Source organism: Camellia sinensis, chromosome 1 (genome assembly GCF_055761805.1).
Source record: "Camellia sinensis isolate YWXY chromosome 1, ASM5576180v1, whole genome shotgun sequence".
NCBI lineage: Eukaryota > Viridiplantae > Streptophyta > Magnoliopsida > Ericales > Theaceae > Camellia > Camellia sinensis.
Window position 1 is genome coordinate 68,637,477 of NC_138961.1, and position 144,179 is coordinate 68,781,655.

A 144,179-nucleotide genomic window follows, 5' to 3' on the forward strand; every position below is an offset into this window, starting at 1 on the left:
TCTGTGCGAGGGCATAATTGTAATAAGTGTGCGTGTGTGTGATGCATATCTTCCAACCCCACGTCTTTCTTCCCTTTTATTTACCTGCTTATGATGGTTAGATTAGGGCATGTTTAAATTAGCTTATAGTATGACAGCATGTTTGCATCATTCATCTGTTTTGCATGCACCGGGCTCAGCGCATCATACTAACTGCATTGTATTTTCAATTCCAAGTTGAGTACTTGTTAGTTGTTGCATCTCATATGCCATGTTTAGAATAGTCGAGCCTGCTATAGTTGCATTTTGCATGTGTTGCATGAGGCATTTCTGTATAATTAGGATCATGCATGGATTTCTAATCGGTTTCTGTTTTGGCTTGGAGTACTCGGTGAGTTTTTATGCTTTAGCATCCTTGCATGCGTGTGAGTGACGGCCATGATAGCATGCTTACCATGAGGCTATTTGCTTATGTGATATAACTGCCTGAATGCCTGTGGGTGAAGGTTGGGTTGTTTGGATTGGAACAAATCATCAACTGTGAGTTTTAAGCCCACTAGATAGTGGTAAAATCATGTTTTCTAAGCCCACCCGAGGGTAGCAAATCCACGTCTTAGCCTACTTGCGAGTAGCACCCTCAAACCATTTTCAAAAACAAACATGAAATGTTTTGTTCCAATTTAGGCGACTCAGTCTATACTTGTATGCTGTGCGCATCACATAGTAAATCTAGGCTAATAACCGGAATAAGAATGCACAATGTTTTCAAAACAAGATATCATGGTTAGTAGAGGCCGATCTTTGATCGGGCGAGTGGGGGTGCTCACGAAGTGACCTTCCCCAATCGTACCCAAGTTCCCGAGCCGAGGCAACTTTGGTGATGACAGACACGTGGCCTTAGGCAACGAGTCAGGGTTTCCTAAATTTTCCAAAATAAAATATTTAGGTGGCGACTCTGTATCTGGCAAAGCAGTCCATGTTTGGCACTTCTTTCAAAAAAATTTGTTTTTCTCAAAACGATTTGCCGGATTTGGACTCTTTGGTTCAAACTTAGAACCGTGACAATTTAAGAGTCCTGAGCTGTAGTGACCCCAAATGAACAGAACGGGAGCTCACCCTCCCGGGGCGTTCGGGGACGTCTACAATTTCTGGCGACTCTGCTGGGGATTTAGAGAACTTGACTCGAACTCATGATATCTGTTTTTGACTACACTTGTGTGTTTCTTTGCATTGCATTTGCATTGCATTTGCATTGGTACGCCTAGGACACCGTGTTTGCCATCTGCTATTCCTGAACGGTTTGCCGGAGGCTTGTCTTGTCAAGGCATGACCATAAGGCTGACCGGTTGTGGGCTCTGCCAGTATGGGAACACAAACCCCGGTTTTACCGGGGCACCCTTTTTGACCATTCGACCTAGTGCATATTCGGATCCGTAGTGACCATTCCAAACTAGGACAGGTTGCTTACCCGTTTATAGGTTATTTGAAACCGCTGCGTGCGTAGTGAAACCCTAGCTCCTGACAAAATAGGACAGGGAAACCCTACCCCAACATAGGGGTGTTTTGGCTCTCACTTACTTGTTATGTGCTTTGGGATGCGTCTCCATACGAATGCATGTATCAGTTTACAGGGTTTGGGCATCAGGCCTGCGGGCATCAGTTCAGTATTGTGGGTATTAGGCCTGCGGGCATCAGTCAGTGTTTGAGAATCAGTTATCTGCGGGTATCAGATTCAGTTTTGGGGACAGTGATTCAGGGATGATAATCAGTGTTTGAGGACAGTGTGTATTCAGCTTGTCGACCGTGTGTTGTTATGCCCGGCTATGTGTCATGCATTTATTTTAAGCTGTTATGCTGTCCGTTTATCTGTTTATTTATTTCCTCATTGCGTTATTTATCTTTTTGCTAGGACAGTTTTAGCACAATTGCTTCAAACCCAGCAGATACCCCCCAAGCACTTTGGACAAGAGGTCGTCGGCTCAATCGATCTGAGGATCTGGTTGACGGACAGCCAGTGGTCCATTCTCTACCACCAGTCGTCAGAAGAAGGCAGAGAAAGCGCAGTGTATCTGAACAGAGGTCACCAGAACAGTGGTTTTCCCCATTAGCGGACAGTCGGATTGAGATCCCCATTGTTGCTATAGAGATAGATCTGCCAGTAGTTTAGATAGATCAAAACAGTATGGCGGCACCAACAGGAGTTGAGGAGATGATGCGCCAAATGCAAGAGACCATGCGGGCCATGCAGCAGGATGCCATTCGCCGAGATGAGTTCGCCAAGCAACAGGCCGAGATCATGGCCCAGCAGGCCGAGCTAATTACCAGACTGCAACAGCAGAATGCAGCATCTACTTCACATCAAGTTCCTCCTCCGCCAAGGGCTCCATTACCCGAGCAGGCACCCACTGTCCAGAACGCTCTGCCAAACACCCAGAACACAGTGCCAAATATCCAGAACCTACAAGAGGACACGAACCTTCCAACGGGGCCAGCTCCGCCCCTGCTTCCACCTCAACTGTCCAAGACCCATACACCCAACCACCCGGACTCTCCCTTCGAGTTCGAAATAGACCATACAGCTCTGAAACTAAGCAAGCTTGAGAAACTCTTCAAGAAATCGCAAGGGGTAAAGGCTATCCCGGATATCGAGGACGGATATACCGATGTGGCCGTGACATTGCCCGATAGGTTCAAGATGCCGCAAATTGACTGTTTCGATGGATCCGGGGACCCCATGGTCCATCTTCGGCTATTCTCAGATATCCTGCGGCCAATGGGCCTAACCCAACCACAAAAGCTTTCATTTTTCGGCCGAACCCTGTCGGGTGTGGCCGCCATCTGGTACGCGAAGTTAGAGGATGAGGTCAAAAGAAATTGGGATGAAATGGCTGAGGCCTTTGTCGCGCAGTACTCGTACAACACCCAGATCGAGATTACAACTCGTGATCTCGAGACGACAAGGCAAGAGCCCAAGGAAACTTTCTCAGACTTTGTAACTCGGTGGAGGGCAAAGGCGTCGATGATGACTTTGAGGCCCACTGATAAGGACCAAATCCGGATGATTGTGCGCAATCTCCAACCAAAGTTGATGCAGAAAATGATTGTACTCCCCTTTCCCACTTTCTCAGATTTACACGAGATGGGGGTACAAATCGAAGACGCGATGAAGCAAGGTCTGATTGACCAAGACAGGGAGCAACCCTGGAGAACATTCAACCATAACAACAATGCAGGCCCGAGTGGCGCTGCAACTGCAAGAGCTTCGGAGGTCAGTATGGTCACCACCATTCCCCCTCCCCTTCCAAGGCCCATGGCGGCCACACCCTTCTCCGGTGCATCCGGAAGTAATACCCAAGCCAATAAGTACCCGCCCAGAGGCCAAAGAATCTTCACCCCACTATACATGCCTTTGTCTAAGGCTCTGGGGGTCCTGATTAGAAAGGGGCATCTAAAACCCCTAGAGCCGAGGCCGTTGCCGAATCCACTCCCCCCCTCTCACAACCCAGCCAAGTACTGTGCATATCACCAGTAGCACGGCCATGATACTGACCAGTGTTTTAGGCTGCGTCACGACATCCAAGATCTTGTTGACAAAAATGTGATCCTATCCCCAGAAAGACCTAACGTCACAACCAACCCACTCCCTACACATAACCAAGCTCCACCCCCCAAAAGAGTCAATCTTATCCAGACTGGGGTCGTGTCTTACGATCCTAGCATCTATATTACTCCTACCCACCTACCTAAGCCAGAGGTGCTCCTTCCCAACTGCACTGACCTTTTGTGCATGTTAGACATCTCTACAACCCAACCTGAACCAGCGGTGGTGACTGTGGAAGATAGCGCAGCAGGGGTTGCAGAGGGGGATAGAATGGTCGAGGCTGGGTTTGAACAGTCTGGAAATTTTGCTGGGGAAGCCTACGACCCAAGTGAGTACATCCTATCGGTGGGCCAATCTGAGCTGAGTGTAGGGTTGCCAGAAAGTGCAGAACTGTGTATGATCCGAGGGGGCAGATTTGAGCAGAGATCAGATGACTTGACAGCAGTGGAAGAGGACTTAGCCAACCTCTAGTTCTTCAACGACCAAGAATCAGGGGACGCAGCAGTCAACTGGTTTGAATATGAGGAGTCAACAGGAGCTACCGGGTGGCTAGATGATCAACCCGATGTTGTGGAAGAAATCCGACCAGAACAGGGCCCGGCAGGGGCGGGAGTATCAGTTGTGGCTGGAAGGGCCGGAAGTCAAAGTACATTGCCGGAGAGCGCCGGTACGAAGAATTTCGCTCAGGACGGAAGCATTGTGAAGGTTGAACAACAAACTACACTAACGCAAGTGGAATGACAGGGTTCTGAGAGAACCGAGAAAGTCAAAATCCATGAAGGGATCGAAAGTGCTGTGAGCACGAGAACAGAGGATGTTGTGGGCATGCAGGCTGAAAGTGCTGCGAGTACAAACATGTCCGAGCCGGACAGGTGCCTTTTGGATGCTAACGGAATGTGGTGGGAAGACGATGACTTATGTCTTGCCCACACAGACGAAGACTGGGGAAACAATCAACCGGATGACACTTGGTACCTCGATGAGGTTGATCACATGACAAGAAGTGGGCGGTACTTCAAGCCCCCACACCTAGACCAACCCGAGACATCCGGAAAGGATAAAGAAGTTGAGAAACAGAAGGAGAAGCAGATCGAAGAGGAAGCTGTATTGAAACAGTTAAAGAAGATACAAGCAGACATCTCCATCTGGGGACTACTTATGGCGTCGCGAGTGCACAGACAGGCTGTCCTATCTGCTATGGACAAAGCTAAACTCTCTATAGATACTACACCAGAACAGCTGGTTGGGCTGGTTTTCCCGGGAGGAGGTTCCCCGGCATTAACCTTTTCAGACAAGGAACTACCGCCTGAGGGCATAAATCACAATAAACCCCTCTACGTTTCCGTGGAATGTAGAGGCAAGTGGATACCGGTGGTACTTGTTGATACCGGGTCCGCCATCAATGTCTGCCCAGCCAGAATAGCATATGCAATCGGGTTGAAACCCGCGGACTTCGCGCCTACTACTCAGGTGATCAGAGCCTATGACAACACTAGCAGGGAAGTGATGGGGATTGTCAAGATCCAGACCCAGGTTGGTCCAGGACAACACAACATTGAATTCCATGTCTTGGACGTTCCCGCAAACTTCAACCTACTTTTGGGGCGACCGTGGTTGCACCAGGTCAAGGTAGTCTCTTCCACTTTGCATCAGATGCTGAAGTACCCTCACAAGAAAGGGGTAGCTATTGTCTTTGGGAATTCATCAATCCATCCGCCACCGGAAGTGTCCACACCAGTATTGGAAATCGAGCATGGCACTGAGGATGTGTTCTTATCGGGGTTCACTTTGGCTGAGGCTCGAGTGGTACAGAATGTTATGGCTGTGAATGAGGGGGTGTACGTCAGTGCTCAATCCGTCTACCTCATGAACAAGTTACAACACATCCCCGGAATGGGATTGGGAAAGAGCGGCCAGAAGGGCGTCGCATCATTGGCCGAAGTGCCACACAACCCTCACACCTTTGGACTGGGTTATCTGCCCACCAAAGAGGACTGGGTGAGGAAGGGCAAAGAGATGGCCGGAAGAGCCAGAGCAAAGAAGGCTGGGAAGCCTTTTGAATTAATCCATCGGCCCATTCAGGGTACCCTAAACGGACGCTTCGTCCGGGAGGGGAAAGACTTTCCATTTTGCGGCTTCCCAGAACCATGGCTGAACGCGGAGAGGAAGCGCGTGCCTGGTTTCGAGATCTTCTTCGACCTGCAACTACCCGGGGATGACATTGCCGAAGAGTAGACAGACCCATCAGTTGAGGTTGGGCAGTGTAAGGTAGTGGATTTTGAGAGCACCGAACTTGAGATGGGGGTAGCGCTGCCATGTCTACTTTCAGATCCTTCGATCGACCAAAAGTGCTTGGGGGATAACTCCTCGGTTTCCATGATTGGAGATGAAACGGCTGCGGGCCTTCCAGCGACTATCTTGGATGCATCTATCGCACCCTCTCTCACTTGGCAGTATGAGGAGGGATTTTTGTCCAGCAACACCGGGTCAGGTAGTGAGCCGGAATCTGATTCCATCGAGTCCTGTGAGTCGGAATCAGGTTCCAACTCGACTGAGTCTGAGTCTGGTAATCCTGGGGATGATAACCCGGATGCCACAGTTATGTCCAGGTCGTCTTTTTCTTTCTCATTTGAGTCTGTTGTAACCGAGAATTCGGACGATTTGGATGTGCTTAATGAGAATCAAGTAACTGTGGTATCTGAGTACTTTTCTGTGCCCTTAATTTATTGCATAAACTCAGACTTTCAAAATTTTGATGAAAACGACGAGGACGAAATTCCTCCGGTTTTGCAACGATTAATTGAGCAGGAGCAGGTGAGATTTGTCAAACCCTTAACGGATGAAATCATTACCGTGAACATTGGTACTGAGGAGGACCCGCGGCTGGTCCAGATCGGGTCCACGCTGTCTTCGGAAGAACGCGAGCGCTTAGTCGCTTTACTAAAAGATTTCAAAGATATTTTCGCGTGGTCCTACGAAGACATGCCTGGGATCGATCCTGAGATTGTACAACACCGGATCCCCCTTGACCCCGAAGCCCGACCTGTTAAGCAAAAACTCAGAAGGATCTGCCCAGACTGGGCTCTCAAGATTAAGGAAGAGGTCACCAAGCAAATCGACGCAGGCTTCCTGCTGGTATCCGAATACCCGACTTGGTTGGCCAACATCGTTCCAGTGCCGAAGAAGGATGGCAGGATCCAGGTATGCGTGGATTTCAGGGATTTGAACAGAGCTAGTCCGAAGGACGACTTTCCCTTACCGCATATTGATGAGTTGGTAGACTTCACAGCAGGGCACGCTTTGCTCTCATTCATGGATGGCTTCTCAGGGTACAATCAGATAGTGATGGCACTGGAAGACAGAGAAAAGACTGCATTCACCACCCCGTGGGGAACATACTGCTACAGAGTAATGTCGTTTGGGTTAAAGAATGCCGAAGCTACTTATCAACGGGCCGCGACCACAATATTGCACGACATGATCCACAAGGAGGTTAAGGTGTACGTGGACGACATGATTGTCAAGTCCAAGGAAAGAGAGGGCCACTACACCGCCTTGCAAAAATTCTTTCAAAGGATCAGAGAATTTCGGTTGCGGCTAAATCCTCAGAAGTGTACATTCGGTGTTACAGCGGGAAAAATGCTGGGGTTTCTGATTACACAAAGGGGCATCGAGGTCGACCCTTCAAAGATCAAGGCCATCTTAGAAATGCCACCACCAAGGACTGAAAAGGAGGTGCGAGGCTTTCTAGGTAAAGTGCAATTCATAAGACGGTTTATCTCAAAATTAACCTTGACTTGTGAACCACTTTTTGGTCTCCTGAAGAAAGGCAAGAAGTTCCAATGGGACGGTCGATGCCAAGCTGCTTTTGAACAGATCAAAGAATATTTACAGAACCCGCCCGTGTTGTCGCCACCAGAGCCGGGGAAACCGTTGATATTGTACCTTTCAGTGACTGAGACTACAATGGGCTGCATGCTCGCACAAGAATCGGAGGATAAGGTGGAGAGGGCCATTTACTATCTGAGCAAGAAGATGTTGGACTACGAGACCCGCTACACTCCGCTCGAGAAGGCTTGCTTGGCTTTGGTATGGGCTACCAGGAAGCTGCGGCACTACTTGTTAGCTCACTCCGTAATGTTGGTTTCACGACTGGATCCCATCAAATACCTTTTCGAGAAACCAGCACTTACGGGTAGGCTAGCTCGTTGGCTGCTGTTGCTCTCCGAATTCGATCTGAAATATGTGACACGCAAGTCAGTCAAAGGAAGAGCAGTGGCAGAGTTCTTGGCCGATCATCCAGTCGAAGGAGGTGAAGCAGTGGAGTACTTATTCCCAGATGAAGCCATTTTGCACATCGACGACGAATATTGGACGATGTACTTTGACGGAGCATCAAACCAATACGGGTATGGGATAGGAGTGTTGCTGATAGCACCCGACAATTCCCGTATCCCTCTAGCCTTCAAACTCCGGTTCAAAGTCTCGAACAACGAAGCAGAATATGAGGCGTGCATTGCCGGCCTAGAAGCGGCCTTGGAACTAGGGGCAAGATGTTTGGACGTCATCGGGGATTCAAACCTTGTTGTATCTCAGGCAAACGGAGACTGGAAAGTCAAAGAAGAAAAGATGATGATGTACCATCAGACCTTGGACTTGCTAATCCCTCAGTTTGAAAAGCTAAACTTTGCTCATCTTCCAAGAGAGAACAACAGGTTCGCAGATTCTCTAGCAACTCTATCTTCCATGATAGACATCCCATTTGGAATCCGGATGCGTCCAGTCGTCATTGACCAGAAATTTGCGCCAGCCTATGAGTCGATTGCTACTATAGATGAGGTTCAGGACGAAAACCCCTGGTATTATGACATTTGGAATTTCTTGGAAAAAGAAGCATACCCGCCTGGGGTAAATGCCAAGGATAAGAGGGCAATCAGAAGAATGGCCGTCCAGTTCATCATCTGTGGGGGTAAGCTGTATAAGAGAGGTCATCTGGGAATGTACAAGTTGTGTGTTGAAGCCGAAGAATCAAAGCGCCTGATGGAGGCCATCCATGGAGAAGAATGCGGTGCGCATATGAACGGAGTAATGCTAGCACGGAAGATCCTCAGACAGGGTTATTACTGGTCCACCATGGAGGAGGATTGTATTAGTTTTGTTCGGCGATGCCACAAGTGTCAAATTCATGCAAATCGTATGAACATCCCGCCGTCGAAACTATACAATATGACTTCGCCATGGCCATTTTCAGTTTGGGGAATTGATGTGATCGGGGCTGTCACTCCAAAGGGGTCGAATGGGCATGAGTTCATCCTGGTTGCGATAGATTATTTCACAAAGTGGGTCGAGGCCCAATCGTATGCGGTGTTGAAGGCGTCACACGTTGCAAAGTTTATCAGAAACAACATCATTTGTCGCTATGGGGTCCCGAACGAGATCGTTTCAGATAATGGTTCCCACTTCAAGAAGGAAGTGATAGACTTGTTGGAAAAATACAACGTGGCTTTTCATAAGTCATCTGCATACCGGCCGCAAACCAACGGAGCGGTCGAGGCCGCCAACAAGAATATCAAACACATACTGCAGAAGATGATGGAAACCTACCGAGATTGGCCAGATAAGCTGCCATTTGCTCTGTGGGGCTACAGGACTTCAATCAGAACTTCTACCGGAGCGACTCCGTATTCACTAGTTTATGGGATGGAGGCCGTTCTACCTATCGAGATTGAGGTTCCGTCGTTACGAGTATTGGCTGAGTGTCAAATAGCCGAAGCAGATTGGCAGCAGAGCAAATTTGAGGAACTCATGCTTTTTGACGAAAGAAGACTGAAAGCACTATACCACGTTCAAGGCTATCAGCGCAGAATTGCCCGGCTTTCAACAAGAAAGTTAAGTCCAGGAATCTAAAGGAAGGAGATTTGGTGCTCAAAGACAACCGAGCTCCCATCCACGACCTAAGGGGCAAGTTCAAACCCAATTGGACTGGTCCCTACATCATCAAAGCTATCTGGTCAGGTGGAGCTGTGGTTCTGATGGATCTAGATGGCCTAGAGTTTTCCCAACCGATCAACATGGACAAGTTGAAGAAATACTACCCCTGAGAGGCTCGCTAGGTCGAAAACCCGAAAGGGCGACCTAGGCAAAAGTTAGAGCACAAAAAAAATTGGAAAACATAAAAACTGAGCTCGCAAGGTTGAAAACCCGCAAAGGGCGACCTTGGCAAAAGTTAGAGCATAAAAGGAGAGTGAAAATACCCGAGTGAACCTAAGCCTGAACTACGTAAGGCTTGATTCCCATCTTTGGGATACGTAGGCAACTTCACCACGAAGTTCAGCCATAAACTTTTCCCCGATCAACTTTGTCCATTTTGACCATCTCGGCCATCTTTGTCCATCAGCTTTTATCGCGATCTCTGGTATAGTGCTATTCAGACTAGGGGCAACTTTCCGTTGCCACGACGGTGCAGCACTATTCAGACTAGGGGCAACTTTCTATTGCCATGCAGTGTCGTGGTACTCTTCAAACTAGGGGCAACTTTCCAGTTGCAGGGACCTGGGGTTGTGTATCTCAGTGACAGATCTTAGGCGTGTCCAGTTCTGATCCATATCGAAAATGGTTTTGAAAAGTTTTAATACAAGTTGACTTTGTTCAAATTAATCTCTTTACAACTAAGACCATTTTTGGACCAAAGCGGAAAATTTTCAGTACCACAATCTTCAATTTCATTGATTTCAAAACAGAGTTCTCCTGCTCTTGCATACAATCGAAGTTGCTTTTTATTACATTCATAAAGAAAACTTGAAAGTACTAGTAAAGTAATAAATTCGGGGCATAATCAAGTCAAGTATCCCTGCGCCCCCTCCCAGAGCTGGTCGAAGCCTCTGACGCCAAGCTAGGCCCAACCTGTGCCTCCTCATTGAGCCAGTCTAAGCACTCGTCAGACAAAGCGCAATTAAAAGTGGGAGCAGGAGCCAAGAGCTCTCTAGTCCTCCATGCTATGGCATATCGGGCGAGCTGTGCACCTCGGATCGGGAAAGCAGCCGGGTACTCAATCCCCTCTGGTGGGCAAATCTGATCATGACCAAACTGGTGCAAGAATCCGAACGGAAAGTAGAACACACAGTGGGTTAGACCAATCAACTGGATCCCGATCAGTCGGGACATGCTATAGCTCATTGCCGGGAGATTGAGCCAAGGACAACGCCAAGCAATGCGATCTGCGGACAAATTGCACATCCAGTCAAACCACCACCTTTCATCAGGGGCATCGACTAGGCGCTGTCGAAAGAAATAACCTCGAGCTAAGTAGGCTGGACAAGAGTCCACGACCTGCAATTTGTCCATTAACCATACCTGGGGAGGGATGAAAAATGAGAGAATAAAAAAATAGAGAGATGTACGTTGAGAGAAAAGCGAGAAAAGGTTTTTTGTGAGAAAAACCGAGCCTGAGGGCCGAGTGATGTGAGCAAATACATATGTAAGATTGGGTGGGAAACAGTACCTGCAGCAGTAGTGGACTCCCAGCAAATCTAGTCGTCTCCCGGCGATGGAAAGCATCCAAGCCCATCAGCGTCTCGGCCAAGGTCATGGCGATGCAGCTCTTTCCTTCTTTCAAGCCTTGAGCAACTTCAATCAGACGAATGCTAAATCCGCCAAAACCCGGGGAAAGCAGAAAGTGAGACAGCAGGCACAAGCAAAGGGCGTGTTGCCGGAAACCTTGCCAATAATGGTTGCCGCGGTCACCAGCGTCGGAAAAGCGGTGAATCAAACCAAGGATATCCAGTTCCCCATTACAGATCAGAGACCGAGCATCATGCGCTGTGAGTCCACATATCCACCCTAAAGCCTGGGCGTGGCCAAAGCGGAACTGGGGCAAGATCTCTTCATGACGTTAAGACTCCATCAAAACTTGAAAATCTTCAAAAGTTGGACACACCTCTTGACCGCCGAAGCTAAAGACGTGCGTCACCGGGTTCCAAAATCTCGCCGCGGCATGGAGGAAAGGGAGATGTAGCGGAGTGCGACTCAGCGTGAAGTGCATTCAAGCCAAAACTCTGGAAGTTCAACTTTTCCGAGCCATCTAGAGAAGCGATCCAAGCTGTGAGATTTTCAACGAGAAACGCCTCCATTTTTGTGCAAAACTAAGATGGATTGAATCAAAACACGGAGCCAAGGCTTTTAAAGAGGAAAAGACACTATTCAGGGGGACAAGTGTCAAAAATTGGGCGGCTGCAGAGTTAAGTGGTCGGCCGGCCATATTTTCTGGCAGGCCGGCCACCTCTTGTTTCAAAACTGGTCGGTGGCCCCCTCTCTGCAATAAATTTGGCCGGCCGGCTCCCAAAGGCGGCCGGCCATGCTCCAATGTATGCCTTCAGCCTGTTTTACCCTCCGGGAGAAAGTTTCAAGCATTCCCATGCAACGGATATGCCGAAGGCCTCTATTTTCCTCTGTTCCGGATGCGTCCCGTTGCCCAGATCGTCCGAAGTACACTTCATTCTGTTAAGTTTTGTTTATCGAGTTGTCGTCTTGCTTATCGAGTTGTTTGTCGAGCTGTCGTGTTTTCGTGTTTTGGGTTGTTACTCTTTGTTTAAGCTTTTGTTTGAGTCTTGTTTATCGAGTTGTCAACATTATTGCATTTTGTTTATCGAGTTGTAAACTTGCTAAGGTTTCGTTATATCTTAGAAAGTTAAGTTGTTGCGTCGGTTCACTACCTGACTGGGAAAATGCACAATACACATTTCCATTCAATCTCATTATGATGCAGAATGATGCGATATGATGCTAAGTGTTTAAAATACAATACTTTTTTCAAAAGCTGTTTCATCCCATCATGCCTCGCTTATTACAACATTTTACAGACTACGGCACAAGTTTTATAGAAAATAAAACTGCCCGATAACGTATAATGTGCTACAACTACTAGCAAAAAGATAAATAAAACAGGAAACAGCCGCATCTGTGCTCTCAAGAACAGGAATAAGAGGCCCTCTTCGTCCTCCTCTACGGAATAGAATCTCCGCCACCATCGCCATCGCCATCATCTGAGTCGGAGTCGTCATCCTCAGGATCCCCCTCAGCCTCGCATCCACTCCCGGAACCAAGGCCGGAGCCGTCCTCTCCATCAGCAGATGTCTCCGACTGACGGTCTGCGACCTCCTCCTCCTCATCCTCACCAGACTCCTCCTCCACACTATGTGCTCTGCGTCTGCGAGACGGCCCCTCCCCTCGAGAAGGCCTGGATGGCCCAGCTCCTCGGAAAGGCCTGGATGGCCCAGCTCCGTGAAAAGGTCTGGATGGCCCAGCTCCATGAAAAGGCCTGGATGGCTCAGCTCCCCGAGAAGGCCCAGGTGGCCCGACCTGCGGCTGAGCATATACAGGAGGCATCTGAGAACAAAGAGTTCAAATTAAATACATCAGTCCAAATATGTACATCAGATGCAGATACAAGCAAAAATACATGAAGCGGGTGCATGAAAACACAGTGTACAAGTGGGGTGTGTGTCAGATGTGCTCTACACAAGTAGCCTATCAATGCAGTAGAAATCAGCATGTCATCAGAAGTATGATAAATGTCAGAAAACTAAAGGGTACCTGGAAGCCCATGATAGACAACTGTGCCTCCCTCCGCAAGACCATGCCCTCAAGTGGGGCTACCAATCCGATCACCCCCTCCATGTACTCTCTGGGTGGCTGCAGATACAAGCTCAAATCATCAACGAATAAAGGAGTGTCTAAGTATTTGAATGATAGATGAAAAGCAGTAGAGCATACCGGCGGTGAGTCGGGATCAATGACATATCGATGACCGGGCATCGGAGGCTCTATCGGAATCGGAATCGGAGAGGTAGTCCCAAACTGCCATCCCATCAGCTCAGTCGGCATGTCCGGACACCCAGGATAAGGAGGAGTAGGAGGAATCGGGGGAACCGACCTACCCCCACCTCTAGATGTACCAGCTCGGCTGGTGGAAGAGGCGTCTGCAGCCCGAGCCCGGGCCTGGCTCGAAGATGGCATACCAGCAGGCCTCATCATCGGAATGCGAACTCCCGTCAATGGAGGCATCAGGTATGTGTGACGGTAAGTGGCATAGTCCCCCTCCTCAATATATAGCAAAGCATCAGTGCCCAGCATAGCATTGACAACATCCCAGGAAATGAGCACATCAGCGATCCGCATATTGACTGGAGGTGCTGAGGGAGGGTCCTGAGAAGTGTACCCCCAGACCTGGTGTAAGAAACGCTCCCCCAGAAAAAGGGCCCTACCAACCGACCCTTCGAACAGGAGCCTGTACCGGGAGGCACCCCACCCTCCGGCAAACTGGAATCGGAGACCCTCACCTAAGGGCGCCCACGGCTGCCATGTAATCTGCAGATAACAGATGCATAAACCAAGCAGAAATTGGAGATGTACAGGATAAATCAAAGATGAAAACAGAAAGAACTGAGAGTTCTGAAGTACCTCCGATGTGCGCACCGTGTCAAAATACTGTCGCAGGTAAAGGAGAGACTCCCGAGGTCTTGGCCGGTGCCGGCCTTCAAACACAAGCGAGTACGGGGTCATGAGAGGTCCTGCTACCATCATCTCCGGGGCCAATGTCGGGAAATATGCATAGACCCACAACTGTAGAAAACAAAGCAGAATGTGAAATGCTGAGGGCAAAATGCACGACACAGAGTATAAAGTGCGCCGTGTGTGCAATGTGCAAATAATGAGGAGCAGAAATGTAAATCAAGAGGGCAGAAAGTACCTCCCAGGCTCTCCAGTAGCCACCGAGTAAGTCCCCCCGTCCGCGGGAAGTCGCGCTCATATAACAATAAAGGGTGGCCAAGCTAGCACCACCCCAGTCATATCGCCTGACCTGTGACAGGTCCACCAAGGCACTCAGCAGATAGAGCCCAACAGTGTTCCCTCTATCAGCAAACAAAGTGGTCCCGAAAAGGAACATCAAAAAGCCGCGGGCATACTGTGCCGCCTCATCAGGAGTCCCGGGCTCCATCTCCACCCGCCGGAAGTGGGAAGAGAACCAGGTATATCGGACTCTCCCCGAAGCTCTGTCAACAGGCGGGCGAGCCCCCAGCAGATATATCCAAGCGGCCTCCCACTCGCCCATGTCATCCTCATATGGGATCGCCCAACCTCCCACATCAAGGCCGGTCAATACAGCGAAGTCAAAAGGGGTCATAGTCATGTCCCCAGTAGCAGAGAAATGGAAAGAGTTGGTGGTGTCCCACCATCTCTCCACCAGGGCGGCCATCAGCGTCCTCCTGGCAGGACAACGAGATAGCCCAGCACAGAAGGGCCCGAACCCCGCTAAGTCAACCAAATCCCGAACGGCCTCCGGGAGCTCAGCATACCAGTCTCTAGCCGCTGTAGAGCCATACCCTCGCACGTTGCGAGAAGTCATCTGCATTCAGAATGAACACATGTTTCAGCAGGAAATGAATAAAGCAGCGTGCGAATAAAATGAATAGGCTGCGCGCAAAGTAAAGTAGGTGTGTGCCGTGTGTTCACCATCAATCTGGGCTGTGTGTTCAGAAAATCAACCTGGGCTATGTGTTCAGAAAATCAATTTGGGCTGCGTGTTCAAACTCTAAATCAATCTGGGCTGTGTGTTCAGAAAATCAATTTGAGCTGTGTGTTCAGAAAATTAATCTGGGCTGTGTGTTCAGAAAATCAATTTGGGCTGTGTGTTCAGAAAATCAATTTGGGCTGTGTGTTCAGAAAATCAATTTGAGTTGTGTGTTCAGAAAATCAGTCTGAGCTGTGTGTTCAGAAAATCAATTTGGGGCTGTGTGCTTTAAAAATCAGTGTTTGGGCTGCGTGTTCAAACTCTAAATCAATCTGGGCTGTGTGTTCAGAAAATCAATTTGAGTTGTGTGTTCAGAAAATTAATCTGGGCTGTGTGTTCAGAAAATCAATTTGGGCTGTGTGTTCAGAAAATCAATTTGAGCTGTGTGTTCAGAAAATCAATCTGGGCTGTGTGTTAAGAAAATCAATTTGGGGCTGTGTGCTTTAAAAATCAGTATTTGGGCTGCGTGTTCAAACTCTAAATCAATCTGGGCTGTGTGTTCAGAAAATCAATTTGAGCTGTGTGTTCAGAAAATTAATCTGGGCTGTGTGTTCAGAAAATAAATTTGAGCTGTGTGTTCAAAAAATCAATTTGAGCTGTGTGTTCAGAAAATTAATCTGGGCTGTGTGTTCAGAAAATCAATTTGAGCTGTGTGTTCAGAAAATCAATTTGAGCTGTGTGTTCAGAAAATTAATCTGGGCTGTGTGTTCAGAAAATCAATTTGAGCTGTGTGTTCAGACAATCAGTGTGGGCTGCGTGTTCACCTTCAATTTAGGGCTGTGTGCTTTAAAAATCAGTGTGGGCTGCGTGTTCACTTTCAATTTGGGCTGTGTGCTCTAAAAAAAATCAGTGTTTGGGCTGCGTGTTCAACTCTCAATCAGTGTGGGCTGCGTGTTCACCTTCAATTTGGGGCTGTGTGCTTTAAAAATCAGTGTGGGCTGCGTGTTCACCTTCAATTTGGGGCTGTGTGCTTTAAAAATCAGTGTGGGCTGCGTGTTCGCTTTCAATTTGGGCTGTGTGCTCTAAAAAAATCAGTGTTTGGGCTGCGTGTACAACTCTCAATCAATGTGGGCTGCGTGTTCACCTTCAATTTGGGGCTGTGTGCTCTAAAAAATCAGTGTTTGGGCTGCGTGTTCAACTCTCAATCAGTGTGGGCTGCGTGTTCACCTTCAATTTGAGGCTGTGTGCTTTAAAAATCAGTGTGGGCTGCGTGTTCACTTTCAATTTGGGCTGTGTGCTCTAAAAAAATCAGTGTTTGGGCTGCGTGTTCAACTCTCAATCAGTGTGGGCTGCGTGTTTACCTTCAATTTGGGGCTGTGTGCTTTAAAAAATCAGTGTTTGGGCTGCATGTTCAACTCTCAATCAGTGTGGGCTGCGTGTTCACCTTCAATTTGGGGCTGTGTGCTTTAAAAATCAGTGTGGGCTGCGTGTTCACTTTCAATTTGGGCTGTGTGCTCTAAAAAAACCAGTGTTTGGGCTGCGTGTTCAACTCTCAATCAGTGTGGGCTGCGTGTTCACCTTCGATTTGGGGCTGTGTGCTTTAAAAATCAGTGTGGGTTGTGTGTTCACTTTCAATTTGGGCTGTGTGCTCTGAAAAAATCAATGTTTGGGCTGTGTGTTCAACCCTCAATCAGTGCGTGCTGTGTGTTCACAATCAATTTATGGGCTGAGTGTTCAGAAATTCAAGTGATTGAATCATGTGTTCAGAAACGCAAGCAGAATACAAGAAAAATTCGTAATACGTTACAGAAAAGGTAGGAATGAAGTAAATACCTCTCGTGCCTCATGGGAGAGATGATACTCAGGCTCCCGCAGGAGGAGATCCCCGGGTGCTCGCTCGTCGAACTCGGTGAAACGATGAAAAACAGTTCGCGGAAGAACGTGTACTGGTGGATCATACCTCTCGGGTATGAAGGGGCGGACCCTTGAAGACAGAGACATGATGTTAGGCTCGCCCTCGACACCTGGAGAACCTCCACCGTGGGGAAATTGACCCGCCATTTCAAGAAATCTGCAAAAGGGGCAAAAATGAGCCAAAATTGGAAAAAGTCAACAAAAGTCAACTCTCAGGAAGAGAAAAAGTCAACAAAAGTCAACTCCCAAGAAAATCTTCCAAATATTGAGACAAACTCACCTCGAGTGGCGAAAATGAGAAAAGAAGCCCCGAAACCAAAATTTAATCAGTTCAAAGTGCTTGAAACTGAAAGATTTCGCGAAAACAACTTGCGTGGGGCGTTGGAAAACGCGTATAGAGCCCGGATCTGAGGGAGAAAATGGTTTGGGAAGGTAGAGAGGAGGATTTCGGAGCTGCAAAAATGAGCTCAAAGTGTTTGGGTGGATGTATTTAAAGAAAAGAGGCTAAAAGGACAAAATTGCCCCCGGATTAGGCAAAGTGGCCGGCCGGCCACTTTTTCTGGCTGGCCGGCCATTTACTTTTCAAGAACTAGCCGGCCACATCCCCCTCCCCATAAAACTGGCCGGTGGTGTTCCCCACATGCCCTCCAAGGTCTCTGCAAATTTTGAGGAAGATTGGAGTCCCGGGACCTGAAAAAGTACAAGGGAAGTGCACTTTCTGTCGCGAAATCGCTCCGCCGGAACTTCAACTTCAACTTCCAATGCATGTCTCATCGTTTACTCATCGAAAGTGAGGCATATCCTTTTGAACATATTGTAACCTCTCCGGGAGGTGGACCGGAGGCTGCGATCGAGTCACCCTCGCCGAAACGCGCGTTTCTTCCCGCATTGCGATACACTTTTCTATCAACACAGTGATTGCCTGCATTTGATATCACATTGAACGTATGCTGTTAAATATGTTGTGCTTGTTGAGTTTCTTTGTTTTGCAGGCACGATATTGTATGTACGGTTCATTTGAAGCTGGTGCGACCAGACGAATCGCGCAGGTATCGTATCTTCTCCGTGTGAGACGCGACGAGAATTGAATAATTCTTTGCATTCCTAAATGCATGAAATATAGTCGTTGCTTTGCATTCTTGCTTAAAACTGTTGCATCTATTTGAGAGTACTTGCTTCATTACAGCTTGCTGCATTTGCATGATCATTGAGTTACCTTCGGCTTCTTGCATTGTCAGTTGCATTTTGCCCCTGCCTGCGGGCACTTTTGTGTTATTCTGTATGTTTGTCTAAGTTTTCGGCCTTGTCAAAAATGGGTCGTCTCTGGGCTTTGACATTCACTCCCGTCACTTATGACTTTCGAGTTCTATCAAAGAGGGGCAACTGTAGACACCCCATTTTTGACCGACTTTGAGACTCAGACATCACCAGTTGAGCGCTTGGTGATATTGCATATTGTGCTCGTTCAGAAGTTTCAGAGTCTCGGCTGCGAGCCTTGCCTCCGGACTTCCGAACCCTTTCATGCTTTGCCTTGGTTTGCGAACCAGGCTCGGTTTTCTCTGTTTTCTCTTTGTGAAGGGAGGGAGAGGTCTCGTAGATCATCTCTCAGTGGCCGTAGGCTACGTTTCGTGGTCGTAGGCCATTTTTGCCCGTTTGGAGTCCGGTTCCTGGTTTTTCGGAATCGTTGGCCGTGTGCCTCAGTTCGGGACCGCTTAACCATCTCCGTTTGCTCCGGTTTTTGGCATACTTCTTATTTTCTCCCTTTTGAGGGACACTGTGGTCCGAGAGACCAACTTCGTGGTCAAACACCACTCCCGGTGCCTAACAGCCCATTTTCAGGGCCCCGAACTGCGCGTTTTGGCCCCCGAACCCTCATTTTGCATTAGTTTTGGTTCATTTTTGGCAGGGACCTCTGTTTCATTTGTAGGAAGGCCGTAGAGGGGTGGGAGGCCAGTAATTGTTCTTTCAGCCAACTTTATCCCTTCATCGCCCCCCGTCGCCCAATTTTCCTCACTTCAAAGCCAATGTTGAACACCCATAGGCCATTTTCTTGAACCCTAAACCCCATATTTGTGATGTACACATCTGGGAGGCCACCAATATTTGGTGGCCGACCAGTAATTGTTGTTGACCCTTTTGAACCCCTTTGAAAAGTGGGTTGTTCTCTCTCCTGGTTCACTTTTTTCAGCGTTTAACCACAGGGTTGTGTTGTGCACACATCAAAGGCCCTCTTTCTGTGGTGGCCGGCCATTAATCACACTTGACCCTTTTGACCCATGGCCGGCCGGCCATGGGAAGTAGCCGGCCGGCCACCTGAAACCTAGATAACTGGCCGGCCAGAATCCTTACATCATCTACAGTGCAAATATGCATCTGTTTTCCCCCCAGATTCTGTATCCGGGGGGGCTGCTTTTTGGAGGAAAACTTGGTTGGTTTTCCCTCCATTTTTTCCCCCCATTTTCCCCCTCTTTTTGCCTATATAACAGGAGCTCCAGCTCTGTTATTAGGGTTACAAAACTTCTCCCCTAAGCCCTTGCCTTGTATCTCCCTTTCTCTATACTTCCAAGCTCAAAACCTTCCAAGTCCTATACCCCTTTTCATCCACCACCAAGCCTCACCCTTCCATCCTCCATTCTAGCAGCTGGAGGTTGTTCTTCAAGGCCTAGGAGTGCTGCAACTCAAGCCAAAGAGCTGCCAAAGACAAGTCTTCAAGGGTAAGCTCCATTTTCCCATTTTTGGTCCATATTTGTTCAATACATAAGTCACACTTTTTTGCTATTTTGAACTCCGACCCTAACTGGAGTTAGGCTTATTTGAGCTCCTTTTCACTTTTGTTTGAGGGCCTCTCACTGTTTGAGGCCTCCTTGTTGCACTTGCTTCATTATCCCTATTGTATGCATATTCCTTGTGTAGTATTTTTGGCCTACGTGTAGACTGTTTTGAGACATGTCATAAACTGTAAAGTTACTTATTTTGAGCCCTTCTTCAACATTGTTGAAGGTCTCATTGCTTTTTGAGGCTTTCATTTATCAGTTGCCTTTATATCTCTCTTTTGGCTCCATTTTTGCATGATTTGTTAGCCTCTTTTGCTTCTGTTTTTGGGCTCTGGTCCGAACTACAAGTGACCTTATTTTGAGCTATTTTTCATGTTTCATTGAGGGTCTCTCACTTTTTGAGGCACCCTTTGTATACTTTGTGTTATATCTCTCCTTTTGGCCTTATTTTGCATAACATTTTGAGCATTCTTGCATACTGTTTTGGGTCCGGCCATCAACTGTAAAGCACATTATTTTTGGCCCCTCTTCAACATTGTTGAAGGGATCCTTTGTGTTTGAGTCCAGCAACCACTACTTGCTTCTTTGTCCATCTTTTGGCCCTTTTCTTGCATGAGATCTTAGCCATATCTGTGCTGGTTTTTGGGGTTTGTTGTAAACTGTAAAAGGTCATATTTTGGGCCCCTCTTCAACATTGTTGAAGGGCCCTAATCTGTTTGGGGTCAGAAGCTGTGAGTTGCTTCTTTATCTCACATTTAGGGCCATTTTTGCATACTAGTTTTTCCCTATTTGTGTTTGCTGTTTGGCCTTGCTTAAAACTGTAAATGTGCTTATGTTTGGACTTCCTTGAATCTGTATTCATATGTCATAAGCAAATAGTGCATGTTTTGTATAGCTATAGGCCAATGCATAGGCCTAGTTTTGCATTTCGGTTTCATTTCATGCATCGGGTGTCATTTTGCCATCTTTCGGGGCTGTTTTGCATCACTTATTGCCTCTAAAATTTGTATGCTTGTATGCCATATTCCATGCCTTGCCATGTCTCGATAGAGTGGCATTTTGTGCCTTAGGGTCGGTCCTCGGTTTGCATACATGTGTGCACGCATTCCGAGTTGTCTCATTTTCATCTGATGGCCTCTTATGCGAGTGTGGCTGAGGTCCACTTGTGTTAGTATAAGTCCATTTGTGCATTGTGTATGCCATCTTATTCCATAGCATTGCGTATGCTAGGTTGTATGTTAGCGCATTGTGTATGCCATGTTATCTCGTGCATCGTGTATGCCATTTCATAGCATTGTGTATGCTAGGTTGCATATTAGTTGCATTTCATGCATATCATGCATATTGCATTGTGCTTGGGATAGGAGTTAGCCCGGGCACGGGAAACGAGGTACGTTTCATACTCCGAGTGACGGAACGTGTCTCAATTCCCAGTCACCGACACTCCGGATTATCCATGATGGAGTTAGGTTTTTGTTGTGTTTACATGTGCATTCATTCTATATTGAGTTGCACAATTTGACTCCTCGGCCATCATGCATCGAGATGCGTGATTGGTGACACGAGGATCGAGGCATGCATATATTTGTGAAAATACATTGCCATGCCCTTTTCCTGCTCTCTGTTGCAGCAAATCAAGAATCAGCAGTCTTCCGGGGATTGGCGCGCTTTCCAAGAATCATTGCAAAACAGAGGCTAATTGGGGCATCGCAGTGGATTTCCGTACCAAGCAACCCGAGCATGCATCATTCATCATCCGGAGCGGAGTCGAGGCAGTCCCTAGCTTGCATGCTAGTTTACAGTTCTTAGTTAAATTTGTAACTTAATTAGGATTTTGTAATTATTTGGATTGTAATATTTATTCGGGACTGTATTATTCTTTCGGACCCTCTGTGCGAGGGCATAATTGTAATAAGTGTGCGTGTGTGTGATGCATGTCTTCCAACCCCACGTCTTTCTTCCCTTTTATTTACCTGCTTATGATGGTTAGATTAGGGCATGTTTAAATTAGCATACAGTATGACAGCATGTTTGCATCATTCATCTGTTTTGCATGCACCGGGCTCGGCGCATCATACTAACTGCATTGTATTTTCAATTCCAAGTTGAGTACTTGTTAGCTGTTGCATCTCATATGCCATGTTTAGAATAGTCGAGCCTGCTATAGTTGCATTTTGCATGTGTTGTATTAGGCATTTCTGTATAATTAGGATCATGCATGGATTTCTAATTGGTTTCTGTTTTGGCTTGGAGTACTCGGTGAGTTTTTATGCTTTAACATCCTTGCATGTGTGTGAGTGACTGCCATGATAGCATGCTTACCATGAGGCTATTTGCTTATGTGATATAACTGCCTGAATGCCTGTGGGTGAAGGTTGGGTTGTTTGGATTGGAACAAATCATCAACTGTGAGTTTTAAGGCCACTAGATAGTGGCAAAATCATGTTTTCTAAGCCCACTCGAGGGTGGCAAATCCACGTCTTAGCCTACTTGCGAGTAGCACCCTCAAACCATTTTCAAAAACAAACATGAAATATTTTGTTCCAATTTAGGCGACTCAGTCTATACTTGTATGCTGTGCGCATCACATAGTAAATCTAGGCTAATAACCAGAATAAGAATGCACAATGTTTTCAAAACAAGATATCATGGTTAGTAGAGGCCGATCTTTGATCGGGCGAGCGGGGGTGCTCACGAAGTGACCTTCCCCAATCGTACCCAAGTTCCCGAGTCGAGGCAACTTTGGTGATGACAGACACGTGGCCTTAGGCAACGAGTCAGGGTTTCCTAAATTTCCCAAAATAAAATATTTAGGTGGCGACTCTGTATCTGGCAAAGCAGTCCATGTTTGGCACTTCTTTCAAAAAAATCTATTTTTCTCAAAACAATTTGCCGGATTTGGACTCTTTGGTTCAGACTTAGAACCATGACAATTTAAGAGTCCTTAGCTGTAGTGACCCCAAATGACCAGAACGGGAGCTCACCCTCCCGGGGCGTTCGGGGACGTCTACAGCATATTCAAAATGTTCATTTGCACAAAAAATATGAGTGACGATGGCATACCTTTATCACATCACGGCTTAGATCATTAATGTTCTTCACAAGAACTATAATTTTCTTTCCTTTTTCCGGAATACGGCCACTAGGCTTCAACTGCAAAGGGAAAGCATACACATCATCAGGATATTAAAAATGAGAATAGTAAAGAAAATATATACGTATGTACAAACCTCAGAATTGCGGTACCCACAAGCATCACAAGAGGATGCCATGATGATCACTTCTCGGAAGTATGGAATATCTGTTAACTTGTTAAGCTCAACAAAGCCCGTGTATATTTATCGGTAAAATGATTTGAGGGAAAAATAGTTTTCATTTCCAACCACAAAACTCATGGTAGTAGAAACAATCTTAGATTCCTCAAATATCGTTCTCCACAATCCTTTCAGACACTAAATGTATGCCATATTATTTGTATATGGCAAGTAGTATAAAACCAGAACCACTAGTGCCATGTCACATCTCAATGACAGAAGAGATAAGAAGGATACTGGTGACAAACATTCGAGTCTCACACTTGGCTACACAAGTTCCACATGTTGATGGGAAGGTCATCACCTATCCAGCAAGAAGAAATAAATAAATAATTGAATTGCAGCTTCCCATTTCATAAAAGAAACAGATGTGAAATTCAAGAAAATAGAGTAGCTAATTATCCATGCTCATTTTGCAACAAATTTACGTTCTACATTTGCTCCACAAAAGACGGGAGGAAGGATAAGAAAGCAGGAGGTGGGAATGAACTTTTGAAAGGATATTTGTACCTCTTCTGGTGCAGAGTACCGAAACAAAGATTCAGCAAATTCTGCACTATTACCCTAAGCAATAGCCTGCTGACCAGCTACAGTTCCAATTAATCCGTGTGGTTCTCTTCTAGTTTGATCACCAGTACTATTTAGTTCCTCTGATAATGCTTCATCACGATGTTTTCCCCCAAGTGATGGGTCGACAACGTACCCTAGTGATGCTTGTTGCTCAGGAGTTCATTAATAGAACTTAATTGTCAATGAAGGATCCGGAGATGGAGCAAACCTATCAGGGATCAATGGATGCCCTTCAGATTATCCAAAAAAAAAAAAGAGAGACAGGAAGAGAAAGAAAGCAAGAAAGCATTTAAAGTGAGGTACACAAGAAATCATTTGTTAATATACTTATTCAAAGGCCCTCCATTAATAAAATGGAGAAACACAGAGAGAATAACTAACTATGGGCCTGTTTGTTATAGCTTATTGTAAGCTAATAATCTATAAGCAGAATCTAAAAGTACCCCTCCCTGAGCCAAAGGATAATCAACTTTTTCCATCTTAATTAAGCTATTTTTACTACTTATGCTGTTAGCAAAAGTTACAACAACAGTCACAAAAAATCTCACAATTTAAAAAAAAAAAACAAAAAAACAAAATTTAAAAAAAATAACCTATGTTACATGGACCGGGATACAGGTGTCAGATGTGGGTATGTATCTAGAGGTCAGAGTTTTCAAACCATAAATTTAAGGGTCATGGACTCGGCAAAAACAAATGTCATATTTTTTATTTTTAATCAAGTATGTGAGATAAAATGGTGTAATATGTAACTTATAGTGTCAAAAAGACATTTATTGCAACTATACAACAATATGTACATATAATAATAGTGTTACATACAATTATATAAGAAGTGTCTGTTAAAAAGTAGCTGACACATATCACATACTCTTATCTGAGTGTCGGGTGTTCGACACGGATATTTGATTTATTTTAAAGAGTCCGCGTAACATGGACAATAACCATAGGCAGCCCATTGAAGCTGCAACAAACAGCACATACAACAGAAATACCACGATGAAGATCAAATTAATTAAACTCTCTTGTGCTAGAAATTTGCACAAGAATTTTAGCTTCAAAAGCAGATTTCTTGTAATATTACAGGGTCCTCCCAAGTCTTAGCAGGGGGTTTGGAGGACATCCTCTCTATAGTCCAAATATCATTATATTTTTACTATAATCAGACCTAAGGCAGACACTTATGTAATGTATTATGTCATTTTATAGATTTAAATGTTAATGGGTGTGGGTAGGCACTTACGGGTTCTCAATGAAACTGTTGCCAGCAGGATCATCAAGAATGATTGTAAAGGATGACTCGCCTTTTGCACAAGTCCTCAATTTTGGCAAGAACCGGTCAATTGCTTCAGCAGATTGGGGATCCACTTTCTGAAAAGCAGAAGATAGGTTATAAGGGAACCTAAGAAAGAGGAGGAGGAAGATGAAGAAAAATGGATAGTAAGTTCAAATTAAAATGTACCTTTCTTTCTTCTTGAAGGGCCTCTATTTCATTCGCAGCTCGTAACAATATCCCTTCCACCTGGAAAACAGACAGTAGGGGTGGGGTTAATAGTGTACAAAGATAAGCATCCAAATAAATAACACAGATTATGTGGAAAAGAATAACACAAGATCAAACATGTTGACTCAAAACTTCATGAAAAGAAGAAAAAAATGGGGGGTTATTCAAAATTCATGCACAATGCACCAGCAATCTTGGAGAATATACTGAACTTTTAACTTATAAATTGAGCGACTCCTTAGCACTACTCACTTCAGAATTCTGACTTAACAAAATATTACTAGTTTAACATGACTAGACATCAGTTATACGAATAGACATATAGGAACGAAGAGTTAATGGCCAAGGTAAGACAAAGAGCAGAGAAATATAATCATGATAGCATGTTACACACAACAGAACTATTTATCGAAGTTATTATCCAAATGATGGGATGAGATGGGATGGGATGATATTAATTCGTACTCTCCAAGTGGCTTCTACATGTGATGCACCCAAACAAAACCAAAGAAAAGGAAAAATCCATCAACGGGAGATATCACCAATGCATTTCTTATCACGAAAAATGTAATAATTTGAAGGGAAAAAAAATACAGAAAAAAGTCCCACTTGATACAATACCTTTTTTAACACTCTGGTGTAACTACCATTGCAAAATCTATATTTGACAGAAATAAGATCATAAAAAGTTGCACGTGTATGGGAAGAAAGTACCAATTGCCAGTGGCAACCAGTCAAATTGCTCACATAATGTGTAAACATCTTGGCAAAAGGTAATACATAAACAAAAGGACAAGTTAAGCATCATAAGTACAGAAGATAATATGAAATTAGGAGTAGGTTATAAAAGGAGATACCGTTGACAGAGATCCACGCTGAGCCTCTGGAGGAATCTCAAAATCCAGTTCAGGAATCTGTAAAAACCAATGATAGAAAAATGCAAATCTCTTAGATCATAATAACAATTCAAAGATGTTAATGATAAACAATGCATACAGGGAGGTCACACAGATCAATAGTCATCAATCATCACTGACAAATAAGTACAACACCAATAATACATGCAAGATTCGTAACACTAGAAGTGTAATTTTGTTATTATTAGAAGGGGGCTGCCAATTATCAGAAAGCATCCTTTTATAAAGAAATGAAACTAGTAGATGCAATGGCCCCATTTGGTAGAGCTGTGGGAAAGTGATTATGGCCGTGTTTGGTAGAGCTATGGGAAAGTGATTATAGCTTATTGTTTAACAGCTTATAGCTTATAACTGTGAACATAAGCTGATTTTTTACTTATAAATTAAGCTTCTCCTCCCCCACTCAAAGAATAAGTTGATTTTTGACTTACAAAAAGCTATAAGCTGTATTGTTAAGCTGAACCAAATACATCAAAATAGCTTAAATTCAGCTAAAAGCTAAAATAAGCTGGAAATAAGTCCTACCAAATAGGGCATATAGCTTATAGCTTATAGCTGTGAACATAAGCTGATTTTTGACATATAAATTAAACTTCTCCTCCCCCACTCAAAGAATAAGTTGATTTTTGACTTAGAAAAAGTTATAAGTTGTATTGTTAAGCTGAACCAAATACATCAAAATAGCTTAAATTAAGCTAAAAGCTGAAATAAACTGTAAATAAGCTCTACCAAACAGGGCCAATGATTAGAAAGAGAACTAATATACTTTGTTTACAATAAACTAAATGGGTTGGGGGAGAAATCTAGGGAAATCAAAGGAAACAAGGGTCCCACCCAATAAAAATATATGTATGTATGTAGAACAGCCATCATAGACATATGTAAACAATCCAGTCATTATTTGAACATTCAAACCAGCAGACTGCCAAGTCTAGTTTACTCAATATAATTTTACTAAAATAATGCCAATAGAATAAGAAAATTGTATAGTTGACGAAAGTCAAGTTAAAAGTGGAACCCAAAGTATACCTTAATAGTGGCCGTGTCAAATTTCACTACTTGTCGATTGAGCATCTGCATAGAATAACTCCATTAGCATAACATTTTAAAAATTTTACTTTCCTAAAAACTTTGGAAAACAGTTAATCCATTAGCAAAAGTTTGTATGTGTATCATTTGCAAGTAAGAGCAGTGCGACTTACATTTTGCTTGAAAATAGAGAAACAATTTTGTAGCGCAAAAGTTTGTATGTATATACCAAGAACAACAATGATAACGATGACAACAACAAGAGAAGGAAGAGCTTGAGAGCAGATGTACTAGCTACATCTAAAACCTCACAAAGGCGTGCATGGTGTTAGAAAATTTAAAATTACAAACCAGCAAGAAAGAAGCCCCCTGAGACTGAGAGTAACCCCAAACTACAGATAGGTAGGAGAAATCATTGTTGCATCAGTGAGGAACACACAACAAATGAAAATTACAAACTCAAATGTGGGAGACGACGGCTAAAATTACGAATGCAGTTCGTATGAACATATTTACAACCACATTTTTACTCAGCTTTGGATGAAACCAGGTAGCTGAAAAGCATAAATTCAGAGAAGTCACTGTGCCATAAGGGTAGACAAAACATCTTAAAAAGTGATTGTATCTTTCTTTAAGTTATCTAACAACTAGTAGAACTTGCAAATGATTTCAAATACACAAGAAACTACTATCATAAGTTCTCAAGCAGGAGTAAAAATTAGCCAATATACAGTCTTCAACTATTAGGAAAGTGGTCTGGAATTAAGTTAAAAGCTCAAATAGACAATATAAATAGTTCCAATTTTCTTCTTTTTCACAAGTATGAAATCCGCAAAGAGGCACATCACAACAGGGGCTTAACGAAATTATATTTCATTACAAACAAATATTTTATTATATTTTGACCGACAACTTAGTTTAGCTTAATGAGCATCTTTTCATTAAAAAACAACAGCATAGTTTGATAAATGCAAAATTATATAACTTAAAAGTGCTTCATTTTGTAAAAGTTCATTCCACATGAGACAACCTTTTGATCACCTGGTGGAAAGTTCAATTGATAATGACACCCTCGGGGCTGGAGCTCACCAGCAAACTGCACTTCATTGTTCCTACAGATAGACCAGACAGATAACATAAGGACCTGTTAGAAAAGACAAATTGACCTAAATATGATAAAGATTCTCATAATTGTAAATGACGTAAAAATAACTACCTCTCACCACAATGTGGACACTCAAAGGCTGACAACAAGATCTGCAAGTAGAAAGAATTTTACTATAGAAAGAAACCTTCACATGATTGTCCATAAGTTCAAGACAAGAAAATGAAGTAGGCAGGGCAACATCAAGAAAGCATGTACACGAGAGAGTGAGAGAGAGAGAAAGAGAGAGAGAGAGAGAGATTCAACCCATTTTTCTAAGATAGATTGTCAAAGCTTAACCCTTCATAACATAATGGAACTTTCTAAATAATATAAAACTAAGAAAAGCAATAGCCTAGTAAAAGTAACAACAATAACATTCATGTTAACTTAAACCTTTCAAGTAGACAATATTCCCCAAAGATGGCAAAAGCATACCTTTTTGAAGTGCGGAATCAAAGTTAATAAAAACCTTGTTGTGCCCTGTTAACACCACCACATTAGACAACGTTCCGAAATTCATGATTGATATCCCATGATTACCAGATGAAAGTAAATGCATGTAACTGCTATATATTTTTTTGGAAGCATCTCCGCTCAATAATAAATACTACATTTGCCGATATGAATTAATGAAAAGCTTTTGATGAAACCAGGTAACCGAAAAGCAGAAATTCAGAAAAGGCTGACAAACCCCAGTTATTGTGTTTTGATATTGGCTTTGAAGGAGGGGTTTATGGAGCAAAAGCAAAAAAAGAAAAGGAAAAGTGAATGAAACTTCCACTCCGTTGGGCGAAAAACATTATTAACGGAAAACATTTTCTACAAAAACTTTTTCCATAAAATGTTTTCTGGAAAAAACATTTTTCCATGTTTGGTGGTGGTGACGGTGTAGTGGTGAGGTGGCAGTAGCAGTGATGGCAACGGTGATGGTGGTAGTGTGATAACATATTGGTAGTAGTTTGAAAAACATTTGTGAAAAATATTTACTGCCCAAATGGCTTCTTTTTTTGTTCACCATGGAAAATACTTTTTCGTTTTTGTTTTCTAACATTTTTTGGAAAATATTTTCCATTCAAACAAACAGAGCATTAAAAGATAATATTTTGCCACTTTTTCCTTCTCTTTTCTTCTGTTTGGTTGTTGCATTTCGTTTTTTTGTTTTATATTTTTATGAATTAAATCCTGAAAGCAACCCAATTTTGTTTCCTAAACACAAAAATGAAAACAAAACAAGTGTTTAGTATTTCCCAAAAATTAAACATAAAACCAAAAAAAAAAAAAAGAAACAATTTTGAGGAGCTTGGTTATCCCGTAATCAAAATATGTGAAAAATACTATTTTGATTATCTAATCCATCCCTACAGTGAAATTTACAAGATTATGAAGAACAAAAAAAAACAATCTTTTGGCATCGTCACATTCACAATAGTTTTAGAAACCAGTTCTACAAAATTACATAATCAGCATATATATAGAGAGAGAGAGAGAGGAGAGAAGATACGTTTTGGCGGCAACGCATACAAAGGCTTTCAACCTGGTAAAGAGGAGCGTCATTGTCATCTGAAGATATAGCTTCGACCATTGATCTCACATCCACTATTGAGTCTTTGTTCGTCTCCATTGTTGAATACACAGAGGTGAGTTCTGAGGTGAAACTAGGGTTTATGACTCTCTTTCTCTCTCTCTGTGTATTTGTCTAGAAGGTGAGAGAAGTTCTCAAAAACAGTTCAATTCGATACCTAGCAAACGGGCGAGAGAAAGGAATATGGGTCGGGGGTCCATCTGATTAGGTTTGGGTCGGATGAGCTCTGAACAAGGATTGTCTAGTGCAACTTGGGCAGACTCAATCTGAGCAACCCGAATCTAGTCTGAATTTTTTTAAGGTTTGAACAAATTATCTTAAAATTGGTACAGGTTTGGGCAAAAATTCAGAAGCCTAAATTAAATTTGGACAGGCTTTGACAAAGACGTCAAACAATCCGAGCAACCCAAACCCGAATTATACATATATAGATATATAAAAATATTAAATATACCTATAAATTATTAGTCATTATATGATATTAAAGTAATTTAGATTATCAAATTATATTGAATATATATATTTATATATACAAACAATATAAAATCTATTTTTTTTAATTTTTATTTTCACTCGTAAATTGTAAAGACTACTATAGCAGCATCTTTCTTACGTTATACAAAATATTTGTTTTTATGGTATTAATGATTTTTTATTAAAAAAAATGTAAATAGAGTCAAATTTTAATAATTTAATAATGTAGTTAATAAAAAAAATTTGAAATTCGTTTACAATTCGAACAACTCAAGCAATTTGAGTTTAACTTGGGCCGGGCTTGGGCATGCAACCTCGGGTTGCAATTCGGGCCTAGGTGAGCTTAAGCAAATCTCAGCACAACTTAAATTAGGCTCGGACAACCAACCTCCCAACCCACCGAACCCGCCTGAGTTACGCCCCTAGTCTTGTCTCCCACCCAAACAGCACAGTTTGGTCCGTTAGACCCGTTATGGGAAGTGTTTTTTTTTTTGGCTTATTTTTGTCTTTACACTGTATTTGAATGCAAGATTTGAGAATGAATTTTTTTAAAAAAATAAATGAATAAAATATACTTATATTTTATCTAATTTTACATTCCTTTTATTTCTCTTTTCAGATCCTTCAACCAAACACTGAGTTAATGATTTTTTTTTTCAAAATTTTCAAAATGTTTTAGGTTTCTATGTTTGAAAATTTATAATTTTTTTAAAAGAATTCAAAAAAAAAATCATAAAGACAAAAATAATTCAAAATAAATAACTTTTTATTTTGTTTATTTTCATCTATAGTAACTTTTTTTTGGAATTTTTCAATTTTTTTTTTAAAATTCGTCTCAACAAAACGGACTAAAAAAGTTAAAAAAAAAATTGACATAAATTTTTTTTAAAAATCACTAAAAAAAATTTTTAAAAAAAATGTGACCACATCCCCCCCCAACCCAAAAAAAAAAAAGGGCCATAATGGGATTGGTTCATTTTGTTGGTTTATTATGATAGGTTGAAATTTTAGTCAAAAAAATTATTATAGAAAACGTTAAACCAATCCCTTTATATTAAATATTTAAAAAGTTTATTTCCCAAAACAATCCACAATCTACTTTGTATATAATTATAAAATTTTAAATAGTTTAATGAATGGAAAAATATATATATTGATTAATTGTTAAGGAAATGAGTTTTTTACTATTTTTATTATGCAATTAGGATGGAGTTATGGAGTATGGAATTATGATGGAGAAGTTAGAGAAATTGGAAGCACAAAGATAGAGAGAATTTACATGTTTCATTATGTTGGCGTAAAAGCCAATATATAGAATACAAGATGGTGGATGCAAACAAAACCACGCCAACATATAGAATACAAGATGGTGGATGCAAACAAAACCATAACTTAATGCATACCTAACTTGGCAAGACTTTACGGCCAAGATTTGTGCAAAATTCTAACACCCTAGTCAAGCCTAGTAATAGGCTTTATAAAAGGTCTTCATAAAATAAATACAAAGAGACAAAAATGATTGAAGGAAAGACTACAATTATTTGCTATGTGCTACAGTTTTTACAATTATATACGCTGTCTACCCTCCCCGGTTTTCAAAGAGATAGGCTGTTATAGATAAGCTTTGGCTGAGCTGATTTGTCGTGTAGCGTCGGCTGAAATGATTTGGCTGACCACTTTTCGCCTAAGAATGCAGGTTGCTCCACGTGTCCTGGATAAGGTTGGAGTCGATCAGGAGACAGTTGCATTTGATAGTGGGGTCCACTATGCTTCCATCCTGTTGATGAGATTGTGATATTCTTCATCAGTCTCTGATAGAGGGAAATCCGGATCCTAGTTGTATTGCTCATTCTGAAAATGTTCTACATCATCCGTGATCATGGCTAGTTCCAACGGAAGATCCAAATTATTTCTCTTTTTGAGATTTAATAATATGTCAAGAGCCTTATTAATTTGTGTAGGAGACCTTTGATATGTTATGGGAAAATGAGTTACAAATAGTATTATTCCATCTGTGACCATGAATGCCAATTTTGCTGAGCCATGGATGTTGGACGCTGCCTGTGAAACAGATATTAGACTTTCTATTCAATATTCTGTCAAAGAAAGTTTTTGGATATTTTCCAATCTCTCTCTCTGGCGATCTTCATCTAAATAATCATCTTCAAATTCAAAATCTTCAGTTTCTTTAAGATACCAAATCTGGTATGGTTGGAAAAAAATGAGAACATGAGAACAAGTGCTGAATAAAAGAACAAGAATTTATTGATAAATAAGAATTTATTTATAATAAGTGCTAAATAAAAGAGCATGAGAACACTTTAATGATAAATAAGAATTTATTTCATAAAGAGTCAAATACATGTAGCCATAGATTGGCCCAAAAGTCAGTACAGTGTTTAAATTGTTCTCTTACAATAGATGCTCTATTCTTGAGGGATGGAAACAATTGAATGTCTGTAGTCATTTCTTGCTTTCGATCAGCTAGCTCTTGATTAGTGATTTGCAGCTTGGTAGTAGTCTGATTCAAAGCTTGGTTAACTGCTGATAATTCTTCCTCAAGTTAAGCCTTCTTTTCCAACAGTTAAGCTTGAAATTGGGAGACAGAGGAATGTTGTTCTTTCAGTTCTGACACTTCAGCATGAACTTTAGAAACAAAACTCTGATCTCTCAATAACTTCTCTTCTGCAGCCTTAGCAGCATGACAGATGTTGATATAAAAATCTATGGTGGCTGCAGCCTGAGACAAATAACTGGAGACAGCTATACCAGATTGCTCAGCAATCTTGCAACATTGGAGGAAGCCAAATTTTATTATCGGCCTCTGTAAGGCTTCGAAAGGAATCCTCGAAAAAGATACCAACAGTTCCAGACAACTGTGCAAGTCTATCGAAGGCAAGGAAGTCTTACAACTGGACGAAGAGCTCTCAAAAATCTCTAGCAGAGAATCAATTAGAACTAATGGCTCAGTCTCATTGCTAGTCATTGGAGAGGTGGAAGGTATGTCAAAAAGACTAGCAAGTCTAGCCTCAAAGATATCCACCTCATCCATTGACATAGAAGGTGCAGAAAGAGCCCTGGTAGAAGGAAGATATGACTGCATAGGAGTAGGAGAAGAAGATGAAGTGTTCTTAGCAGTCTCTATAGTTTTGGCTACCAGTTGGTCAAGAGAAGAAGGACCGGAGCTAGGCAAAGATAATGGATGATGGATTGGAGAGCTACCATTACCTTCTCTGTAGGAATCAGCTACCATCAAAGATGAAGTAGCAGCTAGAATTTCCTTAAAAGATGGAGGAGAAGTAAAGCTCGAAAGAGAATCAAATTAAGTAAAATCGAATGACAAATGAGGGAGGTATGGAGTTAAATCAAAAGAAAGAGGAGCAGGGATACTTGGCCACAAAGAGAGTACGGAGAATATAGGCCTAGAAAGTGAAAGTATTATCTGAATAGACTTCACATTTTGCGATTGATCAACTTCAACCGAAACTGAGGGAGTCCTTATTGGAAGAATATGCTCAGTAGTTGTCACTGCAAAAGAAGAGGTACAAAACAATGTTAAGTCTCCATATCAACAATTTGGGAAAAGAAAGTGGAGACATGAAAGAAAATTACTGGTTTCAAAGATGGTGGCAATGACGGGAGAATTACGGAGTGAAGAATGCTCGGCAGTGTGTTGCCTTCTCATTGTTTCCCTTTGGGTTGCATCAGTGGCAGGTGCTTCATCCCTTAGTAATTGTTGTTGTCGCCTCTTCTCAGCTCTTTGAAAAACAATTATTTCTTTGGAATGTTCCTCCTCTACTGCTTTGGCAGCTACCTCATGAGTGGGGTCTTCGACCAAATCAGAAGGAGAGACAGTCATTTTTTTCTCTTTTTTCTCGGTAATGGTATTTCCTGCTCTTTCTCAATCTCTCTCTCTTCAATCTGGGATTCAGACTCTTCAGGAGTGAGTTCCTTTTCTACTGCTTTGGCAGCTGCCTCATGAGTGGGGCCTTCGACCAAATCAGAAGGAGAGACAGTCATCTTCTTTCTCTTTTTTCTCTATAATGGTATTTCCTGCTCTTTCTCAATCTCTCTCTCTTCAGTCTGAGATTCAGATTCTTCAAGAGTGAGTATTAGCTTCCTTTTCTTTTTCTGCTATGGTTTGTCTTTGAGAGTAGCTAGAGTTTCAGCTCTCTTAGGAGATTCTTTTTGTGGAGACCCTACACCAAAAGGTATGAATGTAAAGGAAACAGACAGAAAAGTCTAAAAGAAAAGAAACCTGAAAATTCATACCTCTTTTCGAAGTAGCTCTGGTAACTCTAGCAGGAGGGGGTGAGGCTGCAGAAACAGTCTTGGCAACTGTGGAAAGAGAGGGAATGTTCCTGGCTGCTGTTGGTTTAGCCTTAGAAGGCACACCTAGCCCTATCAGTAAATCATGAGAATGTATGGCTAGATGCACTTCCATATTGGCTGTCCACCAATTTTGAAATCTCTTTAAAGCTAAACCAGAGGGGATGAAGGGTATAAATTTGAACTCACTCAAGTCTTTCAACAGCTTAAATGTTGCCTCCTCTAGTTTGGATTTGGGTACTCTTAGATCTCTGGCCGTGAGATGGACATTCGAGAGATTGCAGAGTGGAATGGGAATTCCTTGAGTAAGCCCAAATTGTCTGGCAAACTGAGAAGGGCATTATACCTCAGATATGCACTTGTAGGCTCAAGGGTTTAAAGTACCAATGAACAGTTCCCTCGGCAACAAAATGGAAGCCCACATATCTTTGTGTAATGGGATGGAACACTCTTTATCAGCCAAGAATGTTTGCAGCCAAGTTGGTCCTTTGTTGGCATCAAAGGGGCAAAAGAAGGAGAAAGTTGGGGAAATAGGAAGTTGATGAAAAAAGGTGAGCTAATAAGCAAAGGAAGCAAGATAAAGAGCAACTCTAGCATACTTTTCTCTGTAATTACTAGGGTCTTGTACTAAAAACTTCAAGCACTTAGGATGCAGGTCAGTAAAGTATGCAAAGAGCCAGAGTTGAAGCACCCAGAGAGGGCCTCCCTAATTGATGTCGAGAGGTCTTTCACAAAATTGGAAGCAGGCTCTATAAACATGGCCTAAAAGGTAAGGGACCAAGGCTATTCGTTTCTTCAAAACAAGGGCTTTTGCAAGTGGGGTGAACTCAGGCATGATACGCTGAGATGATGTACAGAAGAGAAATTTACACAACCAGTATAAAATAAAGGAAAAGAGTTTCTCGATCTCTTACGGGGCCTTCCCTTTTATTTTCAGCCTTTACAAAATCACTGAAGGAGGAATTTAAGAGTGGAAGGGAAAACTTAACAGAAAGGTCTGGGTAGCTGGGTATAAAAGGAGTACCAAGTGGTAAAAGCCCTAAGAGATGGCAGATATCAAGAATGGTGGGGACCATCATGCCACACTGAAACTGAAAAAAATTAAAAGCCATGTTCCAAAAGCAAAGAGCAGCAGGAATCAAAAAAGGGTCTTCAGGAATGATAAACCTGGAAAGACGAAGGGCGTTGAGAATACAAAGCTCTTGCAGGTCACATTCTCTTACAGGTCCTCCCACTCAGCCCTCAATGTCGGCCAGCAACGGTGAGGTCAGTTTATTCTCCAATTTCCCTAGTCGAGCCCCCCTTCATAGAGAAGAAAGTGGTCCTCCAAGCGAGGGTATAAAGCTGGAAGTTGAACGGGAGCTTCTCGAAAGATGGGACCTAGGACATATTCTTGTTTATCGCTATGGCGAGGAACAAAGAGGCGTCCGTCTATGGCACTTGACCCATCAGTTGTAAATTTGGCGATCTCTTCCTCAATACATCTCTTCAAAGCCATTGTTGGGCTTATACGATCGCCAGTTAGTACTTTCAAAGAAGAAGAATCCATTGGTGGCAAGCAGCAAGGAAAAGAGGGTTAATAGAGGGGAAGGGTTTGGGTGTTGAGCAAACGAGTGAATTCAGAGCATGAAATAAAAAGGGTTCTAAAACCTTTGTGTCTGGAAAATATATCGTGTAATTCGTAAAGAAGTACTAAAAGTACAGATACGAAGAGTTTCCTTCAATATTGATACTTTTGGAGGGAAACACATCGCAGATGCTGATGTTAGCTTCGAAATAAAAAAATTTGGCTTCGAAACCAGATTTTGGTGCCAAAGTCAAATAACAATGGCTTCGAAACTGGGAAGCCGGCTTCAAAGCACATTCCACACCTGAGGATGTAAGAATGCTCAAATATTTGTTTACTTCAAAGGGATTAAAAACATGTTTTAGGTTTCTTAATGAGAGTAGGATCCTTCGAAGCAAAAGTTTGAAATACCCTCATGGCTGGAAATTGTTTGTTCCAAGTTTTGAAACCAATAGCTGGTTTGATAGTATACAGAAGAAATTACTCTTTCCAAATAAAACAGTGCAGTACTTAACAGAGGTTTCCATATTTTGGAAAATATAGACTGTTTGTTCGAAAGAAAATTAATTAATTCGAAATCATTTGATTGTATTAACCATATGTTGGGAAGTTGAATGTGATCGAATAAAGTTTCAAAGGGTAAGGTTGGTTAATTCAAAGCCGTTGGGTGAAGAATTATGTCAGCCCTATGGTCGGTACAAAAGGCAAAAATTGCTTTTTCAAAAGAAAAAACTTCACACTTTAGAAGAGTTTGAGTCAAAGTGGAGTTAAAGCACATCAACCACGTAGTTCATAATTTGAGTGCTAAAAATGAAATTCGGGAAGCTCAGTCTTATTGATAAATGTTGTTGATACTAAAGTTCATTTGATTACATTCTCGATTTTGTAGAAATACGGAATAGACAGAGTTACAAGGTCATGAAATTTAGTCCAGCAAAATTCAATAAAAGAAAACTCTTTTCCTATTTTATCCTCTATTTTGTCTAGGTTTGGCTTATCTAATTGGTAAGCCCTTAATTGAGAAGTGAGTTGTTGGGCTTTCACTTCAAATTCTGTCTATTTGAGGCCTTTGTCTATGGCGTCCATTTCTTCCTCTCCATGCACTTCGTTCATCACAATATCCTCCCCATACTCAGAATCCGGGTTCTTGAAGGCCTCATAGTCATCAAGGCGGTTTTCTGCCTCATACTGAACCTGGGTTCGAGCAGAAATGGCTTCATCCAGAACTTCACTGGCAATAGAAGCATGGAAGTGCCAGTTGAGCAGAAGAAGAAGTTGGTCTAAAAATGTACAGAGCTCCATTTGGGCCACAAGGTTAAGGAGATGGCTTCGAGACATAATGTCACAAGCCCATAGAAAGTTTTGGTGGGGAATATCATTTCGAAGGACCTCAAAGGGTAAATGAGAGAATACAGCAAGCAATATCTGAGCCCTGAATTGCTGATAGGGAGTTGGAGGTACTGGGGCCCTATAAGGGGGAAAGGATTGGCCCTCAGAGAGAGTGAGCTTCAACTCATTAATGCCATCTAGGTTAGAAGGGAGAGGAGGAGCAGTCGGAGGTTCCCTGGGTGAGTCCAGAAATTCAGGCCTGGTCACACATTCTAGCTAATCAGAGGGGTAAAGTTTTGCCTTTTTGGCTAAAAGCGCAGGGTTGATCCCTAGAGTTTCAACGGAATGCGGGACACTTCGAACCACCTGAGATGGCAAGGTAAAAGTGTACCATGATGTAAGCAGATTGTCTTTAAGACTGCGGCTATGATTAATAGAAACATATGGATATACTACTGAACTGCGTTTGGAAGGCGGAATGTCAAGGGAGTCATCGAATTTAGGGAAACGATGATGAATGCGTTCCCTTGTCTGAGGTTGAGCAGTAGTGGACCAAGTTCCCCAGCCCGAAGTCGTAGAAGAAGAAAAAGAAGAAGCAGCTTCATCCCGCGCGGATAGTTTCATTCCAGAAGAAGAGCTTCCGACATCCATGATTGCAAATTTGTGTTCTAGAGAATCGTAAGTAGTAGGTTCTTGGTTCGAAGGACGATGACTTGCGAAAATTTCCATAACTTATATAAATGGAGGTGGATAAAGGTGGCTAATCAATGCATGAAGGTTCTTTCGAGGACGAACAATATCATTAAAAAACTCTTCGTATGCTTGATCAACGTAAGAAAAGATTGGCTTAGTCATAAAAGATGTATCAGTCTTTTCGAATATTGAGATAGTGGGACTGTTCAAGGGTTAGAAGAGAATTTAATGCAAATGATGAATGACAGTTGCATTTCTGAGAAATGCAAAAGCCCATGTACCTTTTAATACGTGGTAAAATGTCTTGATCTACCAATATCACCAAGTATTGGTTATATTAGTGCGGGGGGTAATGTTGACTATATATTTTGTATGGGTCAATCACAGTTCGACGCGTGGCAAGTTGAGGGTAATACGGGAAGACAATTCAAACCTTCGATCGTGATCGTACACGTGGTAGTTAGTATTGGTTTTCATAAAGATCTGCGTAGTATTGGATCAGCAAAGAGATACAAAGTGATGTGGCTTCAACAGTTACTCACATTTGAATTTAGACTCAAGAGGGAAGCCTAACTGCAGGTATTGGCATAGTAGAGCTAACTATAAGGCAACATGATCAGCGATCATGGAGGAGCAGTTCGACAGTTAGAAGTGCAGTTCGATGGTTATCCTTGAGAAGTATAAATAGCAGAGAAGGCCCCAGAAAAACCCCCCAGACTCAGATCTAGAAAACCAATTTTATTTATTTTATTTTCTTTCCAGTTCTTACATTTCTTGTTCTTTACATTTCTGTACTTCGAATTTCTGCACTGGATTTCGTTCATAGGAGTAGATTCAAGTAGTTTTTGTCGCTATAAACTTCTACGATGCTGAATTGGATCATTGTAAATTTTTCATTTTAATGAAATGCTTCAATTGTTCTTCATTTGATTGTTGCTTACTTAATTCTCCTAAATCAAGCCACCAGTAAAAATCTTCCTCATTGAGGCTGAAAGAACTAAAACACAATCGTCTGATAATTGATTGGTAATTAATATTCTGTAAGGACTGATTGATCCTTATTGGCACGCTCACAATTACAATAATAACCTTCGAAAGCCAAAAAGTCAAAGTTTAAAAAATTCGTCACAGAAAAGCGTCAATAATTATAAGTTTTAGCGACAATGTATAAAAATCGTAATAAAAAAAGTCATTAATTATCAATTTTTAATTACATACATAAAAAGCGTTACAATAAATTTTTCTAGTGACGATTTTAGTAAAACTTATTTTTAATAAGATTTGATGTGAATTAAATCTAACTATTAAAACTTATTGGTAATTTACTCTATAAATTATCGTACATTATCAATGATTTCCCAATTTTCTTTTATTATTAAAATAGGATGGGAACAAATATAGGGGCAGTTTGGGAAGCTAAGTAAAAAACTAATTTTTAACTTTTAACTCATTTTGAGGAAATTTTATTTTCACATACTTAATTATCTCAGTGCACATATTTAATGAAATATTATTTTAATAACAATCATGTCTTAAATTAAAATGACCATAGTGGACATCCACTAGTTCGTGATTGTCAGTTAGACAAACAATACCGAATTATTTTATTATATTTGGACATTAACTGTCGAATTATTTAATTATATTCGGACATCAACCACCGAAAGTTTTTTTTTTTTTTTTAACAAATTTGTCGAACTAATCACTTTTATTCAGAAGTTAAGTTTCGAATTAAATGTGTAATTTCAAAAAATCAATGTCGAAATCTCTAAACTGAAAAACATAAAAAAAAAAAAAACGAAACAAAACAAAAAAAAAAAATGTGGAAAGGAGGGTTGAGTAGTATATGTGCAATGATTATAAGTGAATAGTATAATTGTAATTTTTAGTGTGTAGATTGAAAAAGTTAATTAATAATCAAATTAATAAGTGTATGTACTGAGAGAAAATGTGCATTGAGGTAATTAAGTGTGTAGAAATAAAATTTTTTCATTTTAAATCATATCACGTCTCACATTTTTTATACATAGAAAGACAAAAAAAAATTAAAAAAACCAAAAAACTAACTTTTAACCAATTTCTCAAAAAAATCAATAGGCCGGTTTGGGAAATAAAAAATTAGTTGACTTTTCAGAGGTAAGACTTTTTTTTTTTTAATTTGGAAAAAGGTTAATTTGATAATTTTTTTAAAATTTTATAAGAGAAAAAATAAGATGGTTATAATTTAAAATATGATATTTGACTTATCAACCGTGCTGGGACCCCAGTGGGGGTGACCCCCAGCACCCCCACTCCACATGGGGCTGTGTGATTGACAAATAGAAAACAAAAAAAAAAAAAATTCCAACCAATAAGAAAACACTGGGGTCACTGGGGGGTTTGAAAAACAACAATGATTTAGACCACTAAAAAATACATCACTAATAGCACTAATGCATTGGGAATGGTAAAAAAAGAAAGAAAAAAAAAACAGGGCATAGAAAATGGGCGGGGCCCACTGCCACATCATTAGTGCTCTTTCTAGTGCTTCCTTTTTAGTACTCCCAAACATTTTTCTTTGAAAAATTGGGGTCCAAATCATTTTTGTTGACTTATTATTTTGCAGTTTGTTTGTTTGTTTTATATATATATATATATATATATATTTGTCTACCATGCGAAGCCTAATCAGCCGGTAACTTTGCACTATCCACACCACCTCCATTTTAGGGCAGATTACGCAGAGATATTGAAAGAGAGAACTCATAGTCCCATCGCCACAGCCATTGAAGCAGTCCTCCACTCTCCAGGTACCACCCCTCTCCTCCTCTGCCTTCCCGTCAATCTGGGTTCTTTGTCTTTGTTTCCAAAATCTGAAGAAATTTTCATTATTGGGTGAAAAAGGTGAGAGTTTTGTCTAGAAAATTTGTGAATATGAGTTACCCACTTTCCCCATTCATTATTTTCTTGTATGTAATTGAAAAAACTAGTATTTTTATATATGAATTATAGTTTGTTGTCTATGTGTTCTGATTTTAGTATTTGGAACCATTTAAATCAAATTTGGTTGTTGATATTTTATCAGATCATCTACAATTAGTTGTTTTTTTTTTGTTATAGGGTTTCACATTCACAATTTTTCTATGCTTCTGATTTAGAATATGAGGAAAATCAGTTTAATTTTTTTATTTCATATGACGATTTTGGGTTCCTGAGAATTTTTTTCTTCCCTTGTATAAGAATTTGCCATTATTGCTTCCTTGTGATTTATTGATTTAGGAATCGATTTGTTCAAAAGGGATTGAGAGGGTATGTATGACTATCCTTTCATGACCAGGAGGGATTAGTGTTCTGTCAAAGCTGAAATCCTGACTCTTCTAGAAGGCCTTAGTGAAACCTAGGTAACTAGGTTAATCGTTCAATAAAACTTTGTGAAGTTGATTTTTTGTTCAGCAAATGCAAGGTGGTTTTGTAAAGAGGGGCCTTTTAACACTTAAGAGAGTGTTTGGTTTGTTGGAATGATTTTGGGTAGGAATGGGATGGTTGTTCTTTGACTTCCCAGTGGAATGGTCATTCTGGTGATTCTATTTGGAATATATGTTTTTACTTTTTACCGTACCAAACATGGGAATGGGTAATGGGTGTTTTGACGGAATAATCATTCCATTCCAACGTTCATTATAGTGAACCAAACACTGCATAAAACCTGACAGTTTCATTAATCATATACTGCTGAACGACATATTGGATACTCATATTTAAATGCATTTTATTGCAATATCTGTTCTGCTATTGTAGTAGAGGGACTTCTTCATATTTTGCTTTATTTATTGGATTAGGTGTTTCAAAGGTTTCCCTAAATCTGTAATATGGATCGACAAGCTCATGATTATGCCGCAGCTATGGCATTTGTTCAGCAGCAGCAGCAGCAGCAGCAGCAGCAAGCAACTAGTATTCAACAGCAGCAACAATTTGGTTTTCATCAACAGTTCCCTCCATCGGTACACGGTCCTCCTTTTCTTCCACCACATCCCTCTCTCCAACAGTATCCTTTTCCTCCCCACGTCAACTCCATCCTCATCCTCCACCACATCCTCACCTTCTTCATCTTCAACAGCAACAACAGCCTCCACCTGTATTTCCTCCACATATGCCCCCTCATCTTGTTCCTTCACCTTTCATTGGTCCATATGATTCTCCACCACACCCTGCAGCTCCACCATCTGATCCTGAACTCCAAAAGCGAATTGATAAACTTGTTGAGTACGCTGCCAAAAATGGCCCTGAATTTGAAGCCATGATTCGTGAAAAACAGCAAGGTAATCCTGATTATAGCTTTCTATTTGGTGGTGAGGGCCATAATTACTACCGGTACAAGCTTTGGTTATCTACACATGGCCCGGGTGGCCCCTTCAACCCACCTTTCCCATCCTCTTCTATGCCTATGATGCGTCCTCCAAATCCTATGATGAACCAGTCATCGTTAAATGCTCCTCCATTGGGTGGTCCTCAAATGCACCAACCTCCTTTTACACCACCGTTTTATGAGCAACAACAGCACCATCAACATTCTCAGCCTTTTGTTGGTCATAGACGACCAGATTATGATCACTCTTCCAGGTCATTCAAAGGTCTCTTTGGACCTCTGCCTTCAGATGTTGCGATGGAAATGAACAATGTGCTTAACAATCTCAGTGGAACCAAAGAGTCAATCAAAGGTGCCAAGATTTGGTTTATGCAGAGGTCTCCATTTGCACCTGCTCTGGCCAAGGCACTTAGGGACAGGGTGTTTGGTGTGGATGATTCTGAGAGACAATTGCATATAATTTACCTTGCCAATGACATTCTATTTGACAGGTACACTTCCAGTGCTATGCCAAATCTTAGTTCAACATAAATTTGAGTGCTGTTGATATGAATTTGATTTTGGCTGCTTTTCTGTGTGTGAATACCTATTGCTTTATTTTCTTCTTCCTTATTACAGCTATTGCAGGATTCTTATTCACTGATTTTTTCTGCCTCTTAAATGCTTCCACTGCTTCATATCTTGTGGTGTCCACTGGCTACTCGAGTACATTATTATGTGTCCTTCCAAATTTGTCATATAAAAAATAATAATAAAATTTGATTTTCCTCCCAGATAGAAATTTCTTTTTAAGTTTGTTCAACTGGATACAATGATAGTACACTGGTGTTTTAATGAATATGTGGTATTGATCTATCCTGGTAATTATATTTTAGCAAGACAGCAATGTTCTTCGATTTTGATGATATAGTAAGGGGAATTAAAATCGAGCTATTGTGATGCGAACCCAGGAAATTATTTCTTTCTTGAATGCTTCTTAATTGTTTAATCTTTTGGCTATCAATGTGTGCATTGATGCTACATATGTTTTTCTTTGGGTCATTCTTGAAATATGCAGCTTGCAGCGGAGGATCAACCCTCATGAGCTTGATAACGAGGCGCTTGCATTTAAGCCTGTTTTAGGTTCCATGCTTGCCAGGATTTACCACAACCCTCAAAACAAGGAGGAAAATCAAACGATTGCAGAAAATCTTACAGTTCTGGGCTTCCAAGGAAGTCTATGATCATGTCACTATTCATGTGCTTGAGAATGAGATGATTGGTGGACCACCAACGAATTTCTTTCCAAAGGAATTATCTGCTGCTTCAACTGATCCCTCAACTGCAGGTTCTCTCTCTCTCTCTCTCTCTCTCTCATGCTGATCCTCAGCTCGCTTGGAAAATTGCAAGTTTGAAGAAAAGTATGTTCTTTACTGTGGCTTTTTTGTCCTTAGTATGCATATACTCGTGTTTTCTGTCTGAATTTTTGAATTTATATATGTTGAACTTGTTTTTCTTTGTGTTCAGGATTGCCACAACTGGCAACAAATCATAATGCCCTACAGTGGCAGCTTGATAAGCAAGGTTCGGTGCCAATATTGACTGATAAAGACTATCCTGATAAATTAGTTCCTTCTATACCAGCCATGCCATCATCCCTAGCAACCCAGCCGTTTCTTCCCAATTCGGTCCCTACCGGTCTTTTTACCGGGTCCATACCCATACAGTCTTCTCTTCTACCTGCAAATCAACAAACTGCACCCCATCTATTGCCACCATCAATCGGCAACACGGGTGAAAAATTACCCCTGTACCCTTTATTTCCACCTGGTCTTATTCCTGGAATGGTCAGAAAGATGCAAATCGGCAGTGGGGTACCTTACTCTCCCATGAGCCCTCTCGATATCCCAACTGTAATCTCGCCTTCCAATGTATCTCCTTCTGAAATTCTTAATAGCGTGTCGAAGTTTTTCAAAGAGATCGGAGAGGTTAACCCTTCTGAGGGACCCATGAATGGGTCTGATTCGAAAGATGACGACGACGAGTACGAACGAGATTTGCCGGTTCGCAAAGGTGGAGCTTGCATTCCTCCACCCCCAAATCTACAGGTGGATCCGTAGACAGGGACTTATGCTGATGGAAGTGTAGAAAGGAAACCTGGGTCGAGTAGCTCGGGACGGTTGGGACTAGGCACTGCCCCTAATCCAAATGAGGCGAGTCAATATGATGATGTTTATTCTTCTTATAGGAAACAGAGAAGCTCCAATTACCATACATCTATGAGTGCAAGAGCTGCTACTGGAAGGTGAAAAAACCGATTTGTTGTAGCTCTAATTGTAGTGGGACCTGAAAACTGGAGGGTACTGTTCATGTTCATTCTTGTTTTTTGTTTCTCCCCCGCCTCCCCCTTTGTTCCCCTGTTTCTGTGCTTGGAGTTGGAAATACTTTGTACTTTTTTAATGCTAGGAGCATTTGGCATTATTGATTTTAGGGCCTTGTGATTTTGGTTGTTATGAATGTTCTAGTGTTAATGCAAGGAAAGGGTACACTTGCTTTTGTCTTTGTTTATGAAACTGATTCCTTGGTTTCAAACTTCTCTCTCTCTCTCTCTCTCTCTCTCTCTGGACTTTGTGTATTTATTTATTTATTTTGTTGAGAAAGTTGAATTTGTTGATGAAGACCCTAAAAAACTGATTCCTTGGTTTCAAACCTCTCTCTCTCTCTCTCTCTATGTTCGAACATTTTGGGGTGTATAAACCTTAGTTGAGAAGGGTAAAGACATTCATACATAGAATCAAAAATATTTCCCAATCCTCGTGCCATTCCCACTAAAACACAACTAAGAAACTACTAAGATGAAAATGGTGAAAAGTGAGAGAAAGGGGAAAAACAAATGCAACTTTTGTTTAGCATTAATGTGGAAGAAATTACAATAAACTTAATTTTGCTATGCAACTCACACTAACATGATAATTAGGTTTTTTTTTTTTCTTTTTTCTAATTTCTTTCAAAATATAACCCCTCAATTTTTTATTTTTTTTTAATTTGTCCAAAGGGTTACTCATGATTTCTTTCTTGAAAAATTTTGATGCTAATCAAATGCTTACAATATAATATAATTTCCCTTAATGTTTTTTTGGTGTAAAATATAATTTCCCTTTAATTTCTTTTCTTTCACTTCATTTTCTACTAGCAACCCAATGCTACATTCAAACATGCTGATAAACTCAGTGATAAAAATTGAGAATGAGGGGTGAAGCCAAACAGAAACTATAGACTGCTCTCGCAAAGTAACATCAATTATCTAACAAGATACAAACTACCACGAGGGATCGTCCCACGTGTTTTTACAACTTGATTCCTTTAAAAACACAAAAAACAAATACAAAACAAAATTGTTTCAACTTGAAAATAGGAAACTCGTACAACTTGAAAATGATAGATAAGGAGGACTAGGTGCTTGTGCTTTCACTTGTATTGGAAAACATGGAAACAGCAAGAAAATTTCATACAGTTGTTCCCTCCTTTCGTGTAGCATCAGTCGACTCGTATGCAGCGTCAGCTGAAGAGGTGTCAATATCATTCAGACCCAACTCCTCATTCTGCTCCCACGACCTCTCATATTCCTCGACTGCACATTGTCAATATGACATCATACAACAGCAACACTAAAAAGAAAACAAATGCTAGCAAAGTAGAATTAAGTGCCATAAATAGTTGTGAAAAGAAAAATCCTTAGCAAACACAGTAAAAATAGAGAAAAAAGAGTAGGCATGGGTTGGTACCCATTGGGGTCTGGAAGAGGTAGATTGGGTATAGACTTAACTTTTGACATGATTTGTACAAAGTGGCTGCCCTAAGAGCATCTCCAACGGTTGAACAAAATTTTCATCAAATTTAAGTAAAAAAAAGGCATTTGGCTCAATCTGATATCAATCACTCCAACGGTGTACTGTAGCTTTCATCAAAACGTACCGGACGTCTGGGGGGACGACCGGCCAGTCGACCGGAAAGAGCAAAATCAATACAATTCTGTAATTGAATTTTCAAGCTTGAGGGTCATCTGGGGGGTCGACCGGGTGGTCGACCTCCCAATGTAAAATTTGTACAAAATTTTACGCAAAATTGGTCATCCGGTGGGTCATCCAGTAGTGAAAATACAACGGTAATGAATAGTGTTTTGGTGAAAGACCCAGCGCATTCTCAGCTTAGTGAAATTTTTGTTTAATTCTCAATTTGATATCAGTTTGGTGAAACCATTGGAGGGAGAAAAAGTGACTTTTTCATCAAATTTCAAATCTGATGCACAATTTGATGCACCGTTGGAGATGGCCTAAAGCTCAAACCAGTAACACCTCAAGTTTAATAGGCCGAGTTTTAACCATTGAACCAGTGGTTAAAATTGCGCTGAAAACAGCATTGTACAATATGCACAAAATAAGGTCCGTCCAAGTCCAAGTTCTAGGGCTTGTCTGCCTAATATGAAGACCACATCAGATAAACCACAGCTCTATACATGTTCTCGAAGAAAGATATTATTTGAAGAAAAAGAAAAAAAAAACCAAAAAAATTAAAACCCCGGCCATTCTCCAAAACATGGTTATGAGGATTTTCAACTTGGCCGTTGACTCAGGGTTGTTTTAAGAATTGATTTTTTTTAGTATTTTTTGACTTTTACAAAAAGACGTGCAAAAAAGTAGAAAGAAGAGTTCGACTTTTTGTATTGACAGCTTCATCCACAGAAGGGACATACAAGGCTACAACCCATAAAGAGCTTCCAACAGTTGTCTCATATAAATAAGATTGCACCAGAACACCAGCCATAGAGATGTGTGGAGGACTTACATGATAACTGATGGTCATCTTTAACATCATCAGTTGCCGGTGCGACAAAAGAATTAGCCAAGGCATCATCAATAATCAATGTCCACGGATCTTCCACACTCAGAAGCTGTACAGTAACAGTCAGACAGTTGAATGCTCATAGATAATTTAAACAGTCAGACAAATCACCAATAACATACATTTAATGCCCAGGTGGAGAAGACGCTAAATAAATGGGAATGTACAGCAGTCCATTTCACTATCCATTGGACACATTCAAATGGTAAGAGAGAGTCAACATGGACATGCATTTCGTGTGCAGTCTTCAACATTGAGAAAAAATGAATTGACAATAAATGAGTCACTTGAAAATTGTCTACACTAAGCAATATCTGTGTATCTTGTGTGTGCGTGTTTTTTGCAATTCTGAATTGAGAAACAATATCATTTTCTACACCAACTACAATAATCTCTTTTGGGTAGACAAGGGTTTGAGAAATGCCACAGTACAGGATTTGCGGAACTGATCTGATAATTGAAGGGAAAAAATTTAAGGTTCAGGAAATGCTACAGGCATATGACAGATGGTAGCTTTTCTTTATCATTTATTCTCCACTCCTTTTTTGGGACCATGATGGCTATTTAGTTCGCAAAAAATTGAAAACATCATATTTGAGAGTTCACTACCTTGTTAAGCCTTGCTCTGAAGTCTAGCCACTTGCTTTTCTTACTATCATCAAGACTGTCCCCAAAAGTAAATCCATGTACTCTCTCAAGATCTGCACAATTAATCATATAATATATAATTCAATTTGGCAAGAGATGTGTAAATGTTGGTGCATATAACCAAAAAAGGAGGAAAAAGAGACAATAAAATAAAAATTGATAGGATGACTAACTACAAAGCAAAAGAAATCAAAATTAAAATCACAGATAAATAATGTGAAGATGTCCATCTCCATATTTATAACATTAACATCAGTTATATATTGATAACATCCACTAGCTCCCAATGCAAACTGTAGTATCTTAACCAGAGAGAGAGAGAGAGAGAACTGCACAAAGACATAAATTTAGGAATCCAAATCCCTACAAGTCAAACAACTACTAACATGTGAAAGTTGGTCAATCTATACAATCTTTAAAAATGAGAATGCAAAAACCATCAATATTTGGAAACATATACATTCCTGTCCTATAATTAGAAAATAAATAGATGAAAAACCGCCAAGAAAATCTTCAGCTGAAGGATAGAAATTGCAGCATGAAAATGAAAACCAAAGGATGGAAAAGGTACTCACTTTCACTAATTTTAGTGATCAAACCTTCAACTGTAGTCACAACTCCACCCAATGTTCCACTTGTCAGTACCAAGTCAAGCTCTGGAACTTCTACACTAGCAGTATCTGACTGAGATATATCAAATGATTGTTAGTCAGCACATTTGAAGCCTATAAGCAAGCGTAAGTTTAGGGAACCCCTTGTGTTTTTTTTCTTCAGCATTAATTAGATTCAAACATCCTTAGTTAGCTGTTGTCAGTTTTCATGAAGGCATATTCAAAACGTTCATTTGCACAAAAAATATGAGTGACGATGGCATACCTTTATCACATCACGGCTTAGATCATTAATGTTCTTCACAAGAACTGTAATTTTCTTTCCTTTTTCAGGAATACGGCCACCAGGCTTCAACTGCAAAGGGAAAGCATACACATCATCAGGATATTAAAAATGAGAATAGTAAAGAAAATATATACGTATGTACAAACCTCAGAATTGCGGTACCCACAAGCATCACAAGAGGATGCCATGACAATCACTTCTCGGAAGTATGGAATATCTGTTAAATTGTTAAGCTCAACAAAGCCCGTGCATATTTATCGGTAAAATGATCTGAGGGAAAAATAGTTTTCATTTCCAACCACAAAACTCATGGTAGTAGAAACAATCTTAGATTCCTCAAATATCGTTCTCCACAATCCTTTCAGACACTAAATGTATTCCATATTATTTGTATATGGCAAGTAGTATAAAAACAGAACCACTAGTGCCATGTCACATCTCACTGACAGAAGAGATAAGAAGGATACTGGTGACAAACATTCGAGTCTCACACTTGGCTGCACAAGTTCCACATGTTGATGGGAAGGTCATCACCTATCCAGCAAGAAGAAATAAATAAATAATTGAATTGCAGCTTCCCATTTCATAAAAGAAACAGATGTGAAATTCAAGAAAATAGAGTAGCGAATTATCCATGCTCATTTTGCAACAAATTTACGTTCTACATTTGCACCACAAAAGACGGGAGGAGGGATAAGAAAGCAGGAGGTGGGAATGAACTTTTGAAAGGATATTTGTACCTCTTCTGGTGCAGAGTACCGAAACAAAGATTCAGCAAATTCTGCACTATTACCCTGAGCAATAGCCCGTTGACCAGCTGCAGCTCCAATTAATCCATGCGGTTCTCTTCTAGTTTGATCACCAGTACTATTTAGTTCCTCTGATAACGCTTCATCACGATGTTCTCCCCCAAGTGATGGGTCGACAACGTACCCCAGTGATGCTTGTTGCTCAGGAGTTCGTTCATAGAACTTAATTGTCGATGACGGATCCGGAGATGGAGCAAACCTATCAGGGATCAGTGGATGCCCTTCAGATTACCCCAAAAAAAAAGAGAGAGACAGGAAGAGAAAGAAAGCAAGAAAGCATTTAAAGTGAGGTACACAAGAAATCATTTGCTAATATACTTATTTAAAGGCCCCCCATTAATAAAAGGGAGAAACACAGAGAGAAGAACTAACTATGGGCCTGTTTGTTATAGCTTATTATAAGCTAATAATCTATACGCAGAATCTAAAAGCACCCCTCCCTGAGCCAAAGGATAATCAACTTTTTCCAGCTTAATTAAGCTATTTTTACCACTTATGCTGTTAGCAAAAGTTACAACAACAGTCACACAAAATCTCACAATTTAAAAAAAAAAAAAAAAATTAAAAAAAAATAACCTATGTTACATGGACCGGGATACAGATGTCAGATGTGGGTATGTATCTAGCGGTCAGAGTTTTCAAACCATAAATTTAAGGGTCATGGACTCGGCAAAAACAAATGTCATATTTTATATTTTTAATCAAGTATGTGAGATAAAATGGTGCTATATGTAACTTATAGTGTCAAAAAGACATTTATTGCAACTATACAACAATATGTACATATAATAATAGTGTTACATACAATTATATAAGAAGTGTCTGTTGAAAAGTAGCTAACACATATCACATACTCTTATCTGAGTGTCGGGTGTCCGACACAGGTATTTGATTTATTTTAAAGAGTCCGCGTAACATAGACAATAACCATAGGCAGCCCATTGAAGCTGCAACAAACAGCACATACAACAGAAATACCACGATGAAGATCAAATTAATTAAACTCTCTTGTGCTAGAACTTTGCACAAGAATTTCAGCTTCAAAAGCAGATTTCTTGTAATATTGGAGGGTTCTCACAAGTCTTAGCAGGGGGTTTGGAGGACATCCTCTCTACAGTTCAAATACCATTATATTTTTACTATAATCAGACCTAAAGCACACTTATGTAATGTATTATGTCATTTTATAGATTTAAATGTTAATGGGTGTGGGCAGGCACTTACGGGTTCTCAATGAAACTGTTGCCAGCAGGATCATCAAGAATGATTGTAAAGGGTGACTCGCCTTTTGCACAAGCCCTCAATTTTGGCAAGAACCGGTCAATTGATTCAGCAGATTGGGGATCCACTTTCTGAAAAGCAGAAGATAGGTTGTAAGGAACCTAAGAAGGAGGAGGAGGAAGATGAAGAAAAATGGCTAGTGAGTTCAAATTAACATGTACCTTTCTTTCTTCTTGAAGGGCCTCTATTTCATCCGCAGCTCGTAACAATATCCCTTCCACCTGGAAAACAGACAGCAGGGGTGGGGTTAATAGTGTACAAAGATAAGCATCCAAATAAATAACACAGATTATGTGGAAAAGAATAACACAAGATCAAACATGTTGACTCAAAACTGCATGAAAAGAAGAAAAAAAGGGGGTTTTATTCAAAATTCATGCACAATGCACCAGCAATCTTGGAGAATATACTGAACTTTTAACTTATAAATTGAGCGACTCCTCAGCACTACTCACTTCAGAATTCTGACTTAACAAAATATTACTAGTTTAACATGACTGGACATCAGTTATACGAATAGACATATAGGAACGAAGAGTTAATGGCCAAGGTAAGACAAAGAGCAGAGAAATATAATCATGATAGCATGTTACACACAGCAGAACTATTTATCGAAGTTATTATCCAAATGATGGGATGAGATGGGATGAGATGATATTAATTCGTACTCTCCAAGTGGCTTTTACATGTGATGCACCCAAACAAAACCAAAGAAAAGGAAAAATCCATCAACGGGAGATATCACCAATGCATTTCTTATCACGAAAAATGTAATAATTTGAAGGAAAAAAAAATACAGAAAAAAGTCCCACTTGATACAATACCTTTTTTAACACTCTGGTGTAACTACCATTGCAAAATCTATATCTGACAAAAATAAGATCATAAAAAGTTGCACGTGTATGGGAAGAAAGTACCAATTGCCAGTGGCAACCAGTCAAATTGCCTACATAATGTGTAAACATCTTGGCAAAAGGTAATACATAAACAAAAGGACAAGTTAAGCATCATAAGTACAGAAGATAATATGAAATTAGGAGTAGGTTATAAAAGGAGATACCGTTGACAGAGATCCACGCTGAGCCTCTGGAGGAATCTCAAAATCCAGTTCAGGAATCTGTAAAAACCAATGATAGAAAAATGCAAATCTCTTAGATCATAATAACAATTCAAAATTGTTAATGATAAACAATGCATACTGGGAGGTCACATAGATCAATAGTCATCAATCATAACTGACAAATAAGTACAACACCAATAATACATGCAAGATTCGTAACACTAGAAGTGTAATTTTGTTATTATTAGAAGGGGGCTGCCAATGATCAGAAAGCATCCTTTTATAAAGAGATGAAACTAGTGGATACAATGGCCCCGTTTGGTAGAGCTGTGGGAAAGTGATTATTTATAACTTATAACTGTGAACATAAGCTGATTTTGACTTATAAATTAAGCTTTTCCTCCCCCACTCAAAGAATAAGTTGATTTTTTACTTACAAAAAGTTATAAGTTGTATTGTTAAGCTGAACCAAACACATCAAAATAGCTTAAAAGCTGAAATAAGCTGGAAACAAGCTCTACCAAACAGGGCCAATGATTAGAAGGAGAACTAATATACTTTGTTTACAATAAACTAAATGGGTTGGGGGAGAAATCTAGGGAAATCAAAGGAAACAAGAGTCCCACCCAATAAAAATATATGTATGTATGTAGAACAGCCATCATAGACATATGTAAACAATCTAGTAATTATTTGAACATTCAAACCAGCAGACTGCCAAGTCTAGTTTACTCAATATAATTTTACTAAAATAATGCCAATAGAATAAGAAAATTGTATAGTTGACGAAAGTCAAGTTAAAAGTGGAACCCAAAATATACCTTAATAGTGGCCGTGTCAGATTTCACTACTTGCCGATTGAGCATCTGCATAGAATAACTCCATTAGTATAGCACTTTAAAAATTTTACTTTCCTAAAAACTTTGGAAAACAGTTAAGCCATTAGCAAAAGTTTGTATGTGTATCATTTGCAAGTAAGAGCAGTGCGACTTACATTTTGCTTGAAAATAAAGAAACAATTTTGTAGCACAAAAGTTTGTATGTATATACCAAGAACAACAATGATAACGATGACAACAACAATAGAAGGAAGAGCTTGAGAGCAGATGTACTAGCTACATCTAAAACCTCACAAAGGCATGCATGGTGTTAGAAAATTTAAAATTACAAACCAGCTAGAAAGAAACCCCCTGAGATTGAGAGTAACCCCAAACTAAAGATAAGTAGGAGAAATCATTGTTGCATCAGTGAGGAACACATAACAAATGAAAATTACAAACTCAAATGTGGGAGAGGATGGCTAAAATGACGAGTGCAGTTCATATGAACATATTTACAACCACATTTTTACTCAGCTTTGGATGAAACCAGGTAGCTGAAAAGCATAAATTCAGAGAAGTCACTGTGCCATAAGGGTAGACAAAGCATCTTAAAAAGTGATTGTATCTTTCTTTAAATTATCTAACAACTAGTAGAACTTGCAAATGATTTCAAATACACAAGAAACTACTATCATAAGTTCTCAAGCAGGAGTAAAAATTAGCCAATATACAGTCTTCAACTATTAGGAAAGTGGTCTGGAATTAAGTTCAAAGCTCAAATAGACAATATAAATAGTTCCAATTTTCTTCTTTTTCACAAGTAAGAAATCCGCAAAGAGGCACATCACAACAGGGGCTTAACGAAATTAAATTTCATTACAAACAAATATTTTGTTATTTTGACCGACAACTTAGTTTAGCTTAATGAGCATCTTTTCATTAAAAAACAATAGCATAGTTTGATAAATGCAAAATTATATAACTTAAAAGTGCTTCATTGACAACCTTTTGATCACCTGGTGGAAAGTTCAATTGATAATGACACCCTCGGGGCTGGAGCTCACCAGCAAACTGCACTTCATTGTTCCTACAGATAGACCAGACAGATAACATAAGGACCTGTTAGAAAAGACAAATGACCTAAATATGATAAAGATTCTCATAATTGTAAAGGGCGTAAAAATAACTACCTCTCACCACAATGTGGACACTCAAAGGCTGACAACAAGATCTGCAAGTAGAAAGAATTTTACTATAGAAAGAAACCTTCACATGATTGTCCATAAGCTCAAGACAAGAAAATGAAGCAGGCAGGGCAACATCAAGCAAGCATGTACACGAGAGAGAGAGAGAGAGAGATTCAACCCATTTTTCTAGGGTAGATTGTCAAAGCTTAACCCTTCATAACATAATGGAACTTTCTAAATAATATAAAACTAAGAAAAGCAATAGCCTAGTAAAAGTAACAACAATAACATTCATGTTAACTTAAACCTTTCAAGTAGACAATATTCCCCAAAGATGACAAAAGCATACCTTTCTGAAGTGCGGAATCAAAGTTAATAAAAACCTCGTTGTGCCCTGTTAACACCACCACATTAGACAACGTTCAAAAATTCATGATTGATATCCCATGATTACTAGATGAAAGTCAATGCATGTAACTGCTATATTTTTTTTCGGAAGCATCTCAACTCAATAATAAATATTACGGCCTTGTTTGGTTTGTGTTTCTCAAAAAATTTTGAGAAAAATTCTCTACAAATAAGTTTTCAAAAGTAATCAAACCAAACAAATTTTCCCAAAATTTTTTTCCAAAACTTGTTTGGTTTACAAATTTTCCAAACAAATCTCTCTCTCATACACATCAAATCAATCACTTTTTCCAAAACTCTCTCTCAAAATAATTTTTCAAAACATCTTTTGAAAAAAAACCAAACCAAACAAATTTTCGTACTTTTTATCTCAAAACATGTTTCTCAAATACAAACGAAACAAGGCCTACATTTGCCGATATGAATTAATGAAAAGCTTTTGATGAAACCAGGTAACCGAAAAGCAAAAATTCAGAAAAGGCTGACAAACCCCAATTATTGTGTTTTGATATTGGCTTTGAAGGAGGGGTTTATGGAGCAAAAGCAAAAAAAGAAAAGGAAAAGTGAATGAAACTTCCGCTCCGTTGGGCGAAAAACATTATTAACAGAAAACATTTTCTAAAAAAGCTTTTTCCATAAAATGTTTTCTGGAAAAAACATTTTTCCATGTTTGGTGGTGGTGGCAGTGTAGTGGTGAGGTGGCAGCAGCAGTGATGGCAACGGTGATGGCGGTAGTGTGACAACATATTGGTAGTAGTTTGAAAAACATTTGTGAAAAATATTTACTGCCCAAATGGCTTCTTTTTTTGTTCACCATGGAAAATACTTTTTCGTTTTTGTTTTCTAACATTTTTTGGAAAATATTTTCCATTCAAACAAATAGAGCATTAAAAGATAATATTTTGCCACTTTTTCCTTCTCTTTTCTTCTATTTGGTTGTTGCATTTTGTTTTTTTGTTTTATATTTTTATGAATTAAATCCTGAAAGCAACCCAATTTTGTTTCCTAAACACAAAAACGAAAACAAAACAAGTGTTTATTTCCCAAAAATTAAACATAAAACCAAAAAAAAAAAAAAAAAAAGAAACAATTTTGAGGAGCTTGGTTATCCCATAATCAAAATATGTGAAAAATACTATTTTGATTATCTAATCCATCCCTACAGTGAAATTTACAAGATTATGAAGAACAAAAAAAAACAATCTTTTGGCATCGTCACATTCACAATGGTTTTAGAAACCAGTTCTACAAAATTACATAATCAGCATATATATATATATATATATAGAGAGAGAGAGAGAGAGAAGATACGTTTTGGCGGCAATGCATACAAAGGCTTTCGACCTGGTAAAGAGGAGCGTCATTGTCATCTGAAGATATAGCTTCGACCACTGATCTCACATCCACTATTGAGTCTTTGTTCGTCTCCATTGTTGAATACACAGAGGTGAGTTCGGAGGTGAAACTAGGGTTTATGACTCTCTCTCTCTCTCTCTCTGTATTTGTCTAGAAGGTGAGAGAAGTTCTCAGAAACAGTTCAATTCGATACTTGGCAAACGGGCGAGAGAAAGGAATATGGGTCAGGGGTCCATCTGATTAGGTTCGGGTCGGATGAGCTCTGAACAAGGATTGTCTAGTGCAACTTGAGCGGACTCAATCCGAGCAACCCGAATCTAGTCTGAATTTTTTTAAGGTTTGAACAAATTATCTTAAAATTGGTATAGGTTTGGACAAAAATTCATAAGCCTAAATTAAATTTGGACAGGTTTTGACAAAGACGTCAAACAATCCGAGCAACCCAAACCCGAATTATACATATACTAGTGTATGCCCATGCCTAAAGGCACAGTGTAAATAATGTTTTGTTTGAATAATTTTCATTTATCATTCTCTCTTAAGCTAGGAAAACTGAGAATCAAGTATACCTAAAATTTTGTTTTCCCATGACATACAAAAAATGAATAGATAACATACATTTGAGCAAGGGAATCCCCTTTATTATAGACACAACTTCAAAAAAAGCGGAACAAAAAAATGGTGTTCTCCCTTTGGAGCACGCCATGCCAATATGAAAATGGTATTCTTGATCAAAATCTAAATAACAAACACCTCCAAATGTCTACCTTTCAAACCAAACCAAACCTATATAAGTTTACACAACATCAATATACCTCAAAATAATCTTTAACTTTATACAACGTCAATCATTTTCAAAGTTTGTCAATCATAAAACCAAAAATAGTGTAAATTATGCCCTCGAGATTGTTGCTCACTCGAGATTGCCCCTCTTTCAACACTCATCAATTAAAGAAGTACACGTTTAGTTTACACAATAATAAATACAAAATCATTAGAGAGATAAGAAAAACTTAAGCTTAAAAAAAGGAGTCAATATTACCATTCGCTTCTAGTCTTCATCCACCTATAAAATATATATATATATAAAATAAAAAAAAAGTCAATATCCTAATTAAAAGAAACTACCCAATTCAAAACAAGCACATGCATTGTCACACTAATGAAAGGTTTTTTTATAGACCCCAATTCAAACTAAACGCAAACGTTGTTGCAAAATAATAATTGGTTACCCAATGGAAACACTACGAACAAACACAATACATTGTCAACACATATATAAATTAATGACTGATAAAAACATTAATTTACAAAAATAATCAATCTTTTCTTTGGATTTTATTTTTTTCAACTCTTTCTTTTTGGAACTTCCTTTAATTGATCACATAAGGTTAGAAGGAAAATTTAGGAAAGAAGTGTACTAAAGAAAGAATTTAAAAAAATAAAATTTAAATGCAAACTCTTCGCTGGGTAATTCAACAACAAACTCTAACCAACTTAATTCCCCCATCATTTACAAATCAATACAACTTAAAAAAACCCCATTTATTTTGTCCAAAAACCCAAAGCCATTTATTATATCAGTTTGGTCCCATCCGTTTTGTGTATGTAACCCTCCATCACCTTCTTCAATCTTCACCTACACCCATTCAGATTCATTTTGCTTCCAACCTTAAATAAATTTTGAATATTTGTTAAGCAATACATGACCATAAGCAAAATAGCAAACCAGCCCCTTTGGATCTATTTGGTTAGCTCATGGGCAACAACCAACAAAATTTAGATTGAAATTAAATAAACTATAAGACTAAACTGATATAATAAAATTCAATGGATAAAACAACAAATCAATAGCATACAATAAGGGGGGCAATTGTTTACAGGGTCTTAAAAAAATAATACGCAATGCTGAAACTATATATATATATATATTTTTTTTTTATCACAACTTACCAATCACCACTCCCAAATAAAGGGTCAAAAAAATAGAAAAACACAAAAAGCCCAATAAATATAGGAAAATCCATATCAGTATTTAAAGCGTATTTAGCAAACTTAGAAGTATTTATAGATCCGTATATATTTATGAGTATTTAGCAAACAATAGAAAAACTCATAATATAGAAAAACCCATTTTATAAATCAAAAATTAACGCCCATTTCTCATTAAAGAATCAAACATTTCATTAACTCTGTGTGTGTTTGAGTCAGTACCTTTGAGACCAAAAATAGTAGGAAGTGTCTAGTTCATCTTCCTCAGTCACAACATTTAAAAAAGGAAAAAGAAAAAGAAAAAGAAAAAGAAAAAGAAAAAAAAAGTGTCACTAAGATTACTTGCCTCCAATTCTTAACTAATGTTTGATTCTTTGCCTTTTCATGAACTCTCTCAGTAAGTCATCAATGAGTATAGCACATCCATTCAAATTCTACAACTCATATAGATTAGTTATTAAATTAAAATGAAGCATAACTGAGATACAAATAATGTAGAATCAATGTACTAAAGACATACCCAATGTCAAATTATACAAACCACATGCATGCACTAAATCGACATACTTATGTATATAACATAGTCAGAAATATGTATACATACATACACAATGAATTGATGAATGAGAGCAAACACATATGCAATTGCTGCCTAGATTTGATGCAACATGACTGAGATACAAATAAGAGCAGGAGAACATAGCCAGAAATATGTATACATACACACAATGAATTGATGAATGAGAGCAAACCCATATGCAATTGCTACCTAGATTTGATGCAACATAACTGAGATACAAATAAGAGCAGGATCACTATACTAAGAGCATCTCCAACCCTAGTCTCTTTTTTTCATCAAATTTTAGAGAAATTTTGGTTAAACACTTGATCTAATATGGAACACTCAAACCTTACTCTCTTTTATTTCATCAAATCTTTCTAAAAAAATCCAAACCTATCCTAAAGATCTGTTTTAACCATTTTTAATGAAAGAAACGCATATCCAATAATTACTCTTTTTGAAATTTCATTAAAATATGACTGCTGAATATTTGGTGAAATTTTTTTACAAATCCCTTGATTTGATTTAGATTTGATGAAATGGTTTGATCTGTATTCAGCCATTTTTTGATCAAATTTGAAAATGGGTATGTCTTAGAGCATCTGCAATCCTCTTAATACCCGTATTCAATTGCCGCTTTAGATTTGATGTAGCACAACTGAGAACAGATAAGAGCAGAACCAATGTGCCAAGACATACCCATTTTCAAATCAAACCACAAGCATACAAACTTATGTATATAATAACACAACCAAAAATATGTATATACACAATGAATTGAAGTACCAACCACAAAGAACAGACACAGCAAAAAGAGAGAGAGAGAGAGAGAGAGAGGGAGGGAGAAATTGCGATGCCCAAAAGAAAATTATCTCAACCAAAGCATCACCTACTGTTTTCAATGGAGGTTCAGATGATGCTTTGATGATGATAAACAAAAACATTAATTTAAACCATTATAGACAAACAACAATTGGCTCACCAAGAGAGGTACCGGAGGGGGTTCGAAGCAGAGAGAGAAAGAGAAGACGACGGCGTCGAACAGAGAAAGAATCTGTGGTGGTGGTGGTGAAGTTGGTCGTGGAACAGAGGAGCCAACTCGGTGACCCAGTTCTCAATGGGAACCCTATCTTGGGAGCAGCGAACACTGAGAGAGAAGGGGGGAGAGGGGGAGAGGAGAGGGAGAAAGAGATCGAATAGAGAGAGAATCTGTGGTGGTGGTGGTGAAGTTGGTCATGGAACAGAGGAGCCAACTTGGTGAGCCAGTTCTCAATCTGAAACCCTACCTTGGGCGAAAACTGAGAGAGAAGGGGGGAGAGGGGGGAGGCGGAAATGGGCCAATTTCCCTGATTGTGGCATTTTGAACATTTTAGTCCAACTTAGGATCTGTTTTTAACTTTATTCTTAGGATAAAATGATTTTTCTAATGTCGTTTTTTAGAAAAAAAATCGTGTTTTGTGATTAAAATAATAATAAATTTTGGATATTGAGGCCTCGTTTGGCAAGAGGTTATTTTAGTCAATTAGTCAAAAAGTTACTAAATTAGTCAAAAAGCCTACCCATACCAAAAAGTCAAAGATTCTCTTTTCTCTCTACTTTTTGCACATCTTTTCGTAATTAGCCAAAAAGTCATCCTAAACATACAAGTTTTTTTTACCTACATTTTTAGCCAAATAGCCAAAAAGTTACTAAATTAGCCTGTTCCCAAACGAGGACTGAAAATCACTTTAAAAAAGTCAGTTTTAATTAACTTTGAATTAATTAAAAATAATTTTGGTAAAATCATTTTTACATTAATTTTTTTTAATTTAATTTTCAACATAAATATTTTTTGACCAAAACTATTTTTAATAAAAAACGATTTTAGAAAAGTCGTTTTTTGACAAATTTTTTTTTAATTAAAAACGATTTTACAAAAGTCATTTTTTGATCAAAAATATTTTTAATAAAAAACAGTTTTAGAAAAGACTTTTCATTATAAACAAAATAGCTCCCCTTCTCCCTTTGAACTTATGAAAGCCGTATTTGATCCAACCCATCTTCTTCTCCTTCACTCAGCCGAACTCCGAAGGGAAGACTGACGACGTAGAGGACGAACAACGGCCAACAGTAACGAGGAACACCTTCATCAAACACCCACATTCAGGTTTGTATCGCATAAATGAGGGTTTTCATTTTAAATTTGGGATTTTAAATTTCGAAATTAGGGATTCAGATTTCGGATTTTAAATTTGGAAATGAGGGTTGTAAACTTTTCATTCAACAACGCAAGAATTTTTTATATAAATCCTGCGTTGGTTGCAAACCCCTTTCTCTCGTCAGTTCCCTTAAAAACCCTAGCCCAACAAAACTCCTCTCTCTCTCTCTCTCTCTCTCTCTCTCTCTATTTAGTTGTGATAAAAATAAAAACACAGAGATGGAGGAGTTTTTGTATACTGATATCGAATTTTTATGTGCAAAACTCAAGTATCAAGAAAAGCAGCTCAAACTCAAAAGAAGGTCATTGCTTTTTTTAATTTTTTTTCCTCCAATTTTTATTTCTTCAAATTATATGATTACATGCTCTCAAAACCCAACTATATGTATGTATGTATGTTTGTGCTTGTATCTATTTTTTTCAGTCAATTTAACTGCTTCTTGCCATCAATTTATAGAATTATGCATGAAATTTTGCTTTAATTTCTTTGTATTCATTTTGTTCTAAACTAGTAATCTTCACCTGGCCAATTTTTTCCTCTTTTTCAATACACTCTTAGCCAGAAGATGTAGTGGAATTTTGAAATATTGAAATCTTGAGACATAATCTTGTGTTTGGAAATGTATTGGAAATATAGGGAAAAATTTTAGAACAAAAGTAGGAATAGCAATGAAGTAGAGTGGGATTGGATTTGTGGTGCTCTATTCCTACACCATTCCTAGTTGGGGCAATACTACTGGCCTTGGCTCATTATTAGGATCCTTGGGGCATCTCCAATGGAGATGCTGAGCACACTACACACGGATTTATACAAGTATACACACCACACGTTTGGCCATAAGCTAATACACCTAAAAAATCAAAATTTTATATATACTAGGGTAATACACCTAAAAAATCAAAATTTTATACATACTAGGGTAATACACCTAAAAAATCAAAATTTTATATATATACCTAAAAAATCAAAATTCTAAAAATCAAATTTTTGTAAATGCATAGCCGTATGTCTTGTGAGCACAAAATTGAAAATTAGATAAGCTAGTTCATGTCTCAGAAAATGAACCCATATATATATATATATATATATACTAGGCAGGGAGGCCATGGCCTTACATGGTTTGTGTGCATGTGGTACGCACCCTGATGGACTTTCAGGATGGTATAGAGTTTGAGTTGGAAGTAGAGAGAGTTTGAATTGAAAATAGCAAGTTCACAAGAAGTAAAGTTCGAATTGGAAGTACGGAGAGTTTACCATTGCTTTGTTAGTTTGGCCAAATGATGCCTTTGGCCTTCAAATCTTCAATTAATAGTCTAGATATATATACAAATATCAACAATCCAATGGTGTGGAAACTATCTAATTCTTCCATTTTATAACCAAATGATTGCCTATTATATATTTTAATTAATAGTCTACATATGTATAAATTTCAATGATCTAGTAGTATGAAAGCTATCTACATCCTTCCACCACCTTATGATGAATAAATTCTACAATTATCTACCTAATTATAGGGATTTCTACAAAATTTTACATAAATCTAAAATCGAATTCGTAACTCAAATATTTGATAAAATTCCCAAGTTGTGACATTATTCCCCGCCTAATATGACCACATCCTTAACGCAAATTCCTCGTGAAAGCTTTTGATCTTCTCTTCGAATTGATGCAAGAGTTTTGCTATTGAAGTAAACCTGCCAGTTTCTGATATTCTACTTTCATTTGTTGGCGCTGTAGACGTTTGGAGTTGAAGTCAGTAATCTTTATTTTCATGTTGGGCCTTCAATACACAAACTTTAAATCTTGGTACATCTTGGTATTTCCGGGATGCATAGAAAATAATAACTTGTGAACCTCCTCCAAAATCCTTATTTTCAAATCTGTGTCATTAGGAACACATAATCTCCCTTTAAATTTCAACACTGAATTTTCAATTGTGAACCCCAATTTAGGCTTTGTTTCAAACTCATCACAAATCTTTTTCAAAAACTCATCATAAATCTTTTTCAAAAACTCATCATTCACGTGCTTCTATTTGATTTCTTCAATAATCGCTAGTTGAGCGAGCATTGTGGCTATCAAGCTATTTTGTTCAAAAGGCACCAGTTCAATCTTTAGCTTTTCAAATTCTTGCAGTAACTCTCTCCGATCTGTGAGCAAACAGACTAGATTCCCCATATTCTTTCTATTGAATGCATCAGCCACTGTGTTGGCCTTGCTCGGATGATAGTGAATTTGTAAATCATAGTCCTTAATCAGTTCAAGCCATCGTCTCTGTCGCATATTCAATTCCTTCTATGTGAAAAAGTACATCAGGCTTTTAAAATCGATGTACACTTCATATTTAGCTCCATATAGGTAGTGACGCCATATCTTTAATGCAAACACAACTGCAACAAGTTCCATGTCACGACCCCATTCCGCCTCTAGTGGAATGATGCCGTGATGGCCAGTAATCCGAGATTACCAAAGGCCAACCTGCAAGGGTTCACACACAATTAGAGTATACATATGGGGCTTACATGTGCGGAAGCAATAAATTTAGAACTAAATAGTCCACAAGAGCTGTGCATAGATCAAATGAAATGACATACGTCTTAATATAGCTTACAACTTGGATACAATGAAATAAGGTACAAAATACATCTTGATCAAAAGGCTTCTCAAGCCGACATAAACAAAAGAAGTAACTACAAGCCAAGAAGCATGATCTTCAAGATGCTACAAAAATGCGAATCCAAAACAAGTTGCAAATAATCATCTAGGCGTCGTCGCCTTCTTGCTCATCACCTACATATATATAAGAGCGGGTGAGCTTGGATACTCAGTGAATGATACCAGTAATACAGGTTTTTACATGAATGACATTCAAGATCTCTTCTCTAAACAGTACATAGCATACTATACAAAATCAAGGGATGAACCAAGTCCATCAATCAAGTCTTTCAAATCTTCAAGGGATGCTTACTAGCATCAATATAATACAAGGGATGACATTAAACAAAGGTGCTACAAAAGCTTAGAGTCCTCTAGCATGTAAGGACTTGTGCTACAAAGGTTTAGAATCCCCTACCACGTACGGACTTGTGCTACAAAGATTTAAAGTCCCCTAGCACGTACGGACTTGTGCTACAAAGGTTTAGAGTCCCCTAGCACGCAAAAATCAATAGTTACCCATGTGAAGAAAATCATTTAGAAAAATAAAAGTCTAGTATTAGCATCTCCTATTTCTGAACTCAGTATCCACATATCCGTTTACCTGCTCAATAGCAGCAACCACATCAGCAACATACCCTCCAAAAAGCCTGTATAGTGCCTTGTACACAGCAATTCTGAACACATGAACAAAAGGATTTGCTATTGAAACTAGCATTGGGGAAAAGGGTAATGAAAAGTTAGTTCAGATCTTTATCCTCACCTAGCAAGGGGAGCCATTCCACTCGCTTTCCCAAATTCATATCCATGCACTCTAACAGGAATCCCATTATTACCAGCAGCAACAGCTATTGTATGACTGTTAAGCAATGTTATCAAAGAAAAAATGGATCAGAATACAGTAAAACAAAGAGAATCATAGTTGAAAAGAAAACTTAACTACCAATTGCGTAAAATGCAGCACCAAAAATTAGGATAGTTAGCTTCGTGTCAAGTAGTACCATAAGCATGCAAGACGTATTTACTACCAATCAAATGTCCTGATTTCTCATACCTGCAAATATTTGCAATACAACACCAAACTCAAAAATTAGGTTGCGAATAGTTATACACACTTTATCAAATATATACATTATTGCATAAACAAAAAAAACACAAAAATATATATTTAAAGGAGAGGGAGGGGTAAAAGTTTTCCTATCTACCACTTCAGTTTAGAGTCAGTTATCACAGGTCCTTTCTTTATGCATCCAATGTAAGTCAGTGAATGGCTTCTCAAGTCGATCTGTTGGAATTGAGAAAATGGTATTAATAGTAAAAGACCAGTTAAATTATTGAACATCGACGAAAATATTAGTCGCCAAAAGTACTATTTGGCGATTAAATTTAAATTTAGTTGCCAATAAGTAATATTTATTGACAAAAAAAATTTAGTATCGGTATCTTGAACCAACGCCGACAAATTTGAATTTTAGTCGCCAAAAAATGTGCATCAGGTGCTGTTATATACATGTTGCATACCGAGAACAACAGGCCTCTCTTTTGACCAGGGAAAACTGAATATTTTTTCCATCCTATTTCCCTCCTCCAGTGTTGGAACTCTCCCTGCAAAATAAATACACAACACAATGAAGCCACAGGATATCAGAAAAGGGCCTTCATTTTATGTGCATATGGGACTTGATGATTAAGTGAGATGATCAAACAACAGAACCCCATCAGCACAAGTGAATGGGGCACTTGTCCTAACCTGTCTTAAGGAAGGAATCTATAGCCACATTTAACCTGGCTCGATTTAGCGTACGCAAAACAATAGATTTAACCTGCGCAAAAACAAAAACAAAAAAAAATGAATACTTGGTAGGTAAAAATGACACACTTTGTTCCATATGGCACAAAAGTATATAAAGGGCAAAAAATTATTACTAATATACAACAGACAGCCTCTTGGTAGGAGCTACAAAGGTATCCACATGAAAGGAAGGCAAATGTTGTGACTAGGGATAGATTTCTTTTTGCCATCATGATGCGCAACCCAGTTCCAAGCTTCAAAAAACAAGGGTTCGGCAACATTAGCTCTGAGTAAAAATGTTCAATGCATAAGTATGTGCATCATGCACACTGCAAAAGACCATAAAATTCATACCCAATTATCAGCTCACTGATCCAAGCCAGCAGTAGCAACACACAGCCAACAGCAACCAGAATGAAGAAACAGCAAGCAACCAGTAACACAGCAAGCAGCTACCCATTCCTTCAAAATAGTAACAAAAATAGCAGCAGCATCAGCATCTAGAATCTTATAAAATAAGCCACAATTACAAGATAAGATAAGCCAAAAGCCAGAACTATATAATAAGCCACAACTTAAACAATGTAGACTAATCCAAGTGAAAACACTACCTGAAGGTAATGTTTGAATATACTTACGAATGTTGGTTGTTCCTAATGTCCTAATTTTCCTCCTGTTCCACAACCCCTTCCATGGGTTTGTCTCCTGGGTCTCTTACTATATACTCTCTGTATATCTTGCGCTGCTGCACGTACGACTCCCTCGCCCGCTTCTGTAGAAGCTGGCTGCACATCACCAATGGCTGCAGTACAATCATTTGATACCACCTCCGGCACACCTTCACATACGACACTAAGCTATGAAACTCTATCATCCGCTGCATTATTGTCATGGTCTATTGCTTGGCGTCACCCTCGCCCTCGGCCTCTACTTACACCACGACGGCCTTCATAACCTCTACCCCTACCTGTCCCTCTGGTAGGTGCATGGACCTGGCCCTCCTCCTCCCCGTCAATGTGGAAATCATAGGTAATGAGTGGATCAACATGGTAGGTGAGGGTTATATGTGGTGTAGGAGATGATGGTGGGGTAGGAGATGATGGTACTGTGAAAGGGTCGGGTGCGGTCAATGTCGACGCAAAGGGAATCATAGTAGACAGACATGTAGTAGACAGTGGTGCTAAAGGAGTCACCGGGGTACCAACCGTTGTCCTATATGGGGGTGGTGACCAGGAGGGGTCCAATATATGGCCATGGTGTGTGGAAGTATGTTCAGACATTAGAGGATCTACCTCAGAGGCAAACTGGGATATGTAATTGGTACATTCAGGTGGGGAAGTCTGCGGTGTATGCATTGCTGTAGATGGACCATGAGGGGACAGGCCCATGGAAGGCCCCTCATCAAAGTGTTCCATATCAAAATAGTCCGATTAATGTGCATGACGTGCGGTAGGATGCGGTGGAGGCATTGATGTCGATGGCATTGATGTCGATGGCTCAATAGATGGCATATTCGGGTGTGGCATTGATGTCACTGCAATATCTACCCCCATATAAGGATCCTCGCCAAAGTGGCCGAAATCTAGTCGGTCACGTCAGTGTGCCTGTTGCAAACCATCGTACTATAACTCCCGTATCTCGGCAATGGCATCCAATCCCTCTCTACCATTGCGTGTAATATGGGCAGCGTCTGCCATGTGATATGCCCTCGCAACTCTACGAACCTGTAATGTAATGGTAGCTGTGTTACATAACCATCAATGCCAAATAACAAACATACACAAACTTAAGCAAATGTTGTTTTGGAAAATATAAAGAACTTACCAATCCTTCTAAACTACCCTCGACGCCGTGGTACCCGAAGGCAGCAATGTGTAGACACCCCATTTTGACCGGCCCTAAGACTCGGGCGCTTTCTTTTGATTACCCGATGATGACAATTAGAATGTGTTTCTCACAAAATTCTCAGAAAGAAAGATGGAATTTAAGTTTTAATCCCAACCTTCACCCATTTTTTTGGCCAAACTATTTTAGACCTTAAAACCCTCTTTTCAAAATATGTTTTTTTTAAATGTTTCTACGCTGTCCCGAGGCTTCCATTTCGATTAAAATATTGCACTTTTCAGTAAACCGAGTAAGGACAAAGTGGAAATAAATGGAAGGGAGGTGAAATTTTTGAAAAATATTTAAAAATATCTTCTTTATAGATTTGGAGTTGAAGGAAATAGGAGGGGATGAAAGAAAGCTGGTTTAGGAAAAGGATGAGTATCAAATCATTAAGAAGGAAATGAGCAGTCTTCACTAAATTAGGCATTTCTGTTTGTACACTTAGAATTTAAATGTGAGGCTATCACCATTAGAAGGCTTCAATTTAGACCCAAGAACCACCTTAGACCAAGTCCAAATAAGGGAGATATGCCCATTTGAAGTTGAGCTTAAGAGCAGATTTTGTTGATCCAGCCCGAGACAGCCTTCACTAAATTAGGCATATCTCTTTGTACACTTGGAATTTAAATGTGAGGCCACCACCATTGGAAAGTAGACTTCTGGGGCTTCAATTTGGACCCAAGAACCACCTTAGACCAAGTCCATATGGGGGAGATATGCCCATTTGAAGTTGGGCTTAAAAGCAGATTTTGTTGATTCGACCCAAAACAACAATAGCCCATTTTTCTTGGTTTTGGTTCGGTTGGGACAACCCATTTACCCATTTTTTGAGCCATTCAAGTGCATCCACTCATCCTCCATTATACCTAATCATCCTCCATAGTCAAAAAGATATTTTGTTTGCATCCATAAAGGAGTATCCCATGCAACCACCTTGAAAATTTGCCCTCCTATCACATTCTTGTCTCCCACCTTCTTTTTGACCTTTACTCTCCCTCATTGCCTATATAGAATGATCATATTGTAAGAGAGGAGGAGGACCACGAAATTGAAGAGAAAGGAGTGAGAAAAGAGTGAAAAAAAGAGAGAAAATTTGAGTTGTTTAGCCAAAAATATTTCTATCTTCCATATACACCCCATACCTTCCATAGCTACTGAAATTCCTCATTTCCATACACCAAAATCACTCCAAAAATTCTGATATAGCCAAAGATCAATCGCCTCGATCATAAGGAAGAATGTTTAGTGATTGAAAGTGAGAAAAACTTGAGAGTTAGCCACTTTCCATACCACAAACTCCATAAACTCCATAATTTCGAATTGAGGATTTGAGAACACACTTCCTACACTTGAGGGTGATCAAGAGGAAGTTTGGAAATCAAGAAGTTCAATCTTTCTTTGGAAGGTGAATTTTTAATCTTTCATTTTCTTATATTTTATATTTATATTCTTGCTTCTTATTTCATTGTGTTTTGTTATAATCCAAGTAGTTTGTTTATCTCATATTTATTTTCTTACTTTATATTTCATAGTGTGTTGTTATAATCCTAGTGGTTTGTTTCGCTCATAATTATTTATTTATTTATTTTTATTCGCATACTTTAATTTCATATTAGTTTTGTTGTAATCTTGCATGTTTTACCTCATATTTATTTTCATTTTTTTTTCGTGTATTAGTCTCATATTAGTTCCGTTATAATCTTGCATGTTGTATCTTATATTTGTTTTATTGCTTTAGGCTTATATTGTGAGTTTGCACTTTTATTTTATTTTATTTATCTTTTCTTTTTTAATCTAACCGGTAGTGGTTAGTTGAGCCACCTACATATTTTTTTGTTTGTTCCTTTTCTTGGTTTTGCAACAAGACAGGTTTTGCTTGGCCTAGTTCGCCGGCCGGCCTATTTGGCCGGTCGGTTAGCTTCTTCCGAACAAGATGGCGTAATCTCCCAATATTGACCAATTTCCGCCGGCGGTTCTAAAGAACATGAAGCTTTTATTTTATTTATTTATTTTATTTTGAGTGTATTGTGAGGATTTTATTTTGTTGTAATATTCTCCTCATCCCTCTCTAATTTGGTTTGTAATTATTCTTTAAATGTTGTAATAATTCCCCGCCCCTCTTCTTTCTATCCCGTTCTTTTACTCGCTTTCTTTATTTGTACATAAACATCATATTTATTTTTCATCATAGTTATGCTTTGCATCCATGTTTCATGCATCTTGATTCGGCTAAGTTTGCATTTGTGGATTTAATCAATTCCTATGTGATTATGTGCGCTACCTCATGTTCTTGAGATGATTCACATATCATATTTTAGAAGCCGAATCTTTAGTTGCATCTCATGAGTGAATTGCATTAGGATTTTGTATATAAGATCATGCATATTTTACTAACTTTGTTTTGCAGCTTGTTCGTGGGACGTCAAACATGTGAGTTTTTATGCTTTAGCATCCCGTGTGTGTGTATTTTTCTTACTATGTCTAGCATTCTACCATGAGGCTAGTTGCTTATGTGATATAACTCTATGAATGCCAGTGGATGGAGGTTGTGTCGCTTAATTTGGAATGATGTTGATTTTTCATGCTTGTAAACTCAATTTATTTGGGTTGTACATCGTCAAAACTCTTTCAAAATGCATGATATCAAATTACTCCAAAATGAATGGCATAGTCTATACTTGTATGCTTCACATAGTAAATTTTAGGATTTATTAACTAATCAGAACATGAACATATAAATAAAATAAAATTCATATCATGGTTAGTAAAGGCCGATCTTTGATCGGGTGGGCGGGGGTGCTCATTATTGACCTTCCCCTCTCATACCTAAGGTTCCGAGCCAAGCATCCTTGGTTACGACGAACAGTGGCCTTGGCACGAGTTATGGGTTTCCTAATTTTCCCAAAATAAATATTAGGTGGCGACTCTGAGATCTGATGACGCAGTCCATTTTTGACAAAATTGCAATAAAATGGATTTTCAATAAAAGTTGCCAAATCTGGACTCTCATCTATGTTTCACATTGCACTCGTGAAAATAGATCAAAGAGATCTCGGGGGTCCGAACTGTTTAACGCGCGCGGGTACCCCCCGGGCATGTTACAGTTTCTGGCGACTCTGCTGGGGATTTTATGAAACCTTGAATCGAACTCCATGATATGACCTTTATTTTCAATTATATGTTCATTGCATTGCATTCATTGGTGCACTTCAAGTCCTTGTGTTGCCCAGATACTGGTGGGAGCACAGGTAAGCTTTTTGTGACACTATACCTATTTTTACGATACTTTAGAGGCCTTGTGTTGTAACCTTTTGAGATTTGTCAAAAGGGTAGCTTTGCTATGTAGCCCTGCTATCTAGCTTTGCTATCTAAGGTTCTCAGACTCCGAAGAGAGGCTATTTGACTCTTCTGATTTCCTGGGATCTTTATTGGTTATGACCCAAAGGACTCTTTGGTAACGTCACCTTGGCTTCAACCCGTAAAGTAGAGCCAACCTTGTACATATAATGAGCTCTAGTACCTTCCAAAATTAGGACAGGATGCTCTCCCATTTTTAGGATGTATGATGCCGCTTGTTTGAATAGTGAAACCCTAGATCATTTCAAAGTTAGGACAGGGTAACCCTAGCCCCCATAGGGGTGTTCGTTCTCTTTCATGCTATGTGTTATGCGCAATGTATGGGGATTCTTAGATTCAGATGAGTGGTTCAGTCATTTCAGCTTGTGTGGTTGAGTTCAATTTTTTTTCAACATGAGTTAGCAGTAATCAGTTGAGCTGGGATGCTGATGAAATTCTGATTGGGAGTCCCATTTTGTTTCAACAAGGTAGTCGAGCACTATAGCTTCCGAAAGGTCTAATATCCCCCAAGTTCTGTGGACCCGCGTTGGTAGACTTTGCAAAAGTACAGATTTGGTTCAGGGTCAGCCAGTGTCAGTTTCTTTGCCACCGGTTACACGAAGAAAAGCAAAAGCTTCATCAACTGTCCAGAATACCCCTTCTTCACCTGCTAGATCATCACCACTTAACTCACCAGAATCAGTGATGGCTCAAATTCCAGAAAATATAGCAGACATACTACTGGGCCTTCAACGGAGCATGGATATTGTTGCCACTACGGTTTCTGCCCAAGGCACTACTCTTGCTGCTCAAGGCAATACTCTTGCTGAACTGCAACGCTCATCTGGGGCATCCATTACTCAACCACCTCCGGTGACTCAGCCAGTTCCGCCTCCACCTCCACCGGTTGACGAGTTTCCTGAACCTAATTCACCAGAAGATCTGAGGGTTCCTGCACAAACTTCAGGAGGATCATTTCCTCTTCCACAACCAGTGGGAGGGCTCCATCCCTCTGAAGCACCTGAGTCTGACTCAACTATGTTGAAGCTGGCCAAGTTGGAAAAACTTTTCAAAAAGGCACAAGGAGTCAATTCAATCCCGGACATCGAAGACGGGTACACTGAGACAGCTGTGAAGTTGCCAGAACGGTTTAAAATGCCACACATTGATAGGTTTGATGGCTCCGGTGACCCAATGGTGCACATTCGCCTATTCTCTGATGTCTTAAAGCCTATGGGTTTGACTCGTCCGCAAAAGCTCTCTTTATTCGGACGAACTTTGTCAGGAGTGGCTGCCATCTGGTACGCCAAGTTAGAGGACTCGGTAAAACAAAGTTGGGAAGAGTTAGCCGGGGCCTTTATCACCCAGTATGCTTATAACACCCAGATTGAAGTGACTACTCGGGAATTAGAAGCCACCCGTCAAGAGCCCAATGAAAGTTTCATGACCTTTATCACCAGATGGAGGGCAAAAGCAGCAATGATGACCAACAGACCACTTGAAAAGGACCAAATTCGTATGATAGTCAGAAATCTACATGGAAAGATGTTACAAAAAATGATAGTCCTCCCGCTCTTCACTTTTAATGACTTAAAAGAGATAGGGGTTCAGATAGAGGATGCCATCAAACAGGGAATTATTGATGATAAGGAACCTGTTCGGAAACCTTTTGGTCGCAGTTCCAATACTACCACCAGTGGTAGCACAGCTGTGAAACCCTCTGAAATCAACTTGGTTGCCACCACCACTAAAATAGCCGATCCCTTTGCTCATGTTGGCCTGCAAAACACAACCCGAGCTCCAAGTAGAACATTCACTCCTCTCTATATGTCACTCTCTAAAGCAATGAACATCTTGATAAAAAGAGGGTACTTGACACCTTTGGACCCCCGACCTCTTCCCGAACCTCTCCCAGCCAAACATGACCCTACCAAACACTGTGCTTTCCACCAACAACCAGGACATGACACGGATCGTTGCTTTCGTCTCCAACATAAGATCCAAGATCTCATAGACAATAAAGTCATAGCTCCCCCACAACCGCCAAAACCCAACATCACTACCAACCCGTTGCCACCCCATGACAGAGTTCCATCACCTCCTCATCTTAACCTCATCCATACACTTTCATCCACCTTCAACCCCAGTATCTATATCACACCTACTCATTTACCAAAACCTGAGGTATATATTCCTGAAGGCATTGAGTTATGCATGATGGATGCACCTCCAACCCAGCCAAAACCCCAAAACCCTATGGTGGTAGTACCTATGCTTGAGGCTGGCAAACTATCAGAGAAAAAGTATGATCCTAGCCGGTATATTATTCCCGATGGTAAACTAAAGCTTGAGGTTGATCTGCCTGACTCATTTTCTATCAATGTTGTCAGAGATGATGTACTTGAAAAGGGGTTGGATGATTTGGCCGACCCAGAGGAGGACTTGGCTAATCTTCATTTCTTCGAAGAATTAGATCTTGAGAATGTGCAGAGGGCATGGTGGGAACCGGAGAATTACAGTCATAGTTGGTCAAGCAATGATGAAACTTCTGCTGAGGAAACTGAAAGAAAAAGACTTGATTTCGGGAAACCTGTTAAATGTGGCAAAGGAAAGAGGTCCAAAGGAAGAGAAGAAGAACCAGAAAGCCAGCTAGAGCATACTGTTGGAATGATTCAAGCAGCGCTAGATAATTGCCTTTCAGTCAACGAAGGCGAATGGTGGGATGATAATGACCTACAACTGGCCCATACTGATGATGAATGGGTAAACCATGTGCCGGATGAGACTTGGTATGCAGACGAAATTGATCATTTGACTAGGAGTGGGCGCTACTTCAAGCCTCCACATCTAGACCAAGGAGAACCCTCTGGCAAAGATAAAGAGGTAGAGAAAGAGAAAGAGAAAGAAAAAGGAAAAGAGGTAGAAGAAGACCTGGTTCTAAAACAACTGAAAAAGATCCAAGCAAACATTTCTATTTGGGGTCTTCTCATGGCTTCTCGAGAACATCGACAGGCAATGTTGTCAATGTTGAGCAAGGCTAAGCTGTCAATTGACACCACTCCTGAGCAATTAGTGTCATTAATCACCCCGAGAGAAACAATCCCAGCAATAACTTTTGCTGACAAAGAGTTGCCACAAGAAGGATCAGGACATAATAAGCCTCTGTACGTATCACTGGAATGCAGAAAGAAATGGATACCGATTGTTCTGATTGACACCGGATCAGCCATCAATGTTTGCCCTACACGCACTGCTTATGCAATCGGGCTAAAGCCGGCAGATTTCACGCCCACTACTCAATTGATCCGGGCCTATGATAATACTAGTCGGGAAGTGATGGGGACAATCAAAGTACAAATAGCAGTGGGTCCATCTGAGCACGAAGCTGAATTTCATGTCATGGATGTTCCCGCAACATTCAACTTGCTATTGGGAAGGCCCTGGCTTCATCAGATAAAAGCTGTATCATCCACATTACATCAATTGGTAAAGTACCCATACGGCGGAGGAATTGCCACTGTCTTCGGAAATTCATCCATTCATCCTCCCCCAGAAGTCACAACACCACTGCTAGAAATACAGCATGGGGAAGAAGATGTATTCCTATCAGGTTTTACATTGGCAGAGGCCCAGCTAGTTCAAACGCTCATGGCAGAAGATGAAGGTGTATACGTCAGTGCCCAATCAATCTATTTCATGAGTAAACTAGGTCACATTCCAGGGATGGGATTGGGACAAAGTGGCAGGAAAAGTATTACTACAGCCAGTGAAGTACCTCATAACCCACATGCATTCGGACTGGGGTATGCACCCACAGTTGATGACTGGAAAAGGAAAACTGAAGAGATCAGGGAGAGGATCAAGGCCAAGAGAACCGGGCAGCAGTTTGAGTTAGTTCATAAGCCAATTCGTGGGACCTTGAACGGACGCTTTGTCCGCCAAGGAGAAGACTTCCCTTTCTGTGGTTTCCCTGAGCCCTGGATTGATCAAGTGGAGAAAAAGAGATACCCTGGGTTTGAGATCTTCTTCGATCATCAGCTTTCTGACAGTGATGAGGAGGGGGTAGATCGTAGTATCGACATCAGACAAGATAGAGAGGTCAGCTCCGAAAGCAGCACAGAGGAAGTTCTGGGTCTAACACTGGCTGACTTACTGATAGAATCACATACTAACGCTGAACCGATGAATTTGGGGGATATGACCATTGCCGTGATCGGGGAAGAGGTACCTGCTGACTGTTCAAGCTTCATCATGGATGCGGTGAATGGCTCACAAATAAATTGGCATTTTGAAAAAAGTTGTATTGAGAGTTCTGAATTGGCTGTTGAGTCTGAGTTTGGTGGGCCTGTGGGGGTAGAAGCAGATTTAAGTTTGTCTAAAATGTCTGAGTCTTCTTTTTCTTTCTCTTTTGAGTCTGTTGCAACTTGTGAGCCCGAGGCTTTGAATGAAGATGTGATTTCCGCTTACTTTTCTGTGCCCATAGTTCATAATATTGACCAAAATTTTCAAAATTTTGATGAAAACGAAGAGGAAGAAATCCCTCGGGCTTTGAAAGATTTAATCGACTGGGAGGAAGAAAGGCGTGCTAAGCCATTAGTGGATGAAATTGTTTCTGTAAATGTGAGTACTGAAAAAGATCCTCGCTTGATTCAAATTGGTTCTACATTGTCTTCAGAGGAACGTGAACAATTAGTTGCTTTATTAACAGAATTCAAAGATGTTTTTGCATGGTCCTACGAAGACATGCCAGGAATTGACCCTGAGATTGTACAGCATAGGATCCCTCTCGACCCTGGGGCCCGACTTGTCAAACAGAAGCTTCGCAGAATTCGTCCTGATTGGGCCTTAAAAATTAAAGAAGAGGTTACTAAGCAAATCAATGCTGGTTTTTTGCTAGTATCAGAATATCCTACTTGGTTAGCCAATATTGTGCCAGTTCCGAAGAAAGACGGCAGAATTCGAGTTTGTGTTGACTTCCGGGATTTGAATAAGGCTAGCCCAAAAGATGATTTCCCATTGCCACATATCGACGAATTGGTAGACTTCACTGCAGGACATGCTTTACTGTCATTCATGGATGGTTTTTCAGGATATAACCAAATCCTCATGGCTCCAGAGGACAGAGAAAAGACAGCATTTACCACACCATGGGGGACATACTGCTACAGGGTTATGCCATTCGGTTTGAAGAATGCCGGGGCTACTTACCAGAGAGCTGCTACCACTCTTTTGCATGATATGATCCACAAGGAAGTTGAGGTGTATGTAGATGACATGATTGTCAAGTCCAAAGATCGGGAAAGCCATTACACTGCATTGAAGAAATTCTTTGAGAGAATTAGGGAATACAAGCTAAGGCTAAATCCACAAAAATGCACCTTTGGGGTAACTGCGGGTAAGATGTTAGGATTTCTGATCACACAACGGGGAATCGAAGTTGATCCATCTAAAATTAAGGCCATCTTAGAAATGCCGCCACCAATGACTGAAAAAGAGGTGCGGGGTTTTCTAGGAAAGGTGCAATTCATAAGGAGGTTTATTTCAAAGCTAACCTTGACTTGTGAACCACTGTTTGGTCTCCTAAAGAAAGGGAAGAAGTTCCAATGGAATAATCGATGTCAGTTTGCATTCGAGCAAGTCAAGCAGTATCTGCGGAATCCACCTGTGTTATCACCGCCCGAGCCAGGAAAACCGCTAATTTTGTATTTATCAGTGACTGAATCAACCATGGGATGTATGCTTGCGCAAGAGTCAGATGAGAAAGTGGAGAAAGCCATCTACTACTTGAGTAAGAAGATGCTTGACTACGAGATCCGCTATACTTCCTTGGAAAAGGCTTGCTTGGCTTTGGTTTGGGCCACCAAGAAGTTGAGACACTACTTGTTAGCTCACTCGGTAATTCTGGTTTCAAGATTAGACCCCATCAAATATCTCTTTGAGAAACCAGCTCTTACCGGCAGGCTAGCTCGTTGGTTACTCTTGCTTTCTGAATTTGACCTTAAGTATGTCACTCGCAAATCTGTCAAAGGAAGGGCTGTAGCGGAATTTTTGGCTGATCACCCAATTGAAGGAGGAGAAGATACGGAGTACTCATTCCCAGATGAAGAGGTCATGCAGATAGAAGAAGACACTTGGAAGTTGTACTTTGATGGAGCGTCTAATCAATTTGGCTATGGAATAGGCGTGTTGCTCATAGCGCCGGATGATTCCCATATCCCCTTAGCTTTCAAACTCCAATTCAGGGTATCTAATAACCAAGCAGAGTATGAGGCATGCATTGCTGGATTGGAAGTAGCCCTGGAACTAGGGGCAATAAGGTTGGATGTGATTGGGGACTCAAACTTGGTCGTCTCTCAAGCCAACGGAGATTGGAAAGTTAAAGAGGAAAAAATGAAAGTCTACCATCAAACCTTGGACATGTTGATCCCGAGGTTCGAAAAACTGACTTTTACGCACTTGGTAAGAGAGAACAACCGATTTGCTGATGCGTTGGCAACCTTAGCATCAATGATAGATATACCGGTCGGGGTCAAGATGCGTCCGATCCTTATAGAACAAAGGTACACCCCCGCATATGAAATGATAGCCGTAACGGAAGAAGTTCAAGATGAAAACCCTTGGTACTTTGATATTTGGAATTTTCTGGAAAGCGGTACATATCCACAAGGGGCAAACACCAAAGACAAAAGGGGGATATGGCGTCTTGCCACTCAGTTTGTCATTTGTGGAGATAAGTTATATAAAAGAGGGCATCTAGGAATGCACAAGCTATGTGTAGAAGAAGAAGAGGCAAAACGTATCATGGAAGCCATCCATGGAGGAGAGTGTGGAGCCCATATGAACGGTATAATGCTAGCTAGAAAAATCCTTAGACAAGGATACTACTGGTTAACCATGGAAAGTGATTGCATCAACTTTGTTAGGCGATGCCACAAATGTCAAATCCATGCCAATCGCGTGAACATCCCGCCATCAAAACTCTACAACATGACTTCGCCTTGGCCTTTCTCAGTCTGGGGCATAGATGTCATCGGGGCAGTCACACCGAAAGGTTCAAATGGGCATCAGTTCATCTTGGTTGCCATTGACTATTTTACCAAATGGGTTGAAGCACAGTCATATTCAGTGTTGAAAACATCACATGTGGCCAAATTTATCAAGAATAACATTATCTGCAGATACGGGGTGCCAAACGAATTAATTTCAGACAATGGTTCACATTTCAAAGGAGAAGTGGCAGTTCTACTTGAGAAGTATAACGTGGCTTTTCACAAGTCATCAACTTATAGGCCACAAACCAATGGAGCCGTTGAAGCTGCAAATAAAAACATCAAGAACATTCTGTGTAAGATGGTAGAAACTTATAAAGATTGGCCAGAGAAGTTACCTTTTGCACTTTGGGGATACAGGACATCAATCCGAACATCTACAGGGGCAACCCCTTACTCTTTGGTATATGGAATGGAGGCTGTTTTGCCGATTGAGTTGGAAGTGCCTTCATTAAGGATTATGGCTGAATGTCAGATAACAGAAGCTGATTGGCAACAGAACCGATTTGAGGAACTATTTTTGTTTGATGAGCGAAGGTTGAAGGCGTTATACCACATTCAGGGGTATCAACGCAGGATTGCCAGAGCATTCAACAAAAAGGTTAGATCCAGGAATTTGAGGGAAGGGGACTTAGTGTTGAAAGACAACCGAGCTCCTATTCACGATCCTAGGGGCAAGTTTAGACCCAATTGGATGGGTCCCTACATCATTAAATCAATCTGGTCAGGAGGAGCAGTCATTCTCATGGATTTGGACGGTTTGGAGTTCTCACAACCAATCAACATGGACAAGCTGAAGAAGTACTACCCTTGAGAGGCTCACTGGGCTGAAAACCTGAAAGGGCGACCCAGACAAAAGTTAGAGCATAAAAAAAAAAATTAAAAAAAAAAATAATAAATAAAAAAAAATAAAAAAATAAAATAAAATATATATATATATATATATGAAAATGATGAAAAGCTCGCAAGGTTGAAAACCCGAAAGGGCGACTTTGGCAAAAGTTAGAGCACAAAAGGAGAGTGTCAATACCCGAGTGAACCTTAACTGGAACTACGTATGGCCTGATTCCGATCTTTGGGATACGTAGGCAGCTTCATCTTGAAGTTCGGCCTTAATCATTTGTCAACTCACTCATCTCGTCCATGTTTGATTGGTGTATCTTTATGCGGCTCGGCTATCCATATTTAATGGCTCGTCCCCATTTGATTCAGTTGTCCTATTTCTCCTTCAGACGAGTTCAGTCACAAGATGAATTCAAGTGTACATCTCAAGGGTTGATTTCATGTTGATCGAGTAGTGGTCATTTGCAAAAATAGATTTTGAGGACTTTTAATGAAGTTGACTGATTTTCTCAAAAATTATTCCATTTTTTAAAACTCAGACCATTCTTTGGACCAAAAAGAGAAAATTTTCAGTGCTCATAATTTGGCTTATATGATTTCAAGGTAGAAAATGGAACAAGTGTGCTAATTTACCTCTCATGTTGATCAAAATCGCTTTAGCAGAAAGGAAAAAACAAAAAAAAGGAAAAGTGATGAACTAGGGGCACAGTTGAGTCAGGCTTTCTGTCTTTTATCCACACTATCGAGTTCTCGTCACCTTAATCAAGCAATCACCGAAAAATGCACAGTAGTTGTCGCTGACAATGCTTTTCCGTCGGGCGATCGACCTGTGTTACTCTGTTTTGCGTTCATTTTGCTCCGACAAGCGCAAAAGGGTGTGGTTTGGGATGGTTTTTGTTTCATTTTCATTTCATTAAGATTGTGTTTTGTGTTTTGGTCAGTGATAGGCTCAATATTCAGTTCAGAATTCACTAAAATGCAACAATTTTGAAGTTTAAAACAAAATGATTTTTTATGTTTAGTGTTGTGCCATTCATGCTATCCAGATTTGTAGAACAAACTTGTTTTATTAAATACCAGGGATCAACCCCGATCAAAGTTGTACAAAAAGGAGTTGAAGCTATAAGTGCTCACTCCCAAAAAAAAAAAAAAAACAAAAAAAACAAAAACAAAAAAAACAAAAAAAACAAACAAACATAAGAAAACCAAAAGAGGGAGAGTAGCATCTTCTCAGTTTTTCGGCAGCAACTCGGCGGAGAAGATTACAACCAGCTTCATTTGCACACAGTTTACCATCAGCTGCCTCGTTTCATCTTTACTCCTTCGAAGCTTTTGAAGACTCTGCCTCAGCCTTGGCAGAACTTCCAAAGGAGATTATTCCTCGCCGGCCATCAAATTGGTTGTGCGAAGAAACTCCGAATCGAGTCACGGAGGTCGTTAGTCGTTTCAATTCTTTGTTCTGCTTTTTCAGCACACCAATTTCTACCCGAGCGTCTTTGTACATACGTTGGAGGAGGGAGAGTTGTGCATTTAACCGATGTACCTCACACATCCTGTTCTGCAGTCGACGGGACAAGTTGGAGACCGCTGTCACAGTCTCCACACATGACCTCAGCGTATACGAGTTTGCTTCGATGTCAGACTGTGCCGCCATGATTTGTTCAACTGACATCGCTGGAAAGTTGAAAACAGGGGAAGGAGGAGGAGCCCGTGGTTGAGGTTCAGGGGAGTCAGAATTGGTCATCTCTATCGTGGACTCGTTCAGGTCTGGAAAAAGAGTGAGAGAACCATGTGAAGAGGCCATGACAGAGGAGAGTAATGCAAAAGAAAGAGGTTGCAGAGTGGTGGCAGAGAAAGTTTGCAGGCTTTGGCTCTGCTTCTCTCTCGCAGGCCTCAACTTAAGAAGAGAGCGAAGGAGAAGACAAAGAGGAAAGAAGGCTGAGATGATCATTGACAATCGGGGCACGATTGGATAGCCTGTCGATCAGGCGCCGCGATTGTTGAAATCGTGCGCCAGACACAACGCTCGAAGAAGATGACGGAAGAGAGAGTGAGACAAAAACAGAGAGAGAGGCGGGAGAATTGTATATTTATACATATATGTATATATATTGTATATCTATGTATTATATATATTTGTTTGAACGTTTTAGTTACAAGAGTGGCTTGGGTTCAGTGGTTTGGCTCAGTGGTTGAAGGCTGGAAGGTTGAGCCCGAGGTCAGGGGTTCGAACCCCACAAACAAATGTTTCTTTTGTTTTGTTTTGGTCTTATGTATATATATGTCTCATATACCTATATATATATGTTTGTTTGAATATTTTGTCACAAGAGTGGCATGGCTCAGTGGTCGAGGACTCGAAGGCCAAACTTGAGATCAGAGGGTCGAATCCCCGTGTCTATGCATTTTCCTTTTTTTTTTCCTTTCTTTTTTGCGTGTTTTGCGTACGTGCGTTGACGTCAGCAAACAGAATATGCCTTCTCAGTAACGGTATCTTTCCGTTGATGGCTGCAAACAGAATATTCCCTGAATCTATGTATGTATACCGTACAGGCATGTCTGTGTGTATTGCCGTATTTGTATGTATTTTGTTTGTACATAGTATATGTATACGGTATTTGGTTCGAGCATACAATTCCTCCTTACATTCTGTGCATCTAACGCATAATAAAGCACCTATCGCACAATTTCGATTCCATCGCACTGTCTTGTGCAATTTCAATTTAATCGCACTATCTTGCGTATCACACCATCTTGTGCACTCCCTAGGTCTAGGAGACCTTAAATCCTCTGAAGGTGCAATTCCTTTGGTGTTTGTCGTGCCCGAACGACTTCAATGGTCTAAGAATGGTCTAGGAGACCTTAAATCCTCTAAAGGTGCATTTCCTTTGGTGTTTGTCGTGCCCGAACGACTTCAGATGGTCTGGTATAGCCACCTGCCTGTGATTGCAATGAGTTCCTAGGAGACCAACTGCGACGGTGGAAACTAGAGTTCGAATGGCGATGCCTAGAACGCAAAAGGTTTGGAATTTCCGAGACTAAAGTCTGGTTTAAATACCCAGGGGTGTATCCCCGGCTTGAAATCTGTATGGCAGCCCCATAGGTTGAGGTAGCATGTATGCGCCTCAATTCTGGATACTGAACCAACCTAGTCTGTCACCCCGTTGGAGAATAGGGAAAGTTGTGAATATGATCAGGAAGAAAAGCGGCATCGGTGGCTTCTACATGTAGAGGTTACCCCTTGTCATTCTACCATACCTTCTTCCAGTTGCGTGAGACGCGTTTGGATTTCGAATCCACCTTTACTCCTTTCCCGTGAAACGTGTTAGGATGTGACGTTCTCCTTGGTTAAAACCTTCCCTCTCTCCGTATAAAATACGTTGAGATACGCCTGTTGGTTACACCATTGTCATTCTCTTTGGTTAAAACCTTCCCTCTCTCCGTATAAAATACGTTGAGATACGCCTGTTGGTTACACCATTGTCATTTTCTCTGGTTAAAACCTTCCCCCTCTCCGTATAAAATACGGTTAGGTACGCCTGTTGGTTACACCATTGTCATTCTCGTTGGTTAAAACCTTCCCTCTCTTCGTATAAAATACGTTGAGATACGCCTGTTGGTTACACCATTGTCATTCTCTTTGGTTAAAACCTTCCCTCTCTCCGCATAAAATACGTTGAGATACGCCTGTTGGTTACACCATTGTCATTTTCTCTGGTTAAAACCTTCCCCCTCTCCGTATAAAATACGGTTAGGTACGCCTGTTGGTTACACCATTGTCATTCTCGTTGGTTAAAACCTTCCCTCTCTTCGTATAAAATACGTTGAGATACGCCTGTTGGTTACACCATTGTCATTTTCTTTGGTTAAAACCTTCCCTCTCTCCGTATAAAATACGTTGAGATACGCCTGTTGGTTACACCATTGTCATTTTCTCTGGTTAAAACCTTCCCTCTCTCCGTATAAAATACGGTTAGGTACGCCTGTTGGTTACACCATTGTCATTCTCGTTGGTTAAAACCTTCCCTCTCTTCGTATAAAATACGTTGAGATACGCCTGTTGGTTACACCATTGTCATTTTCTCTGGTTAAAACCTTCCCTCTCTCCGTATAAAATACGCTGAGATACGCCTGTTGGTTACACCATTGTCATTTTCTCTGGTTAAAACCTTCCCCCTCTCCGTATAAAATACGGTTAGGTACGCCTGTTGGTTACACCATTGTCATTCTCGTTGGTTAAAACCTTCCCTCTCTTTGTATAAAATACGTTGAGATACGCCTGTTGGTTACACCATTGTCATTCTCGTTGGTTAAAACCTTCCCTCTCTTTGTATAAAATACGTTGAGATACGCCTGTTGGTTACACCATTGTCATTTTCTCTGGTTAAAACCTTCCCTCTCTCCGTATAAAATACGCTGAGATACGCCTGTTGGTTACACCATTGTCATTTTCTCTGGTTAAAACCTTCCCTCTCTCCGTATAAAATACGTTGAGATACGCCTGTTGGTTACACCATTGTCATTTTCTCTGGTTAAAACCTTCCCCCTCTCCATATAAAATACGGTTAGGTACGCCTGTTGGTTACACCATTGTTGTTCTCCTTGGTTAAAACCTTCCCTTTCTCCGTGACACATTTGCATGTGATCTTGTGGCACATTTAATGCAATGCATCCCCTGTTATATTTCATATCATTTGCACGAAGCTTGCCTCTTCATTGTTGTCATCTTCATATCTTTATCATCACTCCATGGCATGGTATTGCATTGCATAATCATGAATTTTCAAACAACTGGCTTCGCAAAGCGTGTAAGTCCAACCTTCAAACTGCATTTTGAGCATGTCACTTCCATTCTGCCCCTGAACTACGCTGGTTTGATTCCTTGCAAAAGGATACGTAGGCAACCTTCGGGTTCAACCACTTGCATTGCATCTTGTTTGTTTGCCCAAGTCTTACGGCCTTGTCAAAAGGGTCGTCTTTGGGCTTTGACATTCACTCACGTCATGAAATGACTTTGAGCTCTGTCAAAGAGGGGCAACTGTAGACACCCCATTTTGACCGGCCCTAAGACTCGGGCGCTTTCTTTTGATTACCCGATGATGACAATTAGAATGTGTTTCTCACAAAATTCTCAGAAAGAAAGATGGAATTTAAGTTTTAATCCCAACCTTCACCCATTTTTTTGGCCAAACTATTTTAGACCTTAAAACCCTCTTTTCAAAATATGTTTTTTTTAAATGTTTCTACGCTGTCCCGAGGCTTCCATTTCGATTAAAATATTGCACTTTTCAGTAAACCGAGTAAGGACAAAGTGGAAATAAATGGAAGGGAGGTGAAATTTTTGAAAAATATTTAAAAATATCTTCTTTATAGGTTTGGAGTTGAAGGAAATAGGAGGGGATGAAAGAAAGCTGGTTTAGGAAAAGGATGAGTATCAAATCATTAAGAAGGAAATGAGCAGTCTTCACTAAATTAGGCATTTCTGTTTGTACACTTAGAATTTAAATGTGAGGCTATCACCATTAGAAAGTAGACTTCTGGGGCTTCAATTTAGACCCAAGAACCACCTTAGACCAAGTCCAAATAAGGGAGATATGCCCATTTGAAGTTGAGCTTAAGAGCAGATTTTGTTGATCCAGCCCGAGACAGCCTTCACTAAATTAGGCATATCTCTTTGTACACTTGGAATTTAAATGTGAGGCCACCACCATTGGAAAGTAGACTTCTGGGGCTTCAATTTGGACCCAAGAACCACCTTAGACCAAGTCCATATGGGGGAGATATGCCCATTTGAAGTTGGGCTTAAAAGCAGATTTTGTTGATTCGACCCAAAACAACAATAGCCCATTTTTCTTGGTTTTGGTTCGGTTGGGACAACCCATTTACCCATTTTTTGAGCCATTCAAGTGCATCCACTCATCCTCCATTATACCTAATCATCCTCCATAGTCAAAAAGATATTTTGTTTGCATCCATAAAGGAGTATCCCATGCAACCACCTTGAAAATTTGCCCTCCTATCACATTCTTGTCTCCCACCTTCTTTTTGACCTTTACTCTCCCTCATTGCCTATATAGAATGATCATATTGTAAGAGAGGAGGAGGACCACGAAATTGAAGAGAAAGGAGTGAGAAAAGAGTGAAAAAAAGAGAGAAAATTTGAGTTGTTTAGCCAAAAATATTTCTATCTTCCATATACACCCCATACCTTCCATAGCTACTGAAATCCCTCATTTCCATACACCAAAATCACTCCAAAAATTCTGATATAGCCAAAGATCAATCGCCTCGATCATAAGGAAGAATGTTTAGTGATTGAAAGTGAGAAAAACTTGAGAGTTAGCCACTTTCCATACCACAAACTCCATAAACTCCATAATTTCGAATTGAGGATTTGAGAACACACTTCCTACACTTGAGGGTGATCAAGAGGAAGTTTGGAAATCAAGAAGTTCAATCTTTCTTTGGAAGGTGAATTTTTAATCTTTCATTTTCTTATATTTTATATTTATATTCTTGCTTCTTATTTCATTGTGTTTTGTTATAATCCAAGTAGTTTGTTTATCTCATATTTATTTTCTTACTTTATATTTCATAGTGTGTTGTTATAATCCTAGTGGTTTGTTTCGCTCATAATTATTTATTTATTTATTTTTATTCGCATACTTTAATTTCATATTAGTTTTGTTGTAATCTTGCATGTTTTACCTCATATTTATTTTCATTTTTTTTCGTGTATTAGTCTCATATTAGTTCCGTTATAATCTTGCATGTTCTATCTTATATTTGTTTTATTGCTTTAGGCTTATATTGTGAGTTTGCACTTTTTTTTTATTTTATTTATCTTTTCTTTTTTAATCTAACCGGTAGTGGTTAGTTGAGCCACCTACATATTTTTTTGTTTGTTCCTTTTCTTGGTTTTGCAACAAGACAGGTTTTGCTTGGCCTAGTTCGCCGGCCGGCCTATTTGGCCGGTCGGTTAGCTTCTTCCGAACAAGATGGCGTAATCTCCCAATATTGACCAATTTCCGCCGGCGGTTCTAAAGAACATGAAGCTTTTATTTTATTTATTTATTTTATTTTGAGTGTATTGTGAGGATTTTATTTTGTTGTAATATTCTCCTCATCCCTCTCTAATTTGGTTTGTAATTATTCTTTAAATGTTGTAATAATTCCCCGCCCCTCTTCTTTCTATCCCGTTCTTTTGCTCGCTTTCTTTATTTGTACATAAACATCATATTTATTTTTCATCATAGTTATGCTTTGCATCCATGTTTCATGCATCTTGATTCGGCTAAGTTTGCATTTGTGGATTTAATCAATTCCTATGTGATTATGTACGCTACCTCATGTTCTTGAGATGATTCACATATCATATTTTAGAAGCCGAATCTTTAGTTGCATCTCATGAGTGAATTGCATTAGGATTTTGTATATAAGATCATGCATATTTTACTAACTTTGTTTTGCAGCTTGTTCGTGGGACGTCAAACATGTGAGTTTTTATGCTTTAGCATCCCGTGTGTGTGTATTTTTCTTACTATGTCTAGCATTCTACCATGAGGCTAGTTGCTTATGTGATATAACTCTATGAATGCCAGTGGATGGAGGTTGTGTCGCTTAATTTGGAATGATGTTGATTTTTCATGCTTGTAAACTCAATTTATTTGGGTTGTACATCGTCAAAACTCTTTCAAAATGCATGATATCAAATTACTCCAAAATGAATGGCATAGTCTATACTTGTATGCTTCACATAGTAAATTTTAGGATTTATTAACTAATCAGAACATGAACATATAAATAAAATAAAATTCATATCATGGTTAGTAAAGGCCGATCTTTGATCGGGTGGGCGGGGGTGCTCATTATTGACCTTCCCCTCTCATACCTAAGGTTCCGAGCCAAGCATCCTTGGTTACGACGAACAGTGGCCTTGGCACGAGTTATGGGTTTCCTAATTTTCCCAAAATAAATATTAGGTGGCGACTCTGAGATCTGATGACGCAGTCCATTTTTGACAAAATTGCAATAAAATGGATTTTCAATAAAAGTTGCCAAATCTGGACTCTCATTTATGTTTCACATTGCACTCGTGAAAATAGATCAAAGAGATCTCGGGGGTCCGAACTGTTTAACGCGCGCGGGTACCCCCCGGGCATGTTACACAATGTCACTCGGATTACTAAGTACTAGATGTGTATGACGGCGAAACCATAACATGTATGGGTCTGAAGATGTAAGCACTTCATTGCTCCTCTCAGCATGGACAATGGTGTTGCGTTGGTTGTTCTACTCACCAATAAATGTCTGGTATTCCTTTGCCCAATCAATGGCCATTTTGCCACGCCTATCTTTAAAATGCATAGCCAAGTGGGCGTCAAAGCGATCAGGCACACTCTGAACTCGTCCAAATTGTCTAAGCACCTGGTTGGAGAGATGCCAGTCAATGATATCGAAGCATATAAGTGGCACTCGTGCCATCTATATGTCTCAACCAACGGTACAATACGATGGGAAGCTAGTCATGATGTCATCCTCCGTCCCGTAAGGCTCCCATATGAACTGCAATAGCAATGCAATAATTTAGAGATCTATTCGTACAACGGAGGTTGACAAACAAAAAAATGGGTAAATTCACATGAACAAATTACAAACCTCCCCCTTCACCATGCGGTCGAACTAGTCCTGAAAGATGACACCGACATTAGTCGATATCACCTCATGGCTAAAGAGAACCCTCCACCTGCAAGCTTGCGGGCCAGGTGGTAACAGCTGGTCGCCCTCCCCTATGGCACGCTCGCCAGCAGCAATGTTCGACTTCCGACTAGGGGCGATCCTGCTCAATCTCTCCCACGCCCAAACCTACAATGAATGATGCCATTATTAATTTATTACAGTTGGCACTTTAGAAAACATGGCAATTGAGAATATGAGATAAAACTACAAGTCATTGTAACTCACTTGTAACAACACTAGTGGGCCAGCTATCTCCTTTGTATCAGCCTTAGTTGCCCGACACAACATCCTGTACAAACATGCCAATGTGGCACCACCCCGGCTGTACTCCTGGATATGGTCAAAGTCTCTAAGTAGTGGCAAAAACATCATCTTGACTATATTTTGTGACTTATTGGGGACGAGTACCCCCTCCCAATAAGCCACAAAATATAGGCTCGAGCATAATGATGAACCGTCTCATCGGATGCATCATGTGGAAGGTGACGGAAATGCTCTGATATCCATTTCAACTTAAGCGATGAGCCTATGAAGTCTTCTTGTGTAGGTGCTGCTCCTAACAACTCCACACATAGCGCTATCAATTCATCCAACTTATTTCCTGGGTCTTTTCCAGTTACTGCGTGTCCGTCAATTGGTAGGCCAAATAGAATAGCCACATCTTGTAATGTAACTGTGGACTCTTCAACAGGAAAATGAAATGTGCGCGTCTCAATGCGCCACCTCTCAATGAGAGTTGTAACGAGATGGTGGTCCAATCGAATAGGTCCGATCCGATACACCCCATAGAACCCCGCATGGAGTAGGCAACGTAGGACTTTATGGTCCAAGGCGGTGTCCCATATGCCCGAATCAAATTGTCGGCATTTCAATTTCGGCTGATCTTTCACCTGCACAAGACAACGTTGTGTGTAAGAGACATAATGCTTGTACAAATGACAATTGATTTTTCGTAATGAACCCATCTTCTTATAACTGAAACAGTGGGTGAGATAACCAACATTTTAGTGGTGCATAGTGCGTAAGTGGTGTAAATGTACAAAGATAAATACATACAGACACAGATTTGCAGTGTCATGACATAGAAATAAAAGGCTCCATCAAAACTAATATAAGTTTTAGAATGTTTGGTACACCTGTTAACGAAGTTGGGTTGTACCCTTCACTGTAGACTGCAATGGGGGTTTATGTGGTTTTCAGTTAAATTAGAAGGGCGTAAAATATAACTAAGTCGTCATTTTATCATTGAGATAAGAATTAAATAAGTTGGGGATCAAATGAATACAATGAAATATTACAGACTAATGAATATATTTTGAAGAGTTTAAAGCCCTTTATTTTGAAATGAAAAATGTCGCTCGAACTATATTAATGCAAGTTGTTGTAGTATGAAATAAGTTAAAAGTTATTTAAGTAAACGAACAAGCTAAAATGGTCACTTTGTCAATAATTGAAATTGTTTGTGTTCTTATTTTATATAATTTTTAGGACAGTGAAAATATAAAATAAGAAATCGCTGGCAAGTAGAAGATTATGTTATTCGGAATTGGCAAAACGCTTCACAGATGAATCAACAAATGAGAAATCATAACATATTAAGTGAATTATTTATTATTTCTTAATTATTTAACAAAAGTGAATCAACATATTTTTCTCCTAGAGTACTACATAATTAGCCAACTAGCAAGGATAATTATTGAGTCATCCTAGAGTATCATGTGGTGTTATTTATTTAATGTTCCCAACTACTTACGCGATGACAATTTTTACAAGAAATAATGTTGACTCACTTTATTAAGTAGGTAGAAGAGAAGGAATGAACAACTGGTCCATTGTTCGCCATGGCAAAAAGACAAAATAGGCTAAAAAGCCAATAACACAAAAATGTTACATCTAAACAATATTCATTTCATTTTATCTTTTACAAAAGCCAAAAAGCCTATCCCAAGTGAAGCTTTTTAGTCCCATGCTAAAATAACCAAAAAGTTAAAAAGCCAAAAAGTCAACCCACATCCCAAACGAACCCCTTCATGTGTTTATTTGGTACAGTTTATTGTAAGTTAAAGGTTAGTAATAAAAAAGATGCCGAAAGCATTATTTCTCTAACATTATGGTAATTAACTTTTTCAACTTATTTAAAAATAAAAGTTGCACCAACAGGCCAATACGCAACTCTGAAATTATAGTTTAAAAAAAAAACTACAAACAATTCATGTAAATTATACTGAAAATCGTCTCATAAAAATTGAAAAAGTCAATGTGGGTTAATAGTGTGAAAACAGTTCGTACTATGAATTCCAAAAACCCGCGGGTGGTTCCCGCTGCTACAACACTTAACTATTTTTGAAAGGGCAAACCCCACCTATTTTTAAAATTTTTTATTGAAATTTATCAATTGAAATAATGTTGTTCAAGTAAGGAAGTAGACAGATCTAGTTTTCCACATTGCGATGGTACTATAAGTCGCTGAAATTGGATTATTTAATAATTTTTTGAGTAGGTAATGGGTGATGAACTAGGACTTCTGATTTGATGATTATATAATATTATTGTGTGCTATAAGATTATGAATTCAACCTCTATAAAAAAGAATTTTGTTTGTGATATTTATTTCTTCTTTTATTTTAGGAATTGTATTTAAAAGTCCTTTATTTCATCGTAAGCATGAACTTGGGATAATTGTTAAACTTGATGATTATCAACTTTTTAACCATTTTTTTTTTGGTTAAGCTAGCGGTCCATTTAATATAATCTTCTTCGTTCTCTCTCTATGGACTAACGTTTACACTTGGGAAAATTTGTCTAAGCCATTGAAATGTCCAAATAGGATGATCCATGGACTAACATTTATAGTTTCACATTATATTATGTAACAACTACAGTGTTTGTGTAGTATTCAAATATCGATTATAAGTAAATAATTCATACCGACTGATGCCATATCGTATCGGCTCGATGTTGATGAATCAATAATGGGATCTCCTTTGGTAAATGAGTCATAGACCTGCACAAGTTTTCATATATGAAATCGATATCCGATAACAAGAAGTTTGACAATAGTACATACATATGCTGACAAAATTAGAATACGACCTGACAGTATATCACAGGTATACAAACTGCAACAAGTTAGGGAAAACAAAAAGAAAGGGTTGCCTGGAAAAATTTCTTCACAACTAAAAAACAGTTCACCACCTAACAAAATGTGGCTACACATTGAATATTACATGCATTTATATTGTTGATTAGTAATTCATTTCACATTATTGTGATAGGAGATAAGGTACACATGGTACCTGTGAGTTTAAAGATATTGTCAGTGCGTTGTCACGTTAAGCTTTATGACATGAAAACCCAAGCTTTAAGTAGATTTCAAATCCACTACTCAAACTTTTTAGAACAACTAAGCATTTACCAATATGTACTAAATTTAAGACACATGATTGAATTGATAAAATGGTCTTCCCTCACGTAATGAATTTTTGGAAACTAAAAAAAAGATTCATGACGTAACAAAATGTGGCAACGCATTAAATATGACATGCATTTATATTGGTGATTAGTAATTCATTTGACATTATTGTCATAGGAGATAAGGTTCACATGGTACCTATGTGATTAAAGTTATTGTCAGTGTGTTGTCACGTCAACCTGTATGACATGAAAAAACGTGCTTTCACTTTAAAGGAGTTGTCATTTGGACAGGAAAGAAGTATGAAGGTTTGAAGAGGGTTTTATGTAGATTTGAAATACATTAGTCAAACTTTTTACAAGAACTAAACATATACGAATACGTAATAAATGTCCGAGAAATGATTGAATTCATGAAATGGGCCTTTACTCACGTAATGGATTTTGGAAAAAAAATTAAAAACAAAATTAGTTTCCCACATAACAAAATGTGGCAAAACATTGAATATAAACTGCATTTATATTAGTGATTATCAATTCATTCTGTGAATATTTGCATTTTTCTAACATTAGATAAACTGGTGTCCATCGAGGTCAAGACACAATCGACCATCAACGCACCAAAGTCTGCACAATCCAGTGCACAAAGGACACTTGCAACAACTAAAGCAATTAAAGAGATTTGCCACATTTGACCAAATCTATGTAATTAGTAATTGAAGTCGTAAACACATTATCAATTTACTGAATACTGATTCATTGAATATTACATTGACTCCAATTCAAAGAAAGTAGCGTGGAACTAATATGTAAAGAAGACAAAAAACTACTGTCGAATCGATCGGATTCTCGCTGGAAATTTTTTCTTATCATGCCCTCTTTGCAAACACAAACTACAATGGTGCAATCCACTTTGTCTGGGAGTATCCATTTCGTTGTGTATGCGGCTATGTTGAGGACGACCCGTTTTAACTTCACGTTGTCGAGCTGGAATAGCAAGCATAGTTGGGTAATCATTGTCAGGCCAATATTGCCCGTGCGGCATAGGCCTAAACTTCTGTGCGAAGATACGCTTGTGGACTTCCAACCTGTACTCTGGTGTAATGAAAGGAAAAGGGTCCTCGCCCAAGTCTGCTGTCACAGCAAGCATGTGGGAACATGGCAAGTGAAATAATGTGTACTTCCCACATGAACAACTTGGTGGTCGGAGACTAACTATTTGACGAGCACCCCCCCATCCCATGCGGTGCTGTCCTCACCTCATATTCCACTATTCCCCTGCAGGAAAAATGTATGTACGTGGATTAATATGCATATATGTTTAAATATAGACTAACATCAATGATCGACGAGTGTGAAATGTTAAAGTGTAGTGAATTCGGTGCATCCAATAAAAATTACCTATTAATTGGTACCAACATATGCACATTCACTTTAGCTTGGTGCTCGTCAATCCATCGTTGAACATTAGTCGTGTACAAGTGACCCTGATTACTCGCATTTTCAACAATGGTCCTACCCTCATCAAAATATTTCACGAGCCGATAAAAAGTGATCTCAACTGATGTTGTAATGGGAACATTGCGTGCGCTTTTCAGTACACCATTGAAACCCTCTATATGGTTTGTCGTCAATATGCCCCAACGACAGCCACCATCATGGCACAATGTCCAATGAATAGGGTTCATCCGTCTAAACCACCGTTCAACATTCTTCTCGAGCTTGTAGATATCGTCCATAATCTTGTTAAACTTCCTCACTTGCCATGCAGAACCAGCTCTCCACACAAGATCCTTCGCTACTGTATTGCCGAATCTTTCATTGAAATTGTTACTTACGTGTCGCAAGCAATACCTATGGTACCCTCTTGGTTGAATTGCTGGATTGCCCCAAATTCTTGACAGGACACTAAGCAAAGCTGTGTGTCGATCGGATATCAATGTGACCCCCTCTCGATCACGGCACACATGTCACCTAAGCAGAGTAATGAACCAACCCCAACTCTCGATCATCTCCTTGCCAACAACGGCAAAGGCAAGAGGTACAATCTTGTCCGCAGCAGTCACTGCAATGGCTGCAACAATTTTCCCTTCGTATTTCCCGTACAAGTGTGTGCCGTCAATGCATATCATTGGACGACAATACTTGAAGCCTTCTATTGCAGGTTTAAATGCCCAGAACACATAGTTCATGTACATTTCAGTTCCGATTGAGGTAGAGTGCAAATTCGGGATCATGTCCCACATGACAACTGTGCCTAGATTGAATGCCTGCAATGCAGTCATATATCTAGGCAACCTTCGGTACGACTCGTCCCAGTCACCAAACACCATTGCAACTGCCTTCGTCCTTGCAAGCCACGCTTTCTTATATGATATAGTGAACTGAAACTTCTTCTTCACGACCTCAATTATGGTAGCAAGAGGCAATTCTGGTGATATCTGCAAATATAAATTATATTTGAATACATTACAGTCATAATGAATTCCTAAAAATAATAATCTATCTACTATGGCACTTACCGCAATTTGTGCCTTGATGAAATGAGCAATGACCTCGGACTTGAGGTTACAATTGTCCCTATTCATTCTAGGGTACACACACTGATGCGGCGCTTCAAACCTTCTAATTTGAAAGAAATCTTTGTCTTTCAACTTCGTTGCCTGAACCCTCCAGTTTCAGCCGTGCTTGCACTCGACCACCCAACTGTTTCCTTTGGATTCTACGACCTTGCATTCTCGATTGCACTTCAGGTTATACAACTGAACAACGTGCACTAGTCTTTTCTTATCAGTAAATATCATTCCTTTCTCCAAATGAGCAGTTTCAAAGTCCCACAATGGCCAACGTTCGACAACATCACGGCAGTGATGGAACCATCATTGTCGAAATGCAAATTATGGTAGAAAGGGATATGGACATTTGTGTGTACCTCTTGCATATCATGATGCCCTCCAACCTCGTCATCACCGGAGTCATTGTTTGTACCTTCCCATGCGCCATCCACATCTTCCACGGAATCTTCATCACTTACTCCAACCTCGTCAAACAATGGCACTGTATCATCGGAGGATGCATAATTTTGGACAGCCGTCTCCGTTGTACGTTGAACATTACAAACCGGTGGACATTCTTCATTCCAGTGGGGATATGGGGTTGTAAGAACCATCGGATTATACGTTGTCGAAGCACTTGGACCTTCTCTGGCACTGTAATAACCATCTACGTTCTGTGATGCATTTAATTGATTGTAACTCTGAGAATGATTGAACGGAGGGTAATCTTCAGGGAACATGTGTGCAGACTATATAAGTGTATTGTCAGGGGATTGCGATTGTGTCAACATTTGAGTGAATGTCCCACCCACCGGAATTGGCATCTCTATGCCACCAAAATTGCTCTCCTTCTCCACATAGATTTCCAAAAAATAATCAGGGCCTAATTTATGTGGGAGCTCTAAGACATTACTTAAGGTTTCATTATCTTTGATTGGCAGCAACCTATACTTCCCCCGACATGGGAGTCTACATTTAAACTCTAATCGCATTATTTCCCCATGCATACCAACCTTCGACACCATCATAGCCTCCAACTCACCCAATGTTATCCCCCTGTGCACATTATACAACCCCTGAGGTTCGGTGTCGTACGACACACCTTCATCGTGATTGCGCAAAATCTTTCCACCCCAATAGAACATAATGCTCACAACTTCCATGCCTACACTTTGCATTCAAAGTAACTCAATTATTTCAAAATAATAACGTAAGCACATTTGAGAGCAAACACCACATATATTACACAGGAGTGCCTTTCGGCATGGGTCTTTTGAGAATTTATGTTCAAGTAATTAATTATTGAGAATTTATTAACATCAATAAAAGTTTTTTTTTCCTAAATATTTTCATACACTTTCAAATCCTTTTGTTATTTCTCATGTTTTCGAAAAGTTTGAAAAGTTTCCAATTCTATTTTCATTTCCAACCTAACCGAGAGAATGTATGGAAACGAAATTTTGATCCTATTAGAGAAGACAGGAAAATTAGCACATTTTAATAACAACATTTGATTTCTTTAACATCAATTTATAACCCAAGTTTGACATCACATATGCACACCCATACAGTACCACCGAACAAAGTACTAGCCAAAATTAACAACAAACAAAGAAAAAAAGAAAAAAAAAAGCTTACTAAAAATAAAAATAAAAAGAAGAAAAAATAAGCAGTTTTTCATATTTTTTATTTTTTAGTGAAATTTTTTTCAGACTTCTCATAAATATTAAAATTTTAAGTATATTTATATTAGGTGCATCAAAATAAATAGATTTTTAATTAAAATCTAAAAAAAATCAAAAATAGATGAAGACAAAAATAAAAGCTCATTTTTTTTTTAAATTTCTAAACTCTATTACAATTTGTGTATTTCTTAAATTTAAATGCATTTTACCCTAGTATCTATATATCTGACCCTAAAGGGTTGCACTCTATCACAAAAATATGGTTTTACCATAAAATTGTGTAATATCAGTAACAAAATGTATAATCGCGTTACAAATTAGCATAATAAAATGTCCAAAATTTTGTGGTTAATGATGTAAAAGTGTTTGGCTTAGTTACGATATTTTTTATTATGCCAATTTGTAGTTAGGTTATGCATGATGCAAAAGTTTATGGTTTTGTTGCGACATTTTTTGTTACGTCAATTTGTAATAGGATTACACATTTTGTGGCAGGTGCATATGGTAGCATTTTCCATATATCTAGGCTTGAATAACTCGATATAGATCTGTTGTTATTGCATACGATGTAATGGGTTGGGCTAGGCTGTGGGCTCATACAAGAAAATTGTGGGCTTATTGTAGGGCTTGGTCCAAACGGGCCAGACTTCTATATCTAGAGGCTCTGAATTATAGGATTTTCCTTCTTTCAAAAAAGGTTTGATTCCCTTATTAGATGTGGGCTTTTTCTTTTTATATTTGTTTTGAGGATCTTTCTTGCACATATTTATAATTTTCTTTTTATGTACTAAAAAAAATGTAATTAAAATACAAGGAAAAATATGTTAAGTTTGTTGTGAAGTTTTCTCAAACCTATTATATTATTATTTGAAGGCATTTGTTATTCCCAAACTTTTAGAATTATGAACTTTTTTATCTTGTTTTTTCTTTTTTTTCTTGCCATTTCTATTGACAAATTTAAAATCCAAATGTAGAAATTAAAATTAAATCTTCTAAAATATGCCCCTCCATTCCTCGGTCATTTGGCATATTAATTCCATGTTGATCATTCAAGAGGTAAAGTCTCAGAAAATTATGAAGTCCAAGTGTCCATCAATGGCCGTAGGGGGTTCGAGGACAACAATGTGATGTTGAATCACCAAAAACTCCAAGCAACTCATTGTTGTCCTTTGTTTTTAATCTTTCCTCAACCCATTTACAGAAATATATATATTTTTTGATTGGTATCCGGCTGTAATGACTGAGTAATATGATCTCAAAAATACATATATATATATATATATATATTTGGATTGGTATCCGGCCGTATTGACTAACTAATATGAGAGATCAATCCCAACGTAGTGGACAGTGGGACAGTGGGATTAAGGGAAGAAGAAGAAGAATAAGAAATCATAGAGTCCACTCTTTTGCTTATGTCTCATCTCTTTACTGACTGACTATAAAGCTAGTGTTTATATGGCTCAATCGTAAATAAGATAGTCTCTTGCTTAAAAATGCTATCTGTATAATTTGCATTTATTGAGAGAAAATTATACTACTAATACGTCTTGAATGTGGAGATTTAAAAGGTTGAATTTGGATATTTTAATGGTTTGGAATCACTAGGAACTCCAATGATGTGTTAAAAATACCAAGTAAAATAGATGCACTACTTGAAATTGACAAGTTGAGAGTTAGCGAGTTAGCAAAACTCTTGCATCAATTCGAAGAGAAGATCGAAGGCTTTCACGAGGAATTTGCGTTAAGGATGTGGTCGTATTAGGCGGGGAATAATGTCACAACTTGGGAATTTTATCAAATATTTGAGTTACGAATTCGATTTTAGATTTATGTAAAATTTTGTAGAAATCCCTATAATTAGGTAGATAATTGTAGAATTTATTCATCATAAGGTGGTGGAAGGATGTAGATAGCTTTCATACTACTAGATCATTGAAATTTATACATATGTAGACTATTAATTAAAATATATAATAGGCAATCATTTGGTTATAAAATGGAAGAATTAGATAGTTTCCACACCATTGGATTGTTGATATTTGTATATATATCTAGACTATTAATTGAAGATTTGAAGGCCGAAGGCATCATTTGGCCAAACTAACAAAGCAATGGTAAACTCTCCGTACTTCCAATTTGAACTTTACTTCTTGTGAACTTGCTATTTTCAATTCAAACTCTCTCTACTTCCAACTCAAACTCTATACCATCTTGAAAGTCCATCAGGGTGAGTACCACATGCACACAAACCATGGAAGTCCATGGCCTCCCTGCCTAGTATATATATATATATATATATGGGTTCATTTTATGAGACATGAACTAGCTTATCTAATTTTCAATTTTATGCTCACAAGACATACGGCTATGCAATTACAAAAATTTGATTTTTAGAATTTTGATTTTTTAGGTGTATATATAAAATTTTGATTTTTTAGGTGTATTACCCTAGTATATATAAAATTTTGATTTTTTAGGTGTATTAGCTTATGGCCAAACGTGTGGTGTATATACTTGTATAAATCTGTGTGTAGTGTGCTCAGCATCTCCATTAGAGATGCCCCAAGGATCCTAATAATGAGCCAAGGCTAGTAGTATTGCCCAAACTAGGAATGGTGTAGGAATAGAACACCACAAATCCAATCCCACTCTACTTCATTGCTATTCCTACTTTTGTTCTAAAATTTTGCCCTATATTCCCAATTCATTTCCAAACACAAGATTATGTCTCAAGATTTCAATATTTCAAAATTCCACTACATCTTCTGGCTAAGAGTGTATTGAAAAAGAGGAAAAAATTGGCCAGGTGAAGATTACTAGTTTGGAACAAAATGAATACGAAGAAATTAAAGTAGAATTTCCTGCATAATTCTATAAATTGATGGCAAGAAGCAGTTAAATTGACTAAAAGAAATAGATATAAGCACAAACATACATACATACATATAGTTGGGTTTTGACAGCATGTAATCATATAATTTGAAGAAATAAAAATTGGAGGAAAAAAAATTAAAAAAAGCAATGACCTTCTTTTGAGTTTGAGTTGCTTTTCTTGATACCTGAGTTTTGCACATAAAGATTCGATATCAGTATACAAAAACTCCTCCATCTCTGTGTTTTTGTTTTTATCACAACTAGATTGAAAGAGAGGGAGAGAGAGAGAGAGAGAGAGAGAGAGGTTTTGTTGGGCTAGGGTTTTTAAGGGAACTGACGAGAGAAAGGGGTTTGCAACCAATGCAGGATTTATACAAAAAATTCCTTCGTTGTTGAATGAAAAGTTTACAACCCTCATTTCGAAATTTAAAATCTGAAATCTGAATCCCTAATTTCGAAATTTAAAATCCCAAATCTAAAATGAAAACCCTCATTTATGCGATACAAACCTGAATGTGGGTGTTTGATGAAGGTGTTCCTCGTTTTGCCGGTGGTGTACTGTTGGCCGTTGTTCGTTGCTTTCTCTTCGTCGTCGATCTTCCTTCGGAGTTCGGCTAAGTGAGGGAGAAGAAGATGGGTTGAATATCAAATACGGCTTTCGTAAGTGCAAAGGGAGAAGGGGAGCTGCTTTGTTTATAATGAAACGGCTTTTCTAAAACCGTTTTTTATTAAAAATATTTTTGATCAAAAAACGACTTTTGTAAAACCGTTTTTAATTAAAAAAAAAATTTGTCAAAAAAGGACTTTTCTAAAATCGTTTTTTATTAAAAATATTTTTGGTCAAAAAATATTTATGTTGAAAATTAAATTTAAAAAAAAATAATGTAAAAACGGTTTTACCAAAACCGTTTTTAATTAATTCAGAAGTAATTAAAAATTAATTAAAATCGGCTTTTCCAAAGCCGTTTTCTGTGTCCAAAATTTATTATTATTTTAATTGCAAAACACGGTTTTTGAAAGTCGTTTTCTAGAAAACGGCATTAGAAAAATCGTTTTACCCTATAATGGGAATAAAGTTAAAAACACACCCTAAAGTGGGACTAAAATGTTCAAAATGCCACAATAAGGGAAATTGGCTGACGGAAATCGAGGCTGAGTTGGAGAGGGAGGGTAGGAAATAAGAATAGAGAGGAGGGAGAGAGAGAGAGAGAGATAAAGAGGGAATGGGGTAGGGGCGTAACTTGGGCGGGCTCAACCCGAGCAATCTGAGCCAATTTTTTTAGAGTTTGGACAAAATATTTTCAAATTCGGTATGGGTTTGGGCAAAAATTCAGAAGCCCGCATTAAATTTGGGCGAGTTTGGGCAAAGACGTCAAGCAACCCGAAACCCGAATTATACATATATAGATATATAAAAATATTAAATATACATATAAATTATTAGTCATTACATGATATTAAAGTAATTTATATTATTAAATCACATTGAATATATATTATATATACAAATAACATAAAATCTTACTTTTTTTTTTCTTTTTATTTTCATTTATAAATTGTAAGGACTACTATAGTGGCATCTCTCTTACATTATAAAAATTATTTGTTTTGATGGTATTAATGATTTTCTATAAAAAAAAATAATAATAATTGTAAATAGAGTCCAATTTTAATAATTTCATAGTGTAGCTGCAAAAAAAAAATCATTTACAATTCGGGCAATTCGGGTTTAACTCGGGTTGGGCTTGGGCAGACAATCTCAGGTTACAATTCGGGCTTGGGCAGGTCTCAGCACAACTTGGGTTGGGCTTGGACAACCTCCTAACCCGACCGAACCCGCCCAAGTTACACCCCTAGAATGGAGGAGGAGAGTGGTCAGGTGGGAGAGGGAGAGAGCACATAGGGCTTGGGCGGGAATAAATCATCATCCAAACCATTGATGTTTATCAAAATTGATCTGAGCCTTTGAAACTAAATGTATCTCTGATACATTTTACATATTTTCAAAAACTCTTCTCCCTTATTATATGGATAGATATATAAAAATATTAAATATACCTATAAATTATTAGTCATTATATGATATTAAAGTAATTTAGATTATCAAATTATATTGAATATATATTTATATATACAAACAATATAAAATCTGATTTTTTTTTTATTTTTTATTTTCACTCGTAAATTGTAAAGACTATTATAGCAGCATCTTTCTTACGTTATATAAAATATTTGTTTTTATGGTATTAATGATTTTTTATAAAAAAAAATGTAAATAGAGTCAAATTTTAATAATTTAATAATGTAGTTAATAAAAAAATTTGAAATTCATTTACAATTCGGACAACTCGAGCAATTTGAGTTTAACTTGGGCCGGGCTTGGGCATGCAACCTCAGGTTGCAATTTGGGCCGGGGCGGGCTTAAGCAAATCTCAGCACAACTTAAATTAGGCTTGGACAACCAACCTCCCAACCCACCAAACGCGCCTGAGTTGCGCCCCTAGTCTTGTCTCCCACCTAAACAGCACAGTTTGGTCCGTTAGACCCGTTATGGGAAGTGTTTTTTTTTTTTTTGGGCTTATTTTTGTCTTTACACTGTATTTGAATGCAAGATTTGGGAATGAATTCTAAAAAAAAAATAAATGAATAAAATATACTTATATTTTATCTAATTTTACACATTCTTTTTATTTCTCTTTTCAGATCCTTCAACCAAACACTGAGTTAATGATTTTTTTTTTCAAAATTTTCAAAATGTTTTAGGTTTCTATATTTGAAAATTTATAATTTTTTTAAAAGAATTCAAAAAAAAAAATCATGAAGACAAAAATAATTCAAAATAAATAACTTTTTATTTTGTTTATTTTCATCTTTAGTAATTTTTTTTGGAATTTTTCAATTTTTTATAAAATTCGTCTCGATAAAACGAACTAAAAAAGTAAAAAAAAAATTGACATAATTTTTTTTTAAAAATCACTAAAAAAAAATTTTTTAACAAAAAAATGTGACCACATCCCCTCCCCTCCCCAACCAAAAAAAAATGGGCCATAATGGGATTGGTACATTTTGTTGGTTTATTATGATAGGTTGAAATTTTAGTCAAAAAAATTATTCTAGAAAACGTTAAACTAATCACTTAATTTTAAATATTTAAAAAGTTTATTTCCCAAAACAATCCACAATCTACTTTGTTTATAATTATAAAATTTTAAATAGTTTAATAAATGAAAAAAAATATATATTGATTAATTGTTAAGGAAATGAGTTTTTTACTATTTTTATTATGTAATTATGATAGAGTTATGGAGTATGGAATTATGATGGAGAAGTTAGAGAAATTGGAAGCACAAAGATAGAGAGAATTTACATGTTTCATTATGTTGGCGTAAAAGCCAATATATAGAATACAAGATGGTGGATACAAACAAAACCATAACTTAATGCATACCTAACTTGGCAAGACTTTATGGCCAAGATTTGTGCAAAATTCTAACACCCTAGTCAAGCCTAGTTATAGGCTTTATAAAAGGTCTTCATAAAATAAATACAAAGAGACAAAAATGATTGAAGGAAGATTACAATTATTTGCTATGTGCTACAGTTTTTACAATTATATACGCTGTCTACCCTCTCCGACTTTCAAAGAGATAGACTGTTATAGATAAGCTTTGGTTGAGCTGATTTGTCGTGTAGCATCGGCTGAAATGATTTGGCTGACCACTTTTTCGCCTAAGAATGCAGGTTGCTCCACGTGTCCTGGATAAGGTTGGAGTCGATCAGGAGACAGCTGCATTTGATAGTGGGGTCCACTATGCTTCCATCCTGTTGATGAGATTGTGATATTCTTCATCAGTCTCTGATGGAGGGGAATCCGGATCCTAGTTGTATTGCTCATTCTGAAAATGTTCTACATCATCCATAATCATGGCTAGTCCCAATGGAAGATCCAAATTATTTCTCTTTTTGAGATTTAATAACATGTCAAGAGCCTTATTAATTTGTGTAGGAGACCTTTTATATGTTATGGGAAAATGAGTTACAAATAGTATTATTCCATCTGTGACCATGAATGTCAATTTTGCTGAGCCATGGATGTTGGACGCTGCCTGTGAAACAGATATTAGACTGTCTATCCAATATTTTGTCAAAGAAAGTTTTTGGATATTTTTCAATCTCTCTCTCCGGCGATCTTCATCTAAATAATCATCTTCAAATTCGAAATCTTCAGTTTCTTTAAGATACCAAATCTGGTATGGTTGGAAAAAATGAAAACATGAGAACAAGTGCTGAATAAAAGAACAAGAATTTATTGATAAATAAGAATTTATTTATGATAAGTGCTGAATAAAAGAACATGAGAACACTTTAATGATAAATAAGAATTTATTTCATAAAGAATCAAACACATGTAGCCATAGATTGGCCCAAAAGTCAGTACAGTGTTTAAATTGTTCTTTTACAATAGATGCTCTATTCTTGGGGGATGGAAACAATTGAATGGCTGTAGTCATTTCTTGCTTTCGATCAGCTAGCTCTTGATTAGTGATTTGCAGCTTGGTAGTAGTCCGATTCAAAGCTTGGTTAACTACTAATAATTCTTCCTCAAGTTGAGCCTTCTTTTCCAACAGTTGAGCTTGAAATTGGGAGACAGAGGAATGTTGTTCTTTCAGCTCTGACACTTCAGCATGAACTTTAGAAACAAAACTCTGATCTCTCAATAACTTCTCCTCTGCAGCCTTAGCAGCATGACAGACGTTGATGTAAAAATCTATGGTGGCTGCGGCCTGAGACAAATAACTGGAGACAGCTATACCGGATTGCTCAGCAATCCTGCAACATTGGAGGAAGCCATTTTTTATTATAGGCCTCTGTAAGGCTTCGAAAGGAATCCTCGAAAAAGATGCCAGCAGTTCCAGACAGCTGTCCAAGTCTATCAAAGGCAAGGAAGTCTTACCACTGGAGGAAGAGCTCTCAAAAATCTCTAGCAGAGAATCAGCTAGAACTAATGGCTTAGTCTCATTGCTAGTCATTGGAGATGTGGAAAGTATGTCAAAAAGACTAGCAAGTCTAGCCTCAAAGATATCCACCTCATCCATTGACCTGGAAGGTGCAGAAAGAGCCCTGGCAGAAGAAAGAAATGACTGCATAGGAATAGGAGAAGAAGATGAAGTGTTCTTAGCAGTCTCTATAGTTTTGGCTACCAGTTAGTCAAGAGAAGAAGGACTGGAGCTAGGCAAAGATAATGGATGATGGATTGGAGAGCTACCAGTACCTTCTCTGTAGGAATCAGCTACCATCGAAGATGAAGTAGCAGCCAGAATTTCCTTAGAAGAGGGAGGAGAAGTAAAGCTTGAAAGAGAATCAAATTGAATAAAATCGAATGACAAATGGGGGAGGTATGGAGTTAAATCAAAAGAAAGAGGAGCAGGGATACTTGGCCGCGAGGAGGGTACGGAGAATATGGGCCTAGAAAGTGGGAGTATTATCTAAATAGACTTCACATTTTACGATTGATCAAATTCAACCGAAACTGAGGAAGTCCTTATTGGAATCAGTAGTTGTCACTGCAAAGGAAGGAGGTACAAAACAATGTTAAGTCTCAATATCAATAATTTGGGAAAAGAAAGTGGAGACATGAAAGAAAATTACTGGTTTCAGAGGTGGTGGCAATGACGGGAGAATTACGGAGGGAATAATGCTCGGTAGTGTGTTGCCTTCTCATTGTTTTCCTTTGGGTTGCATCAGTGGCAGCTGTTTCATTCCTTAGTAATTGTTGCTGTCGCCTCTTCTCAGCTCTTTGAAAAATAATTATTTCTTTGGAATGTTCCTCCTCTACTGCTTTGGCAGCTACCTCATGAGTGGGGTCTTCGACCAAATCAGAAGGAGAGACAGTCATTTTTTTTCTGACTTATATGAACTGTGCTGACTTATATAAGTTGTGCTGACTTATATGAACAAAATATTTAAGGGGCTAGCGGAAGCAAATACATAAATATAAGGGGCTAGCGGAAGCAAATACATAAATATAGTTGTCCAATGAGCTGTGCTGACTTATATTAATAGAATATTTAAAACTTTATATAAGTATGCAATAGCCATTCATACATTATACCCACACACATTAAAGTATCTTAAGTACTGCCAACAAAACTACCAAGTCCTACATGTACAGAAACAACGGAACTTAAACACAGGACTCTTCAGGAACCTCCACGTGAGGCACAATGGTTGGCTGACAACAGAACACAGATTCGAACAAAAGCCTTCAGACTCGAACTCCAGAATGCCCACCTACATATATATATACGCACACACATAGTGAGCTAAAACCCAGTGAATAACATTAAGGTAAAGGGGTTAGTGAACGAAATCCGAATGTATCATAAGCAGGAAACAGACCAGAGCATAATCATTTTCATATCAGAACATAATAATGGTACATCCCATAGAACACATCACAGAACGTCTTCCGACTAGAGTAATCGGTTCCGGATACCGATTAAACACATATCGCCACAATGAAGTGGCTAACGAGATCTCGTAATCACATGTATGTCATGGACCCGCATTTTCATGCCGTCCCCCATAACTTGGGACTATCTATGGATGCCATAATAGATTTTAAACATGGAATATTCGTTCACGAAAACAGATATCATTTCAGAAATCAGAACTTATCATATTTCATTTGGAACGTAATTCATATGAACGTATCTTTACAATAACGTTACTCACAGTGGTTTCCTGTGATGGTCAATAAACCCTCGAGTCTTGACCTACAACCACAAAATACATAACACAAGCATATCTTATCATTACACATTCAAGTGGCCAACACGACTAGCTTTCTCACTTTAATTGCCCATTCATTCCATGCTACATAACTTGTTCATATTGCCCATATACTCGGATTCAACACATATTTTCTAATTCACTTACTTATGCTATTTCTTAGCTTATTAATCTTTAACGGCTCATAAATCATGCCTAAGAATGCCTATAAAGAGATGCGAGTGAAGATATGTACTTAAAACATATTTTGAAAACATGCTGAAAATAAGTTGGTGGCTAGAGCCAGCTTTTCTTGGCTAGAGCCAGCAGAAGACAAAAACAGAGCTCGGTTGAGCCAGGACTTCTTTGCTCTAACCAGCTTTTGCAGAGTTCAAAATTCTGAGAGCTCAAAATGTTGGCTCGAGCCATCACTTCTTCGCTCGAGCCAACTGTAAATTTCTAGGCAGTAAGCTTAACAAAAATGGCTTCCAAACCACCTTCAAACCTTGGGGTCTTACATGATTTGATCAAACACACAAAAATAGCTTTAGAAAACTTCAATACAAGACCCTTGAAACATTTTTTATTCAAAAACTCATAAATTCTTGAAAGATTTGAGTCAAAACTTCTTCATGCAACACATTTTCAACTCTTTCGTGTTTTTTTTTTCATAACATGCAAATGGTGATCAATATCTTCATGAATTCTGAAACCATGGACATGATTAAAGCTCACATGCATGCAAGAACTTTAAAACTCAAACTCAACATGATAAAATCAAAGATGGTCTACCATGAATGTATATGTAAGCATCTATATGTTCTAAGACCCATTTCCTTACAAATATCATGAAATTAGCTCAAAGACATGTTGAAATCATGATGCAGAGAAGGTTAACGACAGAAAATAGGCTCAAGACTCTTACCTAGATTCTTGATTTCAAACAACAATAGATGGTCTTCCTAGTTCCCTTATTCTTCTTCTAACTTGAGCTCTCTCTCTCTCTCTCTACACAAAGACCACATGAGTAAAGGAATGGTACAATACTTCCTCAACTCTCATCAGAATATACACAACACACACCTCACATTTGAATACACAACACATGCACACACATGCATTAATCCAACACACTCACAAGAGTTTTAATACTCTACATTCAATATCACCAAATGCCTTAGCACATCAACACTTAATCCCATCTTGGATCATTAATAGGATTAGATTAGGTACCAATCATGCATCATTTAAATCAAACACAAGTAACCTTAATTAGTTAAGGTTAGCACAAAATTCAATTATTCAAAAATAGTTCCAATTAAGGCTTAATTTAATCACATGCGATTTTACTAAACTGAATCAGTTTTTAACAAAACTTTTCAGATGGTTCTAAAAATTCTAATTAGTCAACCCATGTGCTCAATTGGGTTTCTAAAAGCATTTAGGCTAACAACTTCAGATTCAAAGTAGGAATCATGACAAATAATTTTCAAATCAGATAGATATGCACAAATTACTACAAAGCACATATCACAATTAACAATAACACATAATTTCATTCTAAATACTTAGTTAGCATTCTTAATTACTAATTAATAGATAATTAAGGACTGGGGTTGTTACAATAATGTCACAAGCCCATAGAAAGTTTTGGTGGGAAATATCATTTCGAAAGACCTCGAAGGGTAAATGAGAGAATGCAGCAAGCAATATCTGAGCCCTGAATTGCTGATAGGGAGTTGGAGGTACTGGGGCCCTGTAAGGGGGAAAGGGTTGGCCCTCAGAGAGAGTGAGCTTCAACTCATTAATCCAATCTGGGTTAGAAGGGAGAGGAGGAGCAGTCGGAGGTTCCCTGGGTAAGTCCAGAAATTCAGGCCTGGTCACACATTCTAGCCAATCGGAGGGGTAAAGTTTTGCCTTTTTGGCTAAAAGCGCAAGGCTGATCCCTAGAGTTTCAACGGGATGCAGGACACTTCGAACCACCCGAGATGGCAAGGTAGAAGTGTACCATGCTGTAAGCAGATTGTCTTCAAGACTGCGGCTACGATTAATAGAAACATATGGATATACTACTGAACTGCGTTTGGAAGGAGGAATGTCAAGGAAGTCATCGAATTTAGGGAAACGATGATGAATGCGTTCCCTTGTCTGAGGTTGAGCAGTAGTGGACCAAGTTCCCTAGCCAGAAGCCATTTAAGAAGAAGAAGCAGCAGCAGCTTTGTCCCACGCGGATAGTTTCGTTCCAGAAGAAGAGCTTCCGACATCCATGATTGCAAATTTGTGTCCTAGAGAATCGTAAGTAGTAGGTTCTTGGTTCGAAGGATGATGACTTGCGAAAGTTTCCATAACTTATATAAATAGAGGTGGATAAAGGTGGCTAATCAATGCATGAAGGTTCTTTCCAGGATGAATAGTATCATCAAAAAACTCTTCGTATGCTTGATCAACGTAAGAAAAGATTGGCTTAGTCATAAAAGATGTATCAGTCTTTTCGAATACTGAGATAGTGGGAGTGTTCAAGGGTTAGAAGAGAATTTAATGCAAATGATGAATGACAGTTGCATTTATGAGAAATGCAAAAGCCCATGCACGTTTTAAAACGTGGTAAAATGCCTTGATCTACTAATATCACCAAGTATTGGTTATATTAGTGCGGGGGGTAATGTTGGCTATATATTTTGTACAGGCCAATCACAGTTCGACGCGTGGCAAGTTGAGGGTAATATGAGAAGACAATTCAAACCTTCGATCATGATCGTACACGTGGTAGTTAGTATTGGTTTTCATAAAGATCTGCGTAGTACTGGATCAGCAAAGAGATACAAAGTGATGTGGCTTCAACGGTTACTCACATTTGAATTCAAACTCAAGAGGGAAGCCTAACTGCAGGTATTATTTGAGTGGAGCTAACTATAAGGCAACATGATCAGCGATCATGGAGGAGCGGTTCGACGGTTAGAAGTGCAGTTCGATGGTTATCCTTGAGAAGTATAAATAGCAGAGAAGGCCCCAGAAAAAACCCCCAGACTCAGATCCAGAAAACCAGTTTTATTTACTTTATTGGTCGCCAAGAATTCAAAGAAGTTTTCATACTCAAAGTGATGAAATGCGTCACGTTTCTTGGTCGCCGTCACCCTTGATCATGCATGATAGGGTAGTGGTACTTTGAGTCTTATTTTTGCATTCATTAAGCTTGTACAAGCTTGGCTCTTTGGCCAAGCACGCATTAAAAATGCTCGATTGGTGGCTTGAGAGCCAAGTGTCATACTCCTTTGAGCTTGAGAAATGATAAGGAGGGTGGCAGTACTCACATTCCTTGAACAATGCATTGCTTTGCCTCTGTTGCAGCAAAAACAGAAGTTTGGAAAAGCAGGTGGCCGACTAGCCACTTGAGGTAGTCGACCGGCCACTTATACTAGCCGACCGGCCAATTGGGGTGGCCGACAGCCACCAGTCAATTTTTGTGCAAAAGTGTTCCTGTGTTGGAGCAGAGGCAACAAGTCAAAGGTTTTGAACCTTGATTGTAGTAATCCTATTATTGGGGCTGTTTGGGAAGTAGTTTGGGCGGCTATTATAGCCTAAAAAATTTTTTTAGCCAAAAAGCCACTTCTGCAAGCTTTTTTTTTTAAAAAAAAAAGAAAGAATAGGACTGCACAGCGGCAGTGCAGGCTGTGCCTACACTGTCAGCTACAAAATTTGTCCCATCAATGGTAAATTACGGTTTTATCCCTTGACAACAATTTAAAAAAATATATTTTTAGGGGCAAATTTGTCATTCTAATTTCAAACATCATTTCAACACATTTTCCAATACACCAACTCAAATAAAATTCATCTTAACTTCCCAAACACAAAAACTAAAATAGCCTACTAAAATAGCCAAAAAGCCAAATAACCTACTAAAATAGCCACTTCCCAAACAAGGCCATTGTATTGTATTTAACTAGGAGAGACTAGATAGCATTAATCAAATCACAACTTGCCAATAAATAACAATCAGTGTGTTTGGTTTGAATTTTTTGGATTAAGTTTTTAAAAAATTGAGTTTTTTGATTTTCGTATTTTTTTATTTTTAGTGAATATTTTTAAAATTTTAAACATTTTTTTTTACTTTTTTAGATGCACTTTACTTAAATGTATCTAAAAAGTAAAAAATTTGTGAAAAAATATTTTTTAAAATTAATAAATACATAAAAATATAAAAAAATGTACTAAATTATCGTACTTTTTTTTTATATATATTTTTGGTATTTAGTGAATTTTTAAAAGGTTTTTTTCAAATTTTTTTACTTTTTAAGTATATTTATGTTAGGTATGTGTAAAAGTTTTAAAAATTGCTCAAAATATTAAAAAAATTCAATAAAAATAAAAAAAATACGAAAAATAAGAAAGTATAATTTTCTAAAAAGTGTTTTAAATGATAACCAAGTTCAAAAAAGAAAATTAAAACCTTAGCACGCAAGTTGCAGGACAATTAAATATGTAGAAAGAACATGCCCCCGACACCTTGATATTTGGAGAGCTCACAAATCAAATGTACAAATGCACTATAGGTGTCCCATAAAAATAAAATTTCAAAAAAGTGGGCACTATAGGTAGTTTGATTTTAGTAATTGAATTATTATTATTAAAAAATATGAGAATACTAAACTATTAAAAAAAAAGAGCATATTTTCATTTTTTGGGATCTTATTTTAGCAAGAAAATATTCTTAGTAAGAATCATTCACTAATTAAGTAAAAATCTGTATTATAACTGGGTCTGCAATATGTTTTGTTATTTTTTATATAAGATTTTTAATGAAGCCAAACACTTAATAATATTTAAACAAAAAAATTTATAATTATTTACAAAATTCTTAATAATAAGATTAGCATTTCAATGTTAGTAATAATAATAGTCTCAGCAATGAGGTTTTCATTTCTTTTTATTGAAATATAATCTAAGGTTTCATTTGTATAGTTCAAAGAATTTGAAGTTAAGTTTTACAAACAAATAGAGGTTTATAAAATATAAAAGAGTCAACTATTATACATCAGAAAAATAAAAGAATAGGGGAAGAAGATAAAATATTTTATTACGATTCTGTTTGGCATAGGCTAAACAAATTTACATTTTTTTGTTTGCCTTTAGTTAATTTTTAAGCAAATTATGATAATTTTTTTCCCCTTTCAAGGTACTTATAGTCTTGAAGGATCTAAAAAATAAACATATATTATACATATAAAAAATTATTTTTTCCTTTTGATCTTGGTGGATTTTTTCATTTTTTGTATATAAAAAAATTTAGGGTCTTCTACTTAATTAAGACTTAAAAATGCTTTTTTTTAAAAAAAAAAAAATAAATTCTTTTGCTAAAACAAAAAAGTAATTGCCAAACCAGGTCTTTTTCTCCACACAATTAATTATAATTCCTACCGAAGGATTTCAAGTATCTATTTCTACATTGTTATTTGAGTTAATTATATCAAGACCGCATAATTATAGTAAATTTTACATTATCTGTAATTTAAAAACTCATATATTTTAATCTTTTCAATTATAAAAATTGTACAAATGCTCAATTTTGAAAGCACAAAGGGGTAAAATGATATTCAATAATAATCATATTGATTTTGAAGAGATCATAACATAATTAACCGTCCTTATTTCAAATTCATCCCAATCCATTACCAAATTCAAATTCAAATTCAAATTTAGGAATAATTACAAAAAAAAAAAAAAAATGCCAAGATTTTAGTCTTGTAACAAAATAAACTATGAATTTTTAATTTTATCAATTTAAATTCTAAACTTTTGACTTATTTTTAATCTAAATCATTTGCTTATAATACTCATATTTTCATCAATTTTACTCAACATAAATACATAAATATGTTAGATTAAAATACATCAAAAATTTAAAGTTTAAATTGATAATATTAAAAACTCATAATATATTAGAAAACTCAAATCTTAATTTTTTTTATTTTTAATTTCTCCTTTAATTTAAAGAAAAAAAATTATATGCCTGACATATCTTTCAAAATTAATTACAAATTTATGAAAAAATATATGATTTTATTTTTTAATATTTATAATATTTATTACTAATTTAAAAATAATTTTCTCAACATTCACTGATATGAAATTATGCCAAATTTAAGTACAACCTAGAAGGAATTTTATGCACTTCAAAATGAAATTTAATAAATTTCATAATTATGTGACAGCTATGTTTCACATAAGTAACAAAAAACATGAAGAGCTCTCTTGAGCAGTGAAACCCAGGTGGCCCTTTTTGTCACATGCTCTGTTTATTAATTTATTTTTTTTCTTTTTTCCTCCCCTTTCTTGTGCTGTGCGCAACTGTACTCTCTCCTCTGACAAATCCTTTTTCCTGCCCTTTTCTTGTCTTTTCCCAGTTGCCTCCTCTGCTCTGACCTCCAAATTTCCCAGACCAATATACTCTTTCTATTCCTCTTCTCATTTATTTCCTTCTTGAATCTTCTTTCTTTCTGGGTTTTGCTTTTCATAAGCCTTTTGTGGGTTGGGTTGGGTGGGGTTGGGTTGATTTCAATTACCCTTTCCAGAGTTTTCTTGTTCATTCTTGGTTGTCATGATTGTGATGGGGTTGTGTTTGGTTTCCAGGAATTTGCTTTCTCTACTTTAAATTTTTCTTCTTTCATAATCTTTTTGTGGTTTGGGTTGATTTCAATTTCCCTATCCAGAGCTTTCTTGTTCATTCTTGGTTGTCATGATTGTGGTGGGTTAATTGCGTTGTGTTTGGTTCCCGGGAATTTGCCTTGTCTTGATTTCTTTCCATTCATGATCGGATCGCCCATCAACTTTTCTCGTCTGGGTTTCCTCTGAATTCTGATTCCTTTATCAAATCTTTTTTTTTTTCCTTTTTGGATTTGAATCACTCTCTTGATCGTTTCAGTGCCGGATTTCTGCGATTGAAATTGCCATCTGGGTTTTCACTTAATCACGTAATGCAATTTAATTAAGGTGAGAAATCAATGATTATTATTTTTTTTGTTTGAGTTCCTGGAGTATTTTCGATGTTGGGTCATTGTAGACTGTGTTTGGATCTTTGATTTATGAATGGATTAGTGAGACAAAGAAGAGAAGGAATTTGTGGAAAAAAATTCAGCTTATATATTTTATTCAATTTTCCTTTCCTTTTCTTTTCTCTCCACAGTTTACTCACAAATCCAAGATCCAAACACTAATGTTGTGTTGATTTTGGAGTGAAATTGAGTTTGTTTGAATTTTTCAGCAAAATGTTGAGATCAGAGTTGTGTGATTATCCACTTATCGAAATGACTGTGTTGCTGGGTATATATTCAAGAATATCTTGAGACACTGAGATGGATTTCTTATGAATTTATTGAACAACTATGTTGGTTCAAAGTGAGATTTGAATTTGTTTAGTTGAAATGATTGAATTATTGGGGTTTCAAGATTGAATATCTATGGACTTGTGGAATTGTAAGCATTTGAGATTCTTCGGTACCCATTTGAATTCTATTCCTTGCAAATGTGTTGCTTTGCTTGTCATTGCTTTGGTTCTTAGATCTGTTTTGATCCCTACATTCTCTGGATTTTGTGGGATTGAACATGACAACAGCGTTAAAATGTTGATCCCAAATGATTCCTTGTCGTTAAATTCACAATTTGGAATTCGAAAACTCAAGTTCTTGGAGGTTCCTCAAATCATATGGGGTTTAAACAATCAGAAGATTGCTTTTGCTAGAGCTTGCCTGACTGCAAGAATGTTAAACCGAACCCTTTTGATGCCGAGCCTAAGTGCTTCGTTGTTTTACAAAGAAATTGATCTCCTGCGACCCATTTCCTTTGACAAGGTCTTCCAATTTGAAAGGTTCAATTCGCTTTGCAACGGGTTTGTCCAATTAGGCCAATACACAGATCTTTCAAACCGGTCTAATGTTGTTGAGCTTCAAAAGGGAAGTGGAAGGAAGTGGACGGTTGAGAGAGATCTAGATCAACTGAGACAGTTTAGCAACGATCCATATGACGGGTATGAAACAATTCGGATAGTTGGGAAAAACCCATTTCTGTGGCACGATCACTGGCCCGTTAAAGATTACGCCATGGTCTTCGAGTGCTTAGGTTTGGTAGGTGAAATATCCAAAGAAGTTGATAAAGTTGTCTCCAAGATTAGAGACATAGGAAGAAAAATTGTTTCGGGGAATTCTGTGTTGGAGCCAGTTCCTTATATAGCAGTTCACATGCGGATAGAGAAGGATTGGATGATTCACTGTAAGAAAATGGAGCAAAGATCGAACATTAGCGAAATTTGTAGCAGCAAGGAGGAGATTATGGAGCGAGTTGGGAATATTGCGGGACTGAAAAGCCCAATTGTTGTTTACCTTGCTGTGGCCGATAGTCTTCTTGAAGATGACTCTATCTTGGACGGTTGGAAGGAAGGTTTGCTTCCCTTTGAGAAGAAGAAATTGGGCGTAGCAGGAATTTACAAGAGGTACCCTTACCTCATTCAATCAGCTATTGATTACGAAGTTTGCTTGAGAGCCGATGTGTTTGTAGGAAACAGCTTTTCGACATTTTCCAATCTTTTAGTTCTTGAGAGAACACAAAAGATTATTAGAAGAGGCGTTACAAGCTCGTGTGCTACGGATGTAAGGTGGCCTTCCTATGCCTATAATATCTTAGCCGAATCGAATGGCCCTCGTAGATGGATGACAAATATGTCTGCCTCAAGTCTACGCGCAATTAGCTATGGTTCAAATGAAATCTCTTGTTAAAGGTTGGACACATTTTGATCAATTAGTGTAGATAACAGGGCTTTTGATTTTTGAAAATTTTGTCGATCCTTCCGGCAGAGATTGGTTGGTGCATATTTCAAGGATGATTCTTTGTGTAAAGAAAATTGATGATAGAGATCACAAAAATAGCATTTTGAGGTATGGTTGTTTGTTTGTTATATCTTATACTATGAACATTTATTTTATTGTCATATTCTTTGCAAACATTTTAAAGAACATGTGTTGTATCTTTAGTACACTTGTCATTGAAGAAACAATGAATTTTGAATTGATAGAAAGTTTTATGACCCTTTAAACTCTTAGAATCGAATTCTAAATCAATATGGCATTGTTGGATGCTTCTGATCAATAAAATAGGAAGACAAGAACCACCAAGACAAGTATAGTGATTCGATCTTTTGATTACCTGTTTTCTTGGAAAACCACCTTTGGGTTGTGCAATTCGATCCCATTTTTACTTTTCTTTCGAATGTTTTGCGCTACCGAAGAAACTGAAAATTTTTGAAACCTTGAATATCATGGAAACTGGAGAACTAAAAACAAAACAATGCTTATTCACTTCATTCTGTGTCTGTTTATAATTGATGTACTGAGAAACATAAGAAAACTCGTGATCATGAAGCTGATTCAATTGGATGGTAGTAATGATTTTTTCTTTTTACTTATTTTTCCTCCGTGATTTAAGTGTGGAGCATAAATATTCTAATGTAAAAAAAATGAAAAATAAAAGAACTACCAATTTTCTTTGCTAACATTCATTCCTTAGAGTAACTCCCATTGTTCATTTAAAATATGGCAATGCCTAAATTATAATTTGACATATTTACAGTATCAAAATGTTAAATTTTGACAATGTTACTCTACTGGTGCAAATATCATTTTGATACATTTAGATCATTTATTTATGTTTATTGAATGCCTTACATTAGATCAGTCACTTTGAGAAATGTAGCAAAATGAGTTCAATTTTTGCAGTTGTGTATAAAAAGGAAGTGTCTTAACTTTTTTCCTCAAGTGTGTTAGTTAAAAGAGAAGGGCAATTCTACTATACACCCCTCCTACTATATGCACATTTAAATTATGTCATTTTCTTCTGTAGTTATGATTAATTTTCTTTTTTAGTTGTAAACTTATTTTAGTTATGGCTCATGAGATCTTTAATTATACCTTATGTGTTGTTTGGTTATAATTTTTTTCTTTTTTAGTTATGACTTGAAAAGTATGAAATTATGTTATTTTTTTCTTTACTTTTAAGGTGCACACGGTACAGTGTGCATCATAATCTTTCTTGAGTAACCTTTGCTCATTGGATTAAATTCTTTATTGGGTGAGTTGAGCTGGCACAAATAGGTTAGACAAATCACTAATGTTGTGTTTGAATTATAAAATTGGATAAGAATTTAAAAAGAAAAAAGTTAATAAAGAAAAAGTTTGTCTTATTTAAAAATGAATAATGTTTGAGAGCTCGAAAATCTCCCTCCCCTCCTAATCCCCCTAGTGCCCAAAACGACGTCGTTTTGGGCATTATTTTTTTTTTATTTTATTTTTCTTCGTCTTCTTCCATGTTCAGTCGCAGAGAGGAAGAGGGAGAGAAAGAGAGAAAGTGAGAAAGAGAGAGAGAGAGAGAGAGAGAGAGAAGAGAGGTCCCCGTCGTCGTCGTCGTCCAGCCCAGCCCGATCGCCGCCCAGCCCCCCCGTCGCAGCCCCGCCTCTGCCCAGCCCCGCCTCCGCCTCCGCCTCCTCCTCCTCCTCTCCTGTGATTATGGCCCTCTCCAGTTCCTCTCCTCCTCCTCCTCCTCCTCCTCCTCCTCTGCTTCTGAAAAAAAAAACAAAATTAGGGGGATTCGGGGGAGCTCATTTTCGAGCTCCCTAGCATTGCCGTTTAAAAATTATAACCAAATAATTGAAAAAAATCAAATCAAATCAAACCATACAATTTGATTTGGATCGAATTGATTTGTGATTTTTTTTCATTTTTTCCTCCACTCAACTTTGTTGCCTCCAAAGCAATCAAGGTACCTAGTTGGTGGATTTAGAAAAGGGATTTCTTGCTTAACTATTCCTAAATTATGGTTAATTTTTTTTTTAATATTTTATTTCTGAACTATCAATTGAATTGATGTAATTTTCAGTGTTTCTCATTTCATTTCATAGAACATATTTAAATTTTAAAATGACTCTTTTGCTAATCAAATTAAGTTTTAATGGTTACTGATTTAGACAATTGTCTCTAATCACATTAACTCAAATTAGAAAATTTGAAAACTAAATAAATAAAATTGATAGTTTGAAAATAAAATAAATAATAATAATAATTTAAGAGAAAAGTGAAATTAACCGATGTTATTAGCAACTTTAGATGATTATGAATTTATGCATAAAGTAGATGACCTTTTGTTTTTAGCTAATTTATGAAAAATGATGCTCTAAGACCATCTTCAATGGTTCACTAAAACTGATATCAAATTCAAATTTTGATGAAAAAATCACTGTTCACAGCTCTAACGGTGGTACCAAATGAATATCAAATTGAGATTTCATCAAAAAATTCATCAAACTGACGACGAAATACTGATTTCACCAAAACACTGTTGGTGACCGTTGCAAGGGGGACCGGGTCGACCAGCCGGTTGACCAACCGGTCAACCAGTAAAAGATTCAAACAGTTCAGAAAAAAAGTTCAAACCGTTAAAAAAAAAGAAAAAAAAAAATTTGCCTAACCGGTCGGTCGACCACCCGGTCGTCCCGAAAAAAGTTCAGAAAGTTCAAAAAAAAGTTCAGACAATTCGCGAAAAAAAAAAAAAAAAATTTTTTTTTGCCTAACCAGTCAACCGGCCAGTCGACCACCCGGTTGTCCCGGGATAGATTTGGTGAAAGGTGAACCGTTGGAGTGAGTGGTATCAAATTTGGTGAAATGGGTCATTTTTGACTCAGATTTGGTGAAAAATTTAAGTCACCGTTGGAGATGCTCTAAGTTCACTCCCAGCTCGAAAACATCCAAGGTGGTAAGTTGTGATTTGTTGCAAATTTTTAAACCAAGGATATGTTTGGCATGTAATTTTAAGACTATTTTAGTTACAAAAACATAAAATAGACTAAAAAATCATAAGACAAAATATCATATCCAAATCATAATTATTTTATTTTTTCTCACAAAAGTCAAAAAAATCAAAAAAACTCATCTCAAATAAGACTTTTTAACCCCAAATTTAAAAAATTAAAAAATCAAAATATCAATTCACATCTCAAACGAAGGCTAAATAGCACAACTCTTAAGCAATATTTGGTTCAAGAATTGAAAGTCATTTTTATCAAAAGTCGGAATATCCAATCCCATGTTTAGTTTGATTAAAAAAAAAAAACATAAAAAGAAAATGCACACTACAAATAAAATCTTAATTTACAAATTTAGGAGAATTAACATAAATACAATTCATCATTTGTATTCTATCATTTTTGTCTAGTTAATTTTATTTACATTAATTTTACTCTCTTTTTTAATTTCTAAGTCACAATTTTTTAATGTTTATTTACACTAAAATTTATAAAATTTAAAAAAATTAAAAATCCGCAAGCCCACAAACCCGGCCTTAGGAATGAGCCTAGACCTAAGGTATTGTATCTGGGCCTGGACCTGAGCTGAGCCTGAGCCGGACCAATTTTACACCCATTTCAAAACATTGGATAACACATCTCAATTATTTGGAAATTTAAGGGAGAGAACCACAATAAATGAACATGCTTGTTTCATTGATTTTTAATCTGTAATTCAACATATATTTTTCAATTTTCTTTTCTATCCTCTTTGAAGAAGAAAGCAAATCATGATGCAACAATTCCTCACCATTAAAGCAAGGACATTCAAGTTCACAAAAAGGTCATCCAACATAGAAATCACTATCCCATTTAAAAAAAAAGAAGAAAGAAAAAAAGAAAAGAAATCACTAATGAAAACTACATATCAAAGTACAAGTGCCCACTCTGTGTAGTCACTAAAAATTAAAATGGAGTAAAAGCGTGTGAGACTCTCTACCTCCTCGCAGCGTTTTCCACGAAACAAAGCGGCTTATTTCCAGTTTCTGGAACGTTCCAGCGCTACATTTGCTTCATTGAATGTATTAATCATAGTAGTTGTCACTAATTACCGATACAAACCTTTCGAGCCAAGGAAGCTGATGAAGATCCTTCATTGCATCGACATAAGAGTCTGTACAGCGAGGTGGCGATTGATAAGGGTGATGATCGCTCAGACCGAATCCACCTGCGAGGAACCTCTGGATCAGCGCCAGCTGTGATCTCTCTTGATCAGTGTAAGCATCCATAATCATGGGGAGTGAGTCAAACGAATCCCATGCCCATTGTTCGGATTCTTGGGTTGGGTGAGCGACCAAGTCCTCGGAGTTGTCTTCATCCCAGAATGCACACTGACATGTCTGTTGGCTGTCTCGATAACCAGCACCGCATGAGTAACAGAACTCGTGCCCACACCTGCAGACACAAATCACATAATCAGAACTTCAAAAAGTGAAAAAAAACACACACACACAATAAAAGAGAGGAAAAGGGGGTGGGGGAAGTGGAAAGAATCACCATCACTTTTTTATGTATGTATCCGTACTTCTTAGATTAATGTGTTGAGAGAATTGTTGAACATAGTTTAAGGTCAATATTTTAGGGAATATTGTCTCCCTCAAATGATATATCATAATAAATTTCAATCTGAACATATAATCCATAACAAACCACTCTTGTTTTACAGCCGTGCATGGGCAAACACAAAAAGAAAGCACATCCGCATGTCTGGGCACATGGACATAAAACATAAATACAAATGAGAGAAAAGGTAATAGCAGAACACAAGCATTCTCTAACCGAAAATTGAATTACATTAAATTCCCCTTCTATGCACCATGGCTTTGACCACCTCTCCTTGTTGGTCGGCATCTTTCCACCCAAGACTGGCTAATAAACACCAGAAAAAGCCCAGTCAAAAAGCCATCTTCCATCAATGTAAAGAGATGAGACATTGAGTAATCTCCAAGCAAAGGAGAGGAAGGAAACTTTGGTGGGAACTGGAAAATCTAGTCCACTTTGGTGGATATCTCTACAGTTTTTTCCCCTTTTTATTAGGTCTTTTTTTTTTTTCCTAATAGCTGATACTCCAGACTAGTCATCTATGTTACATGGGCTTGGGTACAGCTAATAAGGACGGATCTAGGGTTTTTGTCTAGTAGGGGCATAAAAATAATTATAATCAAAATATTAAAAAAAAATTCACACTTCTTACATGCATCTTGGGTACAGTCAGATGCGAGTACGTGTCCAAGTGTCAAGTTCATCTAATTTTCATGCACAATGACACCAAGGCATGGGTAAATTTCATACTTCTTTCATTTATTTAGGGTAAAAATTAATGCTATTCGCAGACTAGCATAGAGCATTTTGTGCATAATTTCATAGTAAAATGTTGGGTGCATGTGCAATAGCATGATGGAATGCATCTCACACCCTAACCCAAGGATCCAGTTTGACACAGATACTTCACAAATTTAGAAGTCCATATTGCATAGCTTTTCATAAGGTTTTTGACCCTCAAACAAAAATAAGGTGTGAACAGTACTGCCAAAATATTGTCATCACATACTACTTTGAAGGGTTGGTTTGAAAGAAAATTAAAAAATCCCACCATAAATGGATTTATTAAATGAGATTATTTTCATGTCGTGCAGGTATGTAACGCCTTTCTTTCCTTCACTGCTCTAAAGATACATTTATGATTTTACTTCAGAGCCAGACTGCTAACTTGTCTAACATGCACGCATGTAGAAGGGCGACCCATATGTAGAAGAGGGAAGAAAATTTCTATTTAAACTTACTTATCCAACTTTAATAGTACATTTAAAATAATACCGTTTAGTTTCCTTTTTATAGTAGTTTTTTTTTTGTTTCGATTTTAAGAAGATTATTATTTTTAAATAAAAAAGAAAAACAGCAGCGTCTATATGTCTAAAGAAAGTGATCTTACCAACAAGTCATGTGGTAGCAACCATGGATTAGCTCAATCATCCGCCGGCACTGTTGGCAGCGCCTCCACCTATTGCTTTCTGCCAGACGATGCAGAGTAATGTCAGCTGCATCCCTCTCATCCAGAGGGAGGTTTTGATACTCTTCACAGCTCATCGAAGAATGCCAAGGGACCCCACATTCCACACAGATAAATCTCTGACAGACCGGACACTCCACACAGCTGTTATCTGACTGACTCGATGAACTCGCCCTTGTCGATAAGCATTCAAGAGGATCGAGGAGAACTGAACAATTTGGAAAAGGGCAATAAATTTTGCCCGAATTGAGAATGTTTGATTCTGCAAGGGCTCTCTCTAACATTTCATATGAGGCAACCGGAAGAAAAGATCTGCATTCAGGGATGGAGATACAATATTTGCATCGTAACTGAGGACATCGAATGGGGACTTGAGAAGATTGCACTTTCCCATCGACATAGGTTTTCATACAATGGGAACAAAACTTGTGGGAGCATTTCAATGTGATAGTCATCTGCAATGGCTTCTCCTCGCAACATATCGAACACTTTTCAAATGATTCATCTCCCTCAGCAGGAAAAGAGACAACCCCAATCGCCACTTGGGCCAAGCATAATGGCCTTTCTAGGTCTATGTGGGGAACCAACTTAAGAACAAAGGCTTCCAGATCTTCCGCATGTTCTAGGATCCTTTGCCTCAATGCTAGGAGAAGTGGATTATCGAGTTTCTCCCCATTAATAATCTGTCAAAAAGTCATATCACTTTGAGACGTATGAAACAATACACCGAAAATATGTTGGTACTTGGAGATAATTAACATCAACATAAAAATTAGAAAAGAAAAAAGATACCAATTACTGCTCAAATTTTTTTCTTTATTGTTTAACTTATGAAAGGTAATTTCAAGAATGTTTTCAAGCCAACCAATCAAATGGATTACACAAACAACCAATCTTTATAAATTTTGTATCTCAATCATAGAGATGTATAAGGGCATAATAAACGGGATAAGTGATCCGATTTTTTTTTTTTTAATGGAACTTAAGCATTCATTAAATGCTGGTTTTGCATTTCATTTAAACCAAAAACTACAAAATATTGCCTGGTCAAAAAGCCATATATCTCAAAATAACAAAGAAAATAAAAACCATATCAACAACTGGGTAACAGACACAAACAGGAAAAAAAAAAAAAAACCTCTGGTTGACACAAAGAAAGATATATGTTCAGATGTTTATATTCAGTCGGAAACAAAATTTTACCAACATTTAGATCATAAAGAAACTACATTAGCAGCAGAATTAATTGCATCAGACTCTAATTGAAGAAAGTATGGTAAAAAACCGTAAGTATATATTGAAAGCTGGATTAGATGGCTCACCTGATTATATAAAATCTCAGAGTCGGTACAAGCAAACACCCGCACAATCTTATTTCGTGCAGCCTCTAACAGACCATCCATCAAAGCTAAATAGTTAGCAACCGATTCATCTACATAGAAATCAAGCTTTTTCTGTACTTGAATCAAAGGAACATTAGCTGATCTTTCCATAACCACCCCAATCCCGGAAAGCCCAGTGCCACATTCTCCAGCCTTAGCTATCGATATACCCTTGAAGAACATATTCACTGAACCTTCATCAAGAATGTCCTTTGAACTTTCCTTCGCTGATTCTTCCCTCTCCATCAATTCATCTTCATCTTCGCAACAACTCCGGAAATCTTCTTCTTCTTCTAATTTCATTTCTCTACCCGAATTCACGACAGACCCACAACCAAAATTTGTTTGCTTCTCCATTTTCACAAACTTTAAATAAATGAAGCTGTGATTAACATCAAAATCTACTGAAACCCATCAACAAACCAATCTGGAACTCTCAAAATTCAGCATCTTTTTCACCAAACCCACAACAAAAAAGATTACCATCAAATATAGCTCTTCCCATATATGTGAATCAAACCCAATAGAAACCCATCAAAAATTCAATCTGAAACGGAAACATCAAATTTTACTGGTTATATCTACAGAAAAAGAGGCCCCCCCAAAAAATTACAGAATCAGAGACCAATATAAAAATAAAAATGTTTCATTTCTTGATCTAAAGAAAAAAAAAAACCCATCAAAATTGGATCTAAATCTACAGATTATGTTCACCTAAAAATCATCAAGCAAGAAACCCAAAAAAACACAGGAATTGAAGGGTCTAAAGATACAAAATGATTCTATGATGTTCTATTAGGAAACTTCAACAAATCTAGGAGACGTATATATAATTATTGAATAAAGCCAAAAAAATAAAAGACAGATATAAGAAGAAGGAATCAAAGGAAAGAACAGAAGTGAAGCTTCCACACCTTATCTGAAGGAATTTGATCTGGTTTTCTTTCTTTTGGATGGAGTGATTTGCAGACAAAACAAAAGAAATGGAATGATATGTATTTCTCTTATTTGTTTAAATAATTTAAGTAAAAAAATAAAAAAAAATGGAGAGAAATTGAGAGAAATTTATTTATTTTATGAGCCTTATTTTTAATCTTTTCAAAAGTGGAGAGATTGGGAGAGAAAAGAAATTATTGTTTTCATAATACTAATTTTGTCTTTATAAAAATAAAAGAAATAAAATGATTGAAAATATAAAAAGATTATTTTGATAATATAACATAAAATAAATTTTTTTTTTCTTAATGAAATCTAACCAAATAATAATGAGAAAAATTACAATTATTTTTTTTTAATTTTTTCCTTATCTAAATAATAAAAAAAAACTATAATTATTTATTTTCTTTTATTATTTAAATAATTTTTTATTTTCTTTTCTCCCATAAGTTCCAAAACATACTGTGGTCTCCGAAACTGTCTCCAAAATGCTATAAAACACCAAGGATCCTCTAGAGTGAAATTTTCCTAAAGTTTCCTAGAGTGCTACATTGTGTGGTTGAGATTTACTGACAAGTCACATCAGAAAAATTGATGTGACTTGCCAGTAAATCTCAACCACACAGTATAGCACTCTAAGAAACTTTAGAAAAAAATCACTCTAGAGGATACTTGCTCGCTATAAAAACCCTAACCTGACAACTGACTCTTTACCAAGATTTGTTTTTCTAGAGAGAGAAAAACGGAGGATAGTGAGAGAGAGAGAGAATGATCATTCATCATCAGTCACTGTTGGCGTTAATGGCATAAGAAGAAAGAGAGTGTTTTAGCTGCTGTGCTGGCATTTCTTTATTTTTTTATTATTATTTTTTTTTCAATTCAATTTTTAAGAATGTATATATGGTTTTTTTTCGTTGATAAATTATCAATGCATTCATTATGATTTGTTTAAAATATAAATTATTTTTTATTTAAAAAAATTAATTAAAAAAATAAAATTTATAATTACTTAAATTATTAATTAAAACAAATTTTTAACATGACTAAACGCTATTAATTAAATTGATAATTTATTAATAAAATGAGAGATTTGTTATGAAATTAAAAATCTTAAGAGGTGAAATATAATTTCCAACACTACAGAGGGCGATTCGTATTTTAATCAGACCTTAAGGGGGTGTATTTGCAATTCATCCCTTTTTTTATTACAGAAATTACCAAATAAATATATGAAAAAAAAATTAAGACTTAACTTGTGCAACAAATTAAATTTTTAAGATTTATCTTGAGTATTACTATTCAGACCTAAAAGTTAGATTTACTTTCTAAATTTAATGATGTGTCAAGAAAATAATTGATTGATATTTACAATTTTTTTAATACATCACTGACTCTGAAAAATAGATGTAAAAATAAATTTATATATCATTTTCTTTTTTAAAATTTAAATATTCATCATCTAAATTGATTCCAACCACTCTCCGTCAAATTTCAATAATAAGACTAATAAATTTTTATACTTTTTTTAAACTCGTGATGTTTTTTTATTTATGAGTTATTTGAGATGTTCTAAATAAGTGCACTTTTTAACTTTTTGTGAAATATGGGTTGGATATGGGTTAGGTTTGAAGTGATGGGATAGAGAGGTGATGTGACTTAAATAGAATAGTGACTTTTCGACTTTTTATCTTTTTTTTGAAGATGCCAAATCAGACCTTTTTTTTTAACATGATGTCAAATTAAAAATTATCTTAATTATATTAACTACCATTTTGTCAATTGCATCCCTATTGGATCTACCCTTCACCACACCTTCGGCACATTGGTTTCCCTTCACTAGGGGTGAAATCGGTTCGGTTCGGTTGATTTTTTTACTAGTTTTGTACTGAATCGATCATTTTGATTTTTCATATTTGTGAACCGAACCGCCCAGAAAAATAACATAAATCGGCGCGGTTCGGTTCATTACGGTGCGGTGCGATTTTTTCGGTTTTTCGATTTTTTGGCCTTTTTTTTTTCCTAGTTGGGCCTAACATTTTGGACTTATATTTCTATCCATTTTACATAAAATTTGGGCTTAGGCCATGTAATTCCTACATAGGTTTGGGGCCTCACATTTTGGGCCTATTAATATTATATAAGTCGGTTCGGTTCGATACGGTTCGGTTCAAAAAATCAAAAATCGTAAACTGAACTGAATGTACAGAAAAACATAAACCGAACCGAACCGAACGATTGAAAACTTAAAACACCGACCGAAAATCGTTCAATTTAGCCGATTTGATCGGTCCTTCCAATTATTCTTTCACCCCTACCCTTCACCTCCACCAGCTGCCACCATCACCCTCTTCTCTACATACCCATTGTCACCATCATTTTTTTTTTATTTTTTTTCTCATATGTCCATATCATTACTCACATCCTCCACGATCTACTTCTACCGTATTGCCCTCCCCCAATACAGCACTCTCTCCTCTTTCTCTATTGTTACTCATCAAAGATCACAATATTAGCTACTTTGTGGTCACGATCCTCTACCACCCTAGGGTCACAAAGACATCCATTTTTGTAAAGATCAAACAAATGTTGGATCATGATTCTTCGCCACCTAATGGATACAATTTTCCCCCAACTGATGGCCATGAAGATCTCCATCACCACTGCTACAAAAATCAAACGGTGGTTGGGTCACGGCGGAGACACAGCAAGGCCACGGGATCACGTCCCTCCTTTAGTTTTGAATTTTATTTTTTGGTTATTGTCATATAGAAAATGTATATTTTTTTTTCTTAACATGTTCTTTGACTAAAGGTTTATTGTATTGTTCACAACAAGTAATTATTTGATTTTTTGAAAACACTATATGGTATTGTTTATGTAGTAGTTTAAATCATTAGTGTAGTGAAAAATATTATATATCGGATATAATAAATTCATTATTTTCAAGTAGTTGACATACCACTTAGTATGATTTGTGATTTTCTATGTTTTGAACATCATGTAAGCAATGTCATATGGTACTATAAGACTGTTTAATAATTTTCATTCAAAACACATCATTTATAGACAATGTCATCTTTTTAATATTTTTCTGTCAAATAAAAATTAAATAGATTTTATAATAATTTATGCTATAAATGATGTATTTTTATTTTTTAAAATTAGGAATTTTGATCCATAATTTTTTGTACTAAAATTGCAAACTTACATCATTATCACACAACCGAGCTATTCCACACTATTATAGAATTTTGATTTTTTTTTTATTAATAATGAATATGTAATTTTTTATCTTTAAATTTCTCTCATAAAATTATTATTATCTTACTGTTGCTCATGATTTTTTTTAAATAAAAAATTATAATTAATAAGTATTCCTTGTAACTTAATTTTCTAACTCTGCTACTGGTAGGGTTGTGCAAAATAACGCTCAATCCACTAAAATCGCATCGATTCGCATCAATTCGCACCGCTCTAACCGTTAATTGCAATTTAAACTTTAAATTTATAATTCGCCAACCAAACCGTTCAGCTCTATTATAGTTGAAACATATATATTTTTTAACTTCTACGGAAATATCAATATAAAAATAAGTGTGAGAGAGATTTAAAATATGAAATTTATTACAAATTAGTGGCTATATATATGAAAAATTATTTTATGTTATATATCTAAAAAATATTATACAAATTATGTTATATATTATGTAAATGTATGATAATTAATTAAAATATTCTTTAATCGATTAATCTATCAAAAATTATCTAAATCATAATTTATCAATCCACGAACGCGTTATTCGACTTATAATTTTATTCTCAAATCATCTATATTGCAACCCGCACACCCAAGCCGCTGGTCACGCCACTATGAAAGTCCTTGCTTTACCATTTTTATGCCATTGTGCAACTTTTTTGTGTAATTTTTGTTCGGTTGTGCAATTCTTATTATTAGTATTTTTTTGTTTGATTGTTTGTGAATGGAGTAAAAGGAAGGCATGGTGGTGGAAAGAGTACTGGGGCGTGGCATGACAGTGGAGAAGTGGGTTTGGGCACGAGTAATATCATACAAACAAATTGTATATTGGTCGTGTTTGGTAGACTTGTGTGAAAAAATGATTATATATTATAATTTAGCCTCTGTTTGGAAAGTGGATTAGTTTTTTAATTTTTTAACTTTTTTGACTATTTTAGCTTGGGCTAAAAAGTTTGGTTTGGGAAGAATTTTTTAGTTTTTTTGACTTTTTTTATGAGAGAAGAATGTAATGATTATGGGTTAGATGTGATATTTTATTTTTTGTGGCTAAAATAGCCTATTTTGTCTTTTGTGGCTAAAATAGCCAAAAAAGTCCCGTTTAGCTCTTGCCAAACGGAGCCTTAACAAATTATGATTTATAGCTGTGAACATAAGCTGTTAACCTGTTTGGTGCAGTTGTGGGATTATGAATTTAAGCAGCAGAGTAGTGTTTGGTTAATAAGTTATAAAATAATTTTTTACTGTATAATTGTCATTTCTACCCTTATATGATATAAAAATGATTATTTTGTCATTTTTTTCAGTTTTAATTTTCATTAATAAAAGTTAATATAATTAGTATTAATTAATATCAATTAATATAAAAATTGATACATTTGTTAAAAATGAATGGAAGTATTATTGTCACAATTATTTTTCATTATAAATTAATTAGTATCAATTAATACTAAAATTATTAATTAGTATAAATTAATATTAATATTTAATTTTTATTAGTATCAATTAATATTAATAATCAACAATTGTTATTAATTAGTATCAATTAATAATTAATTCATTACAAAAGTATACAATATTAATTTATTAATAATTAATACCAATTAATATTGATTTTTTTAATTAATATTGATTTTTTTCTTTTTCTTCAGAAATATATAATTTTTTATTTTTTAATTAATATAAAAATATACAATATGAATTTATTAATAATTAATACCAATTAAATTTTCAATTAATATTGATTTTTTTCTTTTTCTTTAGAAATATACAATTTTTTATTTTTTAATTAATATCAATATTAATTAATATTAATATTTGAGTATTGACGACGGCATTTAAGTAATTTTAGCCCCCCACACCAGCTGCACTCTTAAGTAAAAAATTTAAGCACTCCCTGACCAGCTTTTAAAATAAGCAAAGAAATAACTTGATTTAAGTTATAAGTTGGTTAACTTAAGCTTCACCAAACACAATATTTTAATTTAAATTAAGCTAAAAATTAAAATAAGCAGCTTATAAACTCTACCAAACAGGCCTAATATGTTTTTATTAACTTATGTTGCATTTATCATATAAAAAATACAAGTTCTCATTAATTGAATAATACTTCATTTTAAAAATATAGTTGTTAATACAATACGTCCACTTAAGAATAGAATAAGATGCCAGATTTAAATACTTGCAAAAAAGAGGTAGGAATTCAACTCCTGCAAATATTAATCTAACAATTTATTATTAACTTTCTCTAAAAAAAATAATAATAAGCCCATAAAAGTTAGGAAAAAAACCCTGCAAATAAGGATACTTCCTAACCTATTATATGTATATTTTTAATAATTTATAAAAAAAAAAAAAAATCATATGCGCATGAAAACAAGAAGCAAGACTTGGTAAAAAAAATGGGAAAATGATTCTTAAAAACAAACAAATATAAAGACTTCCATTATGCGTTTAGGAAACCTAGGCTTTTACCCACACCACATGGGCCGGCAAGTCTGTGATTGTTTGCCTCCGTTTGGACGGTGGGTTGTCTTTTTGACTTTTTGATTTTTTAGTTATTTTAATTTGAATTATTTTAATCTGGTTTGGGAGAGATTTTTTGATTTTTTAGCTTTTTTAACTTTTTTTGTAAGAGAGGATTATAATAATTATGAGTTAGATTTGATATTTTATTTTTTGTGACTAAAATAACCTATTTTATTTATTTTTGGCTATTTTAACCCCTAACCCACCCAAACCTTCTTGCCAAACAACCCCTTTGTTTGTTTGTTTGATTGATCAGACCACATAAGTAAAATTCCTTTTGACTTTTCAACGGCCTCGTTTGGGAACAGGCTAATTTAGTAACTTTTTAACTATTTGGCTAAAAAGGTAGGTAAAAAAAACTTGTATGTTTGGGATGACTTTTTGACTAATTACGAAAAGATATGCAAAAAGTAGAGAGAAAAGAGAATCTTTGACTTTTTGGTATGAGTTGTTGGCTTTTTGACTAATTTAATAACTTTTTGACTAATTAACTAAAATAGCCTCTTGCCAAACGAGGCCTTAGCTATTCTTTTCCTATCTGATCTTCGGCTTTTGCTATCTAATCTTCGGGAAATTCTAATATACAATCTTTTGGATGTGAGTCTCTTCAATTATGTTGTTTTTTTAGTTATCATTATTATTTTTTAATTATAATATTATTTTAGTTATATGTCATATTGTGTTTTATTAGGACATTTTTTTTAAAAATTATAACTCAAAAAATTAAAATTAAAATTATATTATTTCTTTTTAATTATAAGGTGTATAATCTTCAACCACTTCAAATAATAATAATAATTAATATTGTTAATGCACAATTTTTTTTAGGTAAATTACACCGACTTTCCTTTAAGTTTGAAAAAAAATACAATAAATTTTATAATTCGACATAATTACATTAAACTCTTTTCAAATTTTAAATCATATAAAAAACTCTATTTTGATAAATAATTAGTTAGTTATATGAATGAAAAAAATTATATTGTTATCTCTTTCACATGAAACTATATAGTTTATGTTATTTATTTTTGTATTTATGCACCATTTACATTATTTTTAGTTTATTTAACCTTACTAAAAAATTAGGGGTGCAACTCATGCGAGTTTAGATAGGTTGAGAGGTTGTCCAAGTCTAATCTAAATTGTGTTAAGAGTTACCCAAGCCCAAATTTTAACTGGAGGTAGTTTGCCCAAGCCCAATCCAAATTAATCTCAAATTGGCCAAATTGCACATAAATTCCAATTTTTTTTTTCTTTTTTTTAATGCAACTAAGTTAATTAATTTGTTAAAATTAGACTCTATTTATTTTATTTTTTTATAAAATTATTGATAACATTCAAACAAATAATTTAAATAATGTAAAAGAGATGTCATTATGGTGGTCATTATAATTTGTGAGTGAAAAAAAAAATTAACATTTTGTATTGTGTTATTTGTACATATAATATATATTCAATATGATCTAACGATCTAAATTACTTTAATACTATCTGATGATATAGTTACTACACAACGGGTCCCAGGTGGAATGTGGTCAGACTAATCCACGCTTCTTCAACCTGTAACTGAGTGTTCAAGCCCACCAGAGAACCTGCACACAAGTTCAACGGGGGAACGGGGAGTCCCCCAGCGAACCCTCCGACGAGCAAGTTAGAGAGAGAGAAATGTAATGTAGAGATATGAAATGGAGATAGAAAATTTAACCTTCTTCTTGTCTTCAACGTCTGCTTATATCCTTTGGTAATCATTTCGCCGTCCCTTCCGACCTATCACCTTGGCTGAAAGTCTATGCTGTAGCTTACCTTGTTCAGGGTGAGGGGGTGCTGTTCCGACGGAGAGGTGTTGTCGTAATAAATGCTGTGCTGGACTGCATTAATGGCGATGTACAGTGGCAATAACTTTGCAGATCTTTGTCTGCTGATGTGGCTTGTCCTTTGCCTGCCACATGTATGAATGTCATTGGTCCTTCATGTCATGTTGATTTTCGGCTGTGCTGGGCCTTATCAATTAGGTTATGCCTTGGGCCCTAAGTGTTAGGCTTGGGTTGTTCATAGTGGGTGATGGCCTTTCTAGGCCTAACCACATCAGTAGTCCCCCATTCCCGAGTGCAGCTTTAGTCCAACGAAGGGAATAATGAGGAAGATGGGGGTTAAAGGTCGAGTGAAAGGAACGACCGACCAGAAGTGGTCGAGTGGAAGGACCGACTGTAAGGAGGGCCGACCGCGAAGGGTAGCCGAGTAGAGGGACCGATCATGAGGAGGGTCCACCGCGAAGGGTGGCCGAGCGGAGGGATCGACCATGAGGAGGGTCGACCGCGAAGGGTGGCCAAGCGGAGGGATCGACCATGAGGAGAGCCGACCGCGAAGGGTGGCCGAGCGGAGGGACCGACTATGAGGAGAGTCGACCACGAAGGGTGGCCGAGTGGAGAGGCCGACTGCGAAGGGTAAGGTGGGTGGGCGCGGGGCTCGAGAGGCGGCGTGTCATGTGGTGATTTGAAGTGGAAAAGACAGGGTAAGGGGAGGGGGCAGTGAGTCGTGGTCGTACACGTGGCAGTATCTCGTGGTGAGGCAGGTTAGGCGTTGAGCCAGAAGTGAAACGATAGGTCATTGTGGGTGTTTGAAAAGACAGTTAGGGCAAAGTTTTTTGAAAAGTTTTCAAACTGGCGAAAATTAATAGTGACCCTTGGAATACGGGCAAGCCTTGGGCCTTTGGTATTATTTGATTTACCTACCTCTTTGCAAAAAATCAAAACATTCCAAGTGTTAACTCCTTTGTTGCTGACGATACACTTCTGCGACATTTTTTGAATTTCCTTGCGCCCACATCCGAAGCTATTCGTAGACACACCACAGAAATGGCCCAAGAAGAAGCTGGAATCGCCAGGGTTGATCCACTTGGGGATGACGATGCGGTGGAGTTGGCGGAGCAGTACAGAACGGAGAGGCAATTGGAGAGAGTAGGGGAGCCGGTGGTACGATCTCATTTTTCCACCATGATAGCGGCCCTAACGCCGATAAGCCAGGTGGAGCCAGATCATTGGCATACAAAGGTTGATAAGTCGATCATTACCGTGAAGGAGCTGGAGGAGATGCGGGAGAAGTACCAGATCCCCGCAGAGATAGAGTTAAAACTGTCGGAATCAAAGAAGAGGGCGTCTGATGCTCGACCGGGGGAGTTCACCCTGTACGAGGAGGCGCTGAAGGGAGGGTTAAGGTTGCCCCTCCCCCGGATAGTGGTGGATGTACTGAACCGGTTAGAGGTAGCCCCAGGACAACTAATGCCCAATGCGTGGAAGATCTTGCTGGCTTGTGTGAGTGCGTGGCCGAAGGCGAACGGAGGGGCTGAAATGACAGTGGATGGGTTTTTTGCATGCTACAAGGCGTCAGGGCAGCAGGAGACTTGGGTTACCCTGCAGACAGCAGTAGAGAAGGGGTTAGTGGCGAGGCTGCCATCATCGATCAAGGGGTGGAGGTCGCGGTGGTTCTATGTGTCTGCCAATGGAGGGGTTGGGGTGCGTATAGTTTGAAAAGTGCCCACCAAATCGATGGAGCCAAAACTGGGGGCAGCAGCGGAGGAGAGGGTGAAGAAAGTGAAGCAATGGCGGCAGAAGGAGGGGGCCAAGTGGGACGAGCTTGTTCAGCCGTCAGCCTTGTTTGCAGCGGGGTTGGGTCCTCAACCGAACAGTGGAGACCTCGACCGGACGGAATTAGAAGCGAGAAGGAAGGCACAAGAGGCGGAGGATAGGACCATCCTCGCCTAAGCCAGTAAGTTCAAGGAGGCGCAGGAAGACTGACCGCATAAGCCGATCGCGTGGGAGAGTATCCAACCGCGCCCCAAATTACTGGGGAAAAAAGACTTGGGTGAATCTGAGCCACGACCGCCCTCGATTGATCCTTTGAAACAGAGGGCCAAGGAGATGGGCAGTGTGGGGAAGAAGAAAAGAAAGGTGAGGAAGAGTAAGGGGGAACCTACCTTGAAGAGGAGGAAGGAGATGACGGTAGAGGAGACCCCCATGGCCTAGGAGGCAGAGGAGGAGGGAGTGTGGGAGGCCCTAGGAGAAGTGGTTGCCTCAGGAATGGTGGAGGTCGCCTCAGAAGTTGTGGAGGTTGTTCCAGTAGTGGTGAAGATCGCCCAAGAAGTTCAAGTAGAGGGTGGGGCAACTGGCCCTGAGCCAAGGGTAAAGGAACAGCGCTAGAGGGGTCCTACGCCCCAAGGAGGGGGGTCCAGGCTGACGACTGCTATCTATCACGCCCGCGCGGTGTTTGGGCGGCTGGAGAGAGAAGAAGGCCCAGCCAGGGCAGCTACAGATCGCCTTGTGGGGATAGTGGATGATGCAACCATTCACTCGGTGGCCAGGTTCAATGAGGCTGAGCTGCTAAGGGGGTTATGCTCTGCCCAAATGGAGGTAACCACCTTAGCTGGGGCTCTGCTGAGAAAGGCGGCGGCTGCAAATGTCAAGTCGGATGAGGCCAACGCTCAACTTGCAAACTTCACAAGAGAGAGTGCAGGGTGAAAGAAGGCCTCGCGAAGCGCGTGCTCCAAAGGTTGGCAGGAAGCTAAAAAAGCTAAAAAAATGCAAGTGTTGGCCATTGTTCATCGTAATCTTGCCGACCAAGCCCAAGCTGAGCTGATCGTGGTCAAGTTGGAGCTAAAAGATGAACGCCGCTAGGTTGTGTCGCTCGAGTTCCAGCTGGCTGGCGAGCAGAAAAAGCCGGGGGAGGCTCAAAGGGCCTGCGCGGTCCCCATTGAGCGGCATAAAGAGGCTATGACCAGCAATGAAGAACTGTGCGCCCAGCAAATCAAAGAAAAGGATAAAGCAGACGGGAAGATTGCTGGGCTGCAGAAGGAGCTGGAAGACGAGCGTGCTAAGGGAACGGAGGAGAGGGCGAGCCTGCAGAAGGAGTTGGAGGAAGAGAGGGTCAAGGTGGCCTCTAAAAAGGCGAGCCTGCAGAAGGAGTTGGAGGAAGAGAGGACCAAGGCAGCCTCTGAAAGGGTAGCATACCCCAATCTATATGTCGCAGCAATAGAACAATTCAAGGGGTCTGCTGAATTTCATATGGCGACCGATGCCGCGGTCGCCAGCAGCGTGGCGAGGGAGGTGTCTCGGGGGGCGGGCTCGTCTGGAACGACCGCTGGAGGCAGGACTGAGGTGGAAGTTATTGAGAGCTTCCAGCGGTCAGACTTCTATAAGCACGAAATGGCTGAGTTCTGGGACAGTAGCTGGAAAATGTTCAAGCGTAAAACTGAAGAGCTGTTCCCAGGCTTAGACCTCAGTAGTGTAAAAATTGACGAAGATGATGTGGCCCAGACCCCCTTGGATAAGGGGATTGAAGAAGAAGACCTCATTTCTAGTGAGGAGGAATAATTGAAAAAGATGGAGAAGACCTTGTACTTTTTTTTTTTTTGATCGTAGAAGACCTTGTACTTAGAGTTGTTTTTGTGTGTTTGTTTTTGTTTTTGTTTTTGTTTTTTTTTTTGAAATGCTGTAATGAACTTATGTACTAGTTAGTGAATAAATAAAATTTGAGTTGTGTTTTCAGTCCATTATTTTTGCTTGTGCATCTGGAATGTATAAATTATTGTGAAGTGTAAAATGTAAGGAAAACTCAATATTAAGTGAATTTTAACTTGTAAGAAAAATTCAATGCTGAGTGAAAGTGAGAGAACTCAATGCAGAGTGAATTTTAACTTGTAAGAAAAAATTCAATGCAGAGTGAAAGTGAGAGAACTCAATGCAGAGTGAATTTCAACTTGTAAGAAAAAATTCAATGCAGAGTGAAAGTGAGAGAACTCAATGCAGATTGAATTTTAACTTGTAAGAAAAAATTCAATGCAATGCAGTCTGGCCGAGCTCTTCATGCTTAGTCTGGCTGAGGCTTGTTATGACGCGGTCTGGTTGAGGCTTGTTGTGACTCGATCTGGCCGAGCTCTTCATGCTTAGTCTGGCTGAGGCTTGTTGTGACTCGGTCTGGCTGAGGCTTGTTGTGACTCGAACTGGCCGAGCTCTTCATGCTCAGTCTGGCTGAGGCTTTTTGTGACTCGATCTGGTTGAGGCTTTTTGTGACTCGGTTTGGCTGTGGCTTTTTGTGACTCGATCTAGCTGAGGCTTTTTGTGACTCAGTCTGGCCGAGCTCTTCATGCTCAGTCTGGCTGAGGCTTTTTATGCTCAGTCTGGCTGAGGCTTTTTGTGACTCGGTCTGGCCGAGCTCTTCATGATCAGTCTGGTTAAGGCTTTTTATGCTCAGTCTGGCTGAGGCTTTATGTGACTCGGTCTGGCCGAGCTCTTCATGCTCAGTCTGGCTGAGGCTGCAATCAAAGCGTTGTTGGAATATCACAGATAGTTGAGATATAAGCTTGCTGTTATACAAAGTGTAGCCCGTGGATCATAAATTTACACCATATGTGGAGAAAATGAGAACATTCACGTGTGCAGATTGTCAGAAAGAACATCAATACAAAAAATACAAGTTTTATTGAAAATAGCGCTTCAAATGCTCAGCATTCCAAGAATGGGGGAGGTCTCGACCTTCCATGTCCTGAAGTCGGTAAATGCCTAGGCGAGTTTTGGCTTTAACAACGTAAGGTCCTTCCCATTTAGCTGCCAGCTTACCCTCAGCCGGATTCTTGGTGGCGAGGGTTGCTTCGCGTAAGACAAGGTCCCCTACGGCGAACTCCCTTGGTCGGACTCTGTAGTTGTAGTGTGTTCTCATTTTCTGTTGGTAGGAGGCCAGTCTGACAGCAGTGGTTTCTCTAAGCTCTTCAATTAGGTCAAGGTCTGCCCGACGGAGCTCTTCGGCCAGTGCTGGGTTCGGGTGTAAAACCCTTGGGGTAGGCAGACCGACTTCCACTGGGATGACCTCCTCAGCGCCGTACGTTAAGTGAAAGGGGGTCTCCCTAGTGGGAGTCTGAGCGGTAGTACGGTAAGCCCAGAGTACATTCGGTAATTCCTCAGTCCAAAGTCCTTTAGCAGCTTCTAGCTCAGTTTTGATGATCTTCAGAAGAGAATGGTTGGTGACCTCGACTTGGCCATTGGCTTGGGGATGACCTGGGGAGGAGAAACAGGGTTGGATCTGGAGGTCTGCACAGAACTTCCTGTACTTGGCGTTGTCGAATTGTTTGTCGTTGTCGGAGACAATGGCTTGAGGGATGCCAAACCTGTATACGATCGACTGCCAGATGAATTTGGTTGTGTTCCGTTCGGTAATGGTGGCAAAGGGTTCTACTTCTACCCACTTGGTGAAGTAATCAATGGCGACAATCGCGAACTTGGTCTGGCCTCGGCCGGTGGGAAGTGGACTAACTAAATTGATCCCCCATTTGGCAAACAAATAAGGACTGCAAAGTGTGATCAACTCGGTGGGAGAAGCATGAGGGATGTTGGCGAAGCGTTGACATTTATCACATTTGAGCACGAAGTCGGTCGCATCTTGGTTGAAGGTAGGCCAGAAATATCCAGTGCGAAGTATTTTGTGGGCTAGGGACCAGCCGCCTGAATGATTACCGCAGATACCCTCATGGATTTCTCACATCACATAGGTTGCTTGAGCTGGACTGAGGCATCACAGATACGGGCGTGAAAAACCATGTTTGTACAAGACATCACTGACGAGGATGTAATTGGACGACCGGGTCTTAACTTTGGTGGCTTGCTGTTGGTCATCTGGAAGTTCCCCCGTTGTCAAAAATAGAAAGATGTCCGATGCCCAAAGGATGGGCTCATTCTAGAGGAACTGTATTTATTGTTGATGAGGAGAAATGGCAGGGTGGGCTAGGTATTCGAGACGGACACCATGACTGAGGTCGAACTGGTTTGCAGAAGCCAACTGAGCCATCTCGTCTGCCTTTGAGTTTTCTGCCCGAGGAATGTGCTGGATGTGGAAGGTATTGAAGAGGCGAACAAGTGGAAGGGCAATATCCCTGTAAGCCCGCATTGTGTCCTCCTTTGCATCGAATTCCCCTGTAATTTGTCCGACAATGAGCTGGGAGTCGCTGAACACCCGAATGTGGCTGACACCAATGTCCCTGGCTAGGTGGAGCCCTACTATCAATGCCTCATATTCGGCCTCATTGTTACTGGCATCGAACAAGAAACAGAGAGCACATTTGAAAAAACCACCCTCAGGGGCGGTGAGGATGAGGCCAGCCCCACTGCCTTCTCTGCGGGATGATCCGTCGACATTGAGAGTCCAAGAATGAGGGTCCTCTAGCTCGGTAGGGCTTGGTGGGGGAGGAGTGGCCGTAGTTGGGGTAGGATTAGTGAACTCCAAGATGAAATCGGCGACAGCCTACCCTTTAATTGCTGTTCGAGGTCAGTAGGAGATGTCAAACTGGCTGAGTTCCACCGACCATTGCATGAGTCTGCCAGAGAGCTCTGGTTGCTGCATTACCTTCTTCAAAGGTTGGTCGGTGAGGACCACTATGGAATGGGCTTGGAAGTAAGAACGGAGTCGTCTGGAGGTGATGGCCAAAGCCAAGGACAATTTTTCTAACAGTGGGTAATTCTGCTCGGCGCCCCTGAGGGCCCGACTGATGTAGTAGACCGGCCGTTGAACAGAGTCGTCTTCCCTGATAAGAGCTACACTGACTGCGGTGCTTGAAATGGCTAAGTAAAGGAATAGGGGTTCGCCAGTGATTGCCTGAGAAAAGAGGGAGGGTTGGCCATGCACTGCTTCAACTGCTGAAAGGCCTCTTCAGACTCGGTCGTCCATTCAAAAGTTTGCCGAAGAACTTTGAAGAAGGGAAGGCACTTATCCGTTGCGCGGGAAATGAAGCGGTTGAGGGCGGCAACTCGGCCAGTGAGTCTTTGAACTTCCTTAACCGTTCTGGGTGATTGCATTTCAATCAAGGCTTTGATCTTTTTAGGGTTAGCTTCAATGCCCCATTGGCTGACTATGAAACCCAAGAACTTCCCAGATCCCACGCCGACGGCGCACTTCTCTGGGTTGAGCTTCATTTGGTACTTTCGTAGGGTGGCGAAGGTCTCTTGCAGGTCGGTCGGATGGTCAGCGGAGAGTTTGCTCTTGACTAACATGTCATCGACATATACTTCCATGTTCCGACCGATCTGATGATGGAAAACGGCGTTGACCAACTGTTGGTAGGTGGCCCCAGCATTTTTCTGTCCAAATGTCATCACTTGGTAATGGTAGGTGCCTCGGTCGGTAATGAAGGAGGTGTGTTCCCGATCAGATAGATGCATCAGAATTTGGTTATACCCAGAGAAAGCATCCATGAAGCTGAGCATTTGGTGACCGGCCATGGCGTCGACCAGTAGATCTATGCAGGGAAGAGGATAACTGTCTTTGGGGCAAGATCGGTTGAGGTCTGAGTAGTCGACATAGAGTCGCCCTTTACCATTGTTCTTGCGAACCAGGACCACATTTGACAACCATCTAGGGTAGTCCACGTTCTTGATAAATTGGGCCTCAAGAAGCTTGTCAACCTCTGCGGCAATAAGAGTATTGCGCTCAGGATGAAAGATGCACTGCTTCTGGCGGTAAGGTCGGAAATGGGGTTCAATGCTGAGGCGATGGGTTATGAAGGAGGGGTCAATACCCGGCATGTCTGAATGGGTCCAGGCAAAGACATCATTGTGCTCGATCAGGAGGGCAGTAAGGTCGGCCTTTGCTTGGGGGGATAGTTGGCTGCCGATTTTGGCAGTTTTCGTTGGGTTGGTGGGGTCGATGGGAACCTCCATGGGCTCCTCCACAGGTTCTCCCCTGACCAGCTCGTCCTCATCTCGGACGTCAAGTCCTTTAATGATCATGGCTTCCTTCAGCTTGACTTCTTTTAGTGAGGCAACATAGCATTCCCTGGCCACGGTCTGCTCTCCCCTTACAATCTCGACCCCCAGATCGGTGGGAAACTTAACGGCAAGGTGATAAGTTGATGTGATAGCTTGGAAGGCATTTAGGGCAGTGCGGCCAAGGATGATGTTGTAGGCGGATGGGCAGTCGACAACAAGGAAAGTGAACAACTTTGTAGTCTGCCGTGGGTACTCGCCGATTGTGATAGAAAGATCAATGGAGCCGATGGAGGTGACCCGGCCGCCAGTGAAACTGACCAAAGGGGTTTGGAGATGAGACAGATTTTCCTCCCTAATTTTAAGCTGGCGAAAGCAGTTAAGAAAGATGATGTCTGAAGAACTGCCGTTGTCGATGAGAACTCGTCTGACCTTGGAGTTGGAGAAGAGAGCAGAAATGACGAGAGGGTCATCATGAGGGTAGCAGATGCCTGTACCATCGGCGTCCGTGAAGGTGATAGGCTCAGTCCACTGCTTGGGCTGTTTGGAGGGTCGATCGACCGTGGCAACTGCTTTGTCTGAGCCCTGCCTTATCTTTCTGAGTTCTGCCCTCTGAGCCGAGCAGGATGGTCCCCTACAAGCAAGGCCGCCTGAAATGACTCTGATCTCTCCAACAGGTGGGGGGGTTGCCTGGTGGCCGAGGTTGCTGTGGAGGGCGATCATGGCCTTGGTCAGGTTGGGCTGGCTGCCGGAGGGATACGCCGGCAGTTGTTTCTGAGGGGCTCAGTTCTTTGCCTCTACTGAGAAAGGGTGTCCGTGAATCGGCTAAGACGTCCCTAGCGTATGAGGGTCTTGACCTGATCTTTGAGGTTAACGCATTCATCGGTGTTATGGCCATGGTCCTGGTGAAAGCGGCAATATTTGGACTGGTTTTTCCGATCGGAAGGGGTTCGTGAAGGTTGGGGCCATTTAAGGGGGTAGTCTTGCTGGATCTGATTGAGGACTTGTTCCATGGGAATTAAGGTGTGTGTACTGCTCGAACCGATTGGGCGGTCGGGCTAGTGTCGACCGGTCAACTCGGGGGGGGGGCGGTCGGTATGGTGTGGTGTTTGGCTATTATACTGGGTGTTTCTGGGTTCTGAGTCTTTTCTCTTTTCTCTGGGAGTCAGATTTTTGGTTATGGGATCTTGCCGGGCGGCTAGGGAATCCTCAGCATTCATGTATTTTTGGGCTTTGGAGAGTAGGGCTGCCATGAAGGTCGGAGGGTTTTTAGAGAGGGAGAACAGGAAGTCGGACGACCGCAGACCGGCCATGAAAGCAGTGAGGATGACCTTGTCATCATTTTTCGTTACTTGCAAGGCCTCGGTGTTGAAGCGGGTAACAAAACTGCGTAGCGACTCCCCCTCGGTCTGTCGAATGTTGAGGAGTTGGGTTGCCAGGCGTCGCTGGCGCTGGAGTAGACACCCCATTTTTGACCGTCCTCAAGACTTGGACGTCACCGCTTGGAACACTCGGTGATTATCCATGTTTGTGTTCGTTTGGAGTTCCCGGAGGTCTCGGTTCGCGCGCCTTGTCTCAAGATCTCCGAACTCGACTGTTTAGTGTCTGGTTTTGCACCAAACACTTGTGTTTTGCCTTGGAGGGGCAGGGAATGCTTTGTGAGGCATCCTCACACACCACTGACAGTGGCTAGATACCACCGGCTGGTTTTTCATGCCATCGGCAATGTATTTTGCCGGTTGGCACTGTTTGTTGCCGGCCGGCACTCAATTTTGTCAAAATGACATTTTTGGCCGGCCGACTACTGTGCATCTGCTTTTGCAGATATTTTAAGACAGCTGTCTTGCTTTTTGCTCCCCTCCATACACGTGTATGGAGGGATTTCTCTCTTTAGAAGCTTGTCTTGTAAGCTTTACAAGACAATAAGCTCTTTAAGAGAGAGCCTTGTCTCTTGGCTTTAGGGTTAGAGACTCTAGACATTTTAGAGACAAAAAACACAGAGAGAAGCTCTGGTTTTAGGGTTAGGGTTAGATACACATTCTATCTCTCTTTTACTCTCTTTGTGTTCTAGGTGTTTTAGTCCATACTATTGCACACAAACACCTAGTGTTTCACCTTCCTTTGGCTCATGAGGTTCTAAGGGGCTGATTTTGGTGTTTTGGTGTTGGATTCAAGCCAAGGAGGGCCATTGGAGCATCATTTGTGAAGGTGGTCTACAAGGGTGAGAAACTTCCCTTTTATCCCCCATTTTTGCATCTTGTTTTTGCCTATCTTTGAACTGTTTTTGTGCTTAGTGTATAATACAAAAAAGTTCTGTTTTTTAGCCCTCTTGATTGTTTATTAAGAGTGTTTTGTGGTTTGAGCGTGTTTGACCCCTCTTAGGCCTTGAAAGGCCCCATTTTGAGCTATTTTGAGCAAGTTTCGAGACTTTGGTGTTTGGGCCTCTTCACCACTGAAATCTTGAGGGATTTCAGTGATGAAGATGGTGCCTTGAAGTCTCCAAAAGGAGAGGGCCACCCCCTCTCCTTGTTGTCCTTGAAAATGACCATTTTTGGCCTCTTGAGGGAGCACCTAGCTAAGCTTCATGTTGACCATGCCTTAGTTGTTTTTTTTTTGTGCTTAATATGTCATACTATACCTCTGTTTTTTGTTGGTTTTGGTACACCATGCATGCTTAGCATACCTACCATGTAATGCCGTGTTATTGCCTTAATATGCCTTAGGTTGTTAGCCTTTGTTCTAGCATGTTTTAGGCTTAGATTTGTGAAGATTTTGTGCATATTTTACCATGCTAGAGGTCTGTCCTAGGTTGTTTGGGTCGGCTTTGGCATGTATTATATAGCCCCTTTGCATTTTGGCTTGTTGGCCTCAAGTGTGTGAGTATATAGCATGCACTACTTGCCTCATTCTAATGATTTGGCATCATTTATAGTGTAATTTCAGTCCCCCTCGCATGCCTATATGCTTGCCTTGGATGTCTCTTTGATGCCTTATAAGCTTGTGTAGCATGCTCCTTGTTTTGGCATTTATGCATGCCTTTGAACTTAGGTCATTTGGATGCCATCTAAGTGATTCGTAGGCCTTGTCTTAATGTGCTAAAACTCTGTTTTTGGTCAATAAGTTCATGCCATGTTTGGTCTTGCTAAGTGTAGTTCAATACTCCATTGGTTTACTTCAAGTACTTGGACCATTTGCATGCTAATGTTTAGCCTATCTTGTTGCTTGGTTTGACATCATCCTAACATGATTTACAATGCTTACCTTGCATGCTATTTGTCCATGATTGCCTCATTCAAATGTGCTTAGAAATAGCCCTTTGATGCTTAAGCATTTGGGCCTTAACATGTGCATGCGTGTATGTGTATTTTGGTCCCTTGTTTTGGTCACTTTGGCTACTATTTTGGGCCTATTTAGAGCTGCCCAAATCATGTTTTAGACCACCTTTCCATTGATTTGCATTACCTCATGTTTGCTTGTATGCTTACATAAGTGTCTTGCCATGCCATGTTGCATTCTTAGCTTGCATGCCTAGGTTGCATTGCATCTTGCATGCATGCCTTGTTCCTTGACTTGGTGATAGGAATTAGGCCTTGATTTGTTTGTATGGTTTGCATTTCATTTGACATGAAAGTTGCACACTTGACTCCTTAGGCCATCATGCATGGAAATGCGTGATTGGTGGTCCGAGAATCGAGACACATGTCCTTTTGAATCACAAACATGATAGGGGACATGATTGGTGCACATATGCCTTGAATTGTGCTGCCATGCTTTGCCTTGCCCTCTGTTGCTGTCAATTGCAGATTCTGCAGGAACACTTTGCCGACCGGTAGTTCCCAGTGCCGACCGGCGATCCCTTCTCTGCCGATAGCTTCACCAATGGCCGGTAGCCACATCCCACTGCCGGTGGCAATTCCATTCAGCCGGTGGTGTTCCCATATGTCCAAGGAAGCAGTCCTGAGGTTTTGACAACCTCCAGAGGAGTGAAGGAAGGAAAACAGAGGCAGCCTATGCATGGCGGTGCATTTCCGAGCAAGACCCGAGCACGCGCTGCATTTGGCCCTCCTCCCGAGGCGGTTTACTGTTTTTCTTAGCTTAATTAGTTTGTTAATTAATTAGACAATTTGTAATATTTAATTAGCTTGCGTAGTTAATTAATTTGTATTTATTTGGTCCCTCCGAGTGAGGGCAAATCTGTAATAAGTGTGCGTGAGTGTGTGTATGTCTTCCAACCTCACGTCTTTCTCCTCTTTTACTTACCTGCTTATGATGGTAGATTAGGGCACGTTTAAATTAGCATACCTCATGTAATGCATGCGTGCATTCATTCATTTATTTTACATGCACCGGGCTCGGTACATCACGCTAACTGCATTTGTATTTCAAATTCCAAATTGAGTACGTGCATCAATTGACTGCATTTTACATGCCATGCTTAGGTCAGCCGAGCCTACTCTAATTGCATTTTTGCATGCGTTGCATTAGCCACTCTAACATGAACTAGGATCATGCATGTTTTGCTAATTAGTTTATCGTTTTGGCACGGAGTACGATGTAAGCATTTATACTTTAGCATCTCGCATGCGTGTGAATGTTGCCATGACAGTATGTTTGGCATGTGGCTAAGTGCTTATATGAGATAAATTGTTTGAATGCCTGTGGGTGAAGGTTGGATTGTTTGAGTTGGAAAAACTCGTTGAAATCCGTGTTTTAGCCTACTTGCGAGTAGCAAATTCTAAAGTGTTTTCTAAAACAAACGGATATGCAATGCTTATTTCCAAATTAGACAATCTAGTCTATACTTGTTTGCTGTGCGCATAACATAGTAATTCTAGGCTAACAATTGGAATAAGAACACATAACGTTTTCAAAATCGGATATCACGGTTAGTAGAGGCCGATCTTCGGATCGGGCGAGAGGGGGTGCTCATAGCTGACCTTCCCCGATCGTACCCAAGCTTCTGAGCCGAGACAACTCCGGTGATGACGGACATGTGGCCTTCGGCACCGAGTCAGGGTTTCCTAAATTTCCCCATTAAAAAATATTTAGGTGGCGACTCTATATCTGGCAAAGCAGTCCATGTTTGGCACTTCTTTTCAAAAAATCTGTTTCTCAAAACGATTTGCCGGATTTGGACTCTTTGGTTCAAGATTAAGAACCGTGACATAAATCGAGTCCGAACTGTAGCGAAGGCCCCACGCGGGCGCGTCTACAGCTGGGCTCCAATAAAATGACTGAGGAATGAGTCACTGAGATGCTGAAAAGTGGAGACGGAGTCTGCTGGTAACTGGCTAAACCATAGCCGAGCTGACCCCTTCAGCGTCACGGTGAAAGCTCGACACATGATCTCATCAGGGAATGTATGGAGGATCATAAGGGTTCTGTAGGTCTCCAGATGGTCGACTGGGTCCATCGTACCGTCAAAAGAGTCGATGGTGGGAATCTTGAACTTGGGGAGTAGAGGTTTATCGCGGATGGAGGCGACAAATGGTGAGTTTACTGTGGTAGAGGGTTTATGTTGGATGACCCCTTGTAGTTGGAGCTTCATGGCTCGGAGTTCCGCGTCCCAGAGAGGGATGTGGTCACCTCCGGAGGGCAACGGGGGCTGGACGCTGCTAGCCTCTCCTTCAAGGATTGGTGGCGGGATCGATGGTTGTGGGCCCTGGGGTGGTAGGTTTATATCTAGGGGAGGGGGTTGCAAGCCTTCTTTGTTGGGCGGATTAGATTGCGGGATAGTATGGCTCGGGGCTTGTTCGTAGTTGGGAGGAATATCGGGAGGTGGTGGAGGGGGCATAGGAAGGTTTCTTTGGAGTAGGGCATTGATTAGGGCTTGGTTTTGCTCGGCCATGCGGTTAATGCTGTTGGTAAGCTCGATGAAATATTGTGGTGGATTGTTTTGATTGGGGGGGTCGGCTTGGTGGTCAGCAGCATTTTGGTGAGAAGCCAGGGATCTAGTCGTGACCATAAACTTAGATGGGTAGCGAGAAAGGGTTATTGGAATGGAGTCTCCGGCGACAGTGAACACAATTGGCGCGAGGAGCAAAGCTTTCCCCCAGACGGCGCCAACTGATGATACAGTTACTACACAACGGGTCCCAGGTGGAATGTGGTTAGACTAATCCACGCTCAACCGGTAACTGAGTGTTCAAGCCCACCAGAGAACCTGCACACAAGTTCAACAGGGGAACGGGGAGTCCCCCAGCGAACCCTCCGACGAGCAAGTTAGAGAGAGAGAAATGTAATGTAGAGATATGAAATGGAGATAGAAAACTTAACCTTCTTCTTGTCTTCAACGTCTGCTTATATCCTTTGGTAATCATTTCGTCGTCCGTTCCGACCTGCCACTTTGGCCGAAAGTCTATACTGTAGCTTACCTTGTTCAGGGTGAGGGGGTGCTGTTCCAACGGAGAGGTGTTGTCGTAATAAATGTTGTGATGGACTGCATTAATGGCGATGTATAGTGGCAATAACTTTGCAGATCTTTGTCTGCTGATGTGGCTTGTCCTTTGCCTGCCACATGTCTGAATGTCATTGGTCCTTCATGTCATGTTGATTTTCGGCTATGCTGGGCCTTATCAGTTGGGTTATGCCTTGGGCCCTAAGTGGTATGCTTGGGTTGTTTATAGTGGGTTATGGTCTTTCTAGGCCTAACTACATCACTATCCAAGGGTTAATAATTTATATATATATTTCATATATTTTATATATTTATATAGATATAATTCGAGTTTCGGGTTGTTTGATCTGTTTGCCCAAGCCCGTCTAAATTTAACTCAAGTTTCTAAATTTTTATCTAAACCCATACTGAATTCAAAAATATTTTGCTTAAGCCTTAAAAAAATTTGGGTTAAGCTCAAGTTAAGTCCACCTAAATTGCACCCCTACTAAAAAAGGAAATAAATATAATTATATCAAAATTATAGAACTTATTGTATTTTTTTTAAAAGAGAGATCAGTGTAATTTATATTTTTTCTAGTCCTACTTACTAACATATTTCGTTAGTCTAAAATAGAAGGATCTAGAAATTTAGTTAGGGCAATACATACTTTTAATAGAGAGTTCACTCTTTCAAATCAATAAAAAAAATTATATCTTGTTTATTCATTTTCAAAATATAAACAAAACTGTTTAAAAAAATTCAAGAATTTAGTTAGCAAAAGTCAT

General features: G+C 38.9%; 3 protein-coding genes, 2 long non-coding RNA genes and 2 pseudogenes across 23 annotated transcripts; 4 read left to right on the plus strand and 3 right to left on the minus strand.

The window, feature by feature from the left end:
- Positions 1-4,047: 4,047 nt before the first annotated feature.
- On the minus strand, positions 4,048-28,817 carry LOC145801008 (uncharacterized; annotated as a pseudogene). The gene is made up of 12 exons (XR_014341824.1): positions 28,694-28,817; positions 28,328-28,385; positions 28,142-28,223; positions 27,112-27,156; positions 26,023-26,079; positions 25,124-25,183; positions 24,905-25,032; positions 23,602-23,869; positions 23,329-23,395; positions 23,008-23,078; positions 22,841-22,930; positions 4,048-4,089 (listed from the first exon to the last, which is right to left on the minus strand). The product of XR_014341824.1 is annotated as an uncharacterized LOC145801008 (transcript).
- Positions 28,818-40,888: 12,071 nt separating this feature from the next.
- Positions 40,889-44,932, plus strand: LOC114256596 (SUPPRESSOR-OF-WHITE-APRICOT/SURP RNA-binding domain containing protein 1-like; annotated as a pseudogene). Its single transcript, XR_014335871.1, has 4 exons — positions 40,889-41,021; positions 42,051-43,068; positions 43,635-43,904; positions 44,084-44,932. The product of XR_014335871.1 is annotated as an SUPPRESSOR-OF-WHITE-APRICOT/SURP RNA-binding domain containing protein 1-like (transcript).
- An 878-nt stretch (positions 44,933-45,810) lies between these two features.
- On the minus strand, positions 45,811-59,885 carry LOC114256597 (uncharacterized). Of its 17 annotated transcripts, none has more exons than XM_082879144.1 (18): positions 59,462-59,847; positions 56,968-56,991; positions 55,881-56,075; positions 54,511-54,555; positions 54,165-54,205; positions 53,980-54,061; positions 52,975-53,019; positions 52,154-52,210; positions 51,255-51,314; positions 51,037-51,164; positions 49,744-50,011; positions 49,471-49,537; positions 49,150-49,220; positions 48,983-49,072; positions 48,682-48,790; positions 48,068-48,159; positions 47,402-47,507; positions 45,811-46,187 (listed from the first exon to the last, which is right to left on the minus strand). In XM_082879144.1, the coding sequence occupies exons 2-18, from the start codon at positions 56,968-56,970 to the stop codon at positions 46,063-46,065; spliced, it is 1,584 nt and encodes a 527-aa protein (XP_082735270.1). In that variant the 5' UTR covers positions 56,971-56,991; positions 59,462-59,847; the 3' UTR covers positions 45,811-46,062. The 17 variants fall into 17 exon arrangements, with proteins under 17 accessions (XP_082735270.1, XP_082735313.1, XP_082735253.1 ...); XM_082879187.1 differs by having other exon boundaries at positions 53,991-54,061; positions 59,462-59,745; XM_082879127.1 differs by lacking the exon at positions 56,968-56,991 and having other exon boundaries at positions 59,462-59,885.
- A 7,616-nt stretch (positions 59,886-67,501) lies between these two features.
- On the plus strand, positions 67,502-69,232 carry LOC145795290 (uncharacterized). Its single transcript, XR_014335940.1, has 2 exons — positions 67,502-68,419; positions 68,820-69,232. It is a non-coding gene; the product is annotated as an uncharacterized LOC145795290 (long non-coding RNA).
- A 15,110-nt stretch (positions 69,233-84,342) lies between these two features.
- On the plus strand, positions 84,343-85,436 carry LOC145795291 (uncharacterized). The gene is made up of 2 exons (XR_014335944.1): positions 84,343-84,713; positions 85,177-85,436. It is a non-coding gene; the product is annotated as an uncharacterized LOC145795291 (long non-coding RNA).
- Positions 85,437-110,534: 25,098 nt separating this feature from the next.
- LOC114256595 (O-fucosyltransferase 23) lies at positions 110,535-113,358 on the plus strand. Its single transcript, XM_082879080.1, has 2 exons — positions 110,535-111,270; positions 111,542-113,358. Exon 2 carries the CDS (start codon positions 111,738-111,740, stop codon positions 113,046-113,048), a length of 1,311 nt encoding a protein of 436 aa, XP_082735206.1. The 5' UTR covers positions 110,535-111,270; positions 111,542-111,737; the 3' UTR covers positions 113,049-113,358.
- Positions 113,359-116,797: 3,439 nt separating this feature from the next.
- On the minus strand, positions 116,798-121,548 carry LOC114256594 (E3 ubiquitin-protein ligase RSL1). Its single transcript, XM_028196246.2, has 4 exons — positions 121,468-121,548; positions 120,494-121,100; positions 119,094-119,854; positions 116,798-117,556 (listed from the first exon to the last, which is right to left on the minus strand). The coding sequence occupies exons 2-4, from the start codon at positions 120,908-120,910 to the stop codon at positions 117,187-117,189; spliced, it is 1,548 nt and encodes a 515-aa protein (XP_028052047.2). The 5' UTR covers positions 120,911-121,100; positions 121,468-121,548; the 3' UTR covers positions 116,798-117,186.
- Positions 121,549-144,179: the final 22,631 nt, after the last annotated feature.

Excerpts from the sequence above, each read along its gene's own strand:
- LOC114256595 (XM_082879080.1), top strand. The coding sequence starts at position 111,738 with ATGGACTTGTGGAATTGTAAGCATTTGAGATTCTTCGGTACCCATTTG.
- LOC114256597 (XM_082879144.1), bottom strand. Across the intron at positions 49,538-49,743 it reads GGTACTCTGCACCAGAAGAG|GTGATGACCTTCCCATCAAC; the intron begins GTACAAATATCC and ends CTTGCTGGATAG. Across the intron at positions 48,791-48,982 it reads TAAGCCGTGATGTGATAAAG|TCAGATACTGCTAGTGTAGA; the intron begins GTATGCCATCGT and ends GATATATCTCAG.
- LOC114256594 (XM_028196246.2), bottom strand. The coding sequence starts at position 120,910 with ATGGAGAAGCAAACAAATTTTGGTTGTGGGTCTGTCGTGAATTCGGGT. Across the intron at positions 119,855-120,493 it reads CTGAGATTTTATATAATCAG|ATTATTAATGGGGAGAAACT; the intron begins GTGAGCCATCTA and ends ACTTTTTGACAG. Across the intron at positions 117,557-119,093 it reads TGCTACCACATGACTTGTTG|GTGTGGGCACGAGTTCTGTT; the intron begins GTAAGATCACTT and ends TTGTGTCTGCAG.